The sequence below is a fragment of the Mus caroli genome, unplaced genomic scaffold (genome assembly GCF_978045245.1).
Source record: "Mus caroli unplaced genomic scaffold, Mus_caroli_1 scaffold_9, whole genome shotgun sequence".
Classification (NCBI taxonomy): Eukaryota; Metazoa; Chordata; class Mammalia; order Rodentia; family Muridae; genus Mus; species Mus caroli.
In genome coordinates this window covers 83,087,984-83,232,162 of record NW_028227264.1, presented here as the reverse complement: position 1 = coordinate 83,232,162, position 144,179 = coordinate 83,087,984, and the positions used below count along the sequence as shown (strand labels likewise).

Sequence of the window (144,179 nt, the reverse complement as noted above, 5' to 3'; positions counted from 1 at the left end):
AAAAAAAAAAAAAAAAAAAAAAAAAAAAAAAAAAAAAAAAAAAAAAGGTAGAACTCACAACTCATGCAATGAAATCAAACCTGGTTCTCCACAGCAGGGAGTTCACTGCCAGGGGAGACTCCTCAGTCCTAAATCCCGAGTCTTAGGTTCTTCTCAGACTGAAGAGAATCCCCAGTCCCTGGACCCAAGCATGCCACCCAAGTCATGCATCAAGCCCGAACATCATAGACAAAGAAAGGGAAGAAAGTGTGGTGTGTCATCAAGTCCTAAGAAGTTCAAAACCATGCTGGAGGCAGAAGGACACATGGAGGGTCTTGGTCACTCGTTGTTGAAGAAAACTGTGATAGTGCTTTTATCCTGGCTGAATGACAATGTATGGAGGCAAGAGGAATGGACTTACCTCATGTAAGAGTGTGCTCAGTTAAGGGGTCAGTAAAATGCTTAGGGCACAAGTGTGAGTTCTGATCCCCAGGACTCAGGTAAAAAGGCAGCTGCAGCAATGTGTGTCTCTAATCTCAGAGCTGGAAAGGCAGTGGTGAGAAGCAGCTTGTGGCTTGTGGCCATGGCCAACCAGTCCACTGTGATCAACTCAGTCATCCAGGTCCAAGAGAGAGATGCTGTCTCAAACATTCAGGTGGGGATCTAGAAAAAATAGTTCAATGGGTAAAGACATTTGTGGCTTAGCCTGAAGACCTAAGATGGGCTGTCCTCTGACCTCCATATGCACACCATAGCATACGTGTCCAGTGTATACACACACACACACACACGCAGAGAGAGAGAGAGGGAGAGGGAGAGGGAGAGGGAGAGGGAGAGGGAGAGGGAGAGGGAGAGGGAGAGGGAGAGGGAGAGGGAGCAGACAGACAGACAGACAGACAGATAGACAGAGACTAACTCTAGCCTGTGGAGCCCACAGAGAAAATTATTTCCATTTCTCTGAACAATGCCTGCGTAACTACAGTCTTCATTTTCCTAAGCTTGCTGCTTACCTCTTGTGCCTACCTCTAGGATGCAGCCTTCTCCCCATCCCCAGCACCTAAGCTAGCAGAGCATGTAGCATGTGTAGGTGCTGTGCTCCCTGCTGACCATGGAGCAGCCCTGAAGGTCACCATCCCAGAGGAAGATGCTTGGAATAGAGGTGGTAAGCTCACAAGAGATGCTGCAAGAGAAGCTGGGCATGGTAGCGCTCATAGGAGAATCCTGAGTTCAACCTGGGAACATAGCACATTTCAGACCAGCCTGGGCAATGAGGAGACTCTGTCACAATAAAACAAAATTAATTAATTAATTAATTAATTAATTAAAAACAAATCCAACAAAGAGAGGTATGTCAATTATAATCTCTTTCCCCTTTCCAACTTACTCCCCTTTTTTATGCACTGGCCAGGACATTCTTACCAGTTTCCTGACATTCTATCAAGGCTGGGAGATGCTGGCTGTGAAGCCAGTGTTTCTAGGCTGAGGCTGTGCCATGTTGACCCTGCTGAGAGACTGCCACATTAAACAAAAGCATCTGGCACTTCAGGCAGCAGTGCAAGATCCACCTCCCTACAGCTCTGGATCATTTGAAGTGGTTTAAGAAAAAACACAAAGGTCCAGATTCCCACAAAGACATTGTATAAGTTAAGCGAGGGAGACAAGAATGCCCGACTGATCTGGGGGGGCTCCAGGGACCCCAGCCAAAATTCCCCCATCAAAGACACAAACAAAAAAAATCCATTTTGAATGGATTTGGACCAACAGTTCTGCCAGGACATTCCAACAGTGTCTAAATACCAGCAGCAGACATGGAGACTCAGTGGTCTTCTGAGGATCAACCCTGGGCTGCCAAGGCTGCCAAGGAAGCGTATACCCTCAGCTCAGTCAGCCAGTCCCCTGCCTCTGGCTCCAAGACCTCCTCCACCAAGACTGGCTGGCAGCCTGAGACACCATGATGCATGACTTCACTCCACCTACTAGAATCATGGCAGCAGCCACCTCAAGGGCAGTTGGTTTTTTACACTCTTTCCTACTCCGCAGAGAAACAGACATGACTCACTTGTGCCCAGAAGAAACAAGCCAGGTTTTTTCCCTTAAAGCTCAGAGCACCTGATGGTTAAGAAAACATAATGTTGCTTCCACTGTGCCCTTAATTCCATGCCTCATTAGCTGTAGGATACTACAAACATCCCCAACTCTACATCACTACAGCCCTGCACGGAGAAAGAGGCATTGCTGGAACAAAATGACAGGGGTGTTTGCTCTCTGATGTTAACTCCAAAAGTTCTATCATGTCTGCTGCAATGCAGCCCTCCTCAGGGATGAGGGGGAAATTACATTGATGATGTCTGCAGTCAATCAATGATGTCTGTCATGGATCTAGAAAGAAGACTTCGCCACCTTGGTCAAGACTCCCCATTAAGCAGAGGAGGAATTTTCCTATTTCATGGCCGTCAATACCAAGGCTACCAGAAGGAGGACTGAGCATAGATGGAGCTCTGTCTTGGACTGGGCTCTTCAGCTCTTCCTCCCAGTCACTGAGGAGGTGAGATATTCCTCTTAGTCTGGAGCATCCTGTGTCTCAGAAGAGAGTGATGTGGGAAAACTCTGCTAATCAATGTTGAAGTCTACCATTGTCCAGATAGCCTCTTGGGGCTCGGTGCAATATGGAGGACTCCCTTCATTGGGAGATCTTCTCCTTTTCTGATCTTCTCTAGAGAGTTCAAAAAAACCCACACTTCCACCTGTAGAATGTCACGTACTCTTGGTTAAGATTACAGGTTCAACGTCCTTTCTCCTGATGTGAACCCATTCGTTCAGCTAGCACCTGCGACTCTTGAAATGCTTCCCCATGCTAATGTGGCATTGTGGTACCCTAAGCCTTCAGCCAATGACCTTTGCCCATCCTGGATATTTCTAGCCCCTCCCCATCCCCCAAATTATATAAGCCAAGTAAAGTTGATCTGCCTCCCCGAAGATCTCAGTGCTCCTTATTTACCATTCTGACTCACAGTTTCTGAACCTACCCCTTCTTCCTCCCACCTCTACCCTACCCCATCCCCTCCCCACCCCCACCCCTACCCTTCCCCTCACCTCTCAGTCCCACCCCCACCCCATCTCTCACCTCTGCTCCCTTTGCCTGAGTGGACCAATATCTTCCAACCATCCACAAGGGCAGGGAGAGTCACAGATGAAGAGAGGAGGAAGAAGGAAAGGCTTCCGTGAGTCTAGGAAAATGAAGCATCCAGATTCATCTCCCATTTGAAAAAAAGCTCGGGGGCAAGCGTGAAAGCCCCAGCCAGAGCCAGCTGCGATGCAGGAACATCCCTTCCGCAGACAGACCTCGACCTAGACAGAATGGTGACAAAAGGGTACAAGAGAATTTGGGGAAGCTAGGAGCCTTGTCCTCCGTTATACACTGTCAATGGGAAGAAATAGGCATCTTGTTTACATAGCTATGCGCTGGGGAAAGCAGTATTTTTAACTTTGGGTAAATAAAACCATCTCTCAAACAAAACTATGGTGTATGGTGATCAAGGTAGGAAAGGCCTGGTTATGTAACAATCCAACCAGGGGGGAAATCCCCTCAGACCTACAAGGAACCACAAATTGGATCTGAACTTTCAAAACAGATTCTGTTTTATTTTGTTGGTTGGCTGGCTGTGCTTCTTGTAACACAAAAACAATAACAAGAAGCCTGGATCACGGGGCCTGATGCTATCTGCTAGGTTGGCCCTGGTTCTACAACCTCCCTGCCTGTCTGTGTCTGAGTAAAAAGAAACTAACAACTGTGTTATGCTGGGGTGGGAAAAGCACATTCATCCCCATTAGCAGATTAGCAGATTAGCTGGCTTCCAGGGGCCCCGCCCTGTGGAAGCAGAGAAAGGAAGTTCTCATTTCAGGGGAGGAACGAGGGTCAGAGAGGTCCTGAATGAGAGGAAAGAGTGTCAGACATCTCAGGGTGCTTGGAATCAGGGGACAATTTGGGGCTTCTGTGTGGTGGGCTAGGTGAGGAGAGGGCCTAACCTACTAAGAAACCTAGAAGAGGATGGGTATTGTGGATGAAAACCCTGTCTCCATGTTATCAAGAACCAGCCCACAGCTCACAATCTGGTCCTGTGGACTCCCTTGGCTACATTTTGGGGTGCCTGTTAGGAAGGTTTCAACTTGTTTGTGCATGGAGATTATAGCTACCTTCTCTATTTTAAAATATATATATATATATATATATATATATATATATACACACACATATATATACACCCTCAGGGAACTTGGCACAGCAAGAGCCTATAGAAAGACCTTTTGGGTCAAGAGAGTTTCAGCCTGGAGCACTGGTGTTTAGATTCATGGGAGCTTAGGTGAGCCCATTGCTGAGAACTTAAAGATTCTGGCAGGATTTTGTTTTCTTTCCACGGGGTAGTTCCTACTTAATGAAAGGAAAAATTCTTAGCCTCCGTTTATAAGTTGTAACTGTGATCATCACGACCAGCTCCCCCAGCCCACAAGAAAGAAAGGTTTGTACTGTCAGAGGCATAAAATCCAGGAAAGCCTTCTCAGGAGGTAGCTGGGTTCTCTGATCAGCAGGTCCGCAGGGCTTGTTAACCTTGACTTTCTCTCCGCCCCACGCTGAGTGAGGCACACACAGAGGAAGTGAAGGCTTAGCCCCTGTGGGCAACAAGCAAATTTCCTTTGTTCAACAGAAATAAATACGCAGAGTCCCTTCTATAATCAAGTCATTGTGCTTTTCGAAGCAGGAACAGAAGGGCTTTAGACGAGAGCCCAATTTGCAGAAATATATGTAAATAACTAGGAAATTGAAGGACACAGGGGAGGAAGAAGAGGGCTTGAGATAGACAGGAATGAGCGTCCAGCTGAGGTAGCCAAGGAAAAGATGCCACAGAGGATATGGTGATGACGTTGTAATGGCAAAACAAACTCTGGGGACCAGCTTTGTCTCCAAGAAACATGGCCGCATGAAGCCTGAGTTCCAGAGTATGAGAGCTATGAACAAGTCTATTTGCATCCCTGAGTCTCTGTTTTCCTCCTGTGTGAATTGGGGGTCAAACCCATCTACTCCCAGGCATAGGTGAAAAGATTAAACAAGGTGACTAATTGGAAGAGTTCCTGGGAAAAAAAATGTCACTTTGTAATTAGTTCCTAAAAGATGAGAATTTATGGGAATGATACAAGATGGCCAGGCAGGAAGTCTTGATTGGCCAGTGGGGGAAATGACTGGTCAGATGCTCAAGCCTGAGGAGGTTTGATCTGCTGCCAAAGTCATCAGGGTAAACGAGTCCACTCAGAAGGGCTCCCTCACAGGATCCAGATCAAAGCTAACAGAGCGTCTCTCACGGGAACAGACAAGAGAGGCCTTGGCCCAAGTCTCCTTGTCATTAAAGGCCTTGGGTTTCGATTTCTGACATTGCCTCCAGTAGAGTGTATACAGAAAGCCACAGAACCTCACCACCCAGTGACGACCTGTATAGACATATATCCTACACACAGTTGGGTATACCTCTTCCTCTTTAATACACCAAGTGCCTCAAAATAGGGAAATGATTCAAGATGTTCTTGTCCTCTGAGGTTCGAGGGCAAGCTGAGGTGACCTGAGGTCAGATCCCAACAGGGAAGCCTGTCTGCTTTTACCCAGTGGTTACACAGACTGGCCTACAGCTGCATTGTGGCCCCTTGGTAAGAGAGCACAGAACATGCAGAGCTGTGAGAACCAGAGGAGCACAGTGGCTACAAAAGACTGAATAGAACCTAAGGCCTCTGAGACTATCCAGATTGAGGAGTCAGTACAAATGCTTACCCTTTGTACCAATTTAGAGCCAAACTGGGCTGTTTCTGGGTCCTGCACACCTTATATCAGGACAACATTGTTTCCTTCCACCATCTCAGAAAGGTCTGCTGTTCCTGCAGACAGCCCTTCCTCCCACATGGAATGCATTGGGAGTGGCATCATCTGTTTTGTCACATTTGCTAAAAGTATTATGGACTGGACCATAAAGGAATGAAAAGACCAATGAGCAAAATCCCCCTGTGGCCATCAAGACACTCACTCTTAAAAGGTTGCCTGATTCACCAACTAGGCCCTTTGTAAATGTGGTGGTTTGAATGGGCTTGGCCCCCATAGACTCATGTGTTTAAATGCTTGGCCTACAGGAAGTGACACTATTGAGACATATGGCCATGTTGGAGTAGATGTGGCCCCATTGGAGGAAGGGTGTTACTGTGGGGGAGGGGTTTGGGGTTCTATACTCAAAATCCACCCAGTGTGAAAGAGTCAGTCTTCTCCTATTTGCCTTCAGATCAAGATGTAGAACCTCGGCTCCTCCAGCACATCTGCCCAGATTCTGCCATGCTCCCTGCCATGATGAAAACAAACTAAACCTCTGGGCCTGTAAGCCAGACCCAATTAAATGTTGTCCTTTATAAGAGTTGCCTTGGTCATGGTGTCTCTTCACAGCAATGAAACCCTAACTAAGACAGTAAACTTATCAAAAAGTTATCCTGCCTGCATCATCTGTTTCCTGGGAGTCGAGCAAGCTTTAGAGGCTGATTTTTAGCATTACTAAAACAACCCAGGGATGTGTTTGTGCAAAGGGTTTTCACAGTGGGAGACAGTCTAAGGGATGTGGCTTGGACATGCTAGGATTCGTGTAGAAAGCATGGAGGGCCTGCCAGGTGCCTTCCGAATGCCCGCTGTCGCTGTCTCCTTAGATGCAGGAAGCAAGTTTTAGCCATCTATTGTTTGAACCATCTTCCTGTCACTAAGCCCCTACCCCACACGGGAGTTGCTGGATGAAAGGAGGACGTGATCACTCCTAGGTGTGCTTGAGGAGTAGCTACGAGGGAGAGCACAGCCAGAAGCAGCTGGAAGGGCCCAGACTGAATGTGACTGGCAGACTAAACCTGGCCATGTGAGGAGAGAGAAAAGGGAATGGAGAGAACCAAAAGCCAAGAAGCCAGGAGTGACCCAGGAGACGCAGAGACTGGCATGGTCAAAATTCCTGGGATATATATATATAAATCAAAGATGCTAAGGGAAGGGGCCCAGCCCTGGGCTGGAGAGTTTAGAGTGGGGGGTGGTGGGGCAGGATATGCCAGGGTGTATGTCTCCATAACAGGTGCTGGTGATGCTGAGAGAGGCTGGCAGCAGAATCCACTTTGACTCAGATAGGCTTGAGACCTAAAAGTTACAAGTTACATGGGATTTCCAGAAGGCTCCATTGAAGATAACTGGGATGGAACATCCATCCTATGGCCTTTCTGCTTTGCCTCTTTGTGCAGATGCAAATGTACCGATGGCCATCCTGGGCTATGAAGTGACCTTGAGTGACAGGGCCATCATGCACCACTCAGGACAGAGTGGAAAGAACATTAGGACCAATTTTTGGTGACTTTGAAAGTAGTATCCTAGTACTGGACCACCTTTCTGCAGATTGATTCAACAAGGAAATCAAAAGACAGGCACTTCTGCCGTGACCACTGTCTTTTCTCTCTCCTGTGCAGCTCTCTAATCCTAACAAATACAGAAGAAGGTGGTTTGTGCCCAACCGCAAAAGACCAGAGACCCAAAGCCTGTCTCTCCACTTGCCAAATATCCCTGCCAGAGATTCCTTCCTCCAGACGGCTCATGAGACGGGGTAAGAAGATGTGGGGACCGAGCTAAGCAGGACTTCTTTTTTCATGACAGATTAAAAATCAGTTTTTAGGGCTGGAATGATAACTCAGTTGTTTTAAGCATTTGCCTCTCAAGCATGAGGTCCTGGGTTTGATCTTCAGAACCTATGTATAAAAGTCAGGCATTGTAACCCTGGCATATAATAGTTCCAGCACCAGGGAAGTAGAGATAGGCAGATCCCTAGGGTTCAATGGCCAGCAAGCCCAGCTAAATGAGAGTTTGAGACCAGCTAGAGAGCCGATCTCAAAACAAAAAAAAAAAAACAAAAACAAAAACAAGCATCCTGAGGAAAGATACCTGAGGTTGACCTCTGGACTGCACACACACATGTGACATCACACACACACACACACTCACAACCCAATAGTAGGAAAAGGGGACACACACACAGATAGAAACAGAGACAGAGAGAGACACAGAGACAGAGAGAGACACACACAGACAGAGAGAGACAGAGACTTACCCTATGAAAATTACTCTCAGAATCCTTACATAATCCTCAAAACCAAATAAAGCCTCCTTTTGAATCTCCCTTTAAGCCCTTACTGTTTATACTGTTTTATACTTACCTACAAAGGAGCTTACAGTACAGAAGGTGGAAAGAGGCAGTTGTCACCTTGAAGCCACTCACAACCCAATAGTAGGAAAAGGGGACACTGACTGGGCATTCTGGTGCCTATAAACAGCATAACAAAGGTGTGTGTGAGGAGCTAAGGCAGCTCAGAGAGGGCTCCACCCTGAGAGGAAGACACCACCAGAGATGAACCTTAAGAAGAACTGGTCCTGGAGACCCGATTCCCAGAAGGAAAACCTGAGGTCTGGGTCTTGTGTAAGTGGCAATGAAGTCATCTTGGAAGAGACCCCTATGGCTCAGCGTGAGCTGGTTCCCACAAAGAGCTCTGATAATGGATAACCCTCACATCTGTGAGGCTGAGCCCTGGTACCCCGTAGCATCCAGTCAGTGGTTTGCATCTCTGCGGGTTAGATGGATCATAGGAGAGAAGACAGCATGAGCAGAAACCAGCCAAGCCTCCAGGCTGTGCATAGGATGCAACGCAGCCCAAGCATTGCTCACTGGATCCCAGAAGGAGAGAGATCAGGGAATGGACAAGAGCTGGATCACAGAGCTCTCTCTCTGCCATGCTCAGTGTCTCTTGTATCATTGCAACAGTGATGTGAATAAGAAGTACCCAGACTTTATTTCATGGTCAGAATGAGCCTCCTCTGAGAGCCTCTGCTTGTTTCTTTTGCCATCCACAGGCTATCAGTGTAAGGCAGGGGGATGCTTGGTCCTGCTCTACTGGTGAAGACAATAAATGACTGAGAAATGATCTAACCTGTGCATCACAGCTGACTCAGAGACCTGGGACTCGGAACCCACTGGTTGTCTGAGCAGGCATACAGTAGGACAGGTGGGTTTGCATCTTCTATATTTTGCCTGGACTGATCCATGTTCCTGATACACTCTCACTGACACAACCTCTGGGTACTTCTGCCCTGGCATTAGAAAATCATCAGAAACAAACATAAACAGCAGCAACTCTGGCTAAACAGCTCTTGGAGCTTTCCTGCTGAAGCCAAGACAGATTCTCCTTTCTGTTCCCTCTCCCCATATCACTTGACACACCTTCTCCCACAGCCCATGAGAGCCATGAAGTAGGCATCCTGCTGGACTCCCAACCAGTGGCCAAGCTCACCCAAGCAGGTCTGACCCCAGGCACTTCTTAACATGGCCTGGTTAGTCGGGCTAGTCTGCCAATCCTTTGCCTCCTCCATTCATCGGCAAAGCATGGCAAAAGAGAAAGAAGCCTGCCTAAGAAGTATGGACTCCTATAGGATAGTCACACAACATAGCAAAGACTGTGCTAATGGCAGAAGCTCGGCAAGTACAATTCGGCAAGTACAATTCCTGCAATTCGGCCCCTTGGGTGCAGTCAAGGCTGCTGCCTCCAGGAGCTCAGGCAGGGACAAGGATGCAGGACATCAGAGGTAGATAGGAACTAATATCAGTCTTGTATTGCCCATGCACAGCCTGTGTGCTTAATACATGTTAACTGATTGGTAGTTATAATACAGGCTTTCGAATGTTCACAAAAAAAAAAAAAAAAAAAACCAGGATACAACAGTAGGCACTTAGGATCAACTGCCATTCCATCACCCTAAGGTCTACACCTTAAGTTCTATCCACAGAGCATTCTAGAAAGAGGTGAAAGAGCTTACTGAACACTCTTGCCCTATGCTGCTGGGCCTGGCTGCCTGGTTCCTAGGCTGTTCTATGACAACTCTCTAGGGACAAAGGTAGACTCCAAATTTTGTTCAGCAGAGGTTCAGGTAACTTAAGCCTAGATGAGCAAGTATCCTACAGATTGTGCTATGAGGCTCCATGGGACTTATGCCAGATAATAAAAGGTGATTGATTGATTGATTGATTGATTGATATATAGATGATAGAGATAGATAAACAGATAGATAGATAATGATAGATGATATACAGACAGGCAGGCAGATAAATCGATACGGATAGACGGTGGTTAGATGGTAGACAGATAGATACAGATGATAGATGATAGACAGACATACTGACAGCTGATAGTAGACCTGTATATACATATTTATACTTTGTTTCTCAGATACTCTGTGGTCAAGTTTCCAGACAGTTACTAGTTTTTTAATTAGTGAATTAAATAAACTCTTTGACACATGAATCCCTTCTTTTTTTTTTTTTTTTTTTTTTTTTTGCTTGTTTTTCAAGTCAACTTTTAACCTTCTGAAATTTACATTTTCATACCACACACAGAGATAAGACTTTCTCAAGAGGCCTTTTTAAAGGGAACCATGTGATTGCTGGCTGAACAAACATATCCCAATAATGCTTTGCAAACTCAAATATGCCACTGGGCAGCACGGACCCTGGCCCCGGCCTCCAGCACAGACAGCTTTGCTTTGGGCATTTCTCCCAAACTGGATATATGAAGCCATTGAAGAGTGTTTCTTTCCTGAAGAAAAAAAAAAAGGCCTAAGCCAGTGTGAAGTTGGCACAATTCTTTGGCACAGTACAAGGACAAAATTCCATGCAAATATCCTCATATTTTTCTGCCCAGTAAGGTGTTCCCAGATGGAATGGTGGAGAGATAAGTGAGGGGAAAGGCTGGAGATCTTGAACACACACACACACACACACACACACACACACACACACACACACACCTGTCATCCTACCGCTACTTCACTGATCAAAACACACATGTGATCCTGTCCTGCCTCATTCTACTGCTTTCTAACGAAAGCTCTCAGGAACATCAATGCCTTCAGAATCCCAGTGGAAACCTGCTTCTTCTAGGTTCAGAATGAAAGGCTGTTGTCCTTGGGCAGCTGCCCTTGAGTTGTACCCTTTACTACCCAGGAAAGAGCCATAAAGGAGAAGCTCAATGCGAGCCACCTCCTTTCTGCATTTGGTAGAATCTCCGTGTAGAGTGGCAGCAGATGGTAGGATGAATAATTTACACTTTTCAAAGAGTATTACGACAAGGAGCCTGGGTCTGAGAGGAACTAAGAAGAAACAAGGGGATCGATGGAAAGCCTGTTTCATGAGTCCAGAGTGTCGAGAAAGCTGGGGGTGGGGGGAGCGGCGCTGGCAGGATGCAGTCAAGGCACAGAGTAATGCAGGTAACCAGAAGGGGAGGGACAGAAGACACGTCAAGAGGTCAGAGGATCAAGAACTGTTGATAAGCTGCATAGGAGTTCTAAGGAAAGGGAAGGTCAAGATGGTATTTGGACTTGAGTGACTAGGTGCAGGGAGGAGACTTGCCTGGGGATGGAGGCAGGGAGGAGTACATTTTAGACAAGGGAATCCAGTAGGGAGAGAGGGCTATCCCCAGTTCCTGTTACAGTTGGAAACCCTTGGAACAATGTGGACAGAATTACACAGAGAATGCATTAAAGTATCTTCCGGATCCATTTTACTTAGCAGTCCTTCACCACCTCATAAAATCTTTACATTCTAGAAGGTTCGTTGGCCTTTTGCACACCGCAGCTAAGTGCAGCAATAGTGTGCCCCTTTGGTGTTGCTCCGCACCTGTTACCTTGTCATGTGTTTCACTAGTTCACACAGCAGAATTCCGGAAGTTTGTCTGTTAATAAAAAACATAGTTGTGTACCTTCTCCTAGTGGTAGGTAAGGACGTAAAAACATTTGAATAGTAAAAATGTAAAATTCAATGTAAAGCTACACAGTTTCCATCCCAAATGGCTATTATAACTGTAGTGAAGTTTACTGAAATGTACAGACTTGAGATCTGGTTAATTTGGGGGCGTGGTATATATTATTTGCAAGTTTTTAATAATAAAGTTTATAAAAGAAAAAAATTTAAATGGTGCATGACTTGCAAAGAACACTAAAGGTTGAACTCTGTCTTCCAAATGCACATTCAAGCATGTGCACCTGTACACATGTGAACACACACACAGAGACACACATCTACAGACAGAGAGATAGAAAGGGTACAGGGAGAGAGAGAAAGAGACGGGGGGGAGGGAGAGGGAGAGAGAGGGGGGAAGGGGGAGGGGGAGGGGGAGAGGGAGAGATGGAGAGACAGACAGACAGACAGACAGACAGACAGACAGACAGACAGACAGACAGACAGACAATGAAACTGTCTTGGCTGTCAAAGGCTCTCAGAAAAAGCAGCTTCGGAGCTAGTTCCCTAAGGGTCATCTCCACCCCTGAAGCAGGGCTGGGACCAGCTATTCCCCTTGCTTCCTATTGAAGATGCCAAAATCACTCCCAAAGCACTGAACTGTGTGGCAGCTGTGCCTCATTAGCCATGACTGTGACTCTGCCCCTAGCCTCTAAAAGTCCCAGGAGCTTTCAGTAGCAAGAAATGAAGCTTACTGTAATGGATCTTTCCAACCGCTTAGCATGGTTTCAACAAATGGCTGTCATCCAAAGGGAAGGGACATATTACATACAGGGGTGACTATAGACAGGAGCAGGGTGGGAATTGAAGAATGAGAAGAGGAGCTGAAGAAATTAAAGATGATCTCTTCACATTGGGGTTTTTGTTTTGTTTTGTTTTTTGGTTTATTTGGTTTTTGGTTTGGTTTGGGGTTTTTGTTTGTTGGTTGGTTGGTTTTAGTTTTGTTGCTTTTTAGTGCTATCTATAACGAACAGCTCTTTATTCAATGTTCTTTGGGCTGTGTTCAGCCTCTTAGATATGTACTAGGTCCCAGGGATCCAAAGATGGAGCAGACACAGTCTCAGCTCTCAAAGCCATCATCCCATGATGTGAGAAACAAACAAGTGGGACAGCAAAGCATGCTGGGCAACTTCAAAGCAGCCACAGTGCAGCGGCAGCCATAGCCAGTGTGATGAAAGCACAGTGTCTGGGGTGGGGGTGGGGCGAATTCACAGAAGCCTGGCAAATGAGGTGGCAGTTACGGAGCAACCAGACAAGGGGATAAAAGCATCGCAGACTCTGGTTCTAGGTTGTTTGTTTGTTTGTTTGTTTTTGTTTAGGGGGCAGGTCTCCTGGACATCACAACTAGAAGGATAACTATTATAAATAATAGGTATTACAAAATAAAACACCTGTTATGGGGTGGCCACCCACTTAAGTCTGAATAGAAATGAATGGGCATGTGAAAATCAGGAAGCTGGGGGTGGGGTGGAAAGAGCTCAGTAGATAAGAGCACTTACTGCTCCTCTAGAGTTCTCAAGTTCAGTTCCCAGCATACACACTGGGTGGTTCAAAATTACCTGTAACGCCAGCTTCCGGCATATCCAATGCTTCTGACCCGTATGGATGCCATGGGCACCAATAAACACACACACACACACACATACACAGCCAAAAATAAAATTAAAAGGTGTTAAAGTGCAAGGTTCAAATGATTGATCCTGGTGACCAGTTCAGAAAAAGAACGTAAGTTATCTCTGTCTTAGCCCTGAGCTCTTTTAGCTTTGTTACTGTAGGAGTGTGGTGGTGTCCCCATTATCCAAAACTGGGAGACATGGCTCTCGGGCTCCACCTCAGACCCACCAGCTCAGCATCAGTATCCTACTACAGGTGATTCATGAGCCCTTTGTAATCAGAGACATCTAAACTCTGTCTCGCAATTTGGGCTACAGGTTAGAAGCAGTGCAAATGAAGTTGCCCGATCCAAGTTTGGAGATTAACTGCACATTGCCAGATTCCCCAGTTTATTATTCCTGGCAGGATATCAGCTCAAGCCCATGGCGTTTGGGAGCCTTGATTCCCTAGCTTTGCTTAGGCAACTCCTCAAAGGGTTCCAGGGTCTCCTGTCACCAAGGATGTGCCAACCCTGTTAGTGTGGAGAAGAGGGACAAGTGACTTCATTCTTAACACAAAAAGGCACCTGGGCTGATATCACCTCTTCAGTTTGGCAATACCCCTCAGCTTCGATGGTTTCCAATCGCTTTAACTTTCCTTCCTTGTTCCGAAGGCCCCGGGAGATCACAGACTGAAGGTCCAGCAGGTCGAATGTCCTTGAGAGCTGTTTCTTCTCTGACATGGTGATTGGCTGCTGCTTCCTGCGAAAGGGTGGGGCCCTGTGTTCTCACCCAGCAAAGCAGAGGAGAAGAGAGAGCTGCCTTCATACCTGGGCCATTTTATAAAGAGCTAATCCCATCCATGAGGGTAGAGATGCTCCCAGAGGCCACACCTCTTCCTAGCATACAGTGGGGAGGGGGATTTAGCTTCAGCATGATTTGGGAGGAGCCATCATCATTAAACTAAAGCAGACTGCTTGCCCAGCATGAGCAAGGCCTTGGGTTCTGCCACCAGTGTCACACCACACCAAAACAGTAGCAGGTATCACTAAACACTGTCACTAAAGACCTGTCATTCAACCCTGGTTCAGTCTTCAGTCTGACTCTCCTCTCTTGTTTGATGGACTGCCATGCTTTAGGCTGTCAAAGGGAGATGGCCTTGTCCACGGAACATTAGTCAGCAGCCAGGAGAGCAAGTACAACAGCCAAGGCACCTGAATTCTGCCCACAACTCGACAACTTAGTGTGGAAGGGACCCCTTCCTCAGCCACTGCCAGGCTGACACCCAGATTGCAAATTTACATATGACCCCTGGGCCTGGGGACAAGCTATACCACACCTGGATGCTGGCCCATTTAAAAAATGATGAGAAATCAATTATTTATTATTTTAGGACATTAAATTTGGGCTGCATGTCTGTAGTCAAATAATATAAGCCAAGGGAAGTATTTGGTGCAGATAATTAACTGCAAAATTAAACTGACTCAAAAATAAGATGAGAGAGAGAGAGAGAGAGAGAGAGAGAGAGAGAGAGAGATTAAACCATTCACAGTGCTTAAAACATGACCTGGCCTCTGAGACGCATCATATCCATTTTACTATTTGATATTTGTAGAAAGCAGTGGTGGCCCTTTTTGTCTTCTGAAAATTATGACTCCTGTATTAGTAAATGGTCCTAGCCATCTCTGCTTTCTCGAAGCTTTCTTCCCTGCATTCCTTCTATCCAGAGACCACTCCCAATCGCTACTCTTGTTTTCTCTGCTGTAGCTGTTCCTTCTTGCCCAGAAAACAAAGAAATGAAAGCCCAGGGGACTGAATGCGGATGTCCCCAGTTGGTGACACTGTTTAGGAAGGGGGTGCAACCTTGCTAACTGCACATGCCACCACACCTACCTTCGGTGTGATTTGTTGATTTCAGCCAAAATATGTCCTTTGTTTCTGATGTCCTCAATTCATTTCTGTATTTGCTATCAAGAGCCCTAACCTTTTCAGAAACGGATGTGGACTTCCTGAGAAAGAGATGAATTCAACATCTAGAGCCTATGTTGGATATAAGGTAGCAAGAAAAGACAGGGTACTGGAAGGAAGCTTAAAGAGGAAGACATTCCCTAAGGTGGGAGGAGAGATAAAGAAATCTTTTTTTAAACCATAATCCACACAAAGACCTTGTTAGATCCTTTAGTATCCACAGAAAGCCCGGTTCTTATTTGACCTACAGAGAATTGAATCATTCTGTCTGACAGAAGTGAATCTGGAGACTTTGGTTTAAGCAACTAGGAAGCATTGATTAGAACTGGACTCTTTCCCCTGTGGAGCTGGGGAAGGAGAAGGTAAGACAGGAAAGGCCTGGGGCCCTCCAAGGCAAAGTCTCCAAAATTAAAACCCAGAGGCAGCTCAACAAAGAGGAGGACAGACAGGTGTTACATCTTTAAAGCTCCTGGATGAAGCCATGATACAGGGGGTCCTGATCAGGTTTGTTTTCTCGGCCAATTAAAGAGTGAAAAAGCAGGACAAAACACTCACATGGACCAGGTCTCTGTGGAGAATCTTGGCCACCACAAACAGGAGCAGGCAGAATCAGCAGGTGGAGAGAGGGGTTTATTAAAAGCTCCTCTGCAGAGCAGAGGGGGCCTCGGGAACTTTTAATGCCTCTGAAGAGTTGTTCTCCTGTACTCTAGGGTTGGTCAGTTTGAAGAGAGACAGATGATTGGCCCACTACTGTTGTGTAGCATGTCCTGATCCTGCCTTCTGTTTGTTGAACTAGCCCATCAGCCCAGGGCCTGCTGCTGAGGGACAAAAGCCTACAGTCTTTGCTCTATGCCACCAGGCTTCTGTCTCAAGTCAGGAGGGTGAGGAAGAAGCCGCCACCTTGGCTGTTCAGCACCTTTATTGCTTAGCCAAGGCTCCTCTCCCTAGCTGTCTGCCCACCAGGGTGTCTGTCTAACTAACTCCTAGTCTCTCCACCACTCCTGATCTCACACTGCTTTTGCCACGTGACCCAACCAAGTCTTGTTTGACTTAAACTTTGAATTGAAGCGTTACCTGATAATCCTCTACATACATCTGAGTTTTTTCCTTGGCTTGGTTTGGCTTATGCTAAGGGCCTGAGCATGCCATCTATACTGCTCTGGGCTTGGTATTTTACGACTGCAGGAGTCTCAAGTCCACAAAGTCCCCTAGGGTGACCTATGAAGATTTGGTGCCTGCAACCCCCAAGGGCCTAAAGGACTAAGGTAAAGTTAATTGCGTCTGATCCCAAACACCTTCAGTGAGAAGTCACCCTCATGCCATTGTAACATCAAATTATCTCCTGTTAATTGGCCCCTATTTCTCTTCAGTCCCTTCTTGCTGTTAAATATTTGTACTGGCATTTTAGTCAGGAAGAAGTTAGGGAGCCTAATTACCCAGCCTGCACTTAACTGACAGCCCTGTTACCAGATAGCACCAGAAAGAAAACAATGGGGGGCTTAACATTGCTGGAGGAATGTCAGGTATGTGCTCATAAAATCTAATCAGTTGAGAGCAGGGAGAGCCTGAGATGAGCCTGCTAATCTTTTCTGGGGGCTCAAAACATGAAGTGCTTCCAGCATTAAACTCTTTTCACACAGTTTGGGCATTCTCTTTTAAATTGGTAAAAAATGTGACTTTCTTACAAATATAAACAGGACACATGCCTCAGATTTTAGTGTATCCACCAATTGACAAGGGAGCTAGAGGTGTTAGACTGGTTCACAGGAGAACTCAAAGAGGAGACCCATATGCAGGGCATCAGCAAGGCTAATGGATGCCCATCTGCAAACGGGCTCAGTGACCAGAGTCCACCACCCTAAGTTCACTGGCATTGGCTGTGAGCAAGAACTGTATTTTGTTATGTGGTTTTTCTGTTTACAGAGTTCCAAAATAACATAAGGACCATTGAAGGCACAGATTGCTGTACAATCCAAAAACCCCAATCACAGTACTGAGGCACACCCAGAGTTCCATAGGGCATTCAGGAATACCATTGCTTTTAGGATATTTTTTAAATTATTATTGTTGACAGATTCTATGTAGCGTACCTTTTAATTGAGCATTTCTGTTCTTTCTCAAAATTCTACCAAGACTTGATTTCTTCATTTGGAAAAGAGGAAATTGTAATAATCATCTTTCTAGGGTGTGAGGATGGGATGCAGCAATGTCTGGGAAATGCCCTAGAACTTCAGTAACTACTCACTACCTAGGGCAGCGGTCTGGGGCAGGTGGGGAGGGAGCAGAGGTTGGCAGTGGGGGGGAGTCAATGTCACCTGGAACATTCATCTGATTCTGATTCAAGAATGCTCTACATTCCCTTAACATTTTTGAGAAGTTCTAGGACAGCAGATCGTCTGTAGCTATGTGCTAGAGGTTAGATCTAGAATGTTCCCCAAAGGCTGGTGTTATAGGGTCAGTCCTCAGGTTGACATTGTTGGAAAACAGTGGAAACTATTAAGAAGTTAGGGTGAGTGAGAGGTTTTAAGTCACTGGTAGACAGCCTCAAAAGTATTTGTGGGACCTCAGTCTCTTTCTTTTACTTTCTAGTGCTTTCAGTCCTAGCCATGAGACAGGGAGTTTGCCGTATTTCCTGCTGTAATAAGTTGCCTCACCATGGCCCAAAAAGCAGTTCGGCCAGTCTCCCCACCCCCACCCCCACCCCCACCCCTGCCTCTATCTCTATCTCTCTCTTTCTCTGAAAAAGAATTTATTTGAACTTTATTAGTTCAATATTTTAGCTACAAAAGACAGACTTTAGTACCATCACTTTAAATTCTAAACATTGCCCACTAAGTGATAAACCAGCCTGCCTCCATCTTAGGGTTGAAAGCCATCTTATAGTAAAGACAAACTAGGTTCATTCCTGTTCATGATTGTTTCTCATGGTCTGGGCTGAGCCCTACCTGTAATCTTAACTAAAAATGCTTCTATACTGCCTGTTTCAGGAAATAGCAATGGTGCCTTTGTTTCAAAAGGTTATATGACCACCTTGTTATGACCACCTGTTGTTTTGACCACCTGTTGTTGTGACCACCTGTTGTTATGGCCACCTTGTTACAACCACCTTGTTATGACCACCTGTTGTTACAACCACCTTGTTATGACCACCTTGTTAAGACTACAGTGTTTTGACCACCTGTTGTTATGGACACTTTGTTATGACCACCTGTTGTTACAACCACCTTGTTATGATCACCTTGCAGCCATGCCTTTGTTTGTTTCAGGGGCTTGTTGTGGACACCTTGTTGTGTTTTTGTTCTGCTTCTGTAACCCTACCTATTTGCCTGACAAATCCCCCATTTAGAAACCCCCTACTCTAATTCTAAGCTATAAAAATCCTTATTTTCTCCATGTTCAAAGATGATATCTTAAACCCTGCCTTAGGGTGCAACAGCCTGTAAAAAAAAGACATGAATAAAGCTTGCTTTAGTTAATTTGGCCATGTTTAAGTCAGTAGTCTTTCTCCTCCCATCTGTGGATTTAACATAAGGACTGAGAACAAGCATCAACACCTAGAAACCCGTGGTAAACTTTTAGTGTTTTTAAGTGGATCATCTCAGTATTTATTACAGTAACTGAAAGCTACCCACACAATACTGGAAATTTTTATCTCTAGATGTAAATAAATTCTGACTGCCTGCTCTCTTCCCTCAAAAAAAAAAACAATAGCCATTGCAGAAGTCATAAGCAAATACACTTCATTATTTCTGATCTATATGTGTCCCTGTAGTATGACTTCTGTTATAAGTGAATAGTAGAATCTGACAAAATGAAGCAAAATTCAAATGTCATGGTTAAACAAAAGATATCGGCAAAGCTCAGGTTGACTCTTAGAGGAATAAGGAATACTATAATAAGATATAGAAGTATACTATATACAGTACAGTAAGAAGCTATAGGGTAAACATAAAGTAGGGGAAAGTGAGGTTAAAGCAAGGTCTTGATTAGAATTGGGGAAGGCCCATAGTGTAACAGCCGAGAAGCAATAGAAGCATTAAGGTGAGAAATTTTTAACAGGGCAAGACAATGCAGCAACTTCTCCAGCTTTTATTCTTGCTGAGGCCATTTCAAATTTTCAGAATTTCAGTATCAATCAGAATTTAATCTCCTTGTTGAAGCATTTCATAGAAAATTACCCAACTCTAGTCTAGGAACTAGAAATCAAGATGACCCAGTTGACTTCGCTTCTGTTAAACTGCCTGCTTGTGCAAACCTCCCCCACCATCTAATTGCTTAGCTTAGCTTCTGTTAAACTGCTTGCTTGAGCAAACTCCCCCTGCAGTTGTGGAGTGAGATACCAGGATGTATTTTTGCCTTTAAAAGTCACTTGTTCTAAATTCTCAGAGTTATACTAGTTTCCTAAATATCTGAGCGCAGTCCCAGACAGCTGGAAAAAAAAAAAGACCTTTATTAACTGTGTCAGGTGGTCATCTCTGGTGGGCTTCCTGTAACAAATTCAAAACAAGAGATTCACAGAAACTTTGGGAAGTGATACTAGATAACAGTCTCCATGGAGAGTTGTCAATATGACTGTGCTAGTGAAGAGAGAAGACTAGGACCAAGTCATGTGACTGTAGATAGTGTAGTGTGGCTTGGGGTTCTTGGGATCTAGGCCTATATGGTTTGTATATGAAATATTGTCCCAAACCTCACAGACCAAATGTCTTGATTGCCAGTGAAATGTTCAGAAGCGGGACTTCCATGATGGGAATGAATCATGAGGACTCTGACCAAATCCATGGACGGGTATACTGTTGAATTTATAATTTCATGGTGTTATTGGAGGATGATGGTAACTAGCAGGTGGGATCTGGTTGTGGGGAGTAGCTCACTGGGGACACACCCATAAAGGTTTGGATCCTTTCTCCCCTCCTGTTTCCTGGTGACCACAAGGTGAACAGCCCTCCTCAGCCATGGCCTTCTGCTAATGAGAACTGCTAGCATCAGTTCTGCCTCATCCCAGGCCAGTGGAGCTAAGTAACCATGGGGTCAAAACATGAACCAAAATAAAACTACAATAAAAGTTCTACGTTTACATTGTTGGCATTTTCTCCCAACACCAGACAATTAAGCTAATGTATGCCAAGTGTAAGGAGAGATGCTGTCTACTCACTCAACCCCCTGTTCCTTAGCCTGAGTTGCAGACTGGACATTACTGTGAGGGCATTATCAATCTAAATCTTTACTGTTAAACTGTCATAACTGCATATCAAAAGTGCATCAATATTTCCATCCAACACCACAGTGGGATGCTGTCCTATTTTAGATGTTCTAACTCTCTGCTGACCCTCTGCTAGAATATTTTATCTAGCTTTTATAACTCTGGAGGTCACATTTGTGAACACAGTCACACAGACACATTCTAAACAAAGCACTAGTTAGTTTACAATTCACTTCTCAACCAAGATAAAGTGCACATTGGTTTATATTAAGTGAACAGATCCCACCCCTGTCTGAAGAATTCATAGAACTGGGCACATAGTCACTACCTAATTTCAGATTTCTTTGTTTTCTTACCATGTTTTGAAAGTATCTTTTAATGGATTTAATTATGACAGTTCTGTAGGACAGTACAAGGTCTTCCTCTAGAGGCCACATTACATCTAACCATCTCTATTCTTTACCACCACATTCGCAAACTTATGAGCCTCTTGGATAAGAAGTACCGTGGTGTGGAGAAGGAAAAATAACTTTTTCTTGAGTCTCTAATGCTCAGTAACTATGTTTGTGAATTGATCAGGAAAAAGACAGTTCAAAAGAAAAAAAAGGTTTATCATTTTATTTGGTTCAAATATTTTAATTTGTAGGTGCATCGGGAGACATTTATAGAAATGAAATTAAGACTCACAGAAATACATAGATGAGGGAGGTTATAAAACCCTTTGTTTGCCGTTTTGTAGAGATAGAATCTCACCCTGTGATTCAGGCTGGCTTGGAACTTGCTATATCCAAGACTGGTGTGTGTTGTACGCCCATGTGCCCCTGTGTATAGGCGCATATGACTCTGATGGCAACTTTCAAAGATCAAAGGTCAACATGAGGTATGTTCTTCTTTGCTCTCCATTTAAAATTTTGAGGCAGGATCTCCCACTGAAACTGAGCCTGCTGATTTGGCTAGACCATCCAGCCGGGCAATGACCTACAAGGCTTCTGCAGCCTTGTATGTAAAGGCTGGGGGGTCTGAACTCAGGTTCCTGTGTTTGAGCGGTAAGCAGTGCATTCACTGAACTATCCCTCAAGCCCTACACAGCATTGTTTAAAAGAGCGACTGAGCTGTGTGGGAAAAGCAGGAATGTGAAAGTGAACCGACTAAGAGCAGAACATTGTGCTTTGTACATGATAGGGCAGCCCATTTGCTGTGTAAGGTTTGATGTGCAGATAAGAAACCCATTTTATTCCTGGTATGGGGGAAAGAGACACATAGGGGAAAACACATAGAAACCTATGTCACTTTTACAGAGGGAAATCTGTGCTTGTCTTTAGGCAAAAATTGGGAGGGCAATGAGTCCTTCCTGTGTCTGCTGTTTCTCCATTACCTCACCTCAAAATTTCCCTCATGTCAAAGTGGCCTATTTTGAGTAGCACATGTCAAACTTCTTTTTTGAAAACTCAACTGGTATAAGTACTTACTTGAAGTAAGTCTGTTATGTGTAGCTTTTACTACCCCGCCTCAGCTCTGGGAACAGGCTGCACTACTAGCCTTTACCCAGCTTCCCTTGAATCCATGAATAAAAGACACACAGGTTGCTCATTTTCAACTTGACTTCTACTCCCACCAGGAAAAGCATGCCCTTGTCAATATTCTTACCTCCGCACCTCTCCACTTGCCCTAAACTTTAGTTGCTCAGTCACACATAGTCCCTGCTAAATATTTCCATCCCCCAGTCTGTAGGAGCAGGTACAGACCATCTCTCCTCCCGAGATCTCACATGGCTACTTGGTTTTCTCTCTCCAAAGCCTGGCGAATTCTGTATCTCCTCCCTTGCTTCTTTCTCTTTTCTTCCATGAACCCGGAAGTCCTGCCTATTCCTTCCATCCAGCAATTGGTCCACAGCTTCTTTATTGACAGATTGAGAACCAATTGGGAAATAGGACAGTATCAGAACCACCCCTACATAAATCAACCAGAAAAAAAAAAAAAACAAACTCCCTTCATCTTTAGATTTCTGAGATACTGATCTCTCTCTCTCTCTCTCTCTCTCTCTCTCTCTCTCTCTCTCTCTCTCTCTCTCTCTCTTCCTCTCTCTCTCATTTTCTTTTCTGCTTAGGCAGGTCAGAGCCTTTCCTTTCCCTCACCTTTAGCATTTAGCAACAGAGTCCCTTGTTTAAAGTTGACCAAGGCAGGGGTGTCCTATAGGTTTGGTGGTTTGGCATTGTCCTCAATGATGTTGTTATAAGACCTTAATTTTTTTCCAGTCTCTGTTCTGGTTTTGTCCTAAACTGTTTTCAAAGTGCTCACCAATGCATTCAGACTGTCTGTGTGTCACTGTATTTCCTGTGCTCCTGTCCATGGGTCCTGTACTGCTCTGTACCACCATAGCTAATGCCAGCCTCTGGTCTGGAATGTAGGAAGAGAGCTGAGCCAGTCTGCTTCAGAATCTCCTGAACACTGTTTAAAAGTGGAACCAGCCTGTCTGAAGTCTGCCAAGGACTCATCTCTGTGCCTGGATTAGAGTCTGATCTATATTTACAGGCAAATCTTCGGGGATGAAGATGCAAATACCTTTTCAGCATTTACTGCCTTACTAAAGCCTCTCTTGGTTTCCCATGATATTTAAGGTCCTTTAAATCATCCTTGAGAGTATCCAAGGCTGCTCCGAGGTTCCCACAGACACACAATCCTGCTAATGCAGATCAGTAAGTCCTGCACCACACACTGATAAAACTACCTAAGTCTCTCTGCAAATTTCTTTCTATCCCGTCTGGGCTTTGGGGAGGTTTTCTGACAATGGCTTTGAGCTTGGAGACCAGGGTTTGCAGTCCACAGAAAGGCATTTGGTCTGTTCTTGGGGGAGCTTAACTTTAAGAGACAACTGAGTTTACAGGGATTTTGGAGGACTGAGGGGGATGAGGAGGAAACCAGAGGGCGGGATAGAGGCAGAAGGACATGGAGGAGTGAAGGATGAAGGTTGGGAATGGGATAAAGACTGTGATTAAGTTGAAGCTGTGACTTAAGAGGGTCTAAAAGAAAGACGACTTAAAGTTGCTTCTATGGCTTTGGCCAAGGAATCTGAGGAGATTTCTGGAATCTGGATTTTTTGGATTCTTTATGGCAATTAAGAAAGCCATTAGTGGTTTGAAGTTTGATCTTCTTCTGAACTGAGTTTCCCAGTCCCCTGGGCCAGCTTAAGGGACAGGCTTATGAAGCGCCAACTCCCATCCTCTTCCAAGTGTTTCCTTGAACATGACAAGAACACAGAGTCAAACAACAACCCAGGAATGAAACAGATTTTTAACAGAGGAGCTGTGGTTTGCTTGCTTGCTTGCTTGCTTGCTTGCTTGCTTGCTTGCTTGCTCTTCAGGCCTGGGGGATATAAGGTGTATGAGTTTATACAATAAATTCAGGATTAAAACAAAAATCCCAACAAATGTGAGATCTATGTCCCTTCTAATAGGGTTTTGACCCATCACACCCCACAAGGCAACTGTAGGAGATCAAACTATGCTACCCCCAAATTATGCTCTTTTGACTCAGAGATTATTTTGAGAAATTTCACACAGAGTAAAGCACTGAACTCAGTACTTGTAAAGGGCATCTTCAAAAGAACAACTGTATCACTGGGCTGTATCAGTCAGGAAGCATCTGCATCAATCTTTGTAACTTTGCGCATTAGTCTTTGCACATCCTGTAACTCCAGCAACAGGAAGGCAGAGGTAGGAAGATGGCAGGGTGACAGCAGACCACCTTCTCAAAAGATCTATCCACAGAACAAGCCTCATCTCTGGGTCCCAATGCTTCACCTGCTACACTTAGAGTGTCTCAACCCAGCCTTTCCCACACCCTTCACTCTTGGCTCCACAGATGCTGTCAAGTCCAAGATGTCTTGAGGTCTAGAGGAGTGCTTGTCTGTGACTGTCTTCCCTATGTGCAGATGGTGTACATGTTATTAAACTTCTATTTGTTGCTGTCTTGCTAATCTATCCTTTGTTACAGGGAACTCCCGCTAAGAACTCATGAAGAGTGGAGGAGAGAATTCTTTTTCCTACCTACCCCCATTTAGTCAAAAAGCTCTCAATGAAGAGACTCAGAGGTGTCCAAGAAGCACTGTGTCCTTTGAGGATATTGGCTAACATAGTTAGACCATCGTCTCAAATGGAGCTCGGCGGAGTTCCCAGACTGTTGAAAGCTGCCTTCCCTATATCACCAAGGCAAAGTCGGGCTGAATCCAAGCTAAGGCAAATACCACTACATCAGAAGTAACCAATACTGTGCAAAGCTTGCTTCCACAGAGTCTCAGAAAAATAAAAGATGAGACCAGGATTCACTGAGGTTTGGAAGTTCAATTTAAGGCAGGTCTTTCAAAGGCTTGATGAAGACTACGTTGAAACCATGATGTAACACTGCAGAAGTGCAGCAAAATAAGCAAGGAAAGGCAAGGGATCCCAAACATGTTTGCTCTTTCCTGCACACTCTCAGAATGAATGATCATACTATTTGCTTGGAAACTTAGAAGCTATGCAAATGAAAATGGGAGATAGGCATGCCCAACTTGGGGACTTTAGGGCACCACGTTGTCATTGGTAAAATTCATGCTTAAGCACCACACAATTGAATTACCACCCATTCCCCCCCCCCAAAAAAAAGATCTCATAACATTTTAAATAAGTTTGTGATTTTGCATTGGGCTACACTCATAACTAACCAGGACGCATGAGGTTGGACATGTCAGACTCTAGGGATTACAGATTCCTAGTGTCTTCTTCTCTGCCTGCTTCTATTTCACTTAATGAAGTAGGTGAAGCACTTTTCACTTGTTTTATATCTTCTGTTAGAGTCATGGTGGTGCCTTTCATGAAATTCATTAATGGTAGATACTAATGACAGTTGGAATTCCTACAGAATGGACTTAAGTTGAGGAATCTGCTGTACCTGTAGGTCCAATACTAGATCACACACATTCCAGAGATGGTTAGATCCTGAGAGTTCTAATATGATGAAGGTCTTGATACCTTGAGGGCTTTAATGGACTGTAATATAACATAAGAGATGAGGTCTCTGGTGGCATATCCTTGGGGATTACATGTTGCTTTGGCCCCTACCTATCTCCTCTCTCTGCTTCCTGCATGTCCAGAGATGAACCACCTCCCTCCTTCATATACTCCCAAGTCTGTGAAACTCTTCCTTGAAATCTGCCTGGAAACACAGACCCAAACAACTGTGGTAGGAACTTCCAAAACCTTACACACAAGTCTTTCCCTGCTAAGTTGTTTCTGACAGATTCTCAGTTCAGTCACAGAAAACTAACAAATGCAGCCACCCTCCACCTTGTCTTCCTAGCAGCAGTTCACAAGCCCAGTTTGCTCTATGGCAATATCCTGAAAAGTGAAAAGGCTAGTTCCAGAAAGGGGATGGGAAACAAAGACTTTCAAAACGCCAAAAGTACATCTTCAATGTCCCTGAAACCCTGGGTGGTCCTCCCCACCCAACACCCCGTCCCTGATTTTCTAACTCTGAGTACCCTTGTCTTAGGATATCTTGAAGATCTCCAGAAACTGTCTAGCAGATCATGCATGAATCCTTATCTTTTCCTGGTTATGCTTTTATTTCAAAGGTCACGAAAGCACAGGCTCCAGGAGGCTCACAGCGCACGCATGCGTGTGAACACACACATGCACACACACTGCTCTAAATGCACAGTAGCAGCTCTCAGCCCACACGTGAGTGCCACTTAGACAAAGATCAGGTTTCCTTTTGAGGCCAAAAATTCAATAGCTCACAAGGCAGCTAGCTGAACTCTCCTTCTGGCTTCAAATGCAAACAGTTAGGGATTGCAAAGAACAGGAAATAGAAACCAACTCCCCACACCACCCTTTCCCTGTTGTTGAATCATGCTTGTGAAATTCCCACTTGCTCAGTGAAGGAAAAGGAGCTCTCTGGATGGGTTAACCAGAGGTGCTTTTGTGGTAACTGGAAAGGGGTATTTGGTCAGTCATTTCTAGTTTAAAGTCATCTCCTAGCTGAAGGCCTTACAGTAGTTGTTGTGATAAAGAGAAACCATTTTCATAATTAAATTTAAAGCCACATAAGTGATGGTTTTAATAGGTTCCGGGACTTACATCAAGCTAAAAATGGCCAACCATGAGGTCAAAACAACTAAATGTTTAATAAGACCAGTATTTTCATTCTTTAAAGTCATATCTCAGAGCACACCTTCAATCCCAGCACTTGGGAGACAGAGACAGGCAGATCTCTCTGAGATCTCTGTGAGACCACCCTAGTCTACTTAATGAATTACAGGCCAGCCTGGGGCTACACACTGAAACACTGTCTCAAAAATAAAATAAGATAAAATCAGATTTCAGGATAATAAAGATGGAGTTATCCCGTGGGTCAGGAGAAACATATCTAGTCAGCTTCCTTTCTCAGAAAGGGAGAAAGAAAGGAAAATGGCCCAGAGATATTTGGGCTCATGCTGATGAGCATCCCAGAGCTTCCCCTATTGTTAGGCTTGGGAAGACCCACATTTCTTATTCCAGCAGGCTGGAGGGCTCATGGTTTGGATACAGGTCAGATGAGATAGGCAGCAGCTCCACCATGAGTATTGACCTTGATGCTTTTCAAGAACTAGCAGTGGCTGGCTGGAAACGCATTCTGTACTTGGGGACAGCTGACAACTAGAGAAGAGCAGCATTAAAGCCGTTACTCACATTCATGTGCACATCTAAGCATCATCTCACTTGAGTACCCAGAACCATCATGAACTTCACACCACAGGGCTCAGGTCACCCAACCTCACCCCAGCTTCACCTGGCCATGCTAAACCCACAAAGCCTAGGGGCTTCCATAGACTGTTGCTGCAAGCTTTGTTCCAGGGCAATTTGTCTCCAGAACTTAGGCTTACAAACTTAGTCACTTGGAATGGAGGGGGTGGTGCTATGGCTGGGACAGAACTGCTGAAAACTGAGACCAACATAGAAAAAAATGTGCTCAGTGCTCACAAAGGCTGTGACCTGAGTCAAAGGGGCTGATGTCAGGGAGGGATTATTCCCAGCACAGGATGGCTTAACTTCCAGGGGAGTTTTCCCAGGCATGACACTATCAATAGTTAGCCCTAGGTCTTCAAATGCCTCTCTCTCTTAGTTTTTCTGAGCCCTGCACAAGGCTCAGGTACAGCCTTAAATGATCACACTTAGAAGAATGAAGGCAAGGTGGGGACAGGAAATATTGTCGCTCACCTCCTGCTCTCTGCTTAGGGAGAAGAGAGCCCTGGGCTCTGTCACTCCCAACAGACAATAACAGAGATCAGTGGAGGAAGATGGGGTATTAGCCATCATTCCATAGATTACAAAAGATGACCTTTCCTTACTTATGCCCCACCATCTTTACCCCAAGTCACTGAAGAAGAACATTAAGAGTGAGAAAACTGTCAATGTGATTTCCAAACTATAAGGAAAATCTTGAATTTCTGGGCCTTTATATCCCTTGAGCACCTTGGTTTTTGTTTGTTTCATAGGGATGGTTCATTTGCTGATAGTGGTGAATCTAACCAGAGTGTCCGGAATGCTTGGTAAGTGTTCTGACTGAGCTGTATCCCAGACCTCTCTGATACCTTAGATGGGTAATAAATCACTCCCTTTAATGCAGTAAGCAAACCTATGCAATGGTCTGGGATACATCCTAGTGATTTGGAGAGTGTACTGGGCTTTGCTTTAAAACACCACAGATGTCAATGGATCTCCTTTCCATCCCCCCATCTCCCCACCTTCATCTAGGCTTCACCACCTCATACATCAATGACTCCATGATCCAGTCAACTGGATGAGCCATTGTAGCTCATCTTAAATCTCACTGCCAGGATTTCCAAAGGCATCACTGTACATAAACACACACACACACACACACAAACATTTTCTCCTATTTTACCTAGAACCTCTCTGTTTTTAGCATTGACCATTCCGTGTTTCAGGAAACTTCTTATCCCAGGAAAATGGAGGCCATGCTGAGACTGAGGACAGTGGTCCCCTCTCACTCTTCTCTCTCCTACCCACAGAAATTCCTACACAGCAGTCACTTACCATACCTAAAAGATCCTGGAGGGAATGGGCTAATTCAGGACAAAGCTCATACTTAACCACTTCTGGTGATTTGAATAGGTTTGGTCCCCATAGACTCATGTGTTTGAATGCTTGGCCATAAGGAGTAGCACTATTAAGAGATATGTCCTTGTTGGAATGGGTTTGACCTTGTTGGAGGAAGTGTGCCACTGTGGAGGCAGGCTTTGAAGTTTCATGTGCTCAAGCCACACCCAGTGCAGCACACATCTCTTTCCTGCTATGTGAGGATCTGAACATAGAACTCTCAGCTCTTTCTCCAGCACCATGACTGCCTTCGTGCTTCCATGTTTCCTGCCATGATGATAATAGACCTCTGAAACTGTAAGCCAGCTCTAGTTAATTTTTTCTTTATAAGAGTTGCCATTGTCATGGTGTCTCTACACAGTGATAGAAATGCTAAGACACCATTCTACTGTTATTTAATGCAAAGCAGTGGTGGTTTTTTTAGGTTTTAGCAATGTTCAAGTTATAAAGAAATGCCTCCAGGCCGGTACTCACAGTATAGGGAGACCAGGATTTCCCTTTTGCTTGTGAGGAGCCCCATCCTTCAGAAAGCATAACAGTATATCCAAGACACACAGACACTGGGATGAATTAGAAATCCAGGCCAGGGTGTGTGGTTCCAGGCCCTTCCTGCTTCCACCCCTTTCTACTTTGTCTCGCCTTGACTTACCCTCATCTCTCTGTGTTTTCTAGTTGGTCTCCAGTTTCCACATCTTCTCTCAAGTCTTCCTATCCACAAGGAATAGTCTGTACATTCCTTCCCAAGATCTGTGTCATGCCCTTTTCATTTCCTGAGCACTTGCTTGGGAGGAAAGAGGGTGCACTGGCTCTTAAACATTTGCTCCTACAAATGACACACATGACAGTGCCATGTGCATTTCGTGGGTAGGGGGTTCATCTATGGCCCACCCACCGGGATGCCAAGTAGCTGGGAGGTAAGTTACCACAGGAGCTCAGGAAGGAGATCAGAGCCCATCATCATGAGGAAGTACTAAGGGCTGGAGAGATTGCTCAGTGGTTAAGACCAGAAGCTACTCTTCCGAATGACTCAAGTTCAGGTCCCAGTGCCCAATCATGCAGTTCACCTCCTAACTCCAGCTCCAGGGGATTCAATACCCATTTCTGGCCTCCCAGGGCATCCCCACCCAAGCAGTTTACACACCCAGGTCCACACAAGAGAAAACTAAAAATAAATCTTCCTTTTAAGCGGGGGATACCAAAAGGTTCTGTCGAAAGGCTAAAGCCAAATCTAAACACATGAAGTGGAGCCAGTGATGGACGAGTCAGGAGGAAAGACAGACGATTGATATTCAGGGGCCCAGTGATAAGGTTCCTCCAGGCAACACAGGCCCTGCTGATAAGGTGGGCTGTGACTGGAAGACAAGCACTTGCTCTCAGCTCAAGACTGGAGATCAATACTGGGGAGTTGCTGTTGTTGGGTTCTCTACCAGGGGCCATGATTTAACAATGAATGGCTTTCTCTACCACACATTCCCCACTACAGTGAGTTCCCTCATCACAGGCCCAAAGACAACATGGCCAACCTGCCATGGACTGAATCTTCTGCCCTATACAACAAAGCAAAAAGTTGGTTTGTCTTAGATGTGTGTTATAGTAACAGAAAGCTAACTGGCATAAGTATTCTGTCTGTACAGAACACAGAATTCTCACACACAGGTTGACATCTGGTGACAGCCAGCCCTAACATTCACAAAATCAACAGCCACAAGTTGATGGTGTCAAGAGGTCATGCTTGGGGGCTGGTGAGATGGCTCAGTGGGTAAAAGCACCCGACTGCTCTTCCAGAGGTCCAGAGTTCAAATCCCAGCAACCACATGGTGGCTCACAACCATCCGTAACTAGATCTGGCGCCCTCTTCTGGAGTGTCTGAGGACAGCTACAGTGTACTTACATATAATAAATTAATTAATTAATTAATTAATTAAAAAAAAAGAGGTCATGCTTGTAGCAAATGGACAGATCTGTGGACGTTCCCGTAGCGAAAATAATTATTGATTTTGGTGGGGCAGAGTAAATTTTGGTACTTATAGTCCAATTACAGGCCTGTGTCGGCTTCTTTCTTTTCATACACATGGGCATTCACATGATACTTCCTGGCCCTTGTAGCTGGATTCTATTCCATTCTAGGTTCTGGAATATAGATCAGTGGTAGCATCATTGCTAGCATGTACCAGGTTCTGGGTTCAACCCCAGCACTTAAAAAAAATTGAACCCACTTTTTTATTGAGGGTCTACTTATGTTAAGGATGACAGTTATTGCTCAGGCTGCAAAGATAATGAAGGCAGGAATAACTGCCGTAGGATTGTGGTCACTTTACAAACAGGTCACGGCAGCTGTGGGTGGCAAAGTGATAAACAACAACTCTGGACTTGAGGGAAGAGCAGTGAACGCCTCAAAATGCAGGCTCATAATCGCTGCAGAACAGTCCTACCCACAGAGGGGCCTGCAATCTAGAGAATACATTACTGTGGTATCTTCATGGCCCAAGCCTTCTGATTTGATCATAAGGTTAGTCAGGCTATCCCATCCAGACCTGTCTGGTCCATTCTGTTCTCTCTGAAAGCCAAAGAGCTTTCCTGTGCTCCAGTCTGAGTCCTGTTAGCAGCCAGATACCATCCTTCCATGAACTTGACCTGCTTAGGTCCCAGTGCTCACTTCCCTCATGTCTGACTTAAAGCAAGACAGAGCAATAAAAAGCCTCCAGCTGGACACCCTTTTCTGAGACCCGGTTTCCTCTTCTATAAAGTGTAGGTGATAGGACATTCCCTTAAGGTTAAATGAAACCATCTACATAAGCAGTTCGTGCAAGGCCTGTATCCTTGGGGCCCCCATCTGCCTCTCTTCTCAAGACTGTGCTTTCCCGGAAGGACTAGCCTTCTTCCCACATAGTATAAAGGTGCTCCAGTCATTTTCATATGGTCCTTAGCTACTGTGCCCTACTATGCACAGTGCCTACCCCATCTTCAGGCATTAAGCCACTTTCCCCAGACCCCTTAACAGTATCCAAGGGGACAAGGCTCTGTTTTTACCCCTACAAGTCTTGGCAGAGATCTCTGTATTCCCACCCCATTTCCCATGTCAGAGCAGCACAGTTGGACAGAATTTTCTAGCTCCTGAAACTGTTCTTCATCTGTGTCAAGATGGAAGCCCACGCCAATCGATACGTTCTACTCAGCACTTGGAGTTTGGTTAGTACAATTAAGAGATAGAAATCGTCATCAGTTTTCATTTCAATCATAGCCCATTTCTTCAGTTCATGAGTACTATAACAGACACAGCCTACCTGACTAGGTGGATCCCTTCTCTGCTCCCAACCACTACATCATATGAGGTTGCATAACCACACACAGTGAAGACCAGCCCCACAAACAACTCAACACACACCCACAGGCTCATGGCTCTTCTAGATGGGCCAATGATCACTCTTAATGCAATTGCCTCAATGCTGAGAAATCCACCTACCCGGTAACAACTCCTTTAGAGGTCACCAGAAGGTGAGGAAGAAACAGACCAAGATCTAGCAGGGGGACTGTGGCAGGCAGAGCAGAACAGAGGTATATAATTACACACCTGAGCCAGGGAGGATTACAGGTGCTACAGACGTGGCTGTCAGGCAATGTGATACTGTACAAGTGCAAAAGTGGCATGTCTACACAGTTGGCCAACTCTCCCTAAATCACAGCTATGTGAAAAACACATACACAGAGTCGGGAGTTTAGGGACTAAATTAGTGGGATGGGACCGGAGAGGAGTGCAAAGGAGACTATCCAACGAGTGACACTTTTAAACCTCAGACTCACACAATGTTCGGAACGTTGGGATCCTTTATCGGGAAATAGGAGGTTTCCATTGAAATGAAACAGTATCTAATTAATTAATTAACAATTGGAAGAGCTGGAGAGCTTGCTCAGTGGTGAAGAGCACAGAAGGCTCTTTTGGTTTTTATTCTTTCTTTCATACAATACATCCTGATGGCAGTATTCCCTCCCTCTAACCCCATGATGCCCTCCTTCCTCCCCTCCCACTCCTACCACAGCCCCGTCACCTGCAACCACCACCTCCCCTCTCCACCAGACCCACTCCTCCATTCCTGTTCAAGAAAGAACAGATTTCCCAGCTGTATAAACTAAATCAGCACGGCATAGCAAGTTACAACAAGACCAGGCACAAACCCTCATAGCAGGGCTAGCTCAGGCAACCCAGTAGGAGGAAAAGGGTCCTAAGAGAAATCAAGAGTCGAGACACCCCCAGTCCCACTCTTAGGTGTCCCACAAAAACACCAAGCTAACAACCTTAACATGTTTGCAGCTAGCACAGACCCATGATGAATGACTCTTAAGAGGACTCTTAAGACTGGTAAACTGGTTAGGATCACTCTTCCAATGGACCAAGGTTTGATTTCCAGCACCCAGCATAGCCTACACCCAACTGTAACTCTAGTTCCAAATAATCTCATACCCTCTCTGGCCTCCACAGGTGTGGGTGACATACACAGACATCCATGCTAAAAAAAAAAAAAAAGTTATACACATAAAATAAAGGACAACAGTTTTTCAAAAGACAAAACTGTATTTTATAGATGAGGGGACTGAAGCTTGGGGGCTGTATTAGGTTCCTCAAGTCCATGCAGCTTGGGAGACTTGTCACTGATATATGACACCAGAGGGTAGGACTTCAGAATGCCACCACCCTCAGCAGTCCAGGATTCCCAGTAAGGCTCAGGCTGAAGGCAGCAGAAGAGGTTAGTGAAATAGTCTCGCCATCCAATGAGAATGGAAGCTGGTAGGGCATCTGTACAGTTTGGGGGTCACAACATCAGTGCAGTTTTGGGGTCATAGCATCAGTGCAGTTTGGGGACCTCAAAAGCAGGTCAACGACTCTAGAGCCACAGTGATGGGGTCAAGAGCATGAGTTGGGTCTTTGATGTGTCATGTGGACTGCACTGAGATATGTAAGTGAGCATGATCAAAAGCCAGTTGTAGACACTGAACCCATGGTGAGAAGTAGGGACCAGAGATACAAATCTGAGCTGAGAAGTACAGCAATAGGAACAAAATCTCAAAGCTTAGATAATAAAGAGACAACAACAACAATGCCCACAGTAGTGCCAAACAGGGCCACCAGTAAAAAGCTGCACTAACCACCGTGCATCCTGCGCTTCTCCAGTGTCGTTTCCCTCATCCTCTGCACCGCAAGCCTATGAGAAAAACATATGGACGTCTCATTTGCCTTTGCGTCCTGCAGCTGTGCTCTCTTCTTCTAGCAACATGAGGCAATTTAGGATTATCAAAATTCTCCTATCATAAAAATCCCAGAATGGGTCCTCCGATCCTAACATAGCCAAGCCAATGAACTCCTCCGAGTCCCCTAGCCCTGGTGACTGGTTCAGGAATAGCTGCAAGACCTCATCTCATCGGCTCAGTGGGCCCCAGGGAGACTTTGCTGGGAAAGCTTGAGACAAAGAGAAACAAACTTGGGTTTCTAATGAGAGGGTCCCAGGGGAACAGAGCAACCCCAGGCTTCTTACCACCATTAAAATCTGATGGTGGTGAGCAGAGAGGTCAGAATGGAGAAGAATAGTAGCTGGTGAGATGGCTCAGCTGTCACACCTGTCACACCAGTCAACCTGACCTGATCCCCCTAGGCCACGAGATGAAGGAGACAACTGACTCCTGCAAGTTGTCAATTGACCTCCACGTGAGTGACATGATCCCTGCTCGCTCACACAGGCAGAGTAAATAAATAAATGGTTGGATGATAGATAGATAGATAGATAGATAGATAGATAGATAGATAGATAGATAGATAGATAATAGATAGATAGATAGATTACAGATAGATAATGGATAGATGATAGGTAGATAGATAATAGATAGACAGATGATAATAGATAGGTAATTTTTATTAGATATTATCTTTATTTACATTTCCTAGTTTCCCCTCCGAAAATCCCCTATCCCCTTCCACCCTCCCTGCTCCCCAACCCACCCACTCCTGCTTCCTGACCCTGGCATTCCCCTATATTGGGGCATAGAACCTTCACAGGACCAAAGGCCTCTCCTCCCACTGATGCCCGACTAGGCCATCCTCTGCTACATATGCAGCTAGAGCCACAAGTCCCATGATGTGTTTTCTTTTTGATTGGTGGTTTAGTCCCAGGGAGCTCTGGGGGTACTGGTTAGTTCATATTGTTGTTCCTCCTATGGGGCTGCAAATCCCTTCAGCTCCTTGGGTACTTTCTCTAGTTCCTTCATTGGGGACCCTGTGCTCCATCCAATGGATGACTGTGAGCATCCCCTTCTGTATTTGCCAGGCACTGGCAGAGCCTCTCGGGAGATTAATAGATAGATAATTGATAGATGATAGATAGATAGATAGATAGATAGATAGATAGATAGAGTTTAAAAAACAAACTTTTAAAGTGAGAAGGGAAAAAATCAGATCCAAGGAGGACTTTTGAATTCTGAATCCCCATATGTCTACAATGGGATCATCTCTACTCATGTGAGCCAACAGTTCTGTTTATGATGAACTTTCTAGTATTTGCAGTTGCCTGGCAGAGAAACGGCCCTCATCCTCCAGTGGAAGCAAACGGACTTCAGGGAAGGAGCAGGCCAGGTGTGGCCTGCCCACAACTAATCCCAGCTGCCTGAGAGGCTGAGCCACAGAGATCACAGGTTTGAAATCTACCTGGGCCATATAAAGAAACACTGTCTCAAAACTTAAAATCAGGGCTAGATTTGTAGCTCAGTGGGAAACCTCTTGCCCAGTGAGCCCCGGGTTCTCTAGAGGAAGAGGGAGAAAGGACACAGGGAGAGGGGAGGGAGGAAAAGAAGGAGTCCAAATTCATCTATTAAGAAATTAAGTGGCTTCTTTATTGTACCTTAGGAAGCTGTCAGTAAAGGCAAACCACCTAACAAGAATGAGACAAATGTAAAACCATTAAGACCCGACAGAAAGGTGGAGCAAGCAGACAGAGAGCCAAAGAGGGTGCCAGAAAGATCCAGATGATCCCAGTCTGATCTGGAAACTAAATCTCCCTGATGGCTCCAGTTTGCACAGTGGCTCAAAGGGATTAGAGGTGAACAACTCAGATTATCTCACTATTTACAATCCCTGCTACCTACCCAACACTACAGAGACCTTACCTCAAGTGTGCTACCTGCCCACTGGTGGCCTGAAACATCTGCAGCACCTCTCTGTGTGAATCATGTGTGCTCTGTGTCTAAGGGCAATTGATAGTGCCAGACTCCAGAGGGCCAGACTCACAAAACCCTCTTTGCTTTGTCAAAGGGAAGCCACCATAAATGATCATCATTATTCACCTTTTCCCAACAGAAACATCCAAGGCCAGTGCATGCCTCTGGGATGAGGGAGAGTTGAAGCATCTCTTCCCTGGGTACTCTCTAACAGTTCTTGAGTTCATTCCCCAGTACTAAAAATATAAAAGAAAGAAGCAAAAGAGGGAGAGAGGGAAGGATAGAAGAAATGGGTAGGGAAAGAGGAAAAAAGAGAGGGAGGGAGAGGAAGGAAAAAGGAGGGGGCAGGGAGGGAGGGAAGGAGGAGGAGAGAGAGAAAAGAAAGAAAGAAAGAAAGAAAGAAAGAAAGAGAGAGAGAAAGAAAGAGAGAGAGAGGGAGAGAGAAAGAAAGAAAGAAAGAGGGAGAGAGAGAGGGAGGGAGGGAGGGAGGAGAGGAGAGGAGAGGAGAGGAGAGGAGAGGAGAGGAGAGGAGAGGAGAGGAGAGGAGAGGAGAGGAGAGGAGAGGAGAGGAGAGGAGAGGAGAGGAGAGGAGAGGAGAGGAGAGGAGAGGAGAGGAGAGGAGAGGAGAGGAGAGGAGAGGAGAGGAGAGGAGAGGAGAGGAGAGGAGAGGAGAGGAGAGGAGAGAAAGAGGGAGGGAGGGCATTCAATTTGGGGTAGGAGCACAAGATGTTGTTATGCAGTCTGGCTGGGCTGCCTTCAAACCTGCTTTGTAGAACAACCAGACTGGCTGGAACTCAAAGCAGTCCACCTGCCTCAGTGCCTGAGTCAATGCTGAGATAGCAGGTTGGGTGTCAGTGTATCTGGTATAAATTCTATTTTTGAAGGTTCTTTTTTTTTTTAATTTTATACAAATTTTGCATTCTTTTCACAACAGTCATATTTCTACATAAAGAAGTCTTTGGATATCTCATCTCAACAAAGCCATCATCCACTGATGAAAGTTGTCATCTGGCTTCTCGCATCCCAGGCATCTTGTGGCCTCTCCCACATTCAGCTCACCAAATCCCAGCCCAGACAATGACACATAACAACGGATTAGTGCTCAGCGACTGCCCAGCACCTGTTCTGGGTGTTCTACAAATATGAATTCAGTCTAGCAGCAATATGGAGAGGTGAACTGAGAGTGATCTCATCTGTGCTGGAAGAACTGAGTCACCAGAGGTTATGAACTTGCCCAAAGTCACATACACTTAGGAATAGAGTTAGAAACTGTATGCTTCTCTAGTTCCCCCGTCCCTGGCACAGACCCTGAGCTGTCTGCCACTCAGTCAACAGGGTGCTTGTCTAGTTAGTGTGAATGAAGTCCAAGGGTCCATCCCCAGCACCTAATAAACTAAGCATACCTGGGATGCTAGCACTCAAGGAGGTGGAGGCAGGAGGATTAGGAATTCAAGGTCATCCTCGGCTACACTGCAAGTTAGAGGGGCCAACCAGGAACCCCTGAGACTTTGAAGAGGGGAGGGAAGATAAGTAGGCGCAGACTCTGGAGGAACTTGGACAAGTTGCATCTGTCGAAATTCTACATGCTCACCTCTGTAACTCAGAAACGGTTGGGCATCCACGCTAGTGAACCATTTGCCGCCACAGACAGCAAGCTTCACAGAGGGCACCTCCACCATGTTTTCTCAAAAAGAGAAATCAGAGTCCACCCCATCCGTCAGCCCTAAAATTTTTTCACGCTGGCACATCTGTGCAGGGCATTGCCAGTTAACCATGACAAAGGTCTGTCTTCATCTGTGGTGTGGGAAATTCTTTAAATCCAGAGAGAAGCAGAAAGGGGATAAAGAATAAGATTGGGGGTTCCAACTGTTGTGTTGAAAGCAGCGTAAAACAGAATAGCATGTGGCAAGCTGTAGGGACTTTGGTGATGGCCTACGGGGTCCAGGAGGTAGAGTCCCAATCATATTCATTAGTGCTTTAAAGGTTCTGGGAAATGCCAGAGGACCTAGAGAAGTGTCCTTCAGGAAAGCAGGGCAGATCAAAAGGGGCACCAGGGCATTTGGCATGAGATGAAGAGTAATGGCCGCCTGTCTCTGGCTGGTCCTGTGCTCTGACCTTTTGAGTAAAAGGTTGTCAGCATCCAACTCTGACATGACCCAAGCGGTTTAAATAAAGTCTTCTATCTAGTGAGGGACTGTGCTGGCATCCGGCCCACATGTCCTGCAAGCCCAAAGCTTTTCACTTCTCAGTTTCTCTTGGGACACTTGGTCTCCAGTTGCAACCTGTCCTGTGTTCGGGAATTCACCAAGGCATGTCCAAAACAGCAGAGCGGTAGTCCCGCTTCTAGAGGGAAGCCTTCGTTTTCTCGTGCTCACCGTAAAGTGCACATGGGCCTTTTGATTGAAATTTTCTGCTCTTTCTCTTGATCTTGCTTTATTGCGCCCACCCACCGGTAAAGATTCTTTATATCGGTGATGCTGCTGATCCTCTCTGTATCACTGTGCGGTACTTTTGAACGGCAGGTTTCGTTAGATTTCTGTGAGGATGCTGCCCCCTGCAGCCCACTTTGAGCATAATAGCCATTGTGTTGGATTATCTCATCTCGTTCCCACAACCCACGGAGTGAAAAACTGTTATTATCTTCCTTTTTGTTTTCCAGAGGATAAATCTGACTTCCAGCAAAGTTAGGTAACTTGTCTAAGATCCCATGGCAGAAACAGGCCACCTCTCTCCAGAATCCCCCCTACCAACACTGTTGTCCTGTGACAGGTATCCTCCATACGTTCTCGTATTTAATCTGCCAGCTAACGGAAACTACTGGGGAAGGGGAAGCGAATTGACTCATTTGTGGCCGCGCGGCCCTCTCTGGGTCCATCCACAGTTCCGACAATAGCCCCGTGGTGTTAATGCAGATGCAGAGATATCCCTGGGAGAGCTTTGTGGGAAGGTGTGGTTGACTGACAACCAGCCGCCACACCCTCAGAATCTCTAAATTTACTGCCTTGCCCTCCTGGAGCTACTCAGCCAGCAACTGGGCACAAGCTTTCTAGACCCAAAGGGAGGTTTGGTTTGGTTTGGTTTGGTTTTGTAGGTTCCAAGATGTATGGATTGCAGTGGCGCCTATCAGCATATCAAAGCACACGCTGACCTCAGGACTCCTTCACTTTGTGTGCAAGCAACCTGCCCTCCTCCCTTCCTCCCCTACCTAACTCCCTCCAGCCCCTGGGATTTCCTCCTGCTCTCTCAAAGCTATCTAGCAGCTTCCCAGGCACCTTCCTTCTCTCCCTGGGCAAATGTCAGGTCCACACTGTGATATGAGGGTATGCCACAAACCAGGCTTCACCTTTGGGCTCACTGGCTAGCCAGTCTAGTCTGTTCCAAGCTAGTGAAGACACTGTGTCTCACAAAGATATTTTTTTCCTTTAATCTGCAAACCGCAACCCGCTTGAAGAACAAAACTCAGTGTTGTCCCTTGGATCACACACACACACACACACACACACACACACCTTACCATGAAATGTAAGTGCCACTGTAGAGAGAAGACTTTTATGAGGTGACTAGGGCCTGGGGACCTGGCCCTCGGGAATAGAGTAATACCTCCAGCAGAGAAGTGGATTGGTAATCACAGGAATAGGTTCAGATCAAAAGCTAAGTCATCCCTGTCCCCAAGCTCCTGTCTCTGTCCCTCTCCCCCACATCCTCACGCCATCTGAAACCTCTGCCTTGTCCAACAGATACCAGCACCGTGTGCTTGGCTTTCCCAGAGTTCTGAGCCAAACAGACCTGCTCTTTATAAATTGTCCAGCCTCTGGTTGTCTGTTACAGCAACACAAAATAAAGACACTGGATTTGTATCTCTCTAAAAGGACCCCACGGAGTTTAACAAGGAGAATCTATAATTCTTTCTCTCTCTCATTATTTCGTACTTGTATGTGTGTGAGAGAGTGTGTGTGGGTGCACATCTGCCACTGTGCACGAATCAAGATCAGAGGAGAGTTTTCAGGAGTCTGTTCCCCTTTCCTACCTTGCTAAGGCAGGCTCTCTCTTGTTTCTGCCAGGCCAGGCTGTGAGCTTCTGATTCTCTTGTCTCAGCTCAGGGCAGTTCAACCCAACATCCTTTCCCACCAAGCTGACTAGGACCAATGACCGGTCACTGGGATGGTAACGAGTCTCTGGCATTGATGTTCCAATATAGGGAGTCTGGGGAAGGCAGTTTCTCACACCAAGCCCTCATGGATCATTTTTCACACCTCTCTGCAAAGGCCTACACATCCCCCACTACACACACACATTCAAGTGTAATCCCTGCCCCTTTCCTTGGGCTTTGTGCTTCCTGGAGCAAGCTCTACACTAAGGAGATCCGTGCACACAGGGTGCATAAATAAACTACAGATTAAAAAACGAATGATAATGGCTTGAATGACTTCCAGGGACTCACTGAAATTCCATTCCCTGATGCACAATTTCTGTGCCTGTGTGTCTAAGAGGAACCCAGCACCACCACACGGACAGTAGACCCCTCGCAGATTCATCACACTGTGGCCAGGGCCAAGGGTTTGGAGAGGCAGAACTCAGAGCATCTAACTGGCTCTCTCACAGGGCTGAAAGGAGGCTTAAGTGCAGGTAAATTCGGTACAGTCAGTCATCCTGTGCACCACTAAACCTTAAAACCTTGCTGAGCTCATTAACTATTTGGAAGATACATTCTCCCCTCCCCCAAAGGCCAACCAGAGAGGAGACTAAGCTTAGCCTCATTGGGTACTAAAATGTAAAATAAAGGCAACAAACAACCATAGATCACAAGAGATTGTGTCCTCAATTTTGCAAAAGTCCTTGGTGAATTCTAACTTCCTGGTTTTACCAAGCATAGAGGCCAGAACGAAGGACCATTCTCTAAGGCAACTGGGGGACTTTCTTGGACAGCATTTTCAGGAAAGCCACAATCCCTGCTGGCCTTTTGGTTTCCCTGAAATCTGATTTAGAACATCCATTCAGATGGCTCCAAACAGCAGGAGCCTCACAGAACTGGCAAAACCATACCTTCCATGGCCTTAGTTGCTGACCCAGGACCTCAGATTGTCCTTCGAGAAAGGCAGGCTCATACCAAGGTACTTTCTGTTTAGTGGGGTGAGAGACTGGCTGCGACCATCAGAAAAGTACACAGTTTAGCTGAAAGGGAGGCTACCTTTGTAGCCCTTCCACTGCGGGTCTGTGTCCCACAAAATGTCTGTCTCTGCTAGAAGACAAATTAAACATTATTTTTGGAGATTTCAACTTGCCATGGAACATTTTTTTTTCGAGACAGGGTTTCTCTGTATAGCCCTGGCTGTCCTGGAACTCACTTTGTAGACCAGGCTGGCCTCAAACTCAGAAATCCACCTGCGTCTGCCTCCCGAGTGCTGGGAGTAAAGGTGTGTGCCACCATGCCCAGCTCATGGAACATATTTTTAAAAGAATGGATGGAATTGAATGAAGGCTGGGTGCCTTTGGAAGTCATGACAACATTCAACAGGTTAAGTTGTCTGACAAGAGACTTTAATGTAAGTGTGCAAGCACTAAGTATATAAGTGTGAGGAAACCACACTTGGAGGATCTACACACACACACACACACACACACACACACACACACACACACACACACTGAAGTCCCTGAAAAGCATAAAGATTATGTAAGAAGTAGATCTGTTTCTAGTAAATGCTTCTCAGCGATGAGGCCCTGAGGACATAGGTGATAAAGGTCAGATGCCAAATACTCAGATGAGAAGAACTCAGAACATGTAAAGGATCAGTATTTGCTGTGTCTGATGGTATTTAATCTGTAAAGAAGTCTGTAGAGTTCCTTAGCCAGAAGTACAAAGACACAAACTTGGTGATATGCTTTAAATGTTACTGTGAAGAAGAAATAAAAAGAGGGAGGGAGACAGAGGCAGAGATGCCTCAGAGAGACAAAGAGGGGCAGAGAGGGACAAAGGGAGAGACCAAGACGGACAGAATGGGGGGACAGAGAGACACCGAGAGGGCAGGCAGACAAGGACAGAGAAAGTAAGCTTAAGAACACAGAGAAAAACACAGGGAAGGCAGAAACAAGCTCTCTAGCAGGGAACACAGGATGCTTGCTGAACTTTCGAGTGATTTAGATGCCCAGACACATAGAATTTACACATCCTCTTCTTATATCACAGTGAAATAAAACAGATAGATACTTTCACAGGAGTAAAAGAGAAAATGGCTCCCTTTTAAGAAAAGGCTCAGGATGCACTGGAGAAAGCCAAAAGATGCAAATAACAGTAGCCTACAACTGGAGCAGGAACATGACTTAGAATGTGCTAGAAGGACGTGCGAGGAAGAAGTGTTGAAAGTGACCACAGAGGATCAGCCAGGATCCCTAAACAAATGGAGGTGAGAGGTCAGAGATTTAAAGGAGGGGAGGCTGAGCTGCCCATCCTGGGGCAGCTGAAGGAAGAAGTCTGTTCCAGGAAGAAAGAAAAGGCTTGGTGATGGGGAGGGGGGGGATGGGGCAGGGATGGGGGAGAGGATGGGGAGTCGGGGGTGAGGGTGAGTGCAGGACCAAGGAAAAGAGCAAGAGATAGAAACCACAAAGATGATCTCACATCAAGGCAGGAGAAAAGAGAAAGTGGTACCAGAGGAGAGTTTAATAAGCAACATTTTTATTCACCTTAGATTTTTTTAAACTGTCTTTATCTTTGGAGGCTTTTAAGAAAAAAGATGAATTGAGTCCAGCACACAGTTGTATACAAGGAAAGCTTTAGAATGTACAGTTCTGCTTGCTTTCAGATGCCTCAGAGACGAAAGGCAAGGGCCTTCCTCTTACCTTAGCCTGTGTGCTATGGGAATGTATCAGGACAAACTTGCTAAATATATACTTTATAAAAATAGAAAAGTTTTAAAAAGAGAGGAATTAAGGTAAAACATTTGGCATCAACTGTGACCTACACACACACACACACAACCAAAAATGCAAAAACAAAACAAAAAAACCGCTGTATTCTTCAAACTGATTAAAATTGTGGGAAAATGCTATATATATCTCACCACAACTTTTAAAGAGGTGTGCGTTTTATTGGTTTTTATGTGTGTATCAGCAGGACAGTAAAGAAAGCATTACAAAATATTTATTTTTAAAAGAAAATACTATTACAAGGAGAACAAGGCAGGGAGAGTTTTTATGCCCTTGGTCTTTTTACGGCGTAGTTTATTTTGTCTGGAGACTTTCTGGCACCCTTGGAATAGGCTCAGATACCTAGCCATCGCTGGCAAAGGGCTAGGAGCCAAATAGAAGGCCCAAGGGACTGAGAAATGCATGTGTATTTGAGAGTTGGGCTGAGACCACCATCCCTTAGGAGTCAGTTTGATTTGGGTCTGAGCTACCAAGTCTGGGACCACAAACATTTTATGTTTACAATGCTTCTCTGTGCTTTATGTGGTAAACAGAGGGAGGAGGGGGAGAAAACGGTCAGGAGTTGGCTTGGCCACTCAGGGACTTTCTGTCTGATTTCAGGAAAATATCTCACCTTCCCTGAACTCATTTGCCCCATCTGTAATGCATGGCTAGCATATGCCCATTTCTATTACGGATGGGTCTTTTTCTATTAGATGCTTGGATGGGCCAGGCGCTTGGAACTCACATGATCCTTTGGTTATCAGTCTTCACAAGCATCCTGCGGGTCGGGCATGATCCCTATGACACAAATTAGGAGACCAAGGTAGATGACACCAGTGTCCACTCTAGTCTTCCTTCTGTTGTTGTGACAAAAAATTTTTTTCTTATTTAACTAATTTTAAAAATTTAAAAACTGTCAAGAAGCAACCTAGGAGGGAAAGAGTTTACTTATTTTAGCTCACAACTCCAGGCGATAGCCCACCATTGTGGGGAAATCACAATGGCAGGGGCTTGAAGCAGCTGGTCCCATCCCACATCTCTGGTCACAGAGAAATGCATGCCTACACAACAGAGAGAAATCCATGTGTGCATACACAGCAGAGAGAAATGCATGTGTGCACTCATGCACAGCACAGAGAAATGCACATATGCATAGCAGACAGAAATCCTGTGTGCATACACAGCAGAGAAAAATGCATGTATGCACTCATGCACAGCACAGAGAAATGCATGCATGCATGCATAGCACAGAGAAATCTGTGTGTGCATACACAGCAGAGAGAAATGCATGCATGCATGCATGCTGCTTCAGGGCTTGCTAACGCACAACTAACTCTCTTCACTCTTACACAGTTCAGGAACCAATTCAGAAATGGTGCCTTTCACACTCAGGGTGAATCTTCCCACCACGATTAGTTCAGATCAGACCATCCTTCATAGACATGCCTGCAGGCTCACTCACTGACACTCTCATGCCGGTTGTGTCAGGTTGACAAAAGTCTTCATCCCAGTTGCATGGCAACTTCCTCCTGGCTCACTCTCCAGGCACTTATTTGGCTGCCTGTGGCTACCTGATGCCTTGAGGTGGCTTGCCCACATAAGGCAGCCTGGAATGGCCAGTGAGTTAAAGACCCTGGGAAGAGCTCTCAGCCAACAAGAGCTGGAGGTTGTTGAATACATTTCCCAGACCTTCTCTGCAAAAAGAGAACTGTGGGGCCATGAGCTGTGCACAGACAGCCTGATCTCCAGTCGAGCACAAGCCTTGAACCCCCAGTGACCCTAAGAGACAGCAGGTGTTCAGCCATGCCTCCTGGGCCCCTGGCTCCTGTCTTTTTTGTTTTTTTTGTTTGTTTGTTTGGTTGGTTGGTTTTTTTTTTTTTTTTGGGTTTTTTTGTTGTTGTTGTTGTTGTTTTGGTTTTTCAAGACAGGGTTTTTCTATGTAGCACTGGCTGTCCTGGAACTCACTCTGTAGACCAGGCTGGCCTGGAACTCAGAAATTCACCTGCCTCTGCCTCCCAAGTGCTGGGATTAAAGGCGTGTGCCATCATGCCTGGCTCCTGTCTTAGCTACAGCCTGCGACAGCCCCCTGCAGAGAGGTGTGTGGCCATCAATCAATGCCCCAAGCTCCTGATATTGTGTCTGGTCTCCACCCCCACAGTTACCTGGCAACAGCCAGGTATGCCCCTCCCCACAGTTGCCTAGCAACAGCCAGGATGGCCCAGCCCACTATAAAAGGAGCTGCTTGCCCCCTCCTCTCTCTCTTACTCTCTTGCTCTTGCTTTTTTTGCTCCCCTGGTCCCCCTCTCTCCATGTGGCCATGGCCAGTCTCTACGTCCCTACTCTCTCCCTCTCTCTACCTTTCTACAATAAACACCTTAAAACCATGGACTGCCTCTTATTGTGATCTGCTGTGCTGGAGCAATGGAGCAGGTCTTCCCATAACGAGCCATGAGTCTAACCTCCAATTGGGAGGCCTTCTTGGCCACCAGCCAACCCAAGCCATCCACCAGACCAAGCCAAAGACTCTCATCCCCGCAGAACCCAGCCAGAGCTCTCCGCCCTGCCCTTTTTCCTTCGGCCCCAGGGCCAGAGTCCGTCCTTGGGCTCCCCCAACCTCACGCTCCATTCTCAGCTCTTCTGTGATAACCAGCATCTGTGGTATCCAAGACTGAGAACCTCCATGTGGCCCAGGGACGCCAGAACCAGCACTTCCCGATAGTTTGAGCCTGACTCTCAACTCCAGCAGGTCTGCAGGGACTCCAGACTGCTCCTTCCTCACCCCAGGAGCCCAGGTCCTGTGGCTTCTCACAACCTGACGCCTGCCCAGCGGTTCCATGGGGTTGCATACAGTCAAACTTCCTGCATCCAGCCTCGCCCAGTGGCCCTAGCCCCGGGCGGACGCGGGACCCCACTTTTTGTCCCACAGAGAACCCAGAATATATGCGCACAAACTCAGAGGCCTGGTGTAGATGAGATCAAATCTCCTCTTGGTCCTGCTTCCTTCTTTTACAACCTAAGAGCAGCTCCCAGACAGTCTGTGTGCACACAAAAGCTTGTCAGGTTTGCTTTCTAGCAAATGTAAAGTAAGACAGCAACTGGGGGCTAGAAGCCTGGTACCTTGACTGAGCTCCTGGTGAAGAAAGACCCATTTCTCGTCCTGGATTTTCTACCTTATTAACTTGCCCGGATGTTGGTGACATACTACAGATGAATTTGGGAGGTTCCGTGCAAAGCTGTGGTCACAGCCCTGCCCCTGGATCTTTACATAGGCTCTGTGATAGACATGCTGTTAAGTTTGGGGAATCATTTGGCAAGAAGTGGAGACTTAGGTCCTTAAGAGCAAAGTGACTGCTTAATAAAGCCCCCCTGACAGGGTGCTCCTCTACTTCGCATCCACTTCCGGTGCATTCACCGGTTTCCTCTGCCCTTTGGGGCACCTCTGAATGGCACCATTCAGGTCCTCTTTCCCCCTGGCCTATTTCGGGCTCAACCCAGAGATGGCAGAAAAGAGAAGTAATGGGCTTCTTAGCCTCCGTATTCTTCCTCGAAAGGGTTCTTCTACATCCAACTACTTCAATTGAAACAGACAGACAAAACCCGTTGGACTTTCGTAAGTCTTAAGACAGGAAGAAATGCTCTCCGTTTATTAAAACCCCAGAACCCTTTGCAATCAATCATTCATGGCTCCAGTTTTCCCCCGGGTTACTCTCGAAGCTCACCCTGGCCCCTACAGTAGCTACTTACAACTTCTGGCTGTTGTAGAGACCGGAATGATTCTCATCTCCTGCCCACACCTCAGCAAATCTCCCCTACCTTACATTCTTCTCCTGAATGCCTGGAGGTACCATTTCCTTCCTGTTGAAACCCAAACTCGCCTGGAGGTCCTAGCGACCCGTAAGAAGGCAGAAAATCAAAAATTTATGGAGCAGATGCCACTTTCTAAGTCCTCTCCTCCCCACTCCTCCCAACAAGGCCATGAAGATGGTTTTCTCCGTTCATGAAATAAACAACTTGAGGCTGAGAAGTGAACCGGGGGACCGGCTCCAGGCCACTTAGATTTGGTAGTCCCCCTCCATCCCCTTGCCACAAAGACCACACTGTTGCTGCCTTAACCTGCTTTTAGCACAAATATCCATAGGGATCAGAGCCCTCCAACCTTGCCCTGGTCACCAAGAACTTTGTGCCTAGGGTGAGGGCGTAGCATCTTTGTGGCGAATGGGCTTTCCATGAATGGAAACAGCCTTTCCCTTCTGCTAGAGGAGGCAGGATTTCACATGAATGTGTGATGCCTGGCCAGGAGCCAAGAATAAGAGCAGGAAATGGGAGCCTGTGTGAGATAACTGCCCTGAACATGGCGGGGAGGGGCAAGATAAACAGAGGCCATTCAATTTTGCAAAGCATCAGAGAGCCCAGTAGATTAGGGACGGCCTTTGGGGAGACCACAGAGACATTAGGGAAGGGGGGCATTAGGGAAGGGGGGTCAGCTGTGGCAGTGAGGAGCCACAGTGCTAAGTGCTGGCAGAGCAATTAATGGGGGGAACAAATGGGTCGGAAACCACGGGATAAGGCAAAACCCAAGAGCAGGCGTTTGAAATGTTAAAGAAACCGTAATGCGTGCACACACGCACACAGAGGCCAGCGTTTGTGCTTAGCAGCTGAAAATATCTGACACAACGATTTAGAATGGGAAACACGTGGGGTCAGAGGCGGCTGCAATTGGGTTTAGCAGATTGAGACCCCGAGAAACTTGTCCCTGTGAGCATTAGGGGAGAGGAGGGGGAGGGGGAGGACTACTTAGAAGAGAGAGGCAAAGTCCAGAATTCTAAATGAAGACATGAGGATGAATAAGTCCAGCAGGCTTTTCTCCAATATTTGACAATTATGAATAAAGTCAAAAGTTCTGGTTGGATCATGCACCCCACTGGGAGAGTGCCAGCCTCCAACACAGATGCCAGACATTCTCGACAATTTCCAGCCACTTAACACCCCTATTCCCACCACTTTACAGACTCTGCTTCTCCCACCCACTCTGTAAGTTGGTTATCATCATCCTTGTACAGATTTGGAAACTGAGGCACATAGAGCTTCTTGTAACTTACCCAAGGTCACGTGTGTTACTACTGAGGAGCCAAGAAAGGAAGTCAATGGGGGCGCCCTTTTCCCTTCCATGACCTCATGGCAAATCCCCCCCAAAATGTGGGTGTTCAAAATCTATCTCTCTCTTTCTGTCTCTCTGTCTCTATCTCTGTCTCTGTCTCTGTCTCTCTCTCTCTCTCTCTCTCTGTTTCTCTCTCTCTCCCTCTCCCTACCTCTCCTTTCAGAACAGAAAACAGGCATGGAACTGGAACAAATGCTGGCCCCAGACTTTTGCTTGAGTCCAGTAGTCCCCAGAAGGAGAAATCCTGAAGGCTTCTGAATTCCACTCTTTCCTTAGGGTTTGCTTTTTCTTTCTCTTTTTAGCACATTTCCAATTAATTTGTTGCAGCAGGTCCTCCAGCGTCCCCTCCGAAGCCTTGGCTCAGCTCATAACCAGCACCCTGCTCTCTTTAAAACAATTTATGGTGGCGCAACAGCCCTGTCTTCTTTCCAGCGGTGATTGTGTTTTCTCCTCAGCCACCCTGGCAGCTGTGGAGGCCCTTTCTTTAGCAAATATGAACAGTAGAGGCTCTTTATATTCTGTTCTCTGAGCTGAAAAAAGAAATTGAAAGAGTGCTTTGTAGAAAGCTCTAGAAGGAAAAAAAAAACATGAATTTGACTGGTTTTATTGGAAATCTAAAAACCTGGGAGGAGACCATGAAGAAAAAATTTCAAATGACAAAACATTCTGGGCTGATGTGAGACCGAGTGCCAGGTTTGTACTGACCAACTCATCCTTGTCTGCTGAACAGCAGTTAATAGGAAACATTTATAATTTCCCATGATCACCTGCCTGCTTTGTGACTCAGCTACATGTCCCACTAGCAGGGCCTTAGAGAGTACAAGGATATCATAGGTGTATGTCTGGTGACACAGCTGAGATGTGTGGGGCATCTCTCCTCCAAGGGGATAACCTGGGCTTCTTCATACCATGAGAGATGTCTCACTAGCAAGGATGGGCAAGCATCAATACAGGAACACTTCTAGAGTGTTCTGCCACCCCTGTAGCCAGATCAAATGACACAGGCAGCCCTAGCTCAAGCAGTGGAACTTAGATGCCCATCTTCATTATTGGAGCTGGAGGGGGGAAAAAGGTACCCATTTTCTTTTCTTTCTGCAGCATGCATTGTGCCAACTGATACCTTCAACTTCCAGTCCTCTCCAGAATCAGGCTGTGTGCAGCTCACCACACTTGCCTGGCAGTTTTTGTAGGTTCTGGTCTGGTGATCAGAATTCCAGTCTTCACGTATTATGGAAAGCACGTAGCCACTGAACCATTTCCCAGCCCCTGGTTTTATTTTGAGCCAGGGTCTCCAAATGTTGCCCAGGCTAACACACACACACACACACACACTATTGATCCTCCTGCCTCCTCCTCCTAAATGACTGAGATTACAGGCATGCCCAGTGTGCCTTCTCTATTTTTGTCCCCCACAAGAAAAGAGAGGAGGTTTTGTTTGGGTCTCTTTTTATGACCTCATCCCTAAGGACACACCCTCAGGACATGACCTTCTAAAGACCCCCATCTCCTGATACCATCATATTTAAGAGTATGATTTTGACATCTAATTGGGGGTGGGCTCAAACAGACAACACATAATCCTTATCAATAGACAAATATAGACACCTGATCTCTTACCCAAACTTAGGACAACTCCTCCTAGCTTCAGAGCCTCCCTCAAGAGTCACCTGGGGCTTTTGTGGAAACCACTTAGCAGTCTGATTCCTCTTTCTGTTGAGTTGTACTTCCTGCTCTGCCCAGCAGATAGCTTGAACACACCCCAGGGACTCTAATCTCTTCTAGGTCTGCTCACTTGGGAACAGGGGGTAACGCTTGAGGACTTATGGTGGAGCCTGGAGCAACCCAACAGCCACATCAAAGAGAAACCCATCCCTGCTGGCATGTGGAGGTACCAGCAGGCCCTGACACAAGATAGTGGGGAAACTGGTTAAGCTTCTGCCAATGGTAACAGGAGAAGCTGAAAATGAGGCAGTAGGACTGAATGCTAAACAGAAGCGTGTGCCTTGAGAAAAACCTTGTCAAAAGACTCAGTGGTGATCAGCAGTCAACTGCAAACTGAGCACAAGAGCATCTTCAGTACTACATAGAAACACTTTCATCCGTGACAACAGAGAAGTTAAAGTCTCAGCCTGAAGGAGATCTGCTGTAGAAAGCTGAGGATGGAAATCAACAAAGCCTTATAGGACTGGGTCAAAACCTTATATTCTTAAATAAGTGATATAGGCATAATGCCTATCTAAGAGTAACAATATTAATTTTAAATTTTGAATCAATATACAGATTTATACCAATGAAAACCTTAATTTTATATCAATATATAATTTCTATATCAATGTTAAGAAATTATAACTTCACCAGGCGGCAGTGGCACACGCCTTTAATCCCAGCACTTGGGAGGCAGAGGCAGGTGGATTTCTGAGTTCGAGGCCAGCCTGGTCTACAGAGTGAGTTCCAGGACAGCCAGGACTACACAGAGAAACCCTGTCTTGAAAACCCAAAAAAGAAAGAAAGAAAGAAAGAAAGAAAGAAAGAAAGAAAGAAAGAAAGAAAGAGAGAGAGAAAGAAAGAGAGAGAGAGAAAGAGAGAGAGAAAGAGAGAGAGAGAGAGAAAGAAAGAAAGAAAGAAAGAAAGAAAGAAAGAAAGAAAGAAAGAAAGAAATTAGAACTTCAATTTTGCATCAATTACAAAGATTTTTAGTAATGTAAGATTATGGCTACACAATGTTTTCTTCAAGAATAAAATTTAGTAATCCATCCCGTCTATTTCCTCCCTGTTCAAAATTGTGACCATTTACAAATTATCCCTTAAAATGATAACCTATCTATAATTCATAAAATAACCATTACCAGACACCCACACCCAGGGACTTGGGCTGATGACTCTCCAAGGCTTCTTCCTACTGAATAGGGGCAATGGGAAATTCTCTAAATGAGTGGGGAGAGGTAGAAAATTAGAAAAACTGGTTAGACTTAAGAAGGCTAGCTTTGACATCTGTTATCCAGTCTCTGCATGTTTGGAAGGTTCAAAGATTGACTAAAGTTCGAACTGGATCTGTCTGAAAGGACATCTGGAATCAGCAGCAACCCTAAAGCAGTTCTGGAAGCAGGGGCTGGATCAGCATCAGGAAGCAGGGGCTGGATCAGCAGGTCATTTCAGCATCCCTGAGGATGAATCTTGTCAGAGCTGAGCATTCTGCAATATATGAACCTCACAACCAAAATTTTTGGACCATTAAGATTTTTGTATGGATTGTGCAGGGTGCACAGATCAGTTAAGGATGAAATTTTGCTTCTTGTTTGAGCAGGTGAAAGACAACGGTCTTTTTTATGAGTTAATTTTATCAATAACCAAATGTAATAAATCTTCATCCATGCCATGTGGAGGATGGCACAATGAATCTTTACCTGTAATGTTTGATTTTCTCAAACTTTTCTAGTTCTTCAAAGAGTCTCCCCTGTCCTATCTGATCCACATGACTCTGGATGGCATCCAAAGCCCTCTCTCCTCTCCTGTCAGTACAAACACAGAGCCTCTCTCCCAAAAGAACACGTTCTTGGTCCAGTAACCAGAAATCATTAAATGTTTAGCTTGAATTCTCTCCCAGAGGAATTTTAATATAACTACTAAACTCATAATCACACTCATTTTGATAATCAAAACAATCCAGAGCAATCTAAACAAATATTAACCATCGAGACAGTGCTTCTCTTGTCTCCTGCCCTGACCTTCATGAGATCAAGTCCTAAATTATTTATATAATGTAAGCTTAAATCACCTTCTGCCTACAGTATAAGCCTATTTCCAGGCTCTCTCATTATATAATTCTCAAGGCCTAAATTTCTACTGTCCGAGGTAGGCTGGGCTTCCTAACCCCTGCCTTCAATCTAATTTTTTAGGATCAAATGCCCCATTATTTCTATTTCTCTGTATTTTACTCTAATTAAATTCCTTTCTGCCTACTGTATCGCTCACCCCTAACTTCTCTCTTCTGTGGTGCATAATATCTGTACATTTAAGAACATTTAAATAATTACTATTTTACTCCTTAATATCCTTAAAAACAGTTAAATCAAATTTTGCAAGCCTATCCTTAGATATTTTTCTGGCTAGAGACAGGCAGCTTTATTGTCTGTATCTCACTGCCTCCCTCCTAGCATTCGGGGAACGTATCAGTCTGTCTACACAGCAGGAGTTCTCAGTCTCTCTCGGCTTAAACTCTTTCTGGAGGCTGTGTTCTTTTTTCTGGTTTTTCCACACACTGGAGCCATGTGACTTGGCTTGGCTAGCTGAGAAACCAATTCTCCCCTCCTCCTAGAGTTATATCATCTGTGTGTGTGTGTGTGTGTGTGTGTGTGTGTGTGTGTGTATACCATCCAAGAATTCCTGAATTGATAGTGGATTCTTACCTTCCATGTGGTGCACCATCTGTAACATGTAGTTTCTACTACCTGCTTTAAGCTCCAGGCAGACGGTGCTACCAGCCCCTACCCAGGTTCCCTTGAATCCTGGATCCCACACAGATTCCCTATCAAAGGATTAGAACCACTCCTTACACCATGTGGATGCTGGAAATTGAACTCAGGACCTCTGAAAAGGCAGTCAGTGCTCTCAACCGCTGAGCCCTCTCTCCAGCCCAAGTCACAACTCTTAACACAAGCCAGCCAGAAAAGTATTGAAGAAAGGAACAGCTTGGAAGAGCCGCTGCAAGACATGTGTAGGGAGGAGCTCACAAGGTCCAAATGGAGCTGGACTCTGGAGACACTAATTCCAGGGAGAAAGAGAATTAGAAAATAACATTGGACAGGGAGAGCTTATTGATACAGGGATACTTTCTCTGGATATAGGATTTAACACTTTGACAAGGACCCTGAGATCAGGGCAAAGTGGATTTTAAGGTGGTTCTTAGAAGCTTGAAGAAATGAAGTCCTATCCTAACATGGAGGATAGCAGCACTTTATGGAAGCTGATGGAGAAAGACATCAAAAGGCTAGGGGGAGTGAGCATGCTAAAGTAAATTGTCCTAGCATGCTTTCTGTCGCCATGGTGAACCCCATAATCAATGGCAACTTGAGGCGTATGGTGGTTTGAATATTTTTGGCCCATGGGAAGTGGCACTCTTAGGAGGTGTGGGCTTGTTGGAATAGGTATGGCCTTTTTGGAGGAAGTGCATCATTGTACAGGTGGGCTTTGAGAGCTCCTATTGGGTAAGTTAGTTCCTCCTAGGGTAGAAGAGACCCTCCTACTGGCTGCCTTTGGATCAAGATGCAGAACTCTTGTCTCCTCCAGCACCATGCCAACCTTCATAATGCTCTGCTCCCCACCATGATGATAATGTAGTGAACCTCTGAAACTGTCCTTGGGTAATCATATAGTAGCTGAGGTGATGTATCCTTGACATAATGCACCTCACAAGTGAAGAAATGTTGTAAAATTCAAACCTTACCACTGGAAGGAAAAGACTGTGCTGGGTGAATATTCAGGTACATTGAAAAGTGTGCACAATTGTTTTAGAACCAGGGTACAACCTAAGAGTCAGCCATTGTATAAGCCCTCATAAATTAAATATTTATTTTGTATTTTTGTTTATGTGTGCGCTCTTGTGCATGTGGGTGCTCTCAGAAGCCAGAAGAGGCTGTCAGATTCCCCTGAAGCTGGGATTCAGGCATTGAGCTGCCCAACCAACATAGGAGCTAGGCACCAAATTTGGGTCCTCTGCAAGAGTAGGATGCACTCTTAACCACTGAGCCATCTCTCCAGCTCCCAAGTCCTAACTAAGTAATAAATTTTAGAACTGAGCAACAGCAGCTACTTAGACCTGAGCTGTAGTATCTACCATGTCAAAAAACAGGCACAGCCAGAGTCCTAGTTAGGGTCACGACTACTGTAACGCAACATCATGACTTAAGCAAGTTAGGAAGAAAAGGGTTGATTCAGCTTATACCTCCACATCCATCACTGAAGGAAGTCAGGACAGAAACTCAAACAGGGCAAAAACCTAGAGACAAGAGCTGATGCAGAGGCCATGGAGGGGTGCTGCTTACTGGCTTATTCCTCATGGCTTGCTCAGCCTGCTTCCTTATAGAACCCAGGACCACCAGTGCAGGGACAGTCCCACCCACAATGGACCAGGTCCTTCCCCATCAACCACTAAGTAAGAAAATGCCTTTATAGGCTTTCCAACAACCTGATTTTATGAAGGTATTTTCTCAATTGAGGCTCCCTCCTCTCAGATGACTCTAGTTTGTGTCAAGTTGACATAAAATTAGCCAGCACAGCCAGGCATGTAATGTACCTGGTAGAAGAATACACCACTCCCTTGGAAGTGGACCTGCCAGGAGAAACAAACTCAGAATCTGTTTGAAACGGTCTGTGTCCCTCCACAGCTACACTGAAGAACTGATGAACGAATGTCACAAAGAAATAAATCAGAAGATTAGCCATACAGACAAAACTCTAGAGATGCTATCAGCAGATCACCAAATGCAGATCTCATGTGCATACAGACTCATTGTCATAAAAAAAAAAAAAAGGATACTTTAAAAAATATTTGGGGCTGGCGAGATGGCTCAGCGGTTAAGAGCACTGACTGCTCTTCTGAAGGTCCTGAGTTCAAATCCCAGCAACCACATGGTGGCTCACAACCATCCATAATGAGATCTGATGCCCTCTTCTGGTGTGTCTGAAGACAGCTACAGTGTATTTACATATAGCAATAAATAAAAATCTTTTTAAAAATATTTATTTATTTTATGTATATGAGTGCTATATCCACATGTACATCCTTGTGTCGTGCCAGAAGAGGACATCAGATCCCATTATTGATGGTTGTGAGCCACCGTGTGGTTGCTAGGGATTGAATTCAGGACCTCTGGAAGAGCAAACAGTGTTCTTGACTGCTGTACCAACTCTCCGGCACCTTAAAAAATATACTTTAAACAATTTCTAAGACAACTGGAAGTATAAACAGCAGCTGGAGTATTTGATGGGATTAGGCAACCATTGTTAATGTAGTTAGGTGTGATTATGGTATCGTGCTGACGTGAAAAACAAACTGTTCTAAGTTTTAGAAATACATACCAAAACATTAACAGATACAATGATTTGGTGTCTGGAATGCACCTTAAAATAATATTGGGGGGATTACGTGCAATTGATGAGACAAGTTTGGTCTTAACTTGATCATTGTTGAAGCTCTGGAGACGGTTATATCATGCCTTACCAGATGATTCTGAATTTGTGTTTGAAAATTGCCATAGTGAAAGTCTAAAAGCAGATACGCAAAGGGACCTGGTTGGATCGGGGGTTGGGGGTGGGGTGGTAGGCAGAATGATTCAGAGTGTGTCTGTTTCTTCCCAGCTGTGTGTTCGGATTTAGACAGGATGTGAACAGGTGGCTGAGGTGTTGGGAAGGGGAGGAGGGAGGGAGAGAATGTGCTAGGCTCAATGAATGGAGTTGACAGGAGTATTAGAACCAGTATCCATTCCAAAAACCCACCATGAACAGCATCAGGAGGGATGAGCATGGCGGATTCACACATACTTGCTGTTTAGGCCTGCCAGACCCATTTCCAGACCCCACCTCTGGCAGGCACAGAGCAATGGATGTACTGCCAATGCTAGGCAGACTGATTCCACAAGTGGGCAGGAATGAGCCTGTGTGTGAAGGTTCCATCCCTAAGCCCAGCATGGGAGGAGGTGGGCAGACCAGACCCCCTGAAGTGCCCTTCACCCTTGTGGAACCAGACTGAGACAATATGAGAACTGAAGGAAGGACGTGCAAGAAAGGTGTGTGGTTGGTGGCTACTGTCCCATTGCTGTGATGAGACACCAGAGCCACAGCAACTTACAAAAGAGTTTATTTGGGGCTTACAGTTTCAGTTAGACTCCATGACCACTGTGGTGGGAAGCACGGCAGCAGGCAGGCTGGCCGGCATGACCCTGGAGCAGTAGCTGAGAGCTGAAATCTTGATCCACGGGCATAAACGGGAGGGAGTGGTAGGCAAGGAGACACTGGGCCTGGCTGGGCTTTTGAAACACTAACACGCTCCCCCTCCGACCCCCACACCCCCCCCCTACAGTGTCACACCTTCTCCAACAAAGTCACTCTCTTCTAATCCTTTCCAAACTGTTACACCAACTGGGGACCAAGCATCTTAATCTATGTGCCTATGGGGGCCGTTCATACTCAAACCACCACACTGTTCAACTCCAGTTTCTAGGCAGAGTTCTCCAGATTTTCATGGTTGAGATAACCAGATTGGAGCCATTTAGACTTACCACTCTGGCTACAGGTGGCTGAACTGAGGCTCTCATGTAACCCAAAAAGAGAGATGTCTGTGCACTGAACTCACTCCATCGCACCCCTTACCAGTACTAGACCTAAGAAGCCAAGACTGAGAGCTGTGAACAGCACCATAGGTAGAGTGGGGGTGGCGGGAGGACTGGTGACCCAGGTAGGCAATGGGGTCCAACAGAGGCAGGGTTGGCTCGGGTGCTTCCAGCTATACCAATCCTAGGCAGCTCTCAAATGACTATACACCTTACCACAGAGATACTAGCATGTCCATGCTCATTGCGGCTCTGTCCACAACAGCCAAGAAAAGGAACTAGCCAGACGGCCATCATCAGATGAAGGTATAAAGAAAATATGATCCGAAAACACAGTGGAATCTTATCCTGCTGGAAAGAAAAATGAGCTGACATTTGTTGGAAAATGGATAGAACTGGAAATACTGTGTTAAGTGAAATAAGCCAGGCTCCAAAAGGTAGATGGTTGACGTTTTCCTTCATACGGGGATCCTAGAACTTAGTTTGTATATATGAACATCTGTGTTGAGGTGTGTCTGTGTGTTGTCAGTTGTTGATTGCCACACCAGCAGAGAGCTGAGAACTAGCCAGATCTCAGCACTGTTGTACCTATGTCATATCACCAGCCTCATGTTTTGTAAACATTCACCTTCCTTATTTGCTTATTGGCTTTAATAAAGAGCTGATGGCCAAAAGCTAGACAAGAAGTGGAGGGCAGAACTTCTGAGCAGAGAATGGGTCTCTGGGTGAAGAAATCAGAGGCTGGACTTCACCAGAGGCACATGGAGATGGTCGGACATACCTGGACTGAGAGAGAGGTAAAGACCTCACATGGCAGGTTATAGGCTGGGATAATAAGATTAAGTTAGATGAGCTAGCTGGGAGGTAGCCCAGGCTAAAGGCCTAAGCTTTTATAAATATTAATAAGTCTCTGTGTTATTATTTAACCACTGGCAGGTCCAGAAAGTCCCATTATAGTGGAGTGTATGTTGGTATGTGCGAGTTCTGTGTGTTTGTGTGTATATATGTATGTGCATGCATATACATATTCAACAGCACATGTTTAAATATGCATGTGGAGGCCAGAAGTTGACATCAGCTGTTCTCCTTAGCCTTTTCCCCTTTTATTGTTTGTTTGTTTGTTTGTTTGTTTGTTTGACATAGGATCTCTCTCAGTGACTGACCCCAAAGCTCACTAATTCAGGTAGGCCAGGTGTCCAGCAACCCCCAGGTTGTCTCTGCTCCCCACAATGCTAGCTTTACAGGCCTCGACAACTGCAGCCAGATTTCTACACAGGCAGAGAGGCTCCAAATGCAGGTGTCAGGCTTACACAGCAAGCACTTAACCAACTAAGCTGCAGTCTCAGGCACCTCAAAGTGATCTTTGTGAATATAAAAAGAATATGCTTCAGGGTCAGAGCAATGACTCCATTAGCAAGGGGCTATCTAGGTAAATACAAGGACCTGAGTTTAGTGGAGCACACATACCTATGAAGGACACACAAGGTTGACCACTGACCTCCATATATGTGTGTGCACGCATATATGTGTGTGCACGCGCACACCCACCCACGCAAACACACACACACACTTGTGTGCCTACACACCCAGGAACACAAGCACACCATAAAAAGAGCATGTAGCAAACAGTCATTAACACTGAGCTGTCATCTCTGGCTGTGTTAAAGGTCTTGTGGCTACAGCCATGTTGAGACATCGGAGAGGAAAGAGAATCTGTAACAGGACACGAATATCAACACCAGGCCCTAAGCTGATCTGAGCCGTGGAGGGCCACTACCCCACATAATCCCCTTACAACCCCTGGCAACTGGTGACCTCTGCTCCACCAATGGAAACGGAGGGACAAACTGTGCCACTCACTAAAGCTTCAGGAAGGGATGGTGAGAACAAACCAAAGGTGTCTGTCCCTTCGCTATCCCATAATGCTTCTTTACACAGACAATACTCAAGAAGGCCACACAGTCCCAAAGAGAAGGAGATGAGAGGATGAGAGAACCCTTGTGATGCCTGAGAGCTGAGGTAGTGACCTGTGTCCCTCCCCAAAACAGAGCTGAGGGTATGAACGGTGCCCCCACAGACTCTCAGAAATGAGGCTGTGACCTGTGCCCCTCCAAATTCTCAGAGCTGAAGGTGTGATCTGTGCCCCTCCAAACTCTCAGAGCTGAGGGGATGACCTGTGCCCCTTCCCAAAACAGAGCTGAGGGCATGACCTGTGCCCCCACATACTCTAAAAGATGAGAGTGTGACCTGTGCCCCCACAAACTTTCAGAGCTGAAGGCATAAACTGTGCCCCCACAAATTCTAAAAGCTGAGGGTGTGACATGTGCCCCCACAAACTCTAAAAGCTGAGAGTGTGACCTGTTCCCCTCCAAACTCTCAGAGCTGAGGGTGTAACCTGTGCCCCTTCAAACTCTCAGAGCTGAGGGGATGACCTGTGCCCCTTCCCAAAACAAAGTTGTGGGCGTGACCTGTGCCCCCACAAACTCTAAAAGCTAAGAGTGTGACCTGTGCCCCCACAAAATTTCAGAGTTGAAGGCATAAACTGTGCCCCCACAAATTCTAAAAGCTGAGGGTGTGACCTGTGCCCCTCCAAACTCTCAGAGCTCTCAGAGGGTATGATATGTGCCCCTCTTCCAAATTCTCAGAGCTGACTTTCAGAGCTGAGGGAATGATCTCTGGCCCCTCCAAACTCCCAGAGCTGAGTGTGTAACCTGTGCCCCTCCAAACTCTCAGAGCTGAGAGTATGAACTGTGCCCCCACAAACTCTAAAAGCTGAGGGTTTGATCTGTACTCCCACAAACTCTCAGAGCTGAGGGGGGGACCTGTGCCCCTCCCCCAAACTCTCAGAGCTGAGGGTGTGACCTGTGCCCCACAAACCCCACCCCATTCCTGAGAGGCCAAACACCACCATTTTCCACTGAGACAGCTTGAAATAAGCCTGTCACTGGATCCAGCTCCGAGTGGTTTCTGCCCTTGCTTCTGGGGAAAACAACAAAAATCCGATTGTGTTTCCATCACCTCCACGGAAATCCTGTGTGTTAAACCTCTGCTTGGGTGGCCCTGTGCCAGGGAAAATATCTTGAGCCGGCATTATGTCTCAAATGTCAGGTTGTTCGAATGGGACTCCATTCCATTCCTGCCCCATGGATGGACTCCCTAGATGGCATCCCTGCTAAACAGAAGAAACAGACCCTACACAAAGAAGGCCTTGACAGAGTGTGGTCAGCTCATGGCCAGAAGGAGAGGCAGTGCAGATTATCCACTCTGAGAAAGGATCGCTCCAGCCACAAATTACAGAACAAACAGAGACTGGCCCAAACCACTAACAAGTGAAAGCCTAGATGCTAAGGACAGAGCAAAGAGAGCTGTTTTAATGAAGCCAGACCAAGAAATAAATAACTTTCCCTCTGCTCTGCCTGATTTTCCACCCACCACCTCCAACCCTCAGGGATTTTTTTGAAAACATTTGAAAAAAAAAAAAAACAGCGCTATAAACTCTTCCATCTGAGGGAGTTGTTAAATGGAAGCAAAGCATTTAACAAAGGCAACACGTTGTCAAGTATCTGGGCTAAGTGGTAGGGCCTGTCATTTCCCGATCTACCTAAAGGCCCACGCGTCCACAAGTCCTCCAGATCTACATCTGTGAAAGGACAGCAGCTCATACTCCATCAGGAACTTAAAGAGCGAGAGAAGAGAGAATGGATGTTTTGTTTGGTTTGGTTTGGTTTTTAAATCGGCTAAGGGCTGAATTAAGTGGTTAAGAGTACTTGCTCTTCCACAGGACTCAGGGTTCCATCAAAGGACCAAGACTCCCATACCCGGCACCCTCAACTCAGGCCCAATGAATGCAGCGCCCTCTTCTGGCTTCCAAGGGCATTGCATGCACCTTCCACACAGTGCACAGAAATGCATGCCGTCAAAACACCTATACACAATATAACAAAATAATGGTTTAATAGGGCAAGAGGTGAGGGCCACGAAGCCATGCTGATGGAGTTTGCAGAGAGAAGCTGTCCCTCCGACATCAGATGGCTCTAGGCCTTCTCTGGACACTGGAACTCAGCAGCTAGTGACTCCAAGCAAGCTCCTCTGCCTTTCAGCATCCCCCGCTCCTTCTTCTGTGCAATTAAAGTGCTAAAAATAGAGTCTGCATCAGAGATGCTGTAAAGATGCTCACAGGGTACATCAGATGCCCTCAACAGGCTCCCATTAGTCTTCTTTATAACAAACATCATGTTGTAATGGTTTTGAGATTAGTGTGGGAAAGTTCATCTAGAAAAGTGGGAGAATCAAAGCTATCCCAAAGCTTTAGCAGCCTGTGTGACTCTGGACTGCAGGAAAGTCTAAAACTATTCAAGCATCCTCCAGTTGCCCAGATCTGGAATGTGGACACGGTTGTGGGGAAGGTGTGAGCCCCCTGCTGCAGCTCCTGAAAGGCCAAGCAGAACAGATGCTAAAAGCAAGATCAGGAATCTGAAGGAGAGAGGAAGTGGAATTAGGTGGGAGGGCAGGAGTTGAGGAATTCTTTCCTCAGTGCCAGAGCCAGGGCTGAGAGTGGTGCATATACACATGCATAACACACACATGCATGCACACACATATGCACATATATACATACTCACACACAGGCTCATACATATACTTACACACACATGCTCACACACATATACATATATACATGCACACACTCACACACATGCATACACATATTTACACATACATGCATATATACATGCATGCATGCACACACATATACACATACACATGCACATACTCACACATATGCATACACATATGCACACATACATATACAAATGCATATGCATATACACATACATGCATACACATATATATATACATGTGTATACATGCATGAACACACATATGGACATATACACATATGCATACATACACACATGCATACATACACATACTTACACATGCTCACACACATATATACATATACATGCACACATATGGACATATACACATGCACACACATATACACATACATACATGCACACATGTACACATGCACACAAATATGCACGTATAGACACACTCACACATATGCACACACACATATACACAGGTACATACACATGAACACACACCTGCAAGTGTACATGCACAAACACACATAAACAGGAATGTGCTTACATGTGTGCACACACATATAGACACACAGAGAGACTATTCATCCTCTCCATAACTACAAAATAGGCAGGTACTGCTCACATTCTCATTTGACCAACAAAGATCCCAAGATTCCCAGGCATCCTGTGACCCACTCCAGATCTCACAGCTAGAAGGTAAAGGAACTGGGATGCCAATCCAAGGGACCTCCGTGACCACATGCTACCATCATGTGACAGCACACAGCTGTGTCCCTTCTCTAGCCCCAGAGGGATGGCTGGGTTTGGAATTACCTGGAGGAATTGCTGCTGGGTGAGGGTTTCCAGAAAGGTTTACCCGAGAAGAAAGCACCCAGCCTGAGTGTGGGCACCATCATGCCATAGGCAGGGGTCCCAGAATGAATAAAAGAGAATAGGAGAAAGAGAGCTGAACCCCAACATTCATTGCCCTCTGCTTCCTGGTTGCAGATAAAATGCAACGGGGCACCTCATCTTCCTATCACGTGCCTTTACCACAACCATGGGCTGTATTCCCTAAAAGCATGAACCAAATAAACCCTTGCTTCCTATGTTGCTTTAGTTGAGTATTTAGTCACAGCATCCAGAAATACAATGAATAGGCTCAGTTTATTTATCTGCAGAATGGGCTTCTACAGAAGCCCTTTGTCAGCGCACATGCAATGGTATTGTTTGAAAATGTCTCTCAGCATGTGCCCAGTTTGTGTTTCCCAGGCCATATAAGTTTGTTTCTTAGCCTGATTACAAATAAAGATGACTAAAAGATACTACAGCTAGCACCACACAGGTATGCCTGCTATTGGGGGGTCACACCACTGTCAGACAGGTGTGGGAGGTAGAGTTCTACTGGAAGGTCAAGGCTGATGCTGGCTCACTGTGTCTGTCTGTCAGGTAATGCTGAACTAATCCTACAAAGCTGTGGAAAGCATGCAGACACCCTGATAAAGACGTGAACTTCACAAGTCATGTGCCAGCTGGCCTGTAGTCCTGAGAGCCTGAAGCTTGTGGAGCCTGGGCTTCCAGCTTTGAACCAAAGAGAGACACAGGAAACAAGATGCTTTGGTTGATGAAAGGGATAAGAGGCCTCAGGTCCCTGGTGGTGCCATCTGTTCATGTTTAAATGAACCGTCTCAGTAATTCTCCACTTCCAGCCATGGGCTCAGTACCTTGGCTTTCATTTCACTCATGAGGAGGGGGAAGTCCAGAGAGGTCAGCCAACATTCCTAAGGGCACACAGTGAGCAAGGAGGAGAGCCGGAAGAGCAGTGTGGTCGCCCAGCCCCTTTCTGAAGGACCACATTCCCCTGCCTCTAAAAGGTTTGGGAAGTTACTAGAGGAGACTCACTCAGCAGGGATAAACATTAGCATTGCCCCCACCCCAAAGTTTGAGTCAGGAGGTAATGCATGTCAATGTGCAGGCAGCACTCACACGGGTGGGGGAGTGGACACATCCAGCCTGCTGGGCACTCTCACAGATGGAAACAGCACCAGGCTATGGTAACCAGGATGCTGGGGCAGGGAAGCCATGATATGGACCTTCAGCCCTCTTGTAGGTAGCATAATAGATGCCATTCAAGGCCTATGAACTTGGACCAAAATGAAGACATGATCAAGAAATACAACACAGGGAGTAAAATTAGCTCAAAAGACTAGAAAAATAAACAAATAAAAAACAGCAAATCATTCTATCCAGAGCCAACATGTGAGACTAGAGAGTATTCAGGGAGGCGCAAGGAGGACCTTGATCAAGACAAGAGATGCAAATATCAGGAGAAAAGAAAACAAGCAGAAGGCAGACCCCCGTGGAAGAGTAGGCCTAAACGTATAGAAGCTGATTCTATTAGTTAAAATAGACAAAATGTAGTGGAGCCAACACAAGTTAATGAGTGGTTGTCACAAAGCCTCCCAGGAGGAGCCAGCAGGTTCTGTATCAGTCATGAGAACAATAGTAATTAGCACAGGAAGGAGAAACTTAAAGGACATGGAGAATAAGAGATGTGTTGAGGACTAGATCTTGAAAATCTTGGAAGGCCGAGTGGTGGTGGTTGTGGTGGTGGTGGTGGTGGTGGTGGTGGTGGTGGCGTGCGCCTTTAATCCCAGCACTCAGGAGGCAGAGGCAGGCAGATCTCTGAGTCTGAGGCCAGCCTGGTCTACAGAGTGAGTTCCAGGACAGCCAGGACTACACAGGAAAAATGATCAGGAAACAAAAAAAAGAGTCAGAAAAACAAAACAAAACAAAACAAAACAAAACCAACAACAACAAATGAAAGAATTAATTAATCTTGGAAGAAGGAAAAATAACACAAAGAACAAACAACTGCAAATATAGTGGAAGACATTCGGGGAGAATATATAGAGAGGAAGATAAACAGCTATAGAAGGAACAGAACTATACAGACCTGACAGGAAAGGTCAAGAGGCATGCTCACCCAGACGTATTGATACTTAAAAATGGCAAAGACCAAAAGAGTACATAGAGGATGGACTGCCTAGCTGAATCAACAGTCAGACTGACATAGCATCTAGTAGTCAGGGTGAGTGCAGGAAGACACTTGAATACCATTTTTAAAAATGTATTCATTTTTTTATGTGCACGAGTGTTTGGCCTGCCTGTGTGTCTGTGCACATATGTGCAGTACCTTGGAGTCCAGAAGAAGGCATCAGGGTCCTCTGGGGCTGGAATTTCACACAGTTGTGATCTGAGAGCATAGGTTCTGGAAATTGAACCTCGGTCCTAGGGGAGAGCATCCATTGCTCTTAGCCACTGAGTTACCTTTCCAGCCCCAAATACATTTCTAAAAGGTGCAAGTGTTAACAGTTAGCATCTGTTAAGCCCCAACAGGCTTGTGTGTTTGAACAACTGGTCCCCAGCTGACAGCAGTGTTTGGGGTGTTTGTGGGCCTGGCTATTACAGGCCACTGGGGAGAAGTTTTCAAAGACTTTAGTGTGGTCACATCTCTGTCTTGCACTCTTTCTTGATCCACTCTCATGAGCCACCAACACAGACTGAAGGGCTGTAACCTCCTGCAAGTCTGCCTGGAGCTATCCAGCTACGGTGCTCTGAGGTCACTGGGGTCAGTTTGTTATGCTAAAATATAAGAAATCAGAATCCTGTTTCCTTATTTGATCATGAGTTCTTTCCTCCCTTTTCTTTCATCTCTAAGGTGTGTGTCAGTATAATTGAGGGATCTCTCTCTGTCTCTCTCTGTCTCTGTCTCTCTCTCTCCTCTCTCTCTCTCTGTCTCTGTCTCTGTCTCCTCTCTGTCTCTGTCTCCTCTCTCTCTCTCTCTCTCTCTCTCTCTCTCTCTCTCTCTCTCTCTCTCTCTCTCTCTCTCTCCCTTTTCTCAACAAGGTCTCATGTAGCTTAGGCTAGCCTTGAACTTGCTATGTAGCCAAGGATGGAAAGGGAAAGTGGGCCAGGGAGATGGAACTCATAACCACCACAGCCCATAAGTTGTCTAGGTAGTTACACAAATAACCTTTGGTTTGGGGGGTTGTTTTGTTTGCTTGGTTGGTTGGCTGGCTAGCTGACTGGTTGGTTTGGTTTTTTGTTTTATTTTTTGTTTTGTTTTGTTTTGTTTTGTTTTGCAGTGGTAGTGATGGTGTTGGTTTTTGCTTTGTCTGGTTTTGTTTCTTGTTTGTCTTATTGATTTGATTAATCCCAACAGGTTCAAGCTGGCCTGAAATTCATGACAGCCCTCCTGCCTCAGCTTTCTAAGTGCTAGAATGACAGATGCAAGCCACACCTTCACTTCATGTTTCTTTACTTGTTATTAAATCTATTTATCTGTGTCTGTATGGGTGGTGGGGATGTGAGTGTGTCACAGTGCACCTGTGTGGAGTCAGAGACAGGGCATGGCTGTGTCAGCACTCTCCATCAGCCACATAGGACCAAGGATAGAACTCAGGTTGTCAAGCTTGCCAGCAAGAGACTTTACCCATCAAAGCATCTGGCTGCAGCAGATATTCTAATAGTCCTCTTTTCAATCACGGCATAGTGGAATTCACGCAGAGGTAGAGAGAGTCTGTAGGAAGCTTCAACCCTAACAACCACCACCACTAATAATACCTCACATTCTCTGGTGATAATGTGTTGGCTCAGGGGGATTTATTGAAGATCTGTAAATAGACAGCTTTTAAATCAAACATGAATGAATTTCTCTCAAAATGCTCATCTCCCAAGCTCAGCTCTGAGAACCACACAGCTTTTTCAGCCCTAAGTCTAAATGCCATCAGAATCCTCCCAAAAACATATGATAAGGTCTGTGACAGAAATTCTCCTTTCCTGGTACCAATCACCATCTTAGTTAGAGGCTCTGTTGCTGTGATAAAACACCATGAGCAAAAGCAACTGGAAAGAAGAGGTTTATTTCATCTCATACTTGCTGGTGACAGCCCGTCACCAAGGGAACTCCGGGCAGGAACCTGAGCAGAGAAGGAACTGTAAGACTCCCGAAGCTGGGCCTCCGGTCAAGTCCCAGGATGAGCTGGCCAGCACCCCAATGACTCGAGAGAAAACCACACCTGATGCAAACTACAAGAGGTTTTATTATCAGCTAACTGAGGACGAACTCCTTCCACCGTGCAGGGCAGGGGAGTTCGACCCCCAGCAGCGACAGTAGAAGGTTGTTAACAGCTTGCTGAGGAGTTGGGAGGAGTTGGGCAGAGTTTGGCTACCGCTCTTCTCTGGCAGAGGAAAGGAGGGGTGTCCCTGGCACAGGAAGCCAGGCAAGCGCCTGGCTAGGTCTTTTTTACAATTATCGCATCTCTGATTATAAGGTATTGAAACAAAAAAAAAGCTTTTAGCTGGCTATAGAGAACGAAGAGCTTCTTTTTAGCTGTATTTTTAGAGATCAGGGAAAACAAGCTTGGGGGAATGTTTTAGGGGCTTTACCTCCCAGGGAGAAACGCTCTAAGTCGGGGTCTCACAGAACCAATAAGCAGTAGCTGAGGCAGAGAAACTGGAGGGTCGCTCTGTGATGGCTTGTTCCCAGTACTTTCTCAGCCTGCTTTCTTACTGCTCCCAGGACCGACCTGCCCAGGGGTGGCACTGCCCAACCCTCCTTTTAGAAAATGCACCACAGGCTTGCCTACAGAACAATCTGTAGGAACATTTTCTCACTTGAGTTTCTCTTGTTAGCTTGTGTCAAGTTGGAATAAAACTAGCCAGCACAGATAGGAACTCTTATTTCCCACTCCTCTTGTTTCCTGTGGGAAGATTTTTTAAGACAGACACCCCATTGGGCATGCTCAACTTGACTTTTTTTCTCCCAGGCAGCCTTACCCACAGGAAGCACAGTCTCTGCTTCTCTGGGTGAGAAAGTCATGTGGAGAATAAGCAGACTGTTAATCTGATCATAAGCATACACAGAATGCTCCAGACTGTTGATCTGATCATTTGCTTCCACTATGGGGCCCTGGAAAGTGCTCTCAATCTTAAGGTCAAGTTAAAGTATTCCAGCTATAAGACTTTGGGGTGGCAAGGTGTCTCAGATGGTGTAGGCACTCTGATGACCCAAGCTTGATTCCGCACGGCCCACATGTGGTGAAAGGAGCAAGCAAGTTCCTAAAAGTTGTCCTCTGATCTCCACAGGGGTGTGTGTGTGTGTGTGTGTGTGTGTGCAAACCTCCACAAATGTGTGTGACCTACACAAATGTGTGTGTGTGCACGCACACCCCAATAAAAATGACCGTCTCAAGGAGAGATGGCAAATCTGTTGCCTAGAGTAATATAATCCAAGAGTTCTGCATTCTTATAAATTTATATATAAAACTATTGCAACAGACTGCTTGCTACAGTTTCGTTGGTCCACTGAACAGTTCGGATCAACTCATTATCCGACCCTTACATTATCCAGTGCAGTCAAGAGCTGTGACGAGCAGGAAACCCTCCAGCTGCAGGTGTTTAGCATTGCTGTGGCATCCTGACTGTGCAGGGTCTGCTTTAAGAGACCAATGTGTCCTGAGTGACTACAGTGTCTATCGCTCCACGGGGTAAGGAATTGGTGGCCTCGGTCTTTGTGACATTTTAAATCCCTTTGTGGCACCACAAAGTGGATGAATTGAAGTAATGTAAGGAGGAACCAGCTAGATGGCTCAGCGGGTAGAGGTGTTGGCCGCCAACCCTGACAACTTGAGTTTCACGACTTGAGTTCAATTCCCAGGACCCAGTAGGAGAGAATGGACCCCTTCAAATTGCCCTCTGATCTCCACACATGACCTGCAGCCTGCATACCCTCACCCATACACATGTAAATAACGTGTCATTTAAAATTTAAATAACAGAAGTGTGTTATTTCCCCCAAATAGAGGCTAAAAGTCCCCAGTGGCTGTGCACCCTGCAGCAGAAGCACCCTCCTTGCTCCCTTTAGCTCCTGGCATTACCCACAATCCCTGACTTCCATGTGTATCTGTTTTCTCCCCCCTGCAAGAACACTCGTCATTGGGTCTGACGCGCCTGCCCTTGTCCATTGTAACCTCGTTTCCCCTGATGAGATCTGCACAGCCCTAGCTTCTAAATTGGGGTACATTCAGAGGTTCTGTGTGGACATGAATTGGGAGCAATGCACATCATTTAGGAAAAGAGAATCAGGAGGCCCAGGCATCGCCTGTGTGGGAGTGAGAAATTATGGTCTGGCTCAGGAAAGATGCCTAGAAAGTAATGCAAGCTACTATTCACTTACATACTGCACCATCCATGCGAGAGACAGTCGAATGTTAAAAACAGCAACGACACACATGCAACGGACCAGTGTGTTCCACAGCCATGTCTGTCACAGACTCAGTCCTGTGTGCTATTGATGTACTGATGTCACTGGACGCTTACTCTGTAACGGGCCTTTTCGTCACTGTCTGAGTATTAAGTTGTCTCACCCTCAAGTTATTTGTCTGTGGATCCTCATTCACCTCAACTGTAGGGTGCAAATATCTGTTCTTGTATAACAGTCGTCCTCAGCCTGTGAGTTACGACCCTCTTGGGGGTCCAATTACCCTTTCACGGGGGTCACTAAGACCATCGGAAAACACAGGTATTTATATTACAATTCATAACAGCAGCAACGTTACAGTTATGAAGTGACAACAAAATAATTGTATGGTTGGGAGTCAGCACAACATGAGGGACTGTTTTATAGGGTCACAGCATTAGGAAGGGTGAGAACCATTGTTCTATACCAAGACTGTCATGGGAATCCAGTCGGTTAACCTGGGCATGTAGTAAGCATTTCAGACATAGACCTTTAAAGTTTTTGTTACAGACACTGACTTCATTCCATGCATAAGGAAACAGAGACAGGGGAAAGCTAAATAAAGTGTCCAACGTTCAGAGCTAGCAGCTATGGAAGCCTGCTAGGCTAGGATGGAAGCAAGGAATGGGCCCATCAAAACACGAAGAGAGATCAAGCCGCTATTAGATGCTCTGGCCACCAGAGGGCAAGCCGCTATTAGATGCTCTGGCCACCAGAGGGCAGGAGATGCTTGTATTAGAAAGGTGTGACCAGCCACAACTCTTTTTTTTTGTTTTGTTTTGTTTTTTGTTTTTTTTTTTGTCGGTTTTCTACATTAAAAACTGAAAGCTTTCCTGGACGTGGTGGCACACACCTTAATCCCAGCATTTCGGAAGTAGAGACAGGCGGATTTCTGAGTTTCAGGACAGCCTAGTCTACAGAGTGAAATCCGGGATAGCTAGGGCCACACAGAGAAACTCTGTCTTGGGTTGAGGGGACAGGGACAGGGGTCCGAAAGCTTTACCTAACCCAGTGGTCCGTGGTGTATCACAACACTTGAGAGATGAAGGCAGCACGATGAGTCTATCCCCCACCACACAGTGAGTTCAAGGCCAGCTTTGACTACGTGAGATTCTGTCTTTAAAACCAAAAATCAGAAACCTGAAAGTTTTATTGTAGACTTTATACCAATCATTAAAGAAGCTGGTTCAACGTTGTCTATAACCATAAAGATGAGGCACTTGCTGTGAGTATCTAATTCGATCACATCTGTACATGTCTAGAAAGCTGTCCAGTAGATGAAATGCCAGCCAGCATTACATTCAATAGCAGCTCCACTAGGTGAACCCTGCCTGGGCTGAGCCCACTGTGCGGAGGAGTGGTATTCACTGAGGAATGAGAAGCAGGGACCCTCCAGGTACAAGATGGTGCTGGTATGGTCTGCAGCATTAGAGAGGGAAAGAGATTGGGGGTGGGGGGAGGACCTCAGAAAACACTGGAACAAAGGAATGCGGCTGAGCTTGTAAAGCATTGTGGTGAGCTGTCCCTTGGAGTCAGCATAGAGACCTGTTGTATAGCCTCCCTCAGTGTTGACCATCCCGTGCCTTTGGAGAATATGAAGGGAAGGAAGAGAAATGGCCAATCCCTGCGCAATATCCCTACAAACCTGAGAACAGAGTTTAAACTATGAGCCCATGGCATACACTTCAGATTCAAACCATTGGGGCTGTACAGGGTGGGGCTTCTCTGGTGGAAGCCGGCCTTCAGGACCCGGTCTTAAAGGTTACACAGCTGCTGACTCGGGACCCTGGCTCTGTCTCACCACAATCTCTCTCCTCCGTAAGCTCCCCCATTCTGTCCCCAGTACGAAGGAGTGAAATCCCCAGAGGCAACGCTAATCTTTTCTCCCAGGATAGTTTTTTAACTGTCATCTTGACGCAACCAAGGATCACCTGTGGAAAGGATTCTTAATTAAAGACTTGTCCAAATTGGGTTGGGTGGTGGCAATGTCTTGGTAATTGGTGTGGGGACCTCTGTGCCACCGTGAGTGATGCCACTCCTACTCGGGGGTTCTGGACCGTGGAAGAGAAGAAGGCAATCAAGCAGGCCTGCGTGCATTCATTGCTGTCTGCCCTCGTCTGTGGATACGTGCGAGCAGGCTCTTATGTGTCACTTCCCAATGGTGGGCTGTAAACTGGAGGTAAGCGGGTAAGCCGGAAATAAGCCCCTTCTCCCTCCGTTGCTGTCTGTTGGAGCATTTTGTCACAGCAGCAAGTTAAACTAGAGTACCTCCCTTCAGGTGTTTCTGTCAGATATTTGGTCACAAGAATTCAAAAGTATAGATAAGGGGAGCTCTTGCCTGTGAACCTCAAATTCATCCGTGATGTGGGCAAGGCACAGTAATTAGGAGCAGACATCTTAATGGTGCTAGAGTGATGACGCCATCACGCCGGCAGCCGCAGGACGGGGTGGGGGGAATGTTGTTGGCTACGGGAGAGTTGCCTCATCAAGTTGTCTCCTCGTTGCTACTTCCAGACATTGGACTTCAGTGTGATGAGCCCTCCTGGAAGGCTCAAAGTGGCCATTTACAGCCACTTCTTAGCGAGCCACCTTCTTAGCGTCTTTGCTCACATTTTCAGGCGCTTTATGTGAGAGTTCTTTGTAGATGAGGATAGCCCCATGGTTATCACAAACACTGCTGAGAGTTCTCAGGTGTAGAGCAAGGTAGCCCCGTGGTTACCACTTATGTTGCCTTGTTTCCCAGCCATTTGTTCTTCCAGTGTTTCCAGGTTTCAGACACGTTTTCATCTTTCACGTAATCAAGCAGAGCAACATGTCACCTTACGAATGGCATGCTTCCTTCACATCAAACTGTTTCCCTGTCTCCGGGCAGGTGACAATTTACCAGGATTTCCCTTGGCTCTCCGATTCCATCATTACATCATCTTTAAGTTCATGCAGATTTATTCATGGACTATTAGGGGAAGCTTGACATTTTTTAACCTTGTTTATTGCATCATTAAAAATAAAAATAAAAGCCAAAGGGTGTTGGACCCCCGGGGCCCAGGTATAGAGAACGCGACCCCCAGAAACACAGTTTGACAATAGATCGTTGTAATAACAAGAGGTTTTTATTCCAACACGCTTCGGGTTGCTCAGCCTCGCAGGGAGAGTCAACCCCGATTGTCTAAAATACAGCTAATTTATAATTTTTGTGAAGGGGCTCACACAGCTATTTTATTATTGGCTAATAAAGCAACAGTATAATTTTAATTTGGCAGAAAACTTAGTCAGCAATCAGCAAGGTCAAAGCAGTTTGTAGTTTTCCTCAGAATTCAGACCAAGGGGGGGGTAGGGAAGTTTTCTCAAGGACAGTGGTTTCTGGCAGCTGTGGTCTTTATGACCACTAGTCTGTCCCTGCAGATAGGGAAGGGGCTGGGTGGCCTTGAATTTGTTTACACTGGCAGGGAAAGGGAGGATTCTTTATGCAGCAGGAGGCAGCCAAAGATAGAGAGTGGCTGCTGCAGACAGCTCGCAGCAGGAGATAGCATAAGATCAGGGAAACGAGCTCTGCAAGTAACTTTGGTATATATTAATTAAGCTAAAAACTATATTTCTTCAAAGGCAGCTGGGCAGTGGTGGCCTATGCCTTTTATCCCAGCACTCAGGAGGCAGAAGCAGGCAGAGCTCTGAGTTTGAGGCAGGCCTGGTCTGTAGAGTGAGCCAAGGCTGCACAGAGAAACCCTGTCTCAAAAACAAACAAACAAACAAACAAAACAAAACAAAACAAAACAAAACAAAAACCCAAAACCAAAACTAAACCAAACCAAACAAAATACCCAAAGGGCAGAGAGATGGATGGTTCAGCAGTTAATGGTGCTCATTGCTTTTCCAAAGGACCTATGTTTGGGTCCCAGCACCCACCCTGGGCAGCTCACAACCACCTGTAATCCAGCTCCGGAGGGCTTGATGCTATCTTCTGGTCTCTGTAGGCTCTCACATACCACACACACACACACACACACACACACACACTGCACACACACACACACACACACACACACACTGCACACACACACACTGCGCACACACACACAATGCACATACACACATGCAAATACACACATACACACACATGCACATATATACACATACACGCACATACACACAACATGCACATACATGCACACATGCACTAAAAATAACTTTAACTTATTAAAAATGAAAACTTCCTTCACATATGCATGATCTCATATGTGTTTTTTCTTGCATCCATCCTGTCCTGCAAGCCTGGCACTTGCTTCTCCTTCACTGCAGCTCCTGCAGCTTCTATGACTTCTATGACTGCAAGCTTCATGAATTCCCAAGCCGGAAAGGCACTCATCTGTGGTTGAAGAACACAAGTTCCCTCCATCACCTCGCCTCAATTAAAACCTCTGTGCAGGAAACCAGGAAGGCATTAGCAATCTTTGCAACTAAGTCTACAATGTATGTCTCCTCTATCAGAAAGCTTCAAAAGTCATGTTTTCATCAGACAGCCTCCTAACTAGAAATGCCCTGACAAACATCTCCACTATATTTTTAACAATAATCTCATAAAAAGGGGGGGGGGCATATTGTTGGGAGAGGTGTAAACTCTTACATTTCAGGTATTTTGAAGGTGGTACTAGTGTATAACCTCTTTTTTGCTACGATAAAATGCTAATAAAAAGCAAGGCAAAGAGGAAAGGGTTCACTTCATCTTATACTTCCAAGTGATGGTCCACCATGAGGAACACTGAGGCAGGAGCTGAGGCAGAGACCATGGAGACCATGGAGAAATCACACTTAATGGCTTGCTCTCCTAGCCTTGCTCAGCCTGCTTTCTTATATAACACAGGACCTCCAGCCTAGGGATTGACACTGCCCAGAGTGGGCTTGTCCCTTCTATGTCAATCACTAATAAAGAAAATGCCCACAGACCAGTCTGATGTAATCAATTCTTCAACTGGAGGTTTCCTCCTTCCAGGTGAGTCTGGCTTGTGTCAAGTTGGTCAAAACTAGTCAGTACAGCCAGGCCCCTGTTTTTCTTTGTTAGTCTCCACATTAATGGTTTATCCTCCTCTGTCGTCCAGATTCTTACAGTACTTTAGAAAGACATTAATCATTTGCCTTAAGACTCAAGAGGTGGGTGGCTGTGTTATTAACATACAAGAATTAGGAAGCTCTAAATTTAGCTGATTCCCTAGTGGAAGGGAAATGTTGAAACTTGTCATAATATGGAAGACACTGCTCATTTGTAATGGAATTTGATGCAGTTTTAACTTTTAAAAAGACAATCTTTGTTTTGTGGCACTGCTCACTATTGAGAGTCAATTTGACAGGAGAAAAAAAAAATCAGAGAATATCATAATCTAGACCAGAAAAATACCCAATGATCAAAGATGGGCAAACCCAGGAAAGCATGATAATAATGATTGTAATCCTACGAGCAAGATAAATAAATATCCATATATTCTTACTGATGATATATACATACATACATACATACATACATACATACATGCATGCATGCATACATACATACATGCATACATACATACATGCATGCATGCATACATACATGCATACATACATGCATGCATATATACATACATGCATACATACATACATACATACATACGAGAATTCCTAGTAGTAACTTCTGAAGGAATGGAAAGAAAAAGTGGGCACTGGAGCACCCAGTAATTATGCCACAGCACCCTAGCATAGGTCTAGGGGTGTAGCTCAGTATACCTGCCTAGCACACAAAAGACCCTGAGCTCAGTCCCCAAGCATCCCTCAGAAAGACAGGAGCCAAAGACAGTATTCATAATAGCTTTGGAAGCTTTAAGGAGAAACAGAATACCTGCAGTCTCCAAGTGGCTCTCCCAAAATATTCAATTAGCAGGATGCTTCTTTTCCTCTGTAAAAGAGTTTTTCTTTATCTAAAGCAATAAAGTGTCCACTACCCAATCCGTGGGGTAGCAGACACATACACGGATGCTATGCTAGATGCACTCATTAGTTTGCACCAAGTACAGCCGTTGGTTACCCCAGCGTTCCCCTCTCCTACAGGAAGCATGGCAGACCGTGGCTGGGATCACCAGGGAGCGCACCATCAGATGAGTCTAGGCCAACCCGACTATGACTTGCAAGCTGCGGTTCCCAGCGGCCCAGTGCGCAAGTCATTCCATCAGTAACAATGTTTCTTTTCCAAAGAAATGTTGAACTAGGAGCTGAATAGTGATTGGCTTAGTATACACCCTGAATAAATCATCCCCTGGTACCTAGAAAATAACTAGAACCCTGGTGACAACAAGAATACCGCAAAAATGTCATCATATTTTCAATAAACACACCCAAATTCTTCCAGGGGGTGGATGTTCAACACCCATCTTCAAGTGTTCTAAACTCATGGTGCATTTAGAAAGGCCAGAAAGGAGAAACTAGCAACAGTGGTGGAGAGCTGAGGTCCCTCTTGTCTTAGGGTTTTACTGCTCTGAAGAGTGACCATGACCAAGGCAACTCTTATAAAGACTACATTTGACTGGGGCTGGCTTAAGGTTCAGAGATTCATTCAATTATCATCAAGGCAGGAGCATGGCAGTATCTAGGCAGGCGTGGTGCAAGAGGAGCTGAGAGTTCCACCTCTTATTCCGAAGGCAGCTAGCAGCAGACTTCCAGGCAGCTAGGACAAAGGTATTAAAGCCCACAGTGACACACCTACTCCAACAAGACCATACCTCCTAATAGTGCCACTCCCTGGGCTAATTGTGTACAAGGGTCAAGGTCACCAGTAATAAGATAGGATCCTGAGCTCTCAGATTTGATTAAATGAGGGGCATTCTATCTCAGGGGGCGGGGGGGGTGTCTCCATCAAGATCTGTAACCATAGTCTAATAGAAGAGCACAGAGAGATTCACATTAAAGGACATGTTCCAAAATTCCTACACAGAAGGCGGCAAAAGCCTGAGGAAGAGCTGAGCAAACATCATCGGGAAGAGGAGGAAACAAAACGGATACATTTAATTGAGACATTGAGACACAGTGTAATTTCAGACTGGAACAGTAACAACAAAGACAGGAAAACTACCGTGTCCCCAGCCTATCCTTGTGTTCTGTCCGTCTACAGTTATTTGGAAATTAAGTTTTCCAAAGCCAATGTAGTTGCTATTTTTTTAATTTAAAACTATTTTGAGACAAGGTCTTGTGTAGTTTAGTATCATCTCAAACTCCTTGTGTAGCCAGCCGGTCCCGAAGCCCTGACTGTCCTGCCTCAGACTTCTCAGGGTTGCTATCATTAGTGATATGCAAACTGATGTCCCCACTGAGTGTCATAGTGAACTTGTGGACATTAACAGGAATATGAGCCTACTAAATGCTTGGTAATTTTTACTTTAGAATTTATTTATTTGTTTTTGAGCAATTTGATGGCTCTATATTTAGCAAAATATGCACGACTGCACCTTTCTCTTTAGGAAAAAAAAATCCTACTTTTCAGAGTAATCATATTTAACCAGTGTGGTGGTCTGAATACGTATGGTCCCCATAGAATCATGTGTTTAAATGCATGGTCCATAGGGAGTGGCGCTATTAGGAGGTGTGGCCTTGTTGAAGGAAGTGTGTCACTGTGGGGGTGACTTTGAGGTCTCATATGCCCAAGCTGTACCCAGTATGGTATAAATCTTCCTCTACCTTCGGATCAAGATGTAGAACTCTCAGCTCCTCCAGCACCATGTCTGCCATGTTTCCCACCATGATGACAATGCACTGAACCTCTGAACCTGTAAACCAGCCCCCAACGACATGTTGTCCTTTATAAGAGTTGCCTTGGTCATGGTGTCTCTTCACAGCAATAAAACCCTAACTAAGACAACCAGTGTTACATTTAAATACTGACATACTCTATTTACATATGATAATACCACGAGTGGCTTCTTTGAAAGTGTTCTTTTGAAAATAATTAAGAAATCCAGGTAAAGAGGGATAAAAATGTTTAATTGTTGAAATACATTGGCAAACTGAGATCCTTATACTGCTGTCATGAGTGCATACACACATTGTTAGCAAATTAAGCATTTCCCAGATACCCCACTAAACATTAACTGTCCTCAGTTACGTCCTAAGAGACAGTGCAGAGTTAACATGATGAGATGCTCAGGCTACACAAGGGGAGAACAGGCAACTGGGTGGCTGGAGACTATTTATAATTTAAGCCTTTGACTGAAGAAAAGAGGACTTTAAAAAGAATCCACATGTGTATAGCATGCACATTTAACGAGTTCATTTTCAAATGCTGCAATGTTCTTAACAAAGGGAATTCTCCCAGCATGTAAATAAAAATTTTAAACCAACTAGTAAAAAAAGGGAGATGGTTATAAGAATCCATTTACCAACTTTACAGCTAAAAAATAATGACATAGAAACATCAAAGACAAGAGGCAATATATTACTTCAGGTAATTCCTTTATGTGGCCCTATGACCTTGTTATAAATACAATAAGGATTGTGTCATATAAAAACTATCAAAAGATTATCAGTGAAAAGACATGCGCTTGGTGACCTGTGCTGGATGGCCAGGAGGGGAAACACCACGGTGTGGAGCCTGGTGGCCCAGGCCGGGTAGCAACAGCCTTTATGGTCTCTCACTGGTGGGTGGCACAAAGTCCCTTCTATGACCACAACATCCAGTATGGACCCATGGTCTTCACTACACAGCTAGGATTCGGGCGAGGTGGCACAGCAGGAACGACCTTTCGGAATTTGTTTGAAGATATCTGTGTTCATTCAGTGTCCCGGGAGCCAAGTTCCTTCCAAATTCATGAGCAAGCTATAAAGGAAAAACAAGAAAAGGGGAAGGAAAATAATTAGCACATTAAAAAAAAATCACAACTTAGACAAAAGTGCATGTCCTAAGCCTGCAAATTATTTAGCTGAATTGTTTTTAAGCAGAGTGTGTTCAATAGCCAGTCAACAGTTACTTAAGATTCAGTGCTGGGCAGTATAGTTCTAAACATTGGTAATATTTAAATAAAGAGATCAAATCGGATGCTGAGAGACTTGTAAAATATAATTAAAATTAAAATACAGAATAACAATGGTCAGACCAGGCTGTGTGCACATCAGCACTGAACTCACACTATAGATCATGCAGTGATAACTTCCCGACACGGTACTGCAGGGGGGACCTATGCATCCGTAGCCTGTGCAGCTCCCCTGGGGAAATGCTGATGAAACTGGCCCACACTGGCATCTGAGAGCCATCTCATAAACTGCTGTTTGCTGGCTTTGTGGAAAGCACATCTTATGCCATCCATCACTTCCCTTCTGGGTAGAGGATGCCTCTTAAAAAGTCACAGCTCTATGGCCGTGGTTTCCACTCTGGAGCCAGGTGTCATCATGTAAGTGGTGCTAACATCGAGTCATTCCTCGATTTGGCTCAAGATGCAGTCCACTGCGCTCACGAATCGAATCCCATTCAGAAAGGCCGTGGTGTTAGCCAAAAATAGTGCAGTCTGCCCTTCGTATCAGAAGCTTCCCAGGACAGTCCATGCATCGAGATTCTGCCCAAGGATGGGCCTGGAGCATCACGGGTGTCGGAGTGTCACAGACAAGTGGCATAATGGACACACAGTCACTCAGGAAAAGCTTTCAGGTGATTCAAAGGTGAGGCAGAGGGAAACCAGGACCGACTGACTGCTTAGAGACACTGTCAGAGACAGAGCAGACAGCAGAGGATGAGAGTCAAAGAATGGATCCAGGAACAGTGAGCGAGCCACTTAAAGCCATGGGGGCTGTGTCAGCAGTAACTGCTAAACTGTTACTAGGGAACTTCTGACCCCCCACACACAAGGGCAAGTGAGAAAGCTGAGCCCCAGCACAGGTCACCTGGGGTCTGTGTGCAGCAGAGGGAACCAGGTTTTCAGCATGAGTCTATAGGACCCCTCTTCTGATCAGTTCTCACACTTTTGAAACACATCACCAGCATTACAGGGGGAGGGGAGAATGGTAGCGCAGGCTGGCATTCTTCCAGCTCGGCCTACCCAGGAGGCATGTCCCACAGGGACTTTTACAAGGGACAAAATGACAGCAAGCCAGGAAATTCTGTGTGGGGAAGGGGGGCACTCTATTCAAATAAATACTAGACTTAAAAAAAAATCCTTGGTGAATTTTCAGGAGCTGGGGGGGGGGGGTGAGGGGTGGATTCCAGTCTTTATAAATCTCTATGCTGCCTCTCTGATGAGCCATTCTCCAGAGAACAATTCTAAGGCTGCTGTGGCTTCCCTTAAGTAGACCCTGCATGTCCCAGCCCTCCAGCAAGAAAACTACTCAGTCTCCATCAGGAAACTTCTCAGTCTCTACCAACTCCAGGATGGACCCTGACTGGACAAGAGATGACCTTAATAGCAAAGAACTCTTGTTTCTGGTCTGCTAGAGTCTAGGTTCTGGGGGAGGGGAGGTATATGAAGAAGGGGTTGGGAGGAAGAAGAGAAAAAGGTGGGGGAAGAGGGAGAGAAAGGGGAATAGGAAGGAAGAAGATAAAGACACAGGCAATGATGAAAGCAAGAGCTACTTACCATTCATTCTGTCTAGTCACAACAACAACCACTATGTCTAAGCAAAAGACCCATTCTATAGATTATAAAACTGAGGCCACAAGGGAAAGGTAACCCATTCAACCAGCCTGTGGAAGAGCCTGAATTCAAGCCTGAAGGCTGACTTTGAACAGATGGACTCTCTTGGGAAACAGCCCTCCTGAAAGGGGAGGCTTCAAAAGAGGTTAGGCCTTTTTGCCAAGACCAACACGCAGTGGAGTGCCAGACAGAATATGCCATAGGACATGTCTCCTCTTGGACACAGTATCTACACATTGTGTGCTGATCCTCATGGGATTCCTAGCCAGAGTCTCCCTGGCTGAGGTCTCCATCTGTCATTCAAGCCCTAAGCCCTCCCAGGTTTTGGTGCACCCTGGTGTTTTAGGCAGGCATGCAGTTTGTTCTTATGAAATCAATTATACTGCATTTGTGAAAAAATGAAGAGAAAGCATGGCAGCAGGGAAGACAGTGGACCAGAGCTTCCAAGATGTCAAACCAGCATTCGAGATCTCTAAGATGCACACAGAAACTACAAGCAGTTCCTCATCATAGCAGGAAAATACACGGAGGAGATAATTGAGGAAAATACAAAGTACCTCGTGAGTATCCGGCCGTCATGTTATCTTCCTCTAATCTTAGAGAGAGAATAACAGTTAGTGTTCAGATTTTTAAAAGCTCATTATATTTTCCAAAAAGCTACAAGCTTCAAATAGTCTCATACACACGTACATGCACACATGTACATACACACGTGTGCACATGTACACATACATGCACACACATGTGCACACACACACTTGCTTGTAGGAATCATAAAGGAGGGTGGGCAAGATGGGTCCAAGGGTACAGGAACCCACTGCCTAAGCTTCATCCTAGAGCCCACATGTATAGAACTGACTGCTGCAAATTGCCCTCTGATCTCCACATGCAAACACACACTGGGTATATTAAGATGTGATGAATGATAAAGCAAGCAGTACCAGACAACAAATAATGACAGTGTGTTTAAAATGAGGTGATATAGCTTTGTGAGCAGTGCTTTTCCCTGTAGCCACCACACTGCTAAGTCCCCCTTTGTGATATGGAAATACAGGCCATGTTTGCAAGCATTCCGTCAACTTGCTTAAATGCTGGTTTCCCCTTTCACACTCATCAGCACTGAAATTAACCGGAAATCGAGGTTATCTGTGGTGCACATGAATAAATAAAACCCCTATTCGCAATCTCCAAGCAAACTGGGCTTTCGTGGAGGTTGCTTTAACATGTGGGCGGCACTTTTGAGAAACGGTGACAGGGAACACATAGTTCACACGGGGCGGGGCTCACTGCCACTGTGGAACATGTGGTTAACTCAGGTAGGTGGAAAATATAAATTGCATTTGTCTTTGAGACCAAGGAGATAGTTCAGTCGGCAAGGTAAAGTGCCTGCTGGGCAAGCATGACAGCCCGAGTTCGAGCCCCCAAACCCACAATTACAAAGGAAACCTCGCACGGAGCATGCTCTTGTAAGCCCAGTGCTGTGCAGGCAAAGGCGGCTGGATCAATCACTGGGCTTGCTGGCCAGCCAGAGTAAAGGACTTGGAAGGTTCCAAGTTAGTGAAAGGCCCTGTCTCCAAAAGGAAAGACAGCTCCCAAGGATCACCAGGGCCTCTCCTCTGACCCTCACATACACATGAATCTGCACACTCATAAGTGCATACATGCACATACACAAACATCCACACCCATACATGTGTGCACACCCATACACACACAAGCACCCAGAAATGTAAATGTGTACACATACATATACAAATACTCACCCACATACATACACCTACACACATAGACACACCCATACACAAACACCAATTCCCATACACACACACAACACCTACACCTATACATACTCCTATACACACACACACAGACACAAACACCCACACCTATATATTCTCTCTCTCTCTCTCTCTCTCTCTCTCTCTCTCTCTCACACACACACACACACACACACACACACACACACACACACACACACTTTTGTTTTGAGGAAATAGCCCACAAAACCCTTGCTTACTCTTCTGCACAGTCTTTGTTTGACTAGACGCCATGTTGACAGCTTCAGAGGGCAGGCCAACATACACTCCTCCATAGTTTCTTTAAGAAAAGAAATCAGATCAAGTTAAAGGGTGCTACAGAGATAGAAGCATCGGAAAACAGAGCATGGGCCATTCTAAACAATTATGTGATCATGAAGACAACTCAGGACGTTTCAAAGCACATTTGGGTTTCTATGTTAGAAGGAAGCTTTGGGGAAATAGCTGTATTAAATCAGTAAAACGTTTAAATATCTTGCTTTTGATGGGAAAGAAGTGAGCTAAGACAGCCGAGTGATGGGTCGAGGAATGTGTGCCAGCTGTCAATCACCACTTATGACAAATTCAGAGATCCCTGTGGGGTGAGGCAATGTAGTATATTCAGGAATCACTTCCTCATAGGGAAAGACGTGTGTGTCATATGGCAGAGAGCCCAGGGGTGCAGTGCGGAGCGGAGCAGAGTAAACCCGAGGAAGAGCAAGAGAAAGAAGTGGAGAGGTGAGGAGGAGAAGTCACCTCAAGGACAGGAGTGGACCGCACAGAGCCACACACAGGGCAGAGCTTGCCAGGCTGAAGCCGAGATTCCTAGTCTGTGCTGGTGCACATCCTGGCCAATATCCCGGCTGTGTTCTGTTCCTGGGCTAGTGTGATTACATACATCCATGCACTACGGCCAAAGCTACTCACGTGAAACCAGCCATGGCAACACACATACCTCCTCTTGTCGTCTTCCGTTATCGAGTCTTCTGTTCTAAAAGGGGCCAAGCACACCTGCGTGAGCTTCTTGGCTGCAAACCAGACACTTCGTCCTCGGTCGCGAGCAAAGTGGAGGGAACAGGGCCCCTGGTTCACATTCACTATCACCCTGAGCCTCTGCAGCACAGCACTCTGGCTGGCTCTGACCACACAGTCAAGACTGAGCAATGTATCAAAATGGATAAACTCAGCAAATGCTAAAAAGCCCAATGACCAAAGAAGGGGGGAGCATCTGAGACTGAAAAGGCCACAAAATTGGATGTCAGAAAGCTGATACCCACTCCACCCTCCCCCAGTGATCGACAGTGACAAGTTGCCTGGATCCCCTCTGTAAAATAAGGCATGAGCCGGTGACCCCTCAAACTCCTTCCTGCCCTTGCTGTGATATGGGCCCCTTGTGCCACCAGAGAAGCCCAACCAAGAGTACTGAGTCTTCTCTCATGAGAAAGAGTTACTGCCAACTTGATTTCCCTTTGTTCAAAAACTGAGCCATTAATACACATTCTACTACAAAGAGCAGGAAAACGTTCCAAAGAAAGTTCCTAGGGGTCTCTCTTCCTCAAAACACATAGTGTCAGTGCTGCGGACATACCTCAGTTGTTAAATGACTTGTGGTGTAAGTGGTAAAACCCTAGTTTGAACTCCAGAAGCCAGACATGATGATGTATGCGTATAATCCCAGCAGTTTGGAGGGCAGAGGCAGGCCAACATTTGGAGATCGCTGGCTGACCAGCTGTACCATATTGCTCAGCCAAAGGCCAGTGACAGACAGTCTCTGTCTGAGAAAACAAAACAAACATCTCAGGTAAAACACCTGAGCTTGATCAACCTCTGGTCTCTACATGCATGTGTGCACACACATGCACATACACTCACACAAATGTACACATATGTGTATACACATACATTGATGGCCTGGCATGTTTGTGTCCTAGGCTCAGTTTAATAACTAACATCTCAGGATTGATTTTTGTACCAGTATCAATATTACTTTTACTCAAACAAACAAAATGGGGACATCCTGTAAAATTACATCTGAGCTTGACCTCAGGCCTCTGGGTGCCTCTAACAGACTCTTTGCTTATGCAGGAGGAGTGCACATTCCACAAAAATTCCTCTGCCCATCTCTAAGGGGGACACTGTCCTGGGGCCCTGGTTAGTGCACACAGGTTACTTTTCTTAGAGAAAGGCGATGTTGTACATTGCGGTCATCCAGAAGGGACCACAATCAGAACAGACACCAAACACCTCCAACCCCCCTCACTGAATCTTCAGATTCTAGCGGAGGTCCCGCTACGGTTTTACCCATGTGGAATTTAGGTCAGGTCCCACCATAGCTATGCACACACCTGTGATCTCCCTCATTGCCAGCAGATCTGACAGTCACTGGATGAATACTGCCCATGAGCACAGTGACACTGAGATTGTCATTTACAGAACTCAGCCCAGTATTTACACGCATCTTGGTCATCAGTTTCACTTGCCCTTGCAGAAGAGCCAAATCCTCTGTAACTGAGGAGCGTCAGAGCCACGCTGTACCAGACACAGGGTGGTGCACATCTCTGAGGCTTAATAAGATGATATTTACTACTTTAAGCTAAAATGGAGTCATAAATCCATAGCTCAGGTGACAGGGAAACAGCGGCGAGAAGCTCAGGCACGATGATCAGAACTGTGCTATGTGCTGTGGTCCCGAGTGACTCACACTATCGTGAAGGCATCATTTGTGAAGCTGAATGTAACTGGTAGGTTTGCACATGCATCATGTCTCGTGGCTTCTTCTCCACATTCGATTCCAGCTGTGTCTTCTAACTTGTTCTTCTTCTGCCTAACTCTGATTCAAAGCTTAACTTTCCCAAATACGAGAAAACAGTAATGTTTTAATATTTATTTTTAATTGTGTGTCTATTCCTCTGTGTGTGTGTGTGTATGTGTGTGTGTGTGTGTGTGTGTGTGTGTGTGTGTGAGAGAGAGAGAGAGAGAGAGAGAGAGAGAGAGAGAGAGAGAAAGTCTATCTGTCTGTCTGTGGGTATGTGCACATAAGTATGTCAGTGCTGCGGACATACCTCAGTTGTTAAATGACTTGTGGTGTAAGTGGTAAAACCCTAGTTTGAACTCCAGAAGCCAGACATGATGATGTATGCTTATAATCCCAGCAGTTTGGAGGGCAGAGGCAGGCCAACATTTGGAGATCGCTGGCTGACCAGCTGTACCATATTGCTCAGCCAAAGGCCAGTGACAGACAGTCTCTCCTTTGCAGCCCAGAGGTATCAGACCCACCACAGCTGGAATTACAAGTAGTTGTGAACTGCCCGATGTGAGTGTTCCCCACAAGAGCAGTCTACATCCTTAACTGCTGAGCCATCTTCTCAGCCAATATCTTAAATCTAGTATCTCTTCTTGGTTATCTGTGGCCTCCCTTCCCCCAGCCTGGAACCTGCTTGCTCAAGGGTGGAGCTTCCTGCTCATTCGTTCTGCCACGCCTACTGCTGGACCCTGCCTTTGCTGCCTGGAGGCACACACGTGTTTGTCCTGCTACTGGACCCTGAGTTACTTGGCGGGAAATCGGGTTCCCTCCCCCTTCCTTTATAACTGAGTGTCTGAAAATAGTAAAATGGAGCTTTGATCAGAATGTTGTCTTAGGTCTGTTCTTTCTTCCACCCCGTCTAGATTCCTCTCTTTTCAGCTCGAACTGCCATTCTCAGTTGAACCGTTCGTGTTGTGGACTGCAGGCAGGCCGCAACAGTTGGCGCCAGAACTGGGACCTGAAGAATGGCAGAGGGATGCTAAGAGAAAGGACTGCTGTGTGGAGCTCCACAAGAAAGGAAAGGATCTTCGTATCAGAGCATCGGAGCAACGGACAGGTACACATGCTAGCGCTAGCCTAAAATTTCAGTTTTGTAAAGTGTTGCTGAGGATGCGGTAGGATACGAATCAAGTTTGAATCAGTGCTAACCCAACACTGTTTCTGCTTGGGTCAGCAGCTCGTTAATCGGAACTAGATACGGAAACAGGTGGTGTGCCGCAGCTTTTTAGAAAGCTGCTTAGGTGGAAGAAGGAAGGGTTTAAAGTCATGGATCAGGCGGTTGTTTTTAGTTTTCAGGAGTTGTTTCAGGCCAGAGGAGTAAGGCTTGAAGTACAATTAGTAAGAAATTTTTTAGATAAGATAGATAGCTGTTGTCCATGGTTCAAGGAAGAAGAAATGATAGATTGTGGAACCTGGGAGAAAGTTGGTGAGGCCTTGAATATCGCTCAGACAGATAATTTTACCCTAGGTCTCTGGGCGCTTGTAAATGATGCTATAAAAGATGCAACTTTTCCAGGGCTAAATTGCCCTCAGGCGGAGCTTGTGGTATCTCAGGAGGAGTGCCTATCAGAGAAGGCCTCCTCAGAAAAAGATCTTCTTAACTCAAAAATTGATAAATGTGGAAACTCTGATGATGGACTGAATTTTAACAAAAATCACTCAGATAGAGGAATTGCCCATTACCTTAATGAGAATTGGTCCTCTTGCGAATCTCCCGCTTCACCTATAGTCACCACTTTGGGAGGTGCTACTCATAGGGACACACGGCTAAGCGAGTTAGAGTTTGAGATTAAGCTTCAGAGGCTTCAAAAAACGTAATTGATCATTGCCTACAAGCCTTTAATACCATGGGGTTGCCTAAGCTTATTAAGACAGATAACGGGCCATCTTATTCTAGTAAAAACTTTATTGCATTCTGTAAAGAATTCGGTATCAAACATAAAACTGGAATTCCTTACAACCCCATGGGACAAGGAATAGTTGAACGTGCTCATAGCACCTTAAAGAATTGGCTTTTTAAAACAAAAGAGGGGCATCTATATCCCCCAAGGTCACCAAAGGCTCATCTTGCCTTCACCTTATTTGTCCTAAACTTTTTGCAAACTGACATTAAAGGTCAGTCTGCAGCGGAACGCCACTGGCACCCAGTTACTTCTAATTCTTATGCATTGGTAAAATGGAAGGACGCCCTGACTAATGAATGGAAGGGTCCGGATCCAGTTCTAATCTGGGGAAGAGGCTCGGTTTGTGTTTTTTCACGAGATGAAGATGGAGCACGGTGGCTACCAGAGAGATTAATTCGCCAGGTAAACACAGATTCTGTCTCTTCTCGTAAGTATCATTCTAAAGACTAAAATTCCTCTTGTGCTTAGAATTCAGCTGGGAGTGGAAGCTCCCAGAAACGCGGTTTTCCTCTGAGCCAATTCCCCTACAGGAGGCCATAGATTAGCTTTAGCTTTACAATTTGCATCTAAATAAAGTACCTTGACTTCTCCAAACAGAAAATTTACAGTGCTACTCTCTCATTGTTTAGATTTCTTTCTTTTCTCAAGCAGGTCAATCTACATTCCCCGGTTCTCCGCCCCTAAGAGCAAACAGGTGGTACTGCTAATCTCCCTTCCAAGGACATTCCAGCACGTGGCTTTCAGTCTGAGATAGGATTTAGATTTACCAAGAGAGCTAGGAAAGTAGAAATTTCATATATTTACAGAGATTAGTTCTTATTTTGATAGAGATGGGCTTAGTCCCATAGCTGGCCTCTGGCTTTTCACCCTTGCTGTTACTGCAAGGTGTCCTTAGTTCCTCAGGCTGGGAAATAACAGGGATGAAGATGAAAGACTTCCAGCTCCTATTTTAACCAAAATTAGTGGTGTTAATAATGACATAATTCTTGTCTAGGCCTTGCTAAATCTGAGGTTGACAAGTCTCATATAGAGACCGCGCATCGCTCAGAACTGCACGTACTGATTCATAATCATATGAATACAGTATGGGTACCGCTTGGCGCAGGAGATTACTGCGGAGGGAAGGTCCAGCTTGACCGTTTCTGAGTTCCCTGTGCGACACACCTGATTTGAAAGAGGTTGGTATCTGATTCCAGCTAAAAACCAAAAATACCTAAGGCTCTGCCTCCCCTCCCCAAAAGATACCAAGAGCCACAAATGTGAGTTGTTATAACGCTCACGGGAGGAATCAGGTCAATGTCCACCCAAGTCAAGGTTAAAGGCCCACTCATCTACGGATGAGAAAATCATTTGATCACCTCTGTTAAGCATTGCCTATTTAAACTTAATTATTAGGGGGGAGAGAGGTTGGAGACCTTACTGTCGAAAGGGCAAGCCCTTCACTGCCTCCCACCCAAATAAAAAAGCCAACTGGCCTTGTACTAAAGAGCTGGTCTTACCCCTTCTCCCTGTTTCCCTGCCTGTCATACAAAATTGCGGAGGATTATCAACTCTGTTATTCTAAATTTGTTCGGTCAAACTTAGCCAGGGTTCCAACGCCCTACTTAAAATGCAAACAGGTAGTTACCTATTCAGCACTAATTAGCATTATAAAGTCAGAGCCTATTCTGTTAGTGGCTTACTAGGATAATAAAGACAGTCTTAGCCAAATACAGTTTACCATTAGAAAAGTTAGGGAATCCCAGGGAAACAGGTTTTTTCTTTAGCCCTAAGAACTCAGGCAGAACTATTGAACATAAATAATTTTTCTGCCTCAGGCCAGCCCTTTTTGTTTGTTTGTTTGTTTGTTTGTTTTGTTAACTAATGGGAGGAGATGTGGCCTCCCTTCCCCCAGCCTGGAACCTGCTTGCTCAAGGGTGGAGCTTCCTGCTCATTCGTTCTGCCACGCCTACTGCTGGACCCTGCCTTTGCTGCCTGGAGGCACACACGTGTTTGTCCTGCTACTGGACCCTGAGTTATTTGGCGGGAAATCAGGTTCCCTCCCCCTTCCTTTATAACTGAGTGTCTGAAAATAGTAAAATGGAGCTTTGATCAGAATGTTGTCTTAGCTCCATTCTTTCTTCCGCCCCGTCTAGATTCCTCTCTTTTCAGCTCGAACTGCCATTCTCAGTTGAACCGTTCGTGTTGTGGACTGCGGGCAGGCCGCAACAGTTATCTAAAGCCCAGTCTGCATTCTCAGTATAAGCAACCTTAACACCCACACAAACAGCAGGGATTGACAGCACAGTCATCATACTGAGTAATTGAAGTTTCGGATACAAATCTTCTAAAATTGCCATGTATAATGGGTTCTAAGATGTCCAGTCTCAGGCTGGGAAAGAGCCTGTGTGTGAAATGCTTGCTGAGGGAATGTGAGGGCTCAAGTTTGGGTCATCAGCATTCATATAAAAAGCAGAGCAGGCGTGCCACAATCCCAGAACTATGCAGAAACCTGCAGCTTCCTAGGACAGCCTGGCAAGCCTTGTTCAGTGGGAGACCCTGTGATCTACCGATGTAACCCTACCTCCATAGATGGAAAGCAATCAAGAACCTTACCTGATGTCATTTTTGGGCATCCACATTCTCATATGCGCACACATACACACACATAGATACACACATGCATGCACACACACATGAACACACACATAGATATGCACATACATGAATGCACACATACATATACATGCACACATGAACATACTTACACACGCACATACACCACAATACACACACACACACACACACACAGAGTCCCATCTTCTAAACCTTCAGCTAAGCTGTAAAGCCTGCTTTGGTGTCTTTGCCTCTATGTATGAGATTGCCACCTGATCCATTTTTCACAAATAATGATTCTTAATTCTGGAACGGGAGCCCTGGGCTTTAAAAATGGCCTCAGTGGACTTGGGATGGAACTCGGTTGATAGAATGTTTGTTTAGGGCTGGAAAGATGGCTCACTGGTTAAGAGCACTGACTGCTCTTCCAGAGGACCTGGGTTCAATTCCCAGCAACGACATGCAGCCCACACTGTCTGGAAGCCCAGTATCTGACAACCTCACATAGATGTGCATGCAGGCAAATCACCAATGCATACAAAATAAAAATAAATTATTTTTAAAAAGTCCAGTGTGCCCCAGGCTCAGGGTTCGATCATGAACATAAACTGGGTGTGCTAGCACACATCTGAATCCTGGAACTCAGGAAAAGGGGGAATTAGGAGCTTAAGGTCTTCCTCGGCTTTGTGGTAGGCTTAACGCCAGACTGGGATAGAAACCTTGTCTCAAAATGTAAAACACAAGCCACTGTCAACCAGTCTGTAATGGCCACTGTTGGTTGTCTCTATCTTATCTCTGTCTAGAATGAACTACAATTCAGAAATTGAAGGCACGCCTGTGATCTAGATCTTGAGGCAGGGAGATGTGGGCTTTTGATTCAGATCTCGAGGCGGGAAGACACATCTTTAAACTGGGTCACCCTTTCTGCTGGATGCCTATAGAAGGACTTGGAAGAGGGGAGCTGTTGCTTGTTGCCTGTTCACCCTTATGTCAGCTAGCAAGTCCATTCCTTCACTGACATTGGAGCCCACTTCTTTGGGATCCTAGCAGATACAGAAAAGTAGCTGAGACACCCAGACTCATGGGACTAAGCAACTACTAGATCCCTGGACTTTCCATTCACAGCTGACCACTGGTGGATAAGTTGGACTGCAGCCTGTAAATCATTCCAATATAGTGTGTGTGTGTGTGTGTGTGTGTGTGTGTGTCTGTGTGTGTGTGTGTGTGTGTGTGTGAGAGAGAGAGAGAGAGGCATGTGTGTATGTGTGTGTGTGAGAGAGAGAGAGACAGAGAGAGAGGTGTGTGTGTGTGAGAGAGAGGTGTGTGTGTATGTGAGAGAGAGAGAGAGACAGAGACAGAGAGAGAGAGGTATGTGTGTGAGAGAGGTGTGTGTGTGTGTGTGTGTGTGTGTGAGAGAGAGAGAGAGAGAGAGTGAGAGAGGTGTGTGAGAGAGGTGTGTGAGAGAGGTGTGTGTGTGTGAGAGAGAGAGAGAGAGAGAGGTGTGTGTGTGTATGAAAGAGAGAGAGGTGTGTGTGTGTGTGTGTGTGTGTGAGAGAGAGAGAGAGAGAGAGAGAGAGAGAGAGAGAGAGAGAGAGAGATTCCATAAGCTCTGTGTGTAACCCTGGCTAGTATACAGTCTCTCCTGTGTATCAGGGAAGGATGAGATACGTCAGTACTCTTCTACCCAACAGGTCTGAGAGCTTCAATCTACAGAAATCAGTGCAGAGAACCCTGGAGTTCAAGTACTATGTTCCGCAGCCTTCTATTCAAAGAGAAAGAGAGAAAGCCTAGCTCCAGTGAGAGATCACGGTGGTGGCTTTCCACAGGCGAAGCTGCCTACATGCCAAGCCTGTGAGAGCACTGAGCATGAGCCTGCCTCCCAACTCAACCTGCTCATGAGGTTCTTCCACCACCTTCTCACAATCCTTCACAGCAGGTATCAGCTCCCCTTTAAAGATGCAAAGAAAGATTTACCAAGATGCAGATACCTGGAAAGAGGAAGGCCTAGAGATGTGGAACCAAAGGCCAAACAGGCCAATGGGATTCCCTTAAGGTGACTAGGGTTTTAAGGCTCCAGTTGAGAGTCTTGTCTCATAGTTAGCATCCCTGTGCTCAAGGACAAACAGCTGTGAGAGAAGCAGGTTGTGATGGTTTGTATATTTTTGGCCCAGGGGAGTGGCAATATTAGGAGGTGTGGCCTTGTTGGAGTAGGTGGGTCACTGTGGGCGTGGGCTTCAGACCTTCACCCTAGCTGCCTGGAAGTCAGTCTTCCACTAGCAGCCTTCAGATGAAGATGTAGTCAGCTCTGCCTGCACCATACCTGCCTAAATGCTGCCATGGTCCCGCCTTGATGATAATGGACTGAACCTCTGAACCTGTAAGCCTGCCCCAAACAAATGTTGTCCTTGTAAGAATTGCCTTGGTCATGGTCCCTGTTCACAGCAGTAAAACACTAACTAAGACACAGGTCAAGAGGTGGCAATTAAGCTCAGGAAGCAGGAAGAGGAAAGTTTGGGTTTCCAAAAACGACCATGACAGACTGACCTGGAAAAAAAATCACTGGAATGTGACATTGTCCAAAAAAAAGCCCAGCACATGTACACACATACACATAAGCACACATGCAGACACAATTGGAATGTGCCATTTTCCAACAGGAGTCCTTCAAACATGCGCACACATATATATGAATGCATACACATGTATATGTGGACAAAAAACCACACACACAAATAAATGCAAACATGCAAATATGCATACAAATACAAAACAACACATGCATATACAAGAAACACAAGTGCATACAGAAAGAAAAATGTATACTTATACACAAACACATATGAACACATGCATACAGAAACATATGTGACACATATGAACATACAAGTATATGCATACAAAGAAATACCTACATACACACAATAGGTGCAGTGCACAAAAACCACAAGAATACATACAAATAAATATGCATGCATGCATACATAAGCATATATGTACACCTACACTCAAAAGTATATAGATATACAGACAAAAACGCTTGCACACAAGAAGACATGCATACATCTGTGCATACAAATAAACAAATATACACACAAACACACATCACAAATATACACAAAAACACACACACAAAGATGTACAAGTACACACATACATGAAAGCACACATATATACTCATACACAGAAACACATAAGTGTACATATTAAAACACAGGCATGCATACATATGCATGTGTGCTGACAAAGACATACTTCCACATATTTGTACAGATACACACACACATTTGCACATAAGCATACAATTATAAATATACATGCGCATACAAACTCAAACACGCATGTAATTATACTCAAACACATGTACACACCTATACATGTGCATGTTTCATAACTGCACACATATGCTCAAACACAAATGAACATACATACAGAGGTGCACACACATGTAAATACATACACACACAAACACATAGCATATGCACTCATGCTCACACAAACATGTACACAAAGCACAAATGTGCATGTATGCCCACATGTACATACATGTAAATATATGCACTCACACACACATAAACACATGCACACATGAAGACAACATATACACAAAACAACCATATACACAAAACCATGTACACTCAAATGTGCACACACACATGAAAGCATTCACACAGAAAAACACACACAGATGCACAACCCAAAGGCACAAACATGCACCCAAACACTGGCACATATTTATAGATATAAACACATACAACATAAGCATGCAAACACAATCATACACATATGCACACACATGCACACCGGCATGGAAAACTAACTTGTCTCTAGATCGTTCCTTCGTTCGTTGTGGGGAGAAGTGCACACTACCCGGCAGGGTTTCAAAACTAGGATGCTAAATTAACCTTAGCACTTGCTCAGCAACGCAGGGAGGGATTTGAAGTCTTCAGGGCTCCAACTTGTCTTCAAGCACAAGTTCAAACACTACCCTCACTCTGTGAGCAACAGAGCTCACCCACCTGTGCACCCGTGTAAGGAATCGCTATACCATTGGCTCCACCCCCACCCATAGAACTCTATAGTCTGAAGGATTCCGTCATTAACCTGCCTTAGTGGTGCATAGTTAATATTTTGCTAGCTTAGGGGCAGAGAGAATGTTTGCAGAGTACTGAATGGCCAGGATTCCCACAGGAAACAGATTAATTTGAAACAAAGGCCGAGTTTGGTAGACCCATACACCGCACTGTAGGGTACAACAACTTCTGTTAGGTATAGAAGTTATGGAAATCATTGGTTAATGATGTAGTGCCAAGCTGGATCAGAACACCCACACAGCCACATAAGCTCCACTGAGCCTCTGAGCTGATCTATGCCTCACTGGGGCTGCAATCCGCTCTCCCTCATGGCCACTAAGGCTCCATGGGGAAGGTGGTGACTTTCACATGACTCGCAGCTGTGCCTAATGTAAGCTTTTCCTCGGGGGTTGAGAGCAGAACACTAAACCACACTTTCCCCCAGCTCTCTGAGAACCGGAGCCACCAAGGGGAAAAGAGTCCAGATGTTTCTCCAAAACTGGCGGCGGCATTGCTCTCTGCCAGAACTGAAGGACTTTGGGGAAAGCAGATAATAGGATGACTCTGTTGCCTGGAGTCTCTCCTTAGAGAGGAGAGCCTACAGATTGAATTGCTCCAAGCTGGGAGAGATAAAGTAAAAATGAGGCGAAGTCACAGCTCATGAACCAGAAAGAGGACCAGGAGGATCTACTGCATTTGATAATGGGCTTTGGGAGTTGACTGGTTCCAGATAGCTCTGTGAACTCAGCTCACCCATAGTCTCATCCTGTAGAAAAGGAACAGTGCCAAGCGCAGCAATGTGCATGGTCTATAAACTCAGTGCTCCTATGTAGAGACGGAAGACGGATACAGCAGAGTCCCCCTGCAGCAACCTAGCTAGCCTGGCATATGCAGAGAAACAACAACAAGAAACCTGTCTCAAACACATATCCACCTGCACATACATGAAAGGACACACAAATAGTCAGGGGTGGCTCTCTTCTGTGCTGACTGGCCACTAATATATTACTTGGTATTGAGCACAGAGTTCATCTCCGTCCCAGAATTGAGCACGTGTGTTACATACTAAATAAACTAACTTCCTGCTTTCTGCTCACGAGCTGCAAGTGCTAACGAGGTCACCGATGTGTTGGACAGTGTGATATGTTGCGGGATGTCAATAAGTTCAAAACACTGCAGAATAGAAGGTGGAGAAAACCAGGGATTCATCTAACACAGAGGCAAACATGCTGTCAAACCATGGGCCATGCCTCGTGACACAGACTGCTTCTGGTACAGAGAGACAGTATTTGTCAGACCACAGGCTTTGACACAAAGCCTGGTGCATATATGATTTTTCCCTATTTATACACCAGTCCTTTCTAGTTGAAACTTGAGTCCCCATCAGATGCAATGTACAATAACCCAGCATCCTTCTCTAGGATGAACTGATTGCTATTCCACCCAACGGCTAAGTCAAAGCCACAGGGGAAAGGTGTCTCCATGAAATGATGTTTTCAAGTCTTCACGGAGAACATCAATCATAGAAATGCCCTCCGGGTGCACTCTGACTTTCCACCGCTTATCCCAGCAGTGAAAGAAGACTCAGTGGCGGTTTTTCATTTGGCCTTAGCTACTGTGATGGCTTCCACTTCATGGTCAGAGGGCCACTGGGGGATGAGGCCAAGTGGCAAATACACTACCCTGAAACCCAGGACTGTAAAAACGCAGAAAGCACCCAGAGCATGGGTTGGCAGATGACAGCATCTGCTGCGACCTCAGCCTTGGCCCAAATTCCATTTTCTTTTCTTTTCTTTTCTTTTTTTTTTTTTTTTTTTTTTTTGGTTTTTCGAGACAGGGTTTCTCTGTGTAGCCCTGGCTGTCCTGGAACTCACTTTGTAGACCAGGCTGGCCTCGAACTCAGAAATCCGCCTGCCTCTGCCTCCTAAGTGCTGGGATTAAAGGCGTGCGCCACCACGCCCAGCTAAATTCCATTTTCTTGATAGGACTACACAAGCCACTCTGGGAATGGTGGGCAACAGGTCCTCTGGACTTAATACCAACTTAGAGTCAGGAGCTGGGTCTCTCTCTCTCTCTCTCTCTCTCTCTCTCTCTCTCTCTCTCTCTCTCAGGTCGAGTTCCTGCCGTTTTCTCTGGGCATGGCCACTTCAGCAAGTACACACAAATGTGTGAGTGTGGGAGACTCTGAGGCACTTCTCCCAGGCGGGTATCCTCCAGCAGTGCTGAAGGCTTCCTTGAAGCAAGCTGGCCTTCCCTTCACCAGGAGGGACTTGGGTCAAGGTTGTGCCTTTCCTGTTGTGGTGACCCTAATTGGGCTTCTTCTGGTCTACAGGAGGGGTTTGGAGTTTTGGGGTATTGTTGTTGTTGTTTTTGGTATGTCTTACTATAATAAAAATAATATAAATAAATAAATATATCTAGAGAGACAGAGATACTTAGCATTTAGAGAGCTGTGCTTCTAATTAATCCCTGGAAGCCTCTGGTGAACAAGCTGTCATCAAAGCTTGCTCCAGGTTACAGCATCTTCGTGGTTCCTTACCACTGTGAAGCCCGTTATTAAGCTTTCACACTGACCTGGAGGTTAAGTTCTACCTTTTGTGGACAGCTCATCTGGGACACCACCACAGCCATCAGTGACACACTCTCCTGTCTATAAGACACTATCCCAGAGCTTCCTGGAGCCCCTCCCCTTGCTCACGTACTTCCCTGCCTTTTCCTTCACCTTAGTGACAGGCTCTATTCTGTGGACCCCACCAAGAGATAAAGAAGGGAGAGACCAGGAGCAACCCCAGCATGAACCTCCCTGCCCAGGGTCTTGATTTTGACAGCCAAACTAAGTAAAGTGGTAGCCTTAAATTCTAAATTTACCAGATCTGGATGCTGTTAATCACATCAGGGTTAATAAGCCAAGTCTAGTTCCGACACACCTTTCTCCTATTTAGTTGTGTGTCCTAAGGCTTCATTCCCACCCATGTTCTCCAGGCTTCACCGTTTAGGGTAACTCTGAAACCCCGGTGGTTATCTGGCAGTGCGAATTCCTGTGTGCTTGGCCTGCAGAGCTCACAGATCCATTCTTATTTTGGGATCTCAGCTCCTCCCACCTCTGTGGCTCTCTAGCTAATGTGGCATCTTTTAAATCTAAGAACTCTAAGTACATTCGAGCAGCTGCTCAGCACTCCAAGCAAGGCAAGCCCCACCAGGTGAGGGACCCAGGTAGACACTTACCATTAGGAGCTATGGCTGCTTAAAGCCCTGCCAGAGAAGAGAAGCTGCTGGCTGGCAACATGGAGCGAGAAACCCAGCTCTTCCTCGTTAATTTCACATGTTCTAGCTTAGACCCATCTAGCACTCTTGAGAGAGGATTTAAAAAATCGGAAAGGCTACAACAGCTGTCTCTCTCTTATCTAACCAGAGCCCAAACAGCTGCGAGACACCGCTGCAGCGCCGAACTAAATCCAAGGCCTGCCCACGAAACAGTGTTTGGGAGCTCTTGTTTGTCTGTGCTGGTAGATTTTTGGGGGTTGGGGTTTTCATACTGCTGATTTAACCCAGACATTTGCAGGGCTTTCCACACTACACAGTCTCCACTGGGTATGCCACATTCCCAACTAACATGGCTTACTGACTGTATGCAACAAGCCTACCTTGACTTCTCTCTCCCACGGACAGCTAAACACAGAGGGAAGGAGGAGAGATGGTTGGGGGTCCAAGCGGAAGTCCTTTAAGAACTTAGAAAAAAATTTATTGCCTTTTTATGTATGTGTGTGCATATGTGCACATGCGTGTCCTGGTGTGGCCAAGAGGTCAGGGGACAACTTACAGGAGGCAGTTCTCTCCCTCTACCATGTGGGTCCCCGGGACCAGGCGGGGGTCCTCAGCCACAGTGACCAGTGTGCCTTCATCAGCAGGCCGTCTCGCCTGCCATCTTTAACTAATGTTAAAGGCCCAGAAAGGTGGGTATTTGAATGGAGCTCATCACCCCTTAGCCGGCTAATGATACAAATTCACGTTAACTATTATTGGTCATGAATGCTTCAAAGCCAATATATGGAGAGGCCAGTTAGCAAGAGAAAGAGGGAGGCAGGGGAAGGGACCGGAACCATGAGCTGCATTTGGTGTGATTCCACAGCTGCACCCAGGATGACTCAGCTCTCTGGTCTCAAGAGCAGAAACACCTAGAGCTTGACATGAGTTTTAACGAGTCACCGCTTCCTTCCATAGTGGCACATCAACCAGTAAGTTAAAGAATAAGATGTGTGACTCACTTGTCTTTCTCAGAGGGAGCAGGACTCCTCCTGGTAGCAAGATTGTGTCTCTCTCTCTTTTTTTTTTTTTTTTTTGGTCATTCCCACCGTTTGAAAACTATGTGAAATGTGGTTTAATATTTAAAAAATATACGACTGAAATATTGCTAATCATTTTATGAGGCATGTCTAAAAAGTTCTAAACCTCAGAAACCTTTCCAAAGAATCAGCCATTAACCATTAAGAAGCAAGTTTATAAACCACACTGAGAAAGTCATTGAAATGAGGTCTGTCTTTATCAGCAAAGACTTAGCTCCTTTCACCAAAGAACAGGTTTTCAAGGAAAAAGATGTCAAGGTTAAAGCCACCCACCGAGTATAATAATCTCCAAGACTGAGATCACAAACTCCCAGAACTCTGATCACAACGCCAAGGAGAATGTTTGCAAAAGCAGATATTACTAAAGGCAGTCCGCTGTTAATAAAACCCCTCCTGCTTTCAATGTCTTGGGATTGTGGGTGCATCCTCCGTTTAGGGGTGAGACATGATTCACTCAGCAGAGTAGGGTGCCTTTTAGGAAGAGAGAGAGCGACCCAGAGAGGGGGAGTATTTGAGAACACACAGGTACCAAGGCCATCATTGCATCTAAGATTATAGGCAGTACCTATTGATCCGCCTGTAGCTACTTCCTGTGAGCTCGCCCAAACCAGCACGGTGTTCTTCTTTGCCATCTCTGAGTCAATCATACATTGATCCAGAGGCTGCAGATAATGAGTCACCTTTCTGCCTCATCCTCACCTTGTAGACTTTCCTATGTGGTCCAGATACTGAACGTCCTCTGAGCCATAAATGACCTCTATTTGCTTTTAAGTCTGGCCTCTAGAAGATGGACCACTTCCCAACTGACCACGGCCTGTGGTGGCTCAACAAAGGGTGGGCTCTCCACCCAGCTTTTCAATACTGTATCTTGTACATGACCATTTCAAAATAACCACCTATACAACAAAATCTTTCAATTATTTTACACTGTGATTTTCATTCTATCGACAACTAGCACGTTGACAAAGCAAAAAACTTATTTAACATTAATCCATCCAATGTAAACTATAAGCAGGCCAAATGATCCTGGCTACTTAAAAGAAAGACTGAGGCTCGAGGATTACAAGTTCAAGTCCAGCCTGGGCTACTTATTAAGACACTGTCTCAAAATTAAAAATGAGAAGAGGGGTTGAGCTATAACTCAGCTTCCCTAGGACATGTAAAGTCCTAGGTTCAATCCAAGAACTATGTGTGTGTGTGCACAAACATCATTTTTCTTCACCAATACTATGGGGTAATCAATATATCTTCATCATTATATTTTCTCAGCTTTGGGGTTGAACAAACCACCCTAAATGACCAAATAACCCTTTGAGGGTTAAAATCACAAAACCATGGCATGTTCCAAACCAAATACTGACAGCAAACCACTAGACACAGTGGCTGTTCCAATGAACACTTTCTAATTCCTCCCAGCTTCAGTTTGCCTGAAACCTGCCCCCACCTCCCGGAACAAACATATTTACGTGGCAAAATCATAATGCCCTTTTTCCTTACTCATCAAGAGAAAAAAATGCTCTAAATATAAAGTTCTTCTTACAGAGCCACTCTGAGAAGCAGAAAAACAACCCAGTGCCTGCGCCTGCCCCATCCCTGCGAGGGTGCCACCCAGGAGGCTCAATGTGTAAACAGTACAAATCTAATCTGGAAGCTGCCAGATCCAGCACTCCATCCTCTTGTCTATATTTTATTTTTTATGAGAGTCTATTGAAATTGGTTTTTGTTTCATTGCAGGGGAGGGTTTTTTTTGCGGGGGGTGATATTGTTTGTTTCTTTCTTTGTTTTAGACAAAGTCTCACATGGTAGCCCAGGCTAGCCTCAAACTCTCTGCCTCCGTTACTTCTGGAGCATGGTGGTGAAGGCATTAACCAACACCCAGCTGGAACAGGCTTATTAATTAACAATATATTTGCTTCCAAATCATACTTGCTATTATAATAGAATAATTCTCCACATATAAACCTAATCATTTCACTTCCTTTAGAATTTTTTTAACAGGGCCTCCAGCTCTTCAGAGCAGTGCTACGGTTTGAGTCTGAAATTGTCCCCCCCGGCCCCCAGGCTTGGGTTTTAAACTCCTGTGCCCTGCCCTGCCCTGTCCTGACTGGTGGCGAAATTTCTGGAGGCTGTGGAAACTTTAAGATGTAAGGCTAGCTGGCTAAAGGTGGTCACTGCTTCCTGGGGATTTGAAGAGGCTCTGCCCCACCCTCCTTCTGCCATGGCCTTCTGCCCATGAGGGCCTGAAGCTCTGCCAAAATCAGTCTTTCCTCGCAGCTATTTATGTCAGGGGTTTTGTTGCAGTCGGGAGAAATGTAACCAACACTGTGGTTCAGACCAAGTCTACCAAACAGTTATAGGATGATTTCCAACTCAATTATTCTTCTGCAATCTGATTCATTTGTTCAAAATTTCAAACCTTCTCCCAGCTGCTCTAATTCTTGTTCTTTACCTGGACGAGCCCCTTGACACAGTACATGGTTGAGCCCCTTGACCCAGTACCTGGACAAGCCCCTTGACCCAGAACAGCCGCATTTTTTTTTCCTGAAAAGCACAAGGATCATCGATTTCAAAGCAGGTACTTTCAACCTCTGCTCAGAGGAGGGGGATGAAGGGCTATATTGTATCCCTTTCCACTGGTGTCTCCAACATTCTCTGCAGCCAGGGGTGGAGCTAGGAACTGCTACAATCAAGGCAGGAATATGCTGCCTCCTGACCTTCAGAATCCTTATCTTTCCCCCTGTTATACCAAGTCTGCGCAAAGCATCAAAGACACACAGCTTGTTTTCAAAAATCCCAGCATCTCCAAACAGGAGACTGGAGCCAGTGAGCTCCTAAGCTCCCCACTGTACTGCATACAGGGCAAATTCCATCAACTCTCAGAAACGCTCCTCTTTGGAGGCTGCCCCTGCTATAAAAACTCCAAAAGCACTAAAGATTCTGGCTCTTACCTAAAGTATCTCTATCACCAGCTTTAAACCCATGAACACCATCCATTCAACCTCTCGTCTCACAGTTTGAGCACCTCTGTTCTTCCTTTTCTCTCTCTATCTCTCTCTTTCTTTAGCCATTACATAAATCATGGAGTTTTAAATTATTTTTTAAAATGACAAATAAATTTACACCTTTATGGAGAATGGCAGGACACTGTTGTGCCTCCTAGTGTTTGGTCAACTTGACCCTAAAAGAAAGAAAACTTTATTCAAAGCCCTAGTCATAAGGTTTATTCAAGGCCCTAGTCTGAAGGTTTACAGACTTAAAGCCATAAAGATAAGAGAGTCGGGCAACACAAAGGCTGTAAGTCATCCCAGGAACCAACTAGCCATTAAGATAAGAGAGGCATGCAAGGACAATCTCCGGACAAGCTCAGATGGGTAATGGGCCACCTGGCCTGGTCTCCTTCTGATATAGTTTGAGTTTAACCAGATGCTCTGCCAACAAAGATAAACACCCTCCCTTTAGAGTTACTGTCCCGACCCGCACATACTGCTTGCTGATGTTTAAACTGCCCAATTGTGTGCAACTGCACCAATTTCCCCTATTCCCCACCACTCCTTTCCTATATAAACCCCTAACTTTTGAGCCTTAGGGTTGACTCCTCTGTCTGCTGCGTGAGATATGTGTCAGCCCAGAGCTCCGTCATTAAACTGCCTCATGTGTTTGCATCAAGACTGTCTCTTGTGATTCCTCGGGTGCGCGCCATCTCGGGACTTGAGTGGGGAGTCTCCCCACTAGGGTCTTTCAACCCAAGCTAGAGTCACTTGAGAAGAGCACCCTCAACCACGACTATGTCCCCACCTGATTGGCCAGTGGGCAAGCCTGTGGGGGCATTTTCTTGACTCATAATTGAAGCAGGAGTTCTACCTGCTATGGGAGGAGCTACCTCATATCCCCATTCCACCCTCAGAGCGCATGGTCCTGGATGATATAAGAAAGCAGGATAAGCAAACCATGCTAGCAAGTCCATTCCTTCACTGGCATTGAAGCCTACGTCTTCAGGATTCCAGTCTCTACTCAAGACTGGCTGAGATGTCCAGCCTCATAGGCTGAGCAACTACTGCATTCTTTGGACTTTTTTCATAGCCATTGTTGGATTATAAGTAATTTTATTAAATCATATCTATGTATGTATGTATATATATATATATATATATGTATATATGTATATATGTATATATACACACACATATATAGATATTAAATAAGTTCTGCCTATAAGTTCTGTCACTATACAGAACCCTGACTGTACATTTTATGTATTTTATGTACATTACTGCTGTCTTGTTCACAATTTCATTTTTAAGGTTGCTTGTCAATGTGTTTTTCTGGATATTTTTCTCTCCATTCATTACCTTTTATGGCAATAAAATAGCTTTGTCAAAAAAAAAAAAAGAATCCTAATGAAATGTCACTCCAAGTTTTAAGTGAAAGAAGTATTTCAATTATCTTGTTTAAACCTGAAGGCTATGATTTTTCTTACTTTGTTTTCAAAGACAAACATTAAATTTGAGTTAACTTATTTAATAGTGTCTTCTTTGAAACATATTCTCACAAATAATGCTTAATCTTTAAAAATCAAAATTCTTAGGTTCTTACACAGGGAATAGGAGATTAATATTTTCAAAATGTATCATATACATGTATGAAAGTGTAATAAGGAAACATACGTAATTAATATGTGCACTAATAAACACACACTATGTGTGTGTGTGTGTGTGTGTGTGTGTGTATGTGCATGCACACACACTCATATTGTTGTTTTGTTTTGTTTTGTTTTTCAAGACAGAGTTCTCTGCATGACCAAGGCTGTCCTGGAACTCTGTAGGACAGTCTTGAACTCAGAGATCCTCCTGTCTCCTCCCGAGTGCTGGGATTAAAGGTGTGTTTCACCACCACCACCGTGCTTTAATCAATATTTTTAAAATATGAAAAATGACAGATAGTGAGACGAAGTTGGCCCTAACGTTTAACTGCCCCACCACCACCACCAAATTTCATTAGAGAAACCACCACGCACCCAGACTTGACCATGTGGTTAAATGAGGCTATATGATTGGTTCCCAAATCAAACACATGAACTGGCCTTGGCCAATGAGAATTCCATATGCAGAGCAAGCAAGGTCTCCTCACTGTGGGAGAGGGGACCTTGCTGGGGGTCCCCGATGAAACTAAAGGAAAGTCTGTTCCCACAGTGGCTAAGCTAATAGGTACTGAGCAGCCACCTCCACCATGACCTGGGACAGCTGTCTGCAACAGGCGAGCAGGGAGGAGCAGCTTCCTGGATCTGATCACTGCGTCTAGCCGTGACTGGGGCCAAACCGCGGGGGTCTTTCCACCAACACTGTCAATGGATTCCTTTGTTTGTTTGTTTGTTTCAAAATGAACAAAGTTTGGTTCACCATGGCAAACCAAAATACCCCTACACAACCTACTGTTGCCAAGAAGCTCAGAAAATTCACTGAAATTAAAAGAAAAAAAGGACATTTGATCTTTGCAAAGACTGTGTGAATCAGCCAAATGAATTACAAGTACGAGTTCTCTGTCATTACACCATGATTTATGGAGGCCTGGAGCCGGTACAGAGCTTACATCCATACACAGGTCTGCTTCAGGGAGATTAACTCTCTAGAGGCCCTTTCCCCAGACTCGCACATTTCGGGGGTTTGTGTTTTAACCCTTCAAACCTGTTCTAGGGTCTACTTCTATCAATTACTCTCTCCCTCAGCATAGACAACCTCCAGCTTCGACATCAAAAGCCACACAGGACCACAATCAGGCCGAAACGCTAACAAAAACTTTAACTGTTCCACTGCCTCTGGTAGTCAGATCACAGCTGGTTTCGTTCTCTTAAAAATAGAAAATAGTATTCTTAGCTGGGCAGTAGTGGTGCTCGACTTTAATCCCAGCACTCAGGAGGCAGAGGCAGGAGGATCTCTGTGAGGTTAGTCTGGTCTACAGAGCTAGTTCTAGGACAGCCAGGGCAATACAGTGAAACCCTGTCTCGGAAAACTAACGATGATGATGATGATGATGGTGGTGATGGTGATGATGATGATAATATTCTGTGCTTTCCAGTTTTTCATGATCTTCCTGCTTTTTTGATTGATTGTTTGTTTGTTTGTTTTGGTGGTATCAGGACTGAAGCCTTATGCATGTGAGGAACCACATTTAACAGGAGACTACAGCTTCAACCTGCCTTTGAGGCTGGTTCTCACTAACTTGCCCAAGCTGGCCTTGAACTTGCCATCTCTCTGCCTCAGCTGCTCCAGTAGCTGGGATTTCAGGCCTATAAATATCCATTCTGGCATTCTCTACTCCAATTCTCTTCTAGAGTGGAAATAGGTATTTTTAACGTGTTTCTCCTTTCAGTTTGACTCAGTATTTCTCAGTACGCTCAGCTGAAACCACCGTCCCCAGGGGAGGGATGTGGTGATATCCAAGCCAGCGCATCGTCCTCTTCAGAGCATCCACCATCCCCATCCTTGGCTCAAGTCAGAGACTGTGGCACCCTCCTCCTGGTTCCTTCTCTTCCTTCCCCATTCAACACACTGACTGCATCTACCACAGCCTGGTTATGCAAGCCCTCCCCTTCCCAGTGCCCCACATGATGGCCTTCCTCTGTGGCTCCAACTTCCTAACACCTCAGTGCCTCCTTCCTCCCCCATGTGTAGTAGCTTGTCCCCTCCATGTTCCAAAAGTCAGCCCTGAGGATCGAACCAGAGTCATGAGGTTTGCCTGCAAGCACCTTTACTCACTGAGCTATCACATAACCCCAGGAGTTAGCACCCCAGACACAATTCTAATACATTTTGAAGAAATTTATTTTTAAAGCTCATCAAACTTTTCCACATGTTAAAGATAAGAGAAATTGGTTCACTCATGAGATAGGCGTGCTTATTTATTTTTTTACCTAAGAAGTCAAATCTTGGGTCAGCGAGATGGCTCAGTGGGTAAAGGTGCTTACAGATAAACCTGATGACCTGAGTTTGATCCTCAAGGCTGACATGGTACAAGGCGAGAACGAGCTACTACAAGTTGTATTCGGACTGGCACTTGTGCATCGTCATGTGTGCGTGTGTGCGCGCACACACACAACACACACACAACACACACACACACATGTATACCCACAGTTTGCAGAGGGAGAACCGGGAAAGGGGATAACATTTGAAATGTAAAGAATAACCTATCAAGCAAAAATAAAAACCCATACTACATTTTGGCTCCATATCTTATACCGCAGGACATCCAGCGTCCTCAACAGTTTTCGGTTTAAAGAATTTTACTTTATTATAATAAACGCCACTTAAAACGGCCACTTCACTTAATACACAGTTTACAAGGGCAGAAGTGTGTTCAGAGCCATTCCAGAAACCACTGGAAACTCAAGAGCTCCATCAGGAATTTGAAGCAAGTGATTACTGCTTTTGTCCCCAAAACTGTCACTTGAAATGGTTATTTAGTTCCCTGAAACCTTTGCAACACTGTAGTCTTCTCTGAATTCTTCTTTGTGACTTTAAAAAAAAAAAGAGTCTGTTTCTATTTTTAATACTGGAGCACTGACAGCACTCAGATTCTCCCCGCTCCCCCTTCAGCCTGATAGCCACACAAGCTGTACAAAAGCCTGCCTTCCCTGTAAGGTCCAGCCCCATCCTTGTGGAAGATCCCTTGCCCTAACCCATTACCCAACTGTGATACAAACCAAAGGCATGCCCATCCCCCAACCAATCTAAGCAGACCACTTTGGGTGCAACTCTCGCTCTCCCCAGAAAGCCTCACCAAGTAAGTGCCAGATCTTTTCATGCTCTCTTGACACCATATGGCCTCAGCATCTAACTAGTGGGGGACAGGAAGGGTTAATCCCAACCTCCATGGTTATGGTTTGAATGTGATGCCTGAAGTGTCCCCTAGGGGTCCACGTGTTTGCACATGTGGTCCCTAACTGGGGATGCTGTTTGGGAAGGTTTCGGAACTTTTAGGAGGTGGAGCCTTACTGGAGGAAGCGCCAGCCTGGGGGGTTGTGCCCTCCCGCTCACTTCCGGTTCTACTTTCTGAGAGCTGATGCAATGTGGTCAGGCAGGTTCCAGATCCAACCGCCTGCCTTCCCCTCCTGCGGCCATATCTTCCCTTTCTCCTATACATTGTTTTTATCAGGGTATTTTTATCACAGCAACAGAAATCAAACTACCACAGCTCAGTGACTAGAAACTCCTGAGATCATGGGCTCCTATACAGGCCTTATTAGATCTAGATTACAGATAGAATGCAGAGGGATGGCATGGAGACACGGACGATATCCTTGAGCATAGGAAACCTCCGGTAGAGACGCCTGATTAGGAAATCCTCAGGCTACCGTTTAGTTCAACCTGGGTTATAAGGAAGGATGTCTTGATACAGTTTCTATGGCTATAACAAAACACCTGAGACCGGGAATTCGGCAAAGGATAGAGGATATTTGGGCTGTGGCTCTGGAGGCTGTGAAGACCAATGTGGCACACACTCTGCGTCTGCTAGGGGCCTTCGTGCTGTGCCAGCATACGGCAGAGGCCATGGAGACACAAGCAAACACACTTGTTTGGTCTCTCTTCCCCTTCTTAGAAATCCACTAATGCCATCATGGGGGCTCTGCCATCATGACCCCATGAACCCAAATTACCTCCAAAAAGCTCAAAGTATCAACAGAGGGGTCTGGGGTTGCCTTTCCAACACAGGACATTCAGGAAGATCCCCTCATGCTGCAGAAAACGGCCACGCCATTTCCCTGAGTATCTAGGAATATCGAGTTATTGCCACAGAAATCAATGAGTGTAGGCTCGGCTCCAGCTTCCTCCCTGGACAGTTTTGAGACACAGAAGGGTCCCAGGCCCCACGTGTCAGGCTCCCCTATGACCACTGTGGCTAACTCAATCTCTGCACAGGTTGGGGTGGAAAGAGAAACAGATTCTTTCTTATTAAACACTCTAAGCTAGCATGCCAGAGTAACTGAAGGGCTAACAGGAAACGTTGCAAATGGTAAAAGCCTTCAAATAGTAGCTTAGCTGTCAATCAAATGGTAACATTTACAAGCGCACAGCACAGAAAGTCTCCTGTGTCTTGTCAGCCACACCTAGACTCCTAAAAGTCAGAACCACTAAAAACAGCTTTTCTCAGAGACAGAGGTTATAATACCAAAATGTCAAGTACTCACGTGTCTTTAACTGCTCCTGTTGGACCTAGAGGGGAAAGAAAAACATTTGTATTGGTGTGATCGTACTTGTAAAAACTATACCCAGTACCTAAACAGATCGGAAATTCCTAGATGGAATATGCGTGCGTGCGTGCGTGCGTGCGTGCGTGCGTGCGTGCGTGCGTGCGTGCGTGCGTGTGTGTGTGTGTGTGTGTGTGTGTGTGTGTGCGCGTGTGTGTGTGAACTTGTGCGTGCATGCACACTCTGAGTCTATTTTCTCTTGAGTCTAGCCCCTTCCCCTTACCACCACAGACCAAACACAGCCCAGGGCTCTTCACAGATCTTCTGTGCTCTGCGTCCACCTCTATCTGAAAGCCTGGGAGCGGGGCTCCTACCTTTATTAGCTAAGACATTATGCCATCCTATACCATGTGAAACCTCATTTCCCCTCTGGAATCAAACAAGGGCAAAAAGACTGTCCTTCTCAAAGGGAATGAAAATGGTCACAGTGTTCCAGAGAAAGGAGGGAAGGCATGCTTACGAAGTGGGTGAGTAATTAAGAAGACTGGACCAGGCTGAACCCAAGTTCAGTTCCCTCCATAAAGTGTGCACGTGCGTGTGTGCGTGCTTGCGTGTGTGCAGAGGAGACAGGCAGGCAGGAGGCAGGCAGGCAGGGAGTCAAGCAGGCAGAGACAGATACTTTGGAATTTAAAATCCTTTACACCACCCTAAAATTAAACATACAAAACACCTAAAAAATTATAAAACAAAAAAATAAACAACCAGTGAGAGGATTTTTTTGGTAGTACGAATAAATGATAAACAATCAGTGCCTCAAAAAAAGAGTCGTTTTCAGAGTTGAAACAAGCAGAGGATCTAGAAGAAAGACCAGAAAGAAATAATATTCTCCTTAGTTTCATTCACGGGAAGCCGGAGAGGGAGTGGACTCTTGTTCCTTGTGTGGTGGGGAGGGGACATCCAGAGGTGGGAGAAACTTTGATTCACAGAATCTCTAATACAGAAAACTCATCTTGAGGCCACAGTTGCTGAAGAGCACAAGGCGCAATCACAGACCTGGGGGGGGGGGGGGACCGGGGGGGAGGGGGCATCCCAAAGCCGAGTGCTACATCCCAGGAATGGCTCAGCACCGAACCGGAAGGCGTCTCTCCAGTGTCACCAAATCATTATGTTCCAGTGTCTAGAGAATGGGGGCACCCTGCACAGACGGGGCAGGCTTGGAAGGCAAAGCGTAGTAGCCAAATTCTTTAAAACAAACAAACAAACAAAAAACAACAACTCAGCATGTTGTGTAATCGGCACCCACTTCAATCAGCTATCAGGAAATCTCAATCCGCTTCAACCCTGATTGCACCAGGCTCTGGGTACCAGAAGAGCCTCTCCCTGCTGGGCTCACTGCGGGTGCACATCCAAGCAGGCTCAGCGGGAATGGCTAGTGTCACCTTCCCAAAGTCTGCATCTCCTTATAGCTATGCCTTATTGGAAAATGGCGGGTACGTGTGTGTGTGTGTGTGTGTGTGTGTGTGTGTGTGTGTGTGTGTGTTTAGTAGCTGTGGCTGGGGTGAGGGGGAGACCCAGCCACACTTCACCCCAGGTGCCGGTAGGGTTGGAGAACAATTGAACCTCATTTTCAGAAGGGAAAGGAATTGCCATTGAGAAACCAGATAACACGGTCAGCTAACAACTAGGGTGCAGAGACTATGACTCCCTCACACCTGCTTCTTTTCAGAGATTTTTTTCCCTTAAGATAACTGTGTAATGTTTGGAAATCTGTGGCAAAAATATCAGAGTACATAGGTACATAAATGTGAAATTTTAAACCACTTTATCCTGAAAAAGGATCAGATCATAAAACAATAAAAAATATATATGTTTCTGACCTCCTGTAGCATTTTAACCATGTTTGTATAATTACAATAAATGGAATCAAGATTTCTAATCTAATTTATGTCAAAAATGCTTTGATCAGAATTATTCAGAGTGGCAAAAAATAAAAAACCCCATTTGCTCTAAACTGTATAAACTTGGTTTATAATTTATTCAACTAAAACCTTCATTTTTTGACAGACTGCCTCTTCCCTGTTTAAACAGGATTTGTGAGTTAATGCCATGGGCCTTAAAAGACACAAGAGACAGAGGAAGAGGCTGGAGAAAGGGCTTGGTGGTTAAGAACACTTGCTGCTGTGGTAGGAGACCCTGTTCCCAGTCAGCATCCACATCATGGCACACAAGCATCCTTAACTCTAGTTCCTAGAGAGCCCATACCTCCCTGTGACCTTAGAGGGCACCAGGTAAGCACGGTGCAAACACACACACACACACACACACACATAAAATAAATACAATGATCTTTAAAATTGTTTTTTAAAGAAATGGAGGGAAGGTCTGTCTTATATGGAAAAGAAATCGTAACCTACAGAAGAGGCCCGTTTCTGTCTGAAGGTAACCTTTAAGACTGAAACATGCTGTGAGCTGTGAGCTGTTGCCACAAGTTCACCAGAATAGTTCTCACCTTCTCCTTTACACTTAGGAACAGTTTCATTACTGTATCCATGAGTTCTTGAAATCAAAAGTTTGCCACATAAAAATGCACTGCAAACTCAATCAAACCAAATTTTATATTATATATATATGTGTGTGTGTGTGTGTGTGTGTGTGTGTGTGTGTGTGTGTGTGTAATCTGCTATTGAAGTACCAATTTGCTTGATCTTAAAACCATTGGGATTCTTGTGTGGCAGCAAGCATACTTCTTACTAGATTGAGGGCCCAATCAGACCATCTAGTATCATCGCCTTGCCAGGAAATCCCTCACTTGGCTATCTATATGTCTGAAAAGGGGAACATTCACGCATCAGGGGATGGGGACAGCTTTTTAAGGGAGACCACTCAATATGACATCACCTTACTCCTGTCTTTCCTCACCTTAAAACGCACTTCCAAGGCCAACAAGGTGGCTCGGGGTGGGATCGGGATGGGGGTAAGATGCTTGCAGCTAAGGCTGACGACCTGAGTTGAGTATCTAAGGACCCACATGGTTGAAAGACAGAACTGACACCAATGATCTGTATTCTGACCTCCGCCAGCATGCTAAGGCATACACACACACACACACACACACACACACACACACACACACACACACACACACGGTGCTGGGGGGGGTAATTAAAAGTTTTCAAATTCTACTGGTTGAGGTTACAGAGCTTTGTGTTAGATCACTTGCCTGGCATAAACGAGGGTCTGGTTCAATTACCATCACCACTAAATTAATTAGTTGATTAATTGCTTCGCTTTAAAAAATAAACTCATGATGCCTAAGTTAGGGTTTTACTGCTGTGAACAGGCACCGTGACCAAGGCAACTCTTATAAGGACAACATTTAACTGGGGCTGGCTTACAGGTTCAGAGGTTCAGTCCATTATCATCAAGGAAGGAGCATGGCAGCATCCAGGCAGGTGTGGTACAGGAGGACCTTACAGTTCTACACTTTGATCTGACTGCAGCCAGGAGAAACTGACTCTTCCTCACTGGGTGGGGCTTCAAAGCCCACACCCACAGTGACACACTTTCTCCAACAAGGCCACACCTCCTAACAGTACCAGGCCCCGTGGGTCAAGCGTATTCAAACCACCACACACGGTAAAATTCATATTTGGGAAGAATACATTCTCAGTGGCATGTCTCACATTTCTAAGAACACAAACAACCCACCAAGCCAATTAGATGCAAGACACCACCTTATCCCGGTAGCTTCCATGCTTAGAAGGAAGCATCCCATAGGCAGATGCTCCTCCATACAGAGTGAGTATGAAGAATGAGTCAGGCTGCCCAGAACGTTCTTAGAATTGTTCAAATTCACACACTGGTTAACATGAGAGGTTGCATACATGAGCCAAGAGAATTCCCTCCCGTTCAGTGGAGCACTAGGTAGCAAAAGCAGAACATATGCATGCTAGGCAGGAGGGCTACCACTGAACACCACAGACAAGTGGTCTACCCCTGAGCCACACCCAATCCAAGATGTCTACCTTGAGCCACGCCTAGCTCAAAAGGTCTATCTCCCAGCCCCACCCAGTCCAAGAGGTTTACCTCTGAGCCACACCCAGCCCAAGAGGTCTACCTCTCAGCCACATCCAGCCCCTTTCCCCTTCTAAAAAAAATAGCATGCATTTTCATATTAGAAAAAAAAAAATCTAGTGCATCTTACAAGGCACTCTCCTTCAAGTATAAGCAATCAGAAAGCTAAATAACTTTGGTGCTTATGGGAAACAATAAAGACAGGCAGAATGTCTCACTGTTTTCCAAAAGGCAAATCCTGCTGAGAGCTGTGTAAACACGCAGAGAAAAACAAGCAATCCTCCTTCATTTTAACACTTCACACTGGCTCCTCTGACCAGTCTTGGTACTAAACCTAATCATAGTCTCAATTTGGTCAAAAGAAGGAAAACAACCACTCATTAGCTCAAATGACGGCTTGGGGTTCGGGTTTCTTTTTCCCCCAGAAAGAACAATTCGGATTCATAAGCTGTAGTTCTTCCAATAACACAGAGAAAAATTTCAGGTCAATGTGTCCCAGAAATAGGCAGTCATGTCGATGAGTTTAATGCTCTCACAGAAAAACTCCTTGACTCTAGGTTCTTCTTAAACACTTTAACTTTAGAGGTTAAAAAAAGAAAAGGGAAAAGAAAGAGAAAAAGAAAAAGGAAAAGAAAAACAAACGAAGTCTATGGGGCTTGGGGGCCTGGGGAGGGGGCTCTGTTGGCGAGAACGTTCGCTGCAGACCCATGTGGGCCCTAGTTCCAATCCCCAGCACAACATGAAAGCTGGGCATGATCACACACACAACTACAATCCCAGCATGGGGGGAGGGGGGGGAGTGGAGACAGGTGGCAGCTTGCTGGACAGCCAGTCTAACACAGACAACAAGGCAAGCTTCAGATTCAGCCAGAGGCTGACCAGAATAAGGTAGAGAATAATGAAGTGGGATACTTGGTGTCTTCCTCTGCCTCCAGACACACACACCACCCACATACCATATATATGTATGTAGATAGATAGATAGATAGATAGATAGATAGATAGATAGATAGATAGATAGACATGCATACCACACACACACACATATACACATACCACACGCACAAATATACGTACATACACACATACCACACATCACACACACACACATACATACCTACCACACAAACACACAGCACACACACATACACCACATAGACACCCTCATACACACCACACACACACACACACACACACACACACACACACCACACACCAAAGGCAGCCAGATAATGGTAAAATAATACCATTCAGCTATTGTAACGTAATCTCACCCATGGCCATCCATGGAAAGTCCCTCACGGTGGAACTGACTCAGCAGGACCACCCTCAGGAGCCTCTCATGTGGTCACAGTGTCAGCTCCGAGGACAGAGAACGAATAACAGGAATGAGGGGAAAATATCATGTTCTTGCCTATCTGAGACAACGGAGGTAACCAGTCCCTCTCCAGTCCCCGAATGCCTGGTATATGTCCAAGAATGTGCAGACCTCCATCCCTCCTAGCTGACTCTCACAGTGGGCGACACCCTCCTTGCTACTACCCAGTCCAAACAGCTTACTCACCTGCCCATCTCCCTCCTCCTCCATCCCTCCTGTTCCCCTCCTCCTTCATCCCCCCAGCATCCCCCTCAGCCAGTCTCCAGTACTGACTTCAGGACCTCTGTGCCCTCCCCTTGGCCCGGGCACACTTGGCACTTGAAAAGCTCCACTCCAACATCTTGGAATCTTGGCCTTTCTGTAAGTGCACACTTTCTGTGACTCATGCCTTTCCCTGTGGGACACTAGCAGTGCGAAGGCTCTCAGCACTTCCAGTGGGGAAGGCTCTCTTTCCAACAGGATAGACACATTAACTGCTTTACTCTTACAAAGATCTGGTTGTTATTTCCCCGCGGTTAGAGGCGAGGAAACGATATCACAGACAGGTTAAGCAGACTGACCAAGGTCACAACAGACAGATAGGAAAGCCGGGCTCCTTTGGGCTCCAAACCCCACACTCTCAGTACTGAGGAGCCTCTCCTTCCCCTCACAGCCCCAGACCCAGCCCTCCTACGTCTTTCCCATCTCAGAATACAAGGGAACCAGCTAAGCCAGGCTTCTCACTATCTATACATGCCCATGGCCACATCTGTCTTCAGGACACTATAGGACACTAGAGATGCCCTCCAGCTAAAGGTGGGACTTTAAACCCTTGTCCAGCATTCATGAAGCCCTGGGTTTGATTTCTGGACCCCCTACACCCTAAAAAAGTCAAGAGACAAAAACCACCCTTCCATATCCTATTTATTCACACTTTACAGATTCTTCAACTCCAGTCAGATCACACTTCTTGCAGAGCAGGCTTTCCTAATTGTTCACAGTTTCAGTTCATTTTCCCAATTACTTCTTCAGGCACAGTGTGCTCACACAATTTAAAACTTCATTTTCCTTCTTATTTGTTTCTCAAACATATTCACTCAAATAATTATTTTTAGAAAGCTAAAAAAAAAAAAATCCCATTAAAAGTTTTGAGATTGAGGGTCTGGGCTTTACAAGCCCAAGAACCTGGATTTGGATCCCCAGGACCCAAGTGAAAGTCAGGCACCACAGGCCATGCCTGTGACCCCAGTATTTGCTAAGGAGCAGAGCCAGGAGGTTCTCAGAAGCCAGTTTAGTTCAAATCTGAGCCCCGGGTTCGTTAACAGGCTGTCATAAAAAGTAAGGTGGCAATCAATAGAGTCTAAGAACCCCAACATCTGGCCACCATACCTGTACACACACATTCACACTCACACACACACTCATGCACACACACACACTCAAACACTCACACACACTCAAACACACATTCGTGCATGCATTCCTGCACACCCACCTGATTGATGGATTGATCGACTGATTGAAATATAATGTGTAAGTTTGGAAACTGGTCTAGAGGCCAAGGATACTGCTATGAATAAAATATAAGGGGGTCTCAAAAGAATGTTCCGTGGGAGGAAGGAAACACAGGATAAAAATGACAAAAAATTTAATTCCAGCACTTGGGAGGCAGAGGCAGGCAGATCTTTATGAGTTCAAGGCCAGCCTGGTCTACAAATTGAGTCCAGGATAGCCAGGGATCTGTTACATAGAGAAACCCTGTCTCAAAAAAAGAAAAAAGGAAGAAAGAGAGAGAAAGAGAGAGAGAGAGAGAGAGAGAGAGAGAGAGAGAAAGGAAAAGAAAAGAAAAGAAAAGAAAAGAAAAGAAAAGAAAAGAAAAGAGAAAGGAAGGAAGGAAGAAAAGACAAGACAAGAAAGACAGCAATGTGCTTCAGAGAGAAAGCAGCGCTCTCTGCTTACAAGAGCAGAAGGAAGGTTCTAGGCCTTTCTAACCCTAGGACAGGAGGAGAGAACAAGGCAAGCTGTCCTTGACCACTTTGATGACAGCATCAACGTCTCCTATCATTCCCTCCAGGCATGGGTTAATGCTGAGCACCTCGGCCTCACCTCCACACCATCAAGCCATCTGCAGACACGGGGAAAGGCTGGACCTCCGTGGTTACAGTAAAGGGAATACAATTACTTGGCTAATTGAGGACAAAGCGATGACTAATCTAGATAATTGGACCCCAAAGCATTACAGTAGCTCCCCAGGTACACTGATAAATAAGGGGATTGCTAAGCTCCTCCCCTCCCGACCACTGTTACATAAAAATCAGAAGCATCATAACAATAAACTGCCCATAAAACCAAGGCCAGATGGTTGCCCACGAGCTATCTCTGGTAAGAAGTACAACTGACTTATGCAAATGTCGCATGCCAAATGCTTCTAAAGAAACTGCCCAGGAGGTAAACCTTTATTTCACAGTGAAACGGGATATTGAAGACATCTAGGAATGCTGGGACTTTTTTTTCATGTATGTGTGTGTGTGCACATGTATGCGTGTGTGTGCACATGTATGCGTGTGTGTGTGCATACTCATATGTGCATGAATACACAGGCATGTGGCAGACCATGGTCAAGTTTTCTCCTCACTATCTCTCCACCGTGTTCACTGAGGAGAGCCAGCTTGCCTGTAATCCCACCACTGGCCAGCAGGGGGTGAGGGAGTACTCTATGCAAAGACAGAAGGCTCACTGGGGTTTCCTGGCCTAAATAGTGAGCCCAGGTTCAGTGAAAAGCTTTGACTTAAAAAAATAAAGTGGAGAAGGAGAGCACCAACACAGGTGGCTGCCACGCCCACTCAGGCTGCCGCCACGCCCACCCAGCACTTACATGGGTTCACACATCCATTTGCAAGCCCTCTAACCATAGAACCATCTCCCCGGGTTCCTGGTGGAGCTTTAAAGAAAATTTCTGACTTATATTAAAAAAGGGATTTTTCTGGCTTCCATTCCAAAGACTCGCTTAATAGTATATACTTATATGAACTGTGCATGTGAGCAGACACTCTCCTGTGACTGCAGGCATATGTGTGCACATGGAGGTCAGAGGTCGACCTCAGGTGGGTGTTCCTCAGGAGCCATCCATCCCTCTCTAGTTACAGGATCTCTAAGGCCCGCCCGGGCCTGGCCAAGTATGGAAAGCTGAAGGGGCCAACAAGCCCTAGAGATCCTACTGTCTCCTCCTTCCCCCAACCCCATGCTGGGATTTTGTATGTTTCTATTCTTTTTTTTTTAATTTGTTAATTTGTTTCTTTTTCCATAGCTTATTTTTTTATTCACATCCCAACCACAGCCTCCCTCGTTCCTCTCCTCCCAGTTCCCTCCCCTTACAAATCTCCCCCCTCCCCCTTTACTCCTCTCCTTCTCCTCAGAGAAGAGAAGGTACCACCCCATCCTGGAGCATCAAGTCCCAGCAGAACTAAGCACGTCCTCTCCCATTAGAGCCCAACCAGGCAGTCCGGCTAGGGGAAGGGGATCCAATGGCAGGGAACAGAGTCAGAGACAGTGCCCCCTTCACTGTTAGGAGACTTACATGAAGACCAGGCTGCACATCTGCTAGAAATATGGAGGAGCGGGGCTAGGTCCAGCCCCTGCATGCTCATTGGTTGGTGGTTCAGTCTCTGTGCGCCCCCATGGGTTTACTGTGTGGGTCTTCCTGTGGTGTCCTTGACCCCTCCCGCTAGCTCAGTTCTATCCCCTACTCTTCCACAGGACTCTCCAGGCTCTGCCTGGTGTTTGACTGTGTGTGGGTCTCTGCATCTGTGTCCATCCGCTACTGGATGTAATGTGTAAAAGCCCCTTAGCTTTCTTGACGGAGGTTCTGAGGTCCACACTCAGGTCTCGGAGGCTGCAAGGCAAGCACTCGACCAACTGACTCACTTCCCCAGCTTTCCCTCTATGCGATCTGTGTTCCTTTCATCATTTATTATTTATTCATTTATTTGGAGGCAAGATCTCACTATATAATCCTGGGCTGGCCTAGAACTTTTTATATAGCCCAGGCTAGCCTCAATATCACCTGCCCCTGCTCCCGAGCCCCCGCCCCTGCCTCCTGAGTGCTGGGATTAAAGGAATGTGCCACTCTGCCTGGCCCTCCCCATGGTTTTTAAAAGGACTGAGTGATCCCTTGGACTTCAGTCTTTGCCTCCTGAGGAAAGAGCTGGAAGACTAACACACAGTATGAGTTCCTGGCTGCTTGGACAAGGGCCCCCCACAAGGCTCCCTGTATGGGAATAACTATCCAAACAGAGAACTCTGCACAGCCATTTCTCTGGAGAAATGCTAAAAACACCACAAAACAGAAACCACAAACAGCCGTCCTCCATAGCTCTCAGTTGCGAAAGATCAAAACTCCTGTGGGGAGAAAGTGCTCCTGTGGAAATAGTAAAATGAGCTGTTCCTGAGAGCAACGGGGGACATTCTGGAATTCAGCACATGGGAGACAAGGCAAGAGGATCAAGCATTCCCGAAACTAAATAAATAAGAATTGGAAGAAAGCTCTGTGGTGCCCTGGTACAGTGCTTGCCTAACATGAACAAGGTCCTGAGTTGGACAGCCAACACCAAAAGGAAAAAAGAAAGAAAGAATAAGATCCTTAAAATGGGGAGTTTTTCCAGACTCAAAGGGGTCTCACAACACCATCAGCATCAATAACTCAACTCCTCCTCCAGGAAGCCTTCTCTGATGAGCTCTGTCGCTCGGCTGCTCTTGGTGCATTCTACCATCCACTGCTCTCCTGTCCCATGCGACCGTTCTCACAGACGAAGCCTTCCACATCTAGCTCCTCAACAGCCAGAAAGCTGGACTCCAATCTCCAATCATCTCTTGCTGCCAGCTCCTCCCTTGTCCTGTAGTCTCTGGGACAGTGCTCTGCACAGCAGGGTAGGCCATGGGTAAGCTTGAAGTCAAGGACACAAGGGAATCTGAACAGTGACAGGGGTCTTCATGGCCGTGAGACCACATTCCCCAGCTTCTCCACTAATGTGGCATATAGACTCACATGTTCTCAGCCCCTATGCAGCATGTCTATCTGTCATACTAGCCAAGTTCCCTAGGCTACAGCCAAGAAAGTCAGTGGTCCAGATAGCTGGGAGAAAAGAGAAATAAGTGTCTGGATTTGCCTGGATATGTGGGGAACAAAATGAGCTTCACTGGAAGTTAGCCCTGTCTACATAGCAAGTTCTAAGTCAGCCAGGATACATGAAGAGACTGTCACAAAGATAGATACATAGATAGATAGATAGAGAGATAGATAGATAGATAGATAGATAGATAGATAGATAGATAAACAGACAGACAGACAGACAGATACGGTTTCAGACCTCTTGAGACAAAAGCATATTTGTTGTTTTCGTATAGAAAAATATTTCCAGAAGCCACCTTCTTTTCAACGTACTAATAACTCCTTACTGCAAATACGGTAATCTCATTTTACAGAGTGTTTCGATCCATTATCTGATCTGGAGTTTCACATAGGCCCTAGGAAACAGGGTACATTCAATTATACCACCACAATATAGATAAAGGAACCAGAGCTCAGAAAAGCAAAGCCAAATGCCCACCCACAGCAACCGAGCCAGCAACAGTTATCAAAGCCTGAGCTTCCAGTCCAAGGTCACTCTCTCTCCTTCATCTCCATTTGCCTTTTTAATTACATTTTTTTCTTCAGTATGGCTACTGAAAAGTATGAAATATTGAAAGTAGGATTCCTGGGACATTTTAAAAACTACGCTCAGTTTATACCTAGAGGTCCAGGACAGCCTCATCCATTCACGGGATCTCCCAGGCTCGGGACAGGTCTGCAGCCTGGCCCTTACTGACTGTGATACCAAAGCCACAGCTTGGAGCTGGAGCAGCCATCCCTGTGTTGGGGCATCCCTTTCTGCTCTTCCAGGTCTCATCTTGATGTGTTCCCTTTCAGAAACCGAAATTCCTACCACCAGCTGACGGACAGAAAATAACAATGACCAAATGCCGAAGGCAGCCAGCTGGACACACAGGCTGGGGACTGTTTGAGAAGAACTTCTCAAAGCAAAGGGCAGAGCCTGGTTGGCGATGATGTCGCCAACACGCCCCCTCACAGTCCTCTCCCCTTCCGGTCTAGGAGATGTACCACTCCCTGCCCTGCTCTCTCTGAACATAAAGTAATTTTTAGCAAAGAGCAAGCCAGAGAACAGCGTGCTCTAGTATGCCTGTCCTTCACAAACAAAAGCAGATCATTAAGGATGGGCACTCGGAGGGATCCTTTCTGATGGAGCTGCACTTCCCTTTACCCAGGGAGAGAGCTACTCAAAAGGGGAAAAGTCAACCGAATGCTTGCAAAGAGAATTTTTTTTTTCTTGGTCCCAAGAAATAGGATTTTTATTTTCCCCTTAAGAGGCAGTCTGACTGTTCTGGAACTCCCCTTATAGACCAGGCTGGCCATGAACTTGGAGTGAGCCTCCTACCCTGTCCCTGACTGTAGGATTACCAAGATTGGCAGACGAAAGATTGGAGGATTTGAGATTTGTTTGTTTGTTTGTTTTTGTTTGTGGGAGATAGCTGTTTTGTTGTTGTTGTTGTTTTATTTGTTTACTTGATTTTGAAATGGCTTGAACTCACTATGAAGTAAGGAACTATTGTGGATGGCCTTGAACTTCTGACCCTCCAGACTGGAGTGTTGAGATTTGGTCTGTTGCTATGTATAATAATGCTAAATTCCTGTATCCCAAGGCCTAGTTGCCTCAGGAAGAGAATTCTCACAGGTGACAGCTTTTGTTGTGTAAACCTTGCTCCTTAACTTAAAACTATTGATTGAATAAAGGTGGCTACAGCTTGTAGCTGGGCAGAAGAGAGGTAGGTGGGGCTTTGGTTCCTGGGCTTGGGGTCAAAGTCAGAGACCATGGTGAGGAGAGGGGAGGAAGAAGGAAGAAGGTACCAATGGCCATGGGGTAGGTAGATAGTGAGCACATGGCCATGAGGGCGGCCTGCTGGGGTAGGACTGGCCCAGGAGGATCTTAGCAAGTGATGTCTAGGGGTTACTGACAGGGAAGCAGACAAACTAGCATAGAGGACTGATATCTGCCCACTCTAGTGCTTTAAGGCTTATTATAAATACAAAGGTTTTGTGTCTTTCATTTTGGAAGCAGATGATTTAATGTGAGGTAGAAACCCTTGAAAAATATTTACCGAGACATTATAGACCGGCACTATCATGCCCACTTTATTGGGTTTGGAAGATAGAGTCTATAGGGTTTGTGTGTGTTAGGCAGGTACCATCTAAAGCTACATCTCCAGCCTAAAATACAATGTCTCGACTGCTTGGCCACCCCACCACTGAAATGTAATTTGTACATTAACATTTCTGTTATCATAGTTCCAATTTTCACTTAACAACAATACTTCTCCCTCTAACCCCAAATCTGACAAGCAGTCTGTTAATAAAATGTGGCTGTACAGGGCTGAACTAACAGCTCAGCAGTTAGGAGCATTTGCTGCTCTTGCTGATCACACAAGTCTGGTTCCCAGCACCTGCACAGTGGCTCACAATGGCTTGTAACCCAAGTTCCGGAGGATATGCTGCCCTCTTGTGGTCTTCTCGGGCACCTACATGCACATAGCGTACAGCCGCACATTCACAGGAATAAAAATAGATTCTTAAAGAATGTAAATGCGCCAGACTTTCTTCACTTCTAAATCTTTTCTGGGTCCTCATTTCAGTTTTTGTTTTTTAACATTCTCAACTCTTTTTAATTTTTTTCTTTCAGCCAAGCACGCGTGCGATAGGTTACACTGAGCCTCAGAACGGACATAAACAATTGAGGCTTTGACACTTTCCTGATTTCCTTGTTGCAATGAAACGGGGCCACACCCCAGCTTAAATCCCGCCCCTGCTCTCATTTGCATAGGATACTAACTAAGCTGAGTCACTGCTATAAGAATCTAAAAGATTTGCTTCTCAGTGGCTATCTGCAGATCCCAAAGACAGACCTAAATTCAAAACAACGAAGGTCACCTGGAATGGATATACTTTCCCTGGGCCTAGACTCCCAGGTGTTTTAGTTAGGTCCCTTGAGACACACTTAATCCACAAGTATGACACTGACTGCGCCCCCCCCCCAAAAAAAAAGATAGACCAAATTTGGCCAATATTTGAATAGATTTCCACAATGGTTCCCATCCTGTAAATGTTAAAACAAGTTCAGCCAGGCTTGGTACTGCAGGCCTTTTGTCCTAGCTCATAAAGAGACGGATCCAGGAGAGTAGCAAGTTTAAGGCCAGACAGAGCAGCACAGTGAGATCGGGGCATGCCTGGACAACTTAGTGAGACCCTATCTCAAAGTAAAAAGCGATACCAGGAATACAGCCCAATGGTCAAAGGTCTGCGCAGCACGTGCAATGATCAGACCCTGAGTTCAAACCTGAGTGCTCAATCAATCACAAAAATAACTGCCAAGCCTTAAGGACTTGGCTATGGGAGGTGACAACCCCAAGGTTTCAAAAATCATTGGCTGGACACCCACATCCGCTCCGCAAACACTGCAGTATTTGACTACCGTTTGCACTTGCTGGTTAGAGTGGGCTGTGACATCTGACTGGACTCAGCTAGAGAAGCTAGGGAACCCTATCCAAAAAGACTCTAAAATACGTCAGCAGAGAACACCACCCCAAACATATCCCAACATCAGCTAGTTTTATCGGAGGGTCTGAATCTTACAGTAAGTTACTTGATACAAAGCCTGGCTTAGCCAGGAAAATCTAGAAGCCCTGCCCTGCCAATCAACGAAATGAAGTCGTACACAGACAAGTTTGGATGTATTTTTAAGTGAAAATTTATCAAAAAGAGAGGCCAGTCCTGAGCTCCATCACGCGAATCTGTGCGTCTAGCTACCGCAGCTTCTCTATGAAAACCTTAGCGGGCAGCAGGGTGGGTCTTAAGTAAGCAGACCCACACGGATGCGTTTTTAGAGCCCTGCAGGCTGCTGTCCCCAACCCACTGGCACTCGGCCCCACCCCCAGAAAAGTCCTGATTTGCTCAGCAGCACTTTCCCAGGCGCAGGGACTGGAAGCCAAGGGGTCCGGGTGAGGCCTGGATGTAAGCCAATGGAAAGGGGATGTGAGGGACCAGAAACACGTCTGGGAAATTCTGCTCCCCAGAAGGATGCAGAGACAGGCTGCAGGACCCAGGCGACTGTCCTCCCCGCTGAATCCGGGCGTGACCGCCCCCGCACAGGGGCACCGGCTTCCTCTCGGTCTTTCCAGAAGCAAGCGAGCTCCAGGCTTGAAATTGAGGATGGGCCGAAGGAACTGCGCCCCCCGCGCCGCCGCCACCGCCCCCTCTCCCGAGGGACCTACGCCCCGCAGCTCTGCTTACCTCGGCCCGCGGCCGCGCTGGTGGCCGTGGAGTTCCCGCAACCCATCGCGCCACCCGCAGGGAAGCCGCGCTCTGGACCTCAGGTCCCAGTGGAGGAGACCCAGAAGGAGGCGGCGCGCGGGACCAGGGACAGCCCTAGCCCCGCCCCGCGCGGGGACCCCCACGAACCCACCCGTCACCGCGGCAACCGCGGCACCGACCAATGCGCAGCCTTCTGCGCGTTCCTGGGCCGAGCATTGGTGGCGGTTGAAAGTGGGCGGGAGTTTAAAGTAGGGTTTGGGGGTCATGGCAGAAGGCGTGGTCCGCAGCAGGTCTCACCCGCTCGCTCTCCCTCTTGTTCACCTTCGCTCTCTTTCTTCGTGTCCCCTCCCTGTCCCCAGGATGTGGAGAGGAGAGGAAGTGACAGGGAACACCTGCTCTGAGCATCCTGGGTGTACGTCTGGTAAGGCTAAGGTCGACAGACTAATTGATATTCAGATCTGAAGAGGAAACCAAAACCTCTCCTGCTTTCGAAGAAAGCTGAGACAGCTCCATCCTTCCTCACCTAGAAAAACCAGCTCTGCCCCAGGTCGGTCAGACCTGGCGCTCCTCCTCACAATCAGTGTCTCCCAGATCTGTAACTAGAGTTTTACCCTGCTTTCTGATCTAAGGCAGATCTATGAATCTCCGTGGTCCCTTTCAGCTTAACTGCTGGGACCACAACTCCTGCTCTGCCCTCTGACCGCTGTGGGACTTTAGGAGCCACACTGAGAGGTTGTAAACTGCTCAGCACCTGTGCCTCAGCCAACACCATCTGCTATAATAGGTCTTGAGCTTTTGAGCAGTAATACAAATTCCTTAAAGACGAGGACCCTCCTTTCCCTAGTGTCCTCCTGGCTCACAATGCAGAATCAATAAAACTCATTGAGAGGTAAGCTCAAGCCAGGAAGCAGAGCTCCAGTGTAAACTCGCTATTTATAGAGAAGCCCTGGCTGTGCCAAGTTCTTTACTAAGCTCTGGGGTTGCAAACATATGGGAGACTGTGTCCCCAGACAGACAAATTATAAACAAATTAGCTACATCAAAACAGGGACACAAATGGAGTTATACAGGGAGGAACGGCTTAAGAGACGGGCCTAACTCTAGGTATGTAGAGGGGTCATATAAAAGAGTGGTTCTCAGCCTTCTTAATGCTACATATGACCCTTTAATGCAGTCCCTCATACTGTGGTGACCCTCAGCGATAAATTTATTTCATTGTTACTTCACAACTGTAATACACACACACACACATATATATACATACATACACACACACACACACATATATATATATATATATATATATATATAGAGAGAGAGAGAGAGAGAGAGAGAGAGAGAGAGAGAGAGAGAGAATTGTGACAAAATACTTGACAAGATGTAAATTAGAGAAGGAAGGGTTTATTCTGGCTGATGATTGGAAGGAAGTCCCATCCATTGTGGTGGGGAAGGGAGGGCGTTAAAAGCACATGAAGCTGTTATAGGGCTGGAGAGCAACAGTCTTTCTCAGCCAGGGGGGTTTGACCCAGAGTCCTAAGGTAGTGGACACTTAACTATCGCCATGATTGACCAGAGGCAGTGACTCCAAGCTCATTGTCCTGTGCCAATAAAGATTAAAGTTGCAGATGCTTGTAAGAGTGAGGTGGGAAACTTTACTAAGAGGTTTACAGGGAAAAAAAAATTAAGGGATAATGAGTCAGGCTCCTAAGACGTAAAGGTTTGGTAAAAAGAGAAGGTAACCCTTTTGGTGTTACCGCCTGCCTTGTGCGCATCCTAAATATTGTCAGTTATTCAAAGCTCCGTCTGTCCTCACAGCTACCAAAAGGCAGCTACAATGTTAACAGCTGTCTCTTAACTAACTGATGGTTGTGGGTGGGAGTGGGGGTGGGGGTGTCTTGGGCGAGCTATCCAGCAGCTCCCCGATGCTGGGCTCGGTCCTCATGGTTTGTCTGAGTTGTATCAAATCCTTGGATGACCTGTACCCAGCCGTAAGTGTCTTTGTCTCTCAGCCTTGGTGGCTAAACCTAGCATTCTAGCTGCACTTAACATTCATCCCCACCGTAACATACGCGAGTAGCTTGGAGTTTGCTTCAGGAGCCGTTTTCCCTTTGGCTACTGTGAACTAAATTCCTGCCTCAGGTGGCTGGTCTCACTGGGTCCAAGAGCAGACAGGAAACCGTTGGGTCGTATGATAACCTCAGGGCCCACACCTAGTGACCCACTCCTTCCAACAAGTCTCTTACTCATGAAGGTACCACAGCCTTCCAAATGAACACTCCCACCTGGAGACCGATACACAGTATTACTGGTTTCCACCTTGGCCTCTGCTGTCTTGGTTCAGAGGCCATCCCTAAACAAGTCCTATATTGGAAGACTATACCAAACAGCCAAAAAAAATTACTGTTCTCTATATCTGTATCAATGATAGATGGATGGATGGATGGATGGATGGATGGATAGATAGATAGATAGATAGATAGATAGATAGATAGATAGATAGATAGATAGATAATTTGGTTTTTTGAGTCAGGGTCTCTCTCTGTAATCACCCTGGCTGTCTTGGAATTCACTGACCAGGCTCACTCCAACCCACAGAGATCTGCCTGTCTCTGCCTCCTGAGCGCTGGAACTAAGTGCATGTGCCACCACACCTTGCACTGTTCTTTAATTCTGTTACCTGACCCTGCGAGTCACTCCTGAGACACCTGTAAAAATAGTGGAAGTACACCATGAGATCCGGAAACTGGCCTGACACCACCAGCTATCTGTGGCAGCTTCGCCGTACTGGGCACCACACAGCAGTACCACCCAGGCCACTCAGCAGACAGAGACACAAACCAAGACTCCCTGGTAATCTTGTCTAAGCACTGCCATTATGTCACTACACAAGCAGAGAACATGCCCTGGCCTAGCAATGTGAGAGGTCGCTGCCACCTTACCAGATGCTGAGAGTCTGCCTTTAGGTCTAGTCTTCCTGACCCAAGCAGGAGATGTATTTAGAAAGAACATCCATGGGATTGTCTTGGCTTCCTGTTAATATCTACCCAGAAAAAGATAAATAAATAATTCTGCTTCCTAAATCCCAGCTCAATGACCTATTAGGAGCCTAAATCATGTAAGTTCTCTTACGAATAGCTCATGGCTCTCCATGCAGCTGTGTGTGTGTGTGTGTGTGTGTGTGTGTGTGTGTGTGTGTGTGCATGTGACAATGAGCAGTCACAGACCCAACCTACCTGACCATAGATGTGTCCCTTGGCCAGAGGAAACTGACCCTGTTGGATATCGTATACTTCACCTGATAAAGTTATAGCATGTGTAATCTGTCCCTTCATTTAACAATCACTGTTCAGCACTGTCTTCAGGCCAGCCAGCCCTCTACATGCATGAGAAATGGCTGTTAACAAGACAGAGGGAAAATCTAGGAAGAACAGACAAAGTCAAAGTAAAAGAGGCAATTTCAGACACTATAAACCCAATACAAAAGAAAAAAGAAAAAGGAAAAAAAGAAAGAAAAAAAAAGAAGAAAAAAAGCAAGTCCTTGAAATAGAGGCTCAGGGTGGAGAAAGAAATGATGGAGTTTTAAGTAAGTGATATAATACGGTGGGTTTTTAACGAGGTCTGCTGATGAGAACTCAGACTCCAAGGACCCAAGAAGACCCCAGGCAAAAAGAATAGATAGTACAAAGCACTGAGGCAGGAGAGTGCTGCATCTCCTCCATCAACAGAAAAAAGAAGTCCCCAAGACCAGGCTAGAGGGCAGGTGGGGGCTAGGGAGCAGGGGGAGGGGTGGCCTCACTGTGGTTATCACAGTAGTGAGTTTAGTCAAAGGGCAGGGCGGGATCATCTGAGAAGGAACAGAAAGTCCCTAACAGATGGAAGAGCAAGCAAGGTGCCTCTTTTCCTTTTTAGAAACTTATTCATTTTGTTTTATCTTATAGGCAAAGGTTTGTTGCTTTCGGATGCTTTCAAAAAACAATTAGTCAAAAGAAAATTGTGACCATGTGCCCCATTTCCTGACTGATCAATGTTGGCCCGTTCTCTGCGGTGGGAAAACCACACCACTCAGCCGTTGTTTTCTGCCTTTGAACAGCAACCGCTTTGTGGGAAGGAAGAGGAGTTTTTAATCTTTCCCTCAACAGTGTGTGTCTGCTGAGTAGGAGACCGGAAGCTGCGAAGAACTTCCTGATGGTCCCTCCCATACAGGACTCCCCAGCGTGTTGGATGGCTTGGATTTTGTTTACATTTTTCTTTCTTTCTCTGTTGACAAGTGGCCTTGGCCCCTAAACACATTGAATGGAAGATGCTCTGTAAAGGAGAGGTCCCACTTTATGCACACTTGGGAGGACCCAGCACACTTTCTTCTTCCATGGTCCAAACCCATCCTTCCCCTGATGGATCTTCAGAAGGGCAGTAAGTAGCCTAGCAGTGTGCCACAATCTTGCCTATCTCTTTGTCTCTACCGCCCTACCATCTCACATCCTCACGAAAAAGAGATGAGCATAGCATGTGGGACTATTCCAGAGAAAGAGGGACCTCACGCTCACATCATCTATGACTACATATGATTAAACTTGTCCTGATTTGGGTGTGGAGAGATGGCTCAGTGGTTAAGAACACTTGGTGTTCTTGAGGAAGATCCCAGTTCACTTCCCAGCATGTCGACTCCATTCCCAGTACACACAGTGGCTCACAAACATCCAAATCCAGTTCGAGGGGATCTGATGCCCTCTTGTGACCTCCATAGGCACCAGACATATACATGATGCACATACACACGTGTCGGCCAAGCATTCATACAAGTAAAATAAAAATAATCGCTTTGAATGTCAAGTTTTATTATTAGTATTGTAATTAACCTTCCAGTGTGCTTAATTTTAAACTCATGTGTATGTGTATATGCGTGTGTGTGTGTGTGTGTGTGTGTGTGTGTGTGTGTGTGTGTGTGTGAAAAACATAGACAAATGAGCTTGTTCTTCCAGGAATCCACAAGGAGTCTTTGATAAGGTAAGCATAGATCCAGAGACTACCGTACTTAATTTGGGGGTGGGGGGCGTGATTTGAGATAGGGTCTTATGTAACCCAGGCTGCCCTCTAGTTCACCTTACAGCCCAAGGATGACCTTTAACTTGCGGTCTACTTTCTAATTTCCCAGGGCTTTAGATTACAGACTTGCTCTACCGCATCTAGCTTTTACCCCACCCCCACCCCCAATGCCACCTGTCCTTGAACACACACTACTCTCTTCAGGTTCAAAGTCCCAAAAGGAAGACCCAAGGTGACATGATTGCTGAGGTCAGAAAGAAAGAGAAGCTGTTGACCCTTAAGTTGAAATGTTGGTGGCCACTGGTGATTTAAACAGGACAGGATGATTTTCCCAAGACCCTTAGAAGAATGCTCGTTTTCTGGGTATTTAGAAAGGCAGTTGCCCCAATCGTGTCTAATTGGTTTAGAAACCTTGACTCCGATACTGTCATTTGCTGATAAGGAAGCAGAGACCCACAGAAGTCTCATTTACTGTTGATCCCTCGTTCTGAGCAAGAACTTGAACTCAGAGCTTCCGGCCACTTGTCTGCTCAGACTGCATGAATCGCTTTGAGCAAGAAAGCACATGTCAGCTCACATCCAGGTACGGTAAGTCCTTCCCTTGGCATTTCCTCCACCACATGGTAGGTCTGCAGATGTAAATCTGATGACAGCACCACTTCCAGCTCTCCCTATACCTGCCTTAGCTTCCCATCATTCTTATGAGCAAAATGAACGTGCCTAACTGAGCAGCAGGCCCTCTGTCCATCTCTCCTGGGCCACCATCTTTCCTTCAGGTCCTCAGATTCTTGACATCCTTCTACCACTGAGCCTCAGTGCCAAGTTGCTTGTCCTGCCGAGAGTGCCCGTCCTCCTCCTCTCCTTTTTTTTTATTTTTATTTTTTATTTTTTATGGTTTAAAAGCTTTATTATAGAAATGCAGGGAGAGAGAGAGAGAGAGAGAGAGAGAGAGAGAGAGAGAGAGAGAGAGAGAGAGAAAAGGCCATCCTTCACTTTGCCTGGCTAATTTCTGCTCGCCCTTCAAGCTTCACTCGAGAGTTACTTCTTCAGGATAAAACCTTCCCAGTGACAAAGCCTTGAACCTGAAGGCAATGCACTTCATGGTTAGTATGAGACTCTGTCCCAGTGAACGAGCTGTCCATCAAAGGCCTGGTCTGCTCTTTCCGCCCAGGTAGGAACTCAGCCATATTAGAGAACGTCTATCTGTGCTCCCAACAAGGCCTTCTAGAGGAGTCAGACACAAAAACAAGTAGATACAGATGGTACCCTTTAGCCTCCTTTCTGAGATGAGTGCACCTCACCCTTGGAAGGCATTTGGCCCCACAAAGGACTGAGACTGAAACACAAGCTCGCAAGACCCTCACTCGGTGGTGGGGGCATTCAAGGAGAGACCTGAGGATTCAAGGAGCTACATCAACGGTTCTTAAAGCTCCTTGGCTCTGTTTTAAAGAAACACACACCACCACCACCACCATCATCACCACACACACACACACACACACACACACACACACACACACACACCGGAAGACTCCAGGACCCAAGGCTTGGAGCCACTCCACAGGTCGGCCCTGAGAATGGAGAGAGGAATCTGACAGGTGATCCAGAGTTCTGACAGGAGGTGCCTGGGGGATTCCATTTCCGTCCCACAATGTCTAGGCTGTTGTCTACTTTGTCCACATCGTTTGCCATTTCAGAAAGGGCAATGCCCAAGCGAAGATGCTCTCAAGTCCTCAGAAAAGAACGAGGATAGTTCCCAAGTGATATACTTCCAGGAAAATACATGACGTCATTTATTTGGTCTCTCCTTGAATGCCTCCACCACTGAGCGAGGGTCTTGTGAGCTTCTGTAAAACAAAGACCAAAACCAGGCAGTAGACCCCTCTCCCCTTACAAAACACCCTTTTCCTCACATTGCCAGCCCCTACAAGTTCGCCAAGCTAAAAACCAACCGTCATGAAGTGTATGGCTCAGTGGCATTCAGCACATCCTCAGTGGTGTGCTACCAACTCCACGATCTAATCCCAGAGTGTGTCCACCTCCCTCAGGGGAATCCTGGCACCCACCGAGCAGCCGCACCCCGCCCCTCACCTCACCTGCACAAATCTGCTTTTTACCATATCAAAGCTGCATCTTGTTTTGTTGCCCCTGTGGACTTACTGACATTAAGATCTGAAGTGAAAGGTTGGTTTAGAGTCCCTGGGTTTCTCTAACCGGGAGTCAGGAGGGGAAAAGAGGGAACGAGTTCCAGCCTGCAGTAGGCAAACCCAGTACCTGGAGCCTACTCGGCAGCATGATGAAGGTTTAGCACACTTGTAAAGTAAATGGCATCATGTCCTTTTCCTGGGAGTATATCACTTGGGAACTGCCCTCGTTCTTTTCTGAGGACTTGAGAGCATCTTCGCTTGGGCATTGGATGCTCACAATATAATAGGTGTCTCTTAGCCCATGTAAGAGAATGCAGGCGACTGACGACTAGGGGAATGTCAAGCTATGACTCAAACCACAGACAGCAAATAATTTGCCTGAGCTTCTTGTGTTTACATTTTTAAGCTTTAGCTTTTGGCTACATTAAAAATCGTGCATGCATGGGGGTGCTGTGTAATATTCCAAGACATGTGTGGGTCGTATGTTTAAATCTCTGTAAAGGTACTGGTCTCTTTACTTACAGAATGGAACACATTTAAAAGCTTTTATTCTAATTCCCATTTATACATTTTCAACATATTCTTGTTAAAGATTTGAAATATAGTTGTACAATTTTTGACGATTAAACAAACACACACACATATATACATTATATATATATGTGTGTGTGTATATATATCCATTAATAAATTTAGTGCACAGCTACAACTATTTACTGAATGTAACCTTTCCTTTTGAATTTCATTTTAAGATCTAATATTCACATAGCAAAATACTATGAAGTCTTATGGAGGCCCAGAGCAGTGGCTGGAGTGCACACACGGAAGTCTTTTTCACAGTGCTTTGTCATTTCCTAAGTTCCATTTTTAAAAGCCAAATTTTAACAGCTGCATATTTGTCTCTCTAAAGCAGGCAAAGAAGCTTGGTACTGAAATTCTGGGACGTACATTTCTCCTGGAAAGTCCTCTTCTCTCCAAGGAATCCCTCCCCCTGTATCCTTACTTCACGGGCTACTCAAAATGAGCCCAACCAAGCTGCATCCTCACCTCTCATGAGTTACCTTTGAAAACCCAGTCACTGCATCCTGCTGCATGCAACTACAACACCCTCATCAGCCAAGTTTGGGGAGATGCATGGAAATCAGTCAAACGTTTATGTTAGGATTTCAGACAGGCAGAATGTCAATAGTGTCTGTGTTGCTAATTGGCCTAGGAAATGGCTCTGTTGCCATGACTAGCCAAACAGCATCCAGGGGCAGTCATGATTAAATGGCTTGGAAGAGAGGAAGGAGAGGTGGAACAGCCGCTGAGTCATGAGCTAAGGCAGAAGACATTTGGAATCCTGAGTCTGGAGCCTGGATTTAAAGGGATTTCCGAAGGAAGCAATTTCCTAATCCAGGCGGGCCCCGTGAGCAGAGGGACCGCGGTGGCGGCGTGTGCAGGCTTAATGAGAGCATCCTTTTCTGATTAGAAATGCTACAACAGATGTCAGAATGCATAAAGGGACTTTAATGTTAAACCACGGCAGGGTTTCCAAGCGTAAAGACCTTAAAATGAGTTTCTAGACATGTCTCAGGCTGCGAACCCTAGGTCAGAGCTTCCTTCTGAGCCCCATTCCTGTGTGTGTGTGTGTGTGTGTGTGTATGCATGCAAAAATGGACACACTGATACTCTTGCAGATACATTTGCTCATACATGTATGAAGGCCAGATGCTAGCATCAGATGTCTTCCTTGATCACTACAGCCCTAATTTTTTTGAGACAGAGCTTCTCACAGAGCCTGGAGCTTGCCTTTTTCCATACATGAACCTTGAACCTTGGAATCCGCCTGAATCTGCCACCAGCCACAGCACTGGGTGCCTGGACTGTCTCCCCCGGCCCCAGAGTCCCCCATTCCTTACAGACTCAGTTTCCCCTCTCGATTTTCTTCAGCCCTCCTCACTTGAGCTTTGAAACCGCAGTCAGAGCCAGCTGCTCCTGCCGACCATGAGTCAGATTTCTCCCTGTGGTGCTTTATTTCCGCTGAAATCCAGTTTTCTGAATTCTCAGCAATAACCCCGGTGACTGCTCACAACAAGCTCACCCCCAGAACAGGGCAGGCAATTACAGGCTCAGGACTTGGGGAGCCACAGAGACAGTAGCCGCCACTGACGGTGGGCTGATCTCCAGTCATGGGTAGGACCTATGCAACAAAGAGCCTCAAGAACCAGATCTCCTGCGTCCAAATTCCAACCTCACCATCTACTAGGAAGTTACTTGGTCATTCTATGACTTGGTTTCCCTATTTGTCAAGAGGGTAATTAAATACCTGCATCAGGTTGTTCTCTCAGAATTGGACAGGTTAGTAGAATTTGTCTTAATTTGTCTTATTGCTGTGAAGAGATGCCATAACCAACTCTTCAAATATTCCCTCACTGGCAACTCTTATAAAGGCAAACATTTCATTGAGGCTGGCTTACAGTTTCAGAGGTTCAGTCCATTATCATCATAGTGGGAAGCATGGCAGCATCTAGGCAGACATGGTGCTGGAGGAGAAGCTAAATCTTGATCCAAAGGCAGCCAAGAGGAGGCTTAAGCATGGGATCCTCAAAGCCCACCCCTACAGTGACACACTTCCTCCAACAGGGCCGCACCTCCTCCAATAAGGCCACACTTCCTAATAGTGCCACTTCCCATGGACCAAACATATTCACATCACCACAAAGTTTGACTCTTAGTGTGCCCAGTACAGGGTAAATACCAGGGAGAATTTGGTTTAAGGAGAATCATATCATAGGGATACTGCTACCAATGTTAGCTAACTGTTTTGTGTGGGGATTAAGCAGGGCCATAAATCACAGCAGAAGTGATAAATGTTCAATCATTGGTAGTTGTCATTCATGTATGACTTCAGGAAATGTAAAGGAGGGGATGATTATTCTCACTCGTTTGAAAACAAACATTGTTAATGAGCCATAGCAGAATGCAGGGTGTTGTGCTAAGTGATGGCCATTTCAAAAGACCAACTCTCAGGCTGCTGAGAAAACAGATATGGAATAAAGTATCCTCTGATACCCATACACACAATCCCTTAGAGACCCACAGGAGGAGATGGTGACAGGGACACGGGGAAAATCTGGCAAGACTCCCTCCAGGAGGCCACAACAATTGAATGGGGTTAGCCGGATGGTACCACATAGAGGAGATAGGCGTGGTACCCCTGGAGAGTAGGTAGCCACACCCTGCCTAACACCAGATGTTCTTTTTATCTTAATGCATCTGATCAGATCTTGCTTCCAAACATCTGTTATTGTTCCTGCCTCTTCCAAGATCAAGGCCCACCCCTGGGCAGGCACTGCCTTTCCTTGGTTTGGTCCTGCCTCCCTTTTCTGCACCTCCAGCCTTCCTGAGCTTCTGTAGTAACTATTACTATTAAAAGACACAGCCATGACCGAGGCAACTCTTCTAAAGGACAACATTTAATTGGGGCTGGGTTACAGTTTCAGAAGGTCTCAGTCCATTATCATCATGGCAGGAGACATAGCAGCATGCTGGCAGACATGGTGCTGGAGAAGGAACTGAGAGCTTAACATCTTGATCTGAAGGCCACCCAAAGACTCTCCTGCCCTAGGTGGGGCTTAAGCAAAGGACCTCAAAGCCCACCCCCACCGTGACACACTTCCTCCAACAAGGCTACTCCTCCTTCAATAAGGCCACACTTTCTAATAGTGCCACTTCCCATGAGCCAAACATGTCACACCACCACATATAGTGAGTGGAGAGTGGATCCTTCAAACACATATTTATGAGTACATCTGTGTTAGCACAAGAGTTCTTTCTTCATGTGATATCTTCTTTCACATCCCCTGGACAACTTTATCCCCAGATTTTGGCCAAGGGCTATGTGGTAAGTTGAATATGAAATGCCTCCCATAGGCTCGTGCTTTGTAAATGGTGGGTCTATTTTTGGAGGCCATGAACACTTTGAGGGTGTGGGCCTAATGGAAGGAAATGGGTCACTGGGTCAAATCCTCAGGGTTACCTTGTCTTTTCCTATTTAGTCTCCTCCCCTCCTCTTTCCCTTTCCCTCCCTTCCCCCCTCTTCTCCTCTCCTCTCCTCTCCTCTCCCCTCCCCTCCAATGCTTCTGCCACCGGCCATCCCAGAAACCTGGAGTCATGTGACCATAGACGGAGCCCTTTGAACTGTGACCCAAAAACAAACAAAAATTAAAAAATAAAAGCAAGCAAGCAAAGAAACAAAAAGCCCAATTGTTCTGGTTTATTTATGTCAGGCACTTTGTCATATCACCAAAAAGCCAGCACAACTCATCAGCTACCCCTCCCTGGCAAGTATTCTACCCAGGAAGAGCTAGCTCCTCCTCTCTCCAGACCCTGGCACACTCCGCACCACTCTGCAGCAGCTTATTCTACTTATTTCCAGTCAGCCTCCGCCCTTAGTAAAAACATGAATCCTACAAGATAAAGGTTTTATTTGATTTTGCATCTCAGGACCATCCCCCAAACACATGGAAAAAGCTCAACTTGAGCTATTATTTTTCAGCTCAACAAATTTCCCCAAGTCCCAGTCAGTCCAGAGAGAATGTGTTAGAAGAAGTCAATAACCAAGGTAAAAAAAATGTTCAAGCGATCCTGTAAGAGTGGAAAAAAGCAGTCCCTCGTTCAGTGGCTCCTGACTTCCTGTCTCTTTAGCATCTCAAGCACTGGCTTTTTGAAACATATGACCAAGGAAAAAAAGCAATTGTAACAACTTTGTAAACTTTCAGACTCCCAGATCCCTGTCAGATGCTCAGTCCTGGTACTTGTGCATCTCTGGCTGCTGAGCTGTTAAAACATGGCTGTGATTACAAAATAATAATAATGATGATAATAAACAAACTGGAGAGATGGCTCAGCAATTAAGAGCACTGACTACTCTTCCAAAGGTCTTAAGTTCAAATCCCAGCAACCACATGGTAGCTCACAACCATCTATAATGAGATCTGATGCCCTCTTCCTTAGTGTCTGAAGACATCTACAGTGTACTTACATACAATAAATAAATCCTTTACAAAAAACTTAAAACACTCGAGAGGCAGAGGCAGGAGGATTTCTGAGTTCGAGGCCAGCCTGGTCTACAAAGTGAATTCCAGGACAGCCAGGGCTATACACAGAAACCATGTCTCAAAAAAAAAAAAAAAAAAAAAAAAAGCCAACAACATAAACAAAATGAAATGGACATTAAGATCCCCACATGGTTGTGCTCACATACAGTTTTTCTGCAAGTTGCTAGCCCAACCTTCCACCTAGAACTTAGGTCAGTGGTTCTCAACCTGTGGGTCGTGACCCCTTTCACAGGGCTAACCTAAGATAATCGGAAAACACAGAGGTTTAAATTACAATTCATAACTATAACAATATTACAGTTATGAATTAGCAACAAAGACAATTTTATGGTTGGGGGTCACCACAACCTGAGGAGCTGGGGTCGCGGGGTAGGAAGGGTGAGCACCGCTGTCTCCCGCTCTTCATTTCACCAGTGAAGATGATCCACTTTTCTCTCGTGTTTCCCTAAAAGGAGCATCAGTTTCTATCCGCATTTGTAAGTCTATCCCTCTCTCTCTAGCCTTTCTCATTTCCCAGACTTACGGGTCTCTGATCGATCTCTCCATGATCTGGTTCCAGCTACTCCTGAGTATTTGCTTGGCGTCTTCTGGAACCAACGACCTCCAGGGTGGGATATTTAGACCTCTGCTGTTCAGACCGCCTCATGCTTGCTACTTTGCGGGGAAAGCGTTCTCACGACCAACACAACCCACACAACCTTGTTGTGAGCAAATCCCCTTCGCCACTCATTTCTCCTCCTGAGAGTCGGTTGACGTCAGATGTCACAGGGATGAGACTCTGACTAATGTGACCACAAATAACGGCAGAGGGAGAGCTTTTAAATTGCAATTTATATGAATTAAGAACATGCATCTCTGTTCGTTTATTTTATTCTTGTATGTGAGACAGGCTCACTAGGTAGCTAGCCCTGGCTGGCCCGGAACTCACAATGTAGACCAGGCTGACTCACAGAGATCCTCCTGCCTCTGCATCCTGAATGCTGGTCTTGCGCGCGTCCGACAGGACCAGCAAGAACGATGCTGCAACAGGATCCTTCTGCACACGTTTATTGGGAGAGCTTGATTGTAGAGGCGAAGAGACCCCGAGCCCAGAACTGGTGCTGCTTATAAAGGCCTAGGAGAGGCGTGTCTCACACCCGGATTGGTTATGCACTATGCCTCATTTGCATGTTCCTCATCTGATTGGCTACTCTCTCTCTCAGTACCTCACAGTACCTCATTATCATACCTCGTTTGCATGTCTCACATCTGATTGGTTATTCTCTCAGTACTTTGCAGAGCCTCATTATCATGCCCAGGCCAGGCAGTGTTTTGGGAAAAAACTTTACTGCATAAGTAAGCATTGGTTGTTTGTCCAAACTTATGCGTGGTGGCCAGCAGTAGCCTGCGCCACTCTGCAACGGCACATGTGGCTTCCCACATGCTGAGACCAAAGCCGTGTGCTCACATGACTGGAGCAGACCATGCAGCTCTAAGAAGCCGTGCAGAGGGTCTGTGCGAGCCACGTACCGTGGTGCCCAGCAGACGGTGGCCTGGCAAAGCAAGTTACAGGCGGAAGGGACTCATTTGTGAGACACATATAAGCGCTCATGTGATAAGTTCTATAAGCAAGATCTTGGAAGGCAGGCTGTGTAGTATGTTAACACTAGAGTTGGCCCAGGAAGTAGAGGGAGAAGGACCCGGTCTTTTGCATAATGTACATTATTTCACTTGGCAGCACGCGCTACTCTTACAGCCGTAATTAATTCAGCGATGAAAAGGCGTTGACTGTTCCCCGGGGGATTCTGATGATCATCCAGGTTCAGGGACGGTCGTACCAAGCAAATGAGGTAAAATCCCATTAGTTTAATATCTCAGTTAAAAGAATTAAGCTTTCCCTCCAGATACAAGTTCTTCCTTCCAATTATCCTGTAACCACCAAGCCTTCAGCAGTACCGGCACCTGGGAGTCCTCGTCTATGCAATAAGTAATAAAACCAAAGATGAAGGGCAGAAAAAAATGATTGAAAGTTGGAGTGGAAAAATAAGAGAGGTGGGGCGCAGTAAGGATGTCTGCAATCATTTACAGGGATAGCGGCCTAGAAAACTGTATTTCTGCCCACCACTCGCACCTGCAGGACACATGATACTTTGTCGCACTTCATTGAATAAAAAGATCCATAAAGCAAAGAAAGCTTCGATTCCTCCTGAACAGGCGAAACATCAACCATCAGTATATTGAACTTCTCATGGACACATGAAATCATTTATCATTCCCCCTATCTGTCTTAACGAAGCGGACTGCCTCAGCCCCAAATATAATATCCCACAGGCTGAGGGTGTAGTTCAGCTGTCAGAGCACTCACACAAAGGCCCAGCACCAGGACCTACAACTGGGCCTGCGACAGCACGCCTGACATCTCAGCACTGAGGAGGTAGAGGCAGGAGGATCAGAAGTTCAAGGTCATTATCAGCTACATGGGGAGCATGAGACCCTGAATGCCCCCACAAGAAGGCTACCATTTAATATTTCCACATGAAATTCCTCCAGCATGATGCACAAATGATAATGATGGTGGTGGTGGTGATGATGCTGAAGAAGAAGATGCTGAAGATGATGATGGTGGTGATGACAGTGAAGATGCTGAAAATGATGATGGTGGTGATGACAGTGAAGATGCTGAAGACAATGATGATACTCCATCTTTATATTGCCTTTGAGATATCAGCTTATATACCTTTTTTCCCTTCCATTCCCATTTAATGCTGGACTCTCAACACAGCACTCTCTTTCACAGAAAAGCAACTTCACCAGAAGACAGTGGAACATGAGTGTAGAGATTTCTTCCAGTAAGTATTTTTTAAAGCTGCAAATGACTCTCAACTCCAAATCTCACAAGAAAAACACCCAATGCCAATACCTCATCTGGATCTCTGATGACTGTACCTGGGGGTTTTCAGTTATTAATGGGATCTGGCAAAATGTCAGAACAGAAACTCCCCCTTGGCGTGAGATATTATTTATTGTAAACAGGTTATGATGTGATCCACAATAGACTTAAAACATTTGTAGCTTCCAAATCGTCAAGTCCTTTGGTAGTTAGTAATTCAGTAATTGTCTTTCAACACTGAGTAAATAGATTCTGCATATACAGTACCTTTTTGCCTCAGAACACTGAAGGCAGTCGAAGGAGAAGCAGCCACATTCTGCCCTGGAGTTGGGACAACAGACATTCATAAAACCCCAAACTCTTAATGCAACAGTCAAATGGCAAAAAAGGGAGGGGGTGGGGAATGGCTCCAAATAACCATTCAGGCAAAAGGAAATGATACTGGCTGTACCAGTTTTCTAGATGGTTCCTTTTTTAGATAGATGACAGACAGACAGACAGACAGCTTTGTTTTAGACAATTAGCGCTTAGGAAGGAGTTTTTTCCTAACTAGAGCAAATAGGAAGTCTATTTTGGAACAGGGAGGGCTATTTATAAAAAGAAACAGGGAATAAAAGAATATTTGTGAATGAAGGCAAATGTTTCCACAGCCAGATCTAGGTTTCAAATTTCTCATTATTTTTCCCAAATGACCTATTAAATCTTAAGTAAATACAAGGCTGGATTCCAGATCATTCCTTGAACCAGGGCTCCCATGTGCAATGCATGTGATCTCCCTGCTGTCCTTTGAGAAGAGGGAGCCTTGCGGTGGTCTGAAAATGCTTGGCCCAGGGAGTGGCACTATTAGGAGGTGTGGCCTTGTTAGAGGAAGTATGTCACTGTGGGGGTGGGCTTTAAGACCTTCATCCAAGCTGCCTGGAAGCCAGTATTCTGTTTGCCTTTAGATGAACATGCAGAACTCTCAGTTCCTCCTACACCATGCCTGCCTGGATGCTGCCATGCTCCCACCTTGATAATGGGCTGAACCTCTGAACCTGTGAGCCAGCCCGAATTAAATGTTGTCCTTATAAGACTTGCCTTGGTCATGGTATCTGTTCTCAGCACTAAAACCCTAACTAAGACAAGCCTCCACTAATAAAATAAAATAAAATAAAATAAAATAAAATAAAATAAAATAAAATTCCTTGGCCTGTGAACAAGACTGTGGAGAGTTTTCTTAAGCCAGGGCCTCTGTGGTGGCACCACACCCTAAGCATATGGTCATGGGTGGTATAAGAAAGCAGTCCCAGCAAGCCACGGGAAGCAAGCCAGAAACAGCGCCTCACTGTAGCGGTTGCCTCCATTCCTGCTTCTAGGTTCCTGCTGCCAGGCTCCCATGTTGAGTCCCTGCCCTGACTTCCTGACTCCCTGACTGAGATGTGGAACTGTAAGCTCGGAGTAGCCTTTCCTCTCCAAGTTGCTTTTGATCGTGGTGTTTAACCAAAGAAATAGAAACCCTAAGTAAGACACCTGCCACACCCTGTTTTATAATGATTGTGTGCCCCAGGACTGGGACCACATTAAATACAAAAAGTGGCCTTTCCAAAAAAGCCAGAGGACAACCATCAGGAGCCATCTGCCTTGTTGTTCTGAGACAGAGTCCCTCACTGTCTTGGAACTTGCCAAGCAGTCTGGGCTGGCTGGCCCGTGAGCCCAATGTGCCTGCCCATGTCCCAGTGCCTGAATCACATGTGCACCACCACACCCGGCTTCTGGAGAATGAGCTCAGATCTTCCGTGTTACCAAGCAAGGAGTTTTCTAACTGAGATGCCTCGCTAGTCCCCAGGTGTATGCTTTGAATATCCACTAGATTCACTTAGATGTGTGTCACTTCCCTGCCATACCTTTCCTACCATGAAACACTTCATCTCTCTTGTCCCTGGAAACAGATAAAATCAGTTTTAGAGTCACCGTAGTCAGCATCTGCTCAGCCATGAATACTAATAATAAACACTCCCGAAAACAAGGAGCAAGGCCCTGTGACACAGGAACAGCCAGTGGAGTTGTGGTATCGCATATTCTGCAGCCCCTTCGGTCCCGCCCTTGGACTGGTCAAAACAAACACCTGTGTGGGGGCATCTATGCTTTGCCTCCATTCAGTCTCCTTACTCCAAGACTTAACCCCACCCCCACTGTCACACTGATAACTTCTGGTTTCAATGGCAGAGTAGTCACATGACTCTTCAGAGCTTCCTGCTTCTGCCACCTGTCATGGCATTCATGTGCCATCCCAGAACTCAGAAGCCTGAGGCAGAAGGATTGCTATAAGTTCAAGGCCAGCCTGGGATCCATAGAGTGAGTCCAATACCAGCCTTGACTAAAAAGAGAAACCCAATCACAAAAGCCAAATGTGGGCTAGTGCATGACTCTCCATTGTAATGCTCTTGCTGCCAAGCCAGACCATCCTCTTGGAATGATTTGGTTTCTGTTCCTATAAAAGCACAATTATCCTTCTTTATGGCTGACTATCCTCTTTGCTCAGAAATCTAATAGGTTATGCATAACAACAAATGTATCCAGAGTAGTGAATACCAGAGTTTGTCTGAATTGATGACCTTGAAGTTTGGATAGAAGAGCAATACAAGAAACAAGTGTCAGGCACTTTTTTTTTCTTCCATAGCCTAAAACTGGGGTCAATAGCAAGACGCATTCCCACGGGAAGGGACCCTGGGAATTGTTACTGACCTCCACCAACCTTTCCATTGAGAAAATAGATTTACATTTTTTTCAGCGGCTCATGAGTTCTCCAGCCCTGACCATACATGGGCATTAAATATTGCTCTCCACTTCACAGCAATGGTGAATCACATTCCGCTTCTTAAACATTCTTAAGTCCCTTTACTGGGGTTGGAGAGATGGCTCAGAGGTTGAGAATGCTCACTGCTCTTCCAAAGGACCTGAGTTCATTTCCCAGCAGTTCCAAGGACCCATGTCAGGCCACTACAGCCACCTGTAACTGCAGCTCCAGGGGATCCTGCACCCTATTCTGGTCTCCAAGTAAACAGCACTCATGCGAGGTACACACACGGGTACATGTTCTCTCAAACACATAAATGTATAACATACGTGCAGTACACAATTTAGCATCATAACCTTTTTATCATAATCATTTTAAGTGTTCATAATGAGCAATATTCTCTGGAACTTGAAAAACTATATTAAGAAAGAGAGAGGGAGGGAGAGAGGGAGGAAGAAAGGGAGGAAGAAAGGGAGGGAGGGAGGGAGGGAGGGAGGAAGAAAGGGAGGAAGAAAGGGAGGGAGGGAGGGAGGGAGGGAGGGAGGGAGGGAGGGAGGAAGGGAGAAAGGAAGGAAGAAAGGAAGGAAAAGAGCCTTGGGAGTTGAGAGATGGCTCAGCGGTTAAGAGCACTGGATGTTCTTCCAGAATTCAATTCTCAGCACCTTCGTGGGAGCTCACAACTGTCTGTAGCTACAGTTCCAGAGGATCTGGAACATACATGCAGGCAAAACATCAATGCACATAAAAATAAATAAATCTTTCTTTAAAAAAAAGTTCCTCTCCACTCTCACAGTCCCTGACAGCTGACACCCTACCTTCTGTTTCTAGTACATCCAAGTTCCCATTACAGATTGAGTGATCCACATTTGATACCCGTCATATCAAAGTTCACTGTTAATTTATGCACAAAGTTCAGACCACCTGGAAATGCATATGGTGGAACACACAATTCTCCCTGTTCTCAACCCCACAACTCAGAAGTAAGCAAGTGACCCTGTATGAACATCAGAGCCCAGCTCCTCTTTATCTCTAGTTTCCCTTCCTGTCTGCATTGAGATGGATGGGCCTCCTTGACATGCATGTCCACTATGATGTACTATACTGCTATGGTCTACAGCAACGGAGCCAACTGACCATAGACTAAAGCCTCCAAACCATGAGACAAAATGAGTCTTTACTCTTTAAGTTGATCCTTTCTGGCATTTTGTCATAGTAAGGGAAAGCTGATGAACACACAGCCTTACAGGGATGAGGAAGTTCCTAAAATATAGACCATGAGCATGACCCTCATTGTATACTTCTATTCTCAATACTAATCCAGGGGGGGAAAGATAGTAAGCTTTACTGTAAGAGGAAACATAAAAGATTTCAAACATCTGGCAATAAATCAAATGGCTTACTTTTGGCTAGAAGTGCCCCATGGAAATTCCCAAACAACCCAGGCTGTTGACAAGATAGGTTGCTTTCCACAAACTGAGAGCAGAGCCCCATTGCTGAAGACAGCACCCACACACCTCATTGAAGATGGAGAGGTGGAGGTGGGGCATGCATAGAACCTTCACCCCTACACCCTAGCACCTTTGGTATGGGAAGGTACTCTGTGGGTACCAAGAGAGAAAGGTAAACACCAACCCAGCTACAAAACCTTTGACCATCTGTCCTGCCTGCTAATGCTGTCCTTCCTGCAAAATATACCAGGGCAACCAAGACACAAAGCTGGTGGGAGTAACCATGTCTGCTTTGACTCAAGGCCCACGCCACGAGATGGAAGCCACTGCATGGGTGACCAAGCACCAGACTAGATATCCCAGAGACCTAAAGTAAAATCAAATACTATTCTTCTCAAAATGAAAAATAAATAAATAAATAAATAAATCTAATGATAAAAGGACTCTTATGAGACACATGGATAAGTACTTTAATCAGCCATCATCAGAGATGCTTCATCCTAGAACAGATGGGAACAAATGCAGAGACCCACAGTAGAGATGAGAGGGACCCTGAAACACACAGCTTTACATAGGATGTCTCCATCAAATCCCACCCCTCAGCACTCAAGGAACCCCAGAAGAGGAGACAGAAAGAGTATAAGAGCCAGAGAGGATGGAGGACACCAAGGAAACAAGGTCCTCTAAATCAACACTAGCAAAGTTCATGCAAGCTCACCGAGACTGAAGCAGCAAGCACAGGGCCTACGTGGGCCTGCACAAGGTCCTCTGAGTAAATAGTACAGCTTTCAGTTTAGTGTTTCTGTGGGAGTCCTGAGTGTGTGAATGAGTGGGTCTCTGCTCCTGCTCCTGGGGCTCTTTTCTTCCTGTTGGTTTGCCTTGTGTAACCTGGATGTGATGAGTTTATTTTATCTTGCTATGTCTTCTTTTGTTAGGCTTCATCGTGATCTCTTAGAAGCCCGTTATTTCCGAATGAGAGACAGGAAGGGAGATCTGGATGGGAGGGGAGGTAGGGAGAGACTGGGAGGGGGGAACGGGGGAGAGGGGAGGGGAAAGAAACTGTAATCAGTAAATGCTGTATGAGGGAAGAATCTATTTTCAATAAAAGGGACAATAAAAGTTTAAAAAATGAAAAGAAACAATCTACTAAATAGATTAAAAGAAAAAGCAATTCCTGTCAAATTCCTGCCATCCCCTCACAGAGTCTCCCACATGGATTCTTCCTGTTGCTTCTCTTGTTCCCCTGGCCTGGACTTCTGAGGCCATCTTTTCTAAGATACCTCCTCACCCCACACTAACCATGTTGTCTCCCCATCTAACTTATGCAAACAACACTTCAGAACTCCATCCAGCAAGTTCATTCTGTGGGATTGTGTATTCTAAGCATCACCCACTCGGTGAGTCATAAACACATTTCAATATTCCCCCATGTTCCCAGGTTGATCAGGTGAATCCATTACGAGCACATGGCCTCCACCGCACTATGGTCACCATTTCTGCACCTTCTCAGACCTAACTGAAACATCACCAGCTGCTGAGACAAACACCCCCCAAGACTTAGTAGTGTGACTGAGAGCCTCCTGAGGGTCGCTGCCAACCTTTCTCTAAGCACAACTACCTACTTCTAATTCACTCTTCAAGGATCAGGTACAGCAAGCTTTCTCTGTCCCAGAAACTCTGTAATCCCCATACTTGAGAGGCAAAAGCAGGAGAGTCAGGAGTTCAACACCATCTTTGGCAGCATAGCAAGTTCAAGGCCAGCTGGGGCTACCTGAGACCTTGTCTGAAACGACACTCCCTCCCTGCACCAAGTCCCTGAAAAGTCAATTGATTCCGTAACATTATTTCAACGAGCAGGCTGGGGTGTGGCTTGGCAGCCAATTTCTTTGTTAGGATGATGAAGCCCTAGGTGTGATCCTCAGGAACACAACAAAAAATCCTCATGAACCCTGAGTCATTGTAACTAGAGATCTATACACACAGAGGATCTATACACATAGGATCTATACACACAGGATCTATACACACAGAGGATCTATGCACACAGAGGATCTATACACATAGAGATCTATACACACAGAGATCTATACACACAGAGGATCTATACACACATAGGATCTATACACACAGGATCTATACACACAGAGGATCTATACACACAGAGGATCTATACACACAGAGGATCTATACACACAGAGATCTATACACACAGAGGATCTATACACACAGAGATCTATATACACAGAGGATCTATACACACAGAGGATTTATACACACAGAGATCTATACACACAGAGATCTATACACACAGAGATCTATACACACAGAGATCTATACACACAGAGATCTATACACACAGAGGATCTATACACACAGAGATCTATACACACAGAGGTCTATACACACAGAGGATCTATACACACAGAGGATCTATACACACAGAGGATCTATACACACAGAGGATCTATACACATAGAGATCTATACACACAGAGATCTATACACACAGAGATCTATACACACAGAGGATCTATACACACAGAGGATCTATACACACAGAGATCTATACACACAGCAATCTATACACACAGAGATCTATACACACAGAGATCTATACACACAGAGGATCTATACACACAGAGGATCTATACACACAGAGATCTATACACACAGAGATCTATACACACAGAGATCTATACACACAGAGATCTATACACATAGAGATCTATACACACAGAGCATCTATACACATAGAGATCTATACACATAGCTTAGCGCCTTCCACTGCAGTATCTGACTTCAGTACATGTTTTTCCAATGTTGGTTTCATGGCCTAAATAATCCCCAGGTAGAAATAAGGGGCCTCTCTTACATATGGCAGCCTGCAACTGTGTGAACTTTGGGGTGGGTACCAGCTAGTGCTGTTTCTTTATTAGTTCATGCCATTAAACATAACCATATCTCTTTATTCTCCCCTGCCACTGGCTCTACTTGTCCCAAATCAGTCTTTCCTGCTCCTGCCTACAGATCTTTACCGATGCAGCAACTACAATCCAAGCTGACAATGGAATTTGACTTTTAAAAGAAAAAAATAGAAAGAACATTTTAAATAAAAGAACAAAGTAAGAACCTCTCGACAGACCTACCATGAAGAATAAAGCTTCGAGGAGACCCTGTTCTAGGGACAAGCAGCACAGAGACCGTAGCAGTTGGTGGTCAGAAATGATTTTAAATTTCTTGGAAGCATAAAAATAAGTTATACAAGTATAATAATAATCATATTTTTGTGAGGCGTGGCACACTGAGATAGACATATCAATAGAATACAACAGACAGACTATGAATTGGCCCCAAATTATGTGTCAATGTAGTATTCTCCAAAGTGGCATTTCATGTCAATAAGAGCTGGAGCAATGGCTCACTCAGCCTTGAGAGAGCTAACTGTTCTCTCAGTTTCTAACACCTATATCTGGTGGTTTGTAACTGCCTGTAACTCCAGTTCCAGGGCATTCCTAACCTCTTCTGGTCTCCACAGGCTCCGACACACATATGTTCCCTGACACACACCCAGGCTCACACATATGTACATAAAATAGAAAAATAAAATCTTCAAATCAATAGGAAAAAGAGCAATTGGCTACGGATCTGGGTAGAGGAGGTCAGCTGGGCAGATAGTTGCAAAAGCAAAGTTGAAACTATTTCCTGAGACTAGACTAACATTGAGTAGAACAGCTTATGCAGATGCTGAACATAGAATATAGAACACAGAAAGGTTTATGTATTTTATGTATGTGAGTACACTGTCGCTGTCTTCAGACTTACCAGAAGAGGGCATCAGATCTCATTACAGATGGTTGTGAGCCACCGTGTGGTTGCTGGGAATTGAACTCAGGACCCTGGAAAAGCAATCAGTGCTCTTAAACACCAAGTCATCTCTCCAATCCTGAGCATAGAAGCTTTGCTAAACCTGAAACAATCCCCAGAAGTTGAGAAAAGATTATTAAATTGCATTTTTCAAAAGACAAACAACAATTTTGTGGGACAAAGAATTACTAGAAGGGAAAATAAAACAGGCAAAAGTGAACAGCTGGAACAAAGACTGTGTTTGTGCTGACAGGGTTAGACTAATGTCTCTGCCCTTGCTTTTGATACGCTAATGTGAGTCACAGAAGGTGCCATCCACACCACAACAAAGTGCCAGCTTTGAGCTTTTTGTAATTCATAAGCTATTTCCAGATGCAAAGTTTAAAGGGAGAGGGGAATCTATTATGTACATGCAAATATATACAAATATGTTCATTTGCATACAACTGCATAAAATAGCAGGAGGAAGAAGCTCTCACCTACGAAGGGTTCAGAGTGG

At 45.6% G+C, this 144,179-nt stretch overlaps 1 protein-coding gene across 2 annotated transcripts; it reads right to left on the bottom strand.

Moving 5' to 3' along the window:
• Positions 1-76,213: 76,213 nt before the first annotated feature.
• CUNH12orf75 (chromosome unknown C12orf75 homolog) lies at positions 76,214-120,545 on the bottom strand. 2 transcript variants are annotated; one of them, XM_021175113.3, is made up of 6 exons: positions 120,412-120,533; positions 105,584-105,608; positions 81,640-81,675; positions 80,906-80,985; positions 79,446-79,478; positions 76,214-77,084 (listed from the first exon to the last, which is right to left on the bottom strand). In XM_021175113.3, exons 1-6 carry the CDS (start codon positions 120,455-120,457, stop codon positions 77,074-77,076), a joined length of 231 nt encoding a protein of 76 aa, XP_021030772.1. In that variant the 5' UTR covers positions 120,458-120,533; the 3' UTR covers positions 76,214-77,073. The 2 variants fall into 2 exon arrangements, with proteins under 2 accessions (XP_021030772.1, XP_021030773.1); XM_021175114.2 differs by having other exon boundaries at positions 76,215-77,084; positions 79,446-79,483; positions 120,412-120,545.
• Between the last annotated feature and the right edge of the window lie 23,634 nt (positions 120,546-144,179).

Excerpts from the sequence above, each read along its gene's own strand:
- CUNH12orf75 (XM_021175113.3), bottom strand. The coding sequence starts at position 120,457 with ATGGGTTGCGGGAACTCCACGGCCACCAGCGCGGCCGCGGGCCGAG. Across the intron at positions 105,609-120,411 it reads CAGCGCGGCCGCGGGCCGAG|GTCCAACAGGAGCAGTTAAA; the intron begins GTAAGCAGAGCT and ends TTTCCCCTCTAG. Across the intron at positions 80,986-81,639 it reads ACGGAAGACGACAAGAGGAG|AAACTATGGAGGAGTGTATG; the intron begins GTATGTGTGTTG and ends CTTTTCTTAAAG.